The sequence below is a fragment of the Lissotriton vulgaris genome, chromosome 9 (assembly GCF_964263255.1).
Source record: "Lissotriton vulgaris chromosome 9, aLisVul1.2, whole genome shotgun sequence".
Lineage (NCBI taxonomy): Eukaryota > Metazoa > Chordata > Amphibia > Caudata > Salamandridae > Lissotriton > Lissotriton vulgaris.
In genome coordinates, this window is record NC_141697.1 from 561481624 (window position 1) to 561625802 (window position 144179).

General features: G+C 48.2%; 1 protein-coding gene across 4 annotated transcripts; it reads left to right on the forward strand.

Annotated features, from left to right (window-relative positions):
* The first annotated feature begins 2534 nt into the window (after positions 1-2534).
* On the forward strand, positions 2535-118895 carry SF1 (splicing factor 1). 4 transcript variants are annotated; one of them, XM_086938090.1, is made up of 13 exons: positions 2535-3188; positions 3946-4071; positions 17692-17767; positions 20735-20887; positions 21856-21945; positions 27601-27784; positions 28009-28124; positions 28272-28379; positions 29734-30214; positions 59789-60023; positions 60395-60553; positions 116771-116886; positions 117165-117297. In XM_086938090.1, the coding sequence occupies exons 1-12, from the start codon at positions 2774-2776 to the stop codon at positions 116884-116886; spliced, it is 2259 nt and encodes a 752-aa protein (XP_086794216.1). In that variant the 5' UTR covers positions 2535-2773; the 3' UTR covers positions 117165-117297. The 4 variants fall into 4 exon arrangements, with proteins under 4 accessions (XP_086794216.1, XP_086794214.1, XP_086794215.1 ...); XM_086938088.1 differs by lacking the exon at positions 116771-116886 and having other exon boundaries at positions 2536-3188; positions 117165-118895; XM_086938089.1 differs by lacking the exon at positions 116771-116886 and having other exon boundaries at positions 2536-3182; positions 117165-118895.
* The last annotated feature ends 25284 nt before the right edge of the window (positions 118896-144179 follow it).

The following is a 144179-nucleotide window of genomic DNA, read 5'->3' on the forward strand; positions in this document are numbered from 1 at the left end:
TGCTGCTTGGGGGACAGATTATTTTAGAACATACTTGTGGGGCACAAGATTCAAAATCTATACCGATCACAAACCGTTAGTAAACATTCTTGCACCAGGTGGGACAGGTAAGGGTTCACCTAGGCTATGTAGGCTAGCTTCAAGGCTTCAGGAATATCAATTTGATTTGTTTTATATTCCAGGTTGGAAAAATGTCCAGGCTGATTGCCTGTCACGACTTCCAGTTTCAGGTAATGCTAGCTGTTTGGAAGAAAAGGATGAAGAATTAGCTGTTTCATTTATTCACAACATGGTGTCTGTTGGTGGAGGTGCATTCACAAGGGAAGAGTGGTCTTCTTCAATGAAGGAGGATTCAGTTTTAGCTAAGGTGATAGATCTTGTGCAAAAAGGTGCCATCAGAGAAAGTTGTGTTTTACCACCGGTGCGACCTTATTTGAAAGTTATTGAAGAGTTGTCTGTAATCAATGGTGAAATTTTAATGAGGGGTGACAAATGTGTTCCTCCATGTGAATTAAGATTGGGGATTGTGAAATTGGCCCATGAGGGACATTTGGGACAAACATTGACACAAAGAAGAGTAAAAAATGATTTTTGGTGGCCTGCCATAGATTCGGAGATAACTTCATGGGTAGAGAGGTGTACAAGTTGCAAAGAAGGTGAAAAGAGGTTGAAGGTTGTTTCCACACATGAAATGGTCACATTGCTTCCGCGGATAAGCCCTGGCACAGCATATGTTTAGATTTCATAGGTCCCATAGATGATCTTCCCTTTAATAGTCCTTTTGCAATGGTTTTGATTGATGTTTATTCGAAATGGGTATCTGTAAAATTTACTATGGATATTACCACGGAATCCACTATTGCCTTTCTTAAAGACATGTTTAATGAGGAGGGAGTTCCGTCGGTTATCATAACTGATAATGGGACGCAACTGATTTCTAAAAAGAAGCAAGAATTTTTGCTTGGTTGTGGTATTAAACACCATCGTACATCATTATATAATCCACAGGGAAATGGTCTTTGTGAAAGGGTCAATAGAGTTTTTAAAGGAATTCTACAAATGTCAATTTCATCAGGTAATTTTTCCAATGAGACTGTACAAGAAATGGTCTGGGCATATAGAACTACAACACAGTTATGAGGAAAAGTCTCCCTTTGAGATGATGCGAGGCAGGAAACCTGGAACTAAATTAGTTCCTTCCTGGTTAAAAAAATATAATGAGAAATCTGAGCTTAATAAAGGTGAAGATAAACATATTAATCCTGTCTCAGTAGGAGATTTGGTTAAAGTGAAGCCAGGAAGGATTACTAGGGGTCTTACCAAATACAGAGGGCCATTCTTAGTAGTACAAGTTCATCCACATTATGTGGTGTTAAAAAATGGTGAGAAATGGAACTATAGAAGAATTTTTGAATAGCAGTGGATATATGTTGTCCTCTCAGGACGATGCCACAAATTGTGATGTTATTAATTGTAGAAGAGAGGAAGGTAGTGACAATGTGGGTTTGAGATGTGATCTATCTGGAAATGTTCCATCTATGTCCAGTGATTCCAGGAGCACAAGATCACGTCGACCCCCTGTGTACCTAATGATTATCTGTGTTAAAGTTGACCGGCGTTTACTACTTTAATCTTTCTTTTATTTTCATGTTATTTTTATCCACTCCAAGGGAAGGAGATGTGTTGTAAATATTATCTGTAGTTATATTAAGTTTATTAGCCTTTCTTTTATTTGTATGCCCAGCTGTCATGTATAGAATCTCTGAGTGTTCTTATCTGTGTCATCCATATTGTGGGATTCTGGAGTGTCAGTTAAGGCCTGGTCAGCTGGGAGTATGTAGTGTTTATTTCTACTCTGATCAATACATCTTCTATCAACAGTCAAGCAGCCTGCAAATAGTTTTATTTAGTTTACAACAGTGCCTTTGAGAGATTTCTACGATTTAAACTGTGTGCTAGGTCCTCCACAAAAAGGCGGCATCCATTCCAAAACGTCGGGCTCCTTTAAATAACAAGACCTTGAAATAGAAAGATGGGCCTTTCTCCCACATACGCCTTCGAAAAAGGTCTCCGAACGAATTCTGCGGGGTTAGAAAAAACACTTATTAATGCATTTTCATAACTGAGCCAACGGTTTACGCCTTAATATAGGAACAAAATACAAGCAGAGATTTTTCGTAATTATTCTGCAAAGGCGGCGAATAATTAAAGAGGAAAACTCCGATTCAAAACGACCACCTCTCCAAAACAGCATCCAAAGCAGAGTTCCTAAGTTGAAATTGATCGCCATGTTCACAACAGCCCACAAGCGACGCTCGCTATCTGCAACCGTGTAATCGTGAACGGCTTCTAGTCGCAAATTTGCCATTTATGGGTAAGCAGAGACCACGTGACTGTCATGCGCGCCTCCGCCATCCTAGAGGCACTAGGACGCCACCAACTCCTAACCCCGGTTGGTGACGCATTACGTTACGCAGCCCCACCTTACGATCACAGCGGGCGCGAGCCGAACTACTAGTCCTGCTATTGGCCAAGGTAGCGTTGTTGGAGATGATTGCGCGTCCGCGAGCGCCGGAGAGGAAAGTTCCCGAAGCGCGTTCTCGAGACCGTCGCTGGCCTTGTTCCGTCGCCGCGCGCCCCACCGAACTGGCGATTTGAAAGTTAACGTTTAATCAACTCTTCTTTCGTAAAACCCCGTCCCGGGATTCCTGATTGTGTGAAAGGCGGAGTCGGCGGCGAGCTAGGGGGAGGTCGCGGCGGTTACTCCAACCTCATGGCGACCGGAGCCAACGCAACACCGATGGGTAAGCTTCACCCTTCCATCGGCGCCAAGCGGGGCTATGAGCAAGGCCTGTCGGGCTTTCAGCCTCCTCAGCCCTCGGCTGCCCCTCTGGCCTATCATCTTATACCTCCCCAGGCCTTCCTACTACCGCCTCCGCCACCTCCCCCTCTGCCGCCGCCACAGGCCCAGCACTTGCACCAACCACCGCCTCCTCCCCTCTCCTCTTCGGTTCATCAGAAGCACCAGGCCCAGCCTCCGCCTTCAAAATCCCAGTCGAGTTCCCGATCTGCCTTTCAACAGCCCTTCAAGTCGTCTCATCCACCGTCCCCGCCGCCACGATCATCGTCGGGTCGGGCCTCATCAGCAGCAGGAGGGGGTGGAGGAGGAGGAGGAGGAGGAGGTGAAGGTGAGTGAGAGCGGACGGCGGGGAGAGGCTGGGAGTACAGAGCTGGAGTGGGAGGCATCGGGAGATGATATCTCTAAACTAAGCTTCTGTTTACAGTGTGCGATTGAAGCAAAAACACTTGTATATTTCTGACATTTTTAAAGAGTTTACAGTATAATTGTAGTAGTACACGAGCTTTGTAAGCAACTGCCGATCTAAGGGTTTAAACTAATGTCAGTAGGGTTCCGATGGCCTTGAGGATTGTTGGACATAATCAAAGTTATTCTGTGTCATGCTGTACATTGCACCCATTCAGAAGATGACATGTTTCCATTACATATTCGCATTTCTGTACGGACGATCTGTTTTTAAAAAGTTTTTGTCAACTTTTATACTCTTTCCCCCTCCCCTCCCCCCAATAGGAAAACCATTTGCTATTTTTCTTTGCTCCAATATTCAGTCATATTGGGGGTTGAGTGCTTAACAGGGTAATCAGTCAACAGTTAGTGTCCATAACCTGTGTATGTTTTTCGTGTTTCACTAGGCATCCGCTTATGTAATGTACCATTTAATCTTTGTGGTTGGGACAATGTTGCGGCATTGTAGAAGTGGCCACTGTTCTAGTCTTATTGGTGCTTTTTGTGCCTATTGTAGTGGGTGATGGGTTAGTGGAACGCCTCCTTATCCTATTTGGGACTGCATACATGTTTATTTAATGTGTAGTTCGTCTTTTACTCATTGTTTACGGTTAATACAACTTTTATTTATTCTGCTGCAGATTTCAACAGAAAGCGAAAGAGAAGCCGCTGGAACAATGATATTGTTGACCAGAAAACAATCATCCCCGGGATGCCGACGGTTATACCACCCGGTCTTACTAGGGATCAAGAGAGAGCTTATATAGGTAAAATATTTTGTTTTTAATTGCAGTTGCTCTCATGTCCGGTACTAGTCGACTGGTTGGATTTTCTATCAACTGTTTTCTGTACAGTATCATCTTTTGCCCCTACCATTGACCAATTTCCTTTCCGTGTTGCTTATTGTAGTCCAGTTTTTCCAAGTTGAGGTATTATAGGAAACCATTTAAGGAAGAGCTTGAACTAAGAGTTGTTTAGAGGAAAATGTAAAGTTAAACATTGTGCAGGTAAACTTTCTATGCAGTCAAAGCAGCTCTTAAAAGTCCTGTCCCCCCAGCAAATGTATATTAATAGGAACGTATTAACTGGCATGTGTTTCTTGTTTATCTGTCATGGATAATCAGTATTTGAGATTTCAATTTTTTGGGCTGTGTATGAAAATGTAATGGTGAATGTATTTATGTGAAACTTGTCATTTCATGTACATAAATTATACTTGTCGCATTCGGATCATTGGGGTTACGTGCACCACAGTTAGTTAGCGCCTGGTATTGGATCTGTTGTCCCACCTATTACGCGTCTGTTGAATGGGAAAAGGACAGACACTTTCGTTCTACTTTGTGCATAGTACTACTTACCTCACGCAGTTTTGCCGTATTATTCAACCCCGGAGCGCAAACTACCCTAATCTGTAATGGGTTCAGAAAATATTTGCGCTCGGCTGTCCTCTTGACACTTAAAAAAAATGTTATCGTGAAATCTATTGACTCTTTAGAGTTGGTTGTTGTGAACTGCTGGTCTGAACTTGCATATTTTTAAAATACAAAGTTGTTTCGGACAAAACCGTCATAATTGCTGCAAACTCTACATTATAAGGCTGACGACGCCTCACTATCTGCATTTTCAAAGATGATGCCGAGTAAAAGACTGACATTTACAAAATGTTGACTTTTAATGCTTTTAGACAATTACATTCCGAGCTATCCAACAACAATAACCGATTACGTTTTTAGGTCTCGCTATTCGATTCGCATGCGCATCGAGCTTGCGAGACTATGGGGGCTTAAACAGTCTTTAACTAACTTGCAAGGAATCGTGAAATTCAAGCTCAATGCGCATGCGCATTGAACTTGAAAGCGCGTGCACATGCCCCCAGCCGCCTGCCTTGCATGGATTTTCCCTCAGGCGCACTCCTCCCACACCCCCGCTCCGCCCCCTCCCCTGCCTGCCGTGTCGCATTTCGTCACTTCCCTCAGCCGCACTCCAGGCCCCTGCTCTCCTCCCCCCTCCTACTCTCCTCCCCACTCTCTCCCTCACATTCAGAGACACCAGAAGCTTAACACGCAAGATCACTGACAAAGAGGTAATTTTTAAATGATCTATTAGCTTTGCTTCCATTTGATTAAGGGCTTACCAAGATGTTGCAGGAATAAGCACGGTGCAAATGTGGTGATAGTCAAAACTCCAAAACCCACCCTGTGTACACCATCTCACACAACACACTGTGTACAGAGGGTTTAAGGAACTACAATTACCAAGGAACAAGTGTGATTGAAAATGCTGACACCTTCACAGTGCATAATGATTATACATAGGGCTTAGAGCGCTCGCTTCACCACAAAACAGGGTGATTAGAGGGAGGACTGACTAGCTGAAATGCATAAGACCAATGAACCTCCTGGAACACATACCGTTGTCCTTCAGCGCATACCTTCAGTGCAATTGTCCTCTGTTACCACTCATGCTCTGTAAAAGTTTGAACGGGGCATTGAATTATGTCATGTCTAGATAGCCAGCATTGGGGGAGAATAATGTTGTTGCAATTCGCATTTCGCATTTCGTCACTTCCCTCAGCCGCACTCCAGGCCCCTGCTCTCCTCCCCCCTTCTCCTCCCCACTCTCTCCCTCACATTCAGAGACACCAGAAGCTTAACACGCAAGAGGTCATGTATTACTTGGAAAAACAATACACCCCAGTCATACATGTTCCTTGGCTCTCCGGGTCTTTTATCGAGTCTACCAGAAGGAATATTGAACAATTTAAATTAGGCTCATTTCCATGGATTTTCCCTCAGGCGCACTCCTCCCACACCCCCGCTCCGCCCCCTCCCCTGCCTGCCGTGTCGCATTTCGTCACTTCCCTCAGCCGCACTCCAGGCCCCTGCTCTCCTCCCCCCTCCTCCTCCTACTCTCCTCCCCACTCTCTCCCTCACATTCATGTCATGTATTACTTGGAAAAACAATACACCCCAGTCATACATGTTCCGTGGCTCGCCGGGTCTTTTATCGAGTCTACCAGAAGGAATATTGAACAATTTAAATTAGGCTCATTTCTCCTGCTTGAATATGAAACTTCATTCCTTTGGTGGGTAACCTCCATTGTGATGTACCAGCGCCGGTTTTCAGGAAATCGGGAACTCTACTTTAGATCGGAGCCCACTACAACTGACAGTGTGAGGTGTAAACCTGTGCACTGCTGTTATTAGAAGCCTACACCTGCAGGATGAGCTTAAGAAAAAGGTTATTTGACTAGTGTGTTCTTACGCCATATAGTGCTCCTGATGGCAGTGTTTGACTGTGTTGTTGGATGCAGGTAATTGTAGTATTTATAATAATGTGTATGGAAAAGGGTTATTTTTAAGTCATGATTACAAGGCTATCTGTGTGCCACTTATGGGGGCGCCTTGTCACTGCCAGGTTGGAGCCTGTACCACGGCCTTGCAGCTGGCAGCCTTATCACAACTCCCGGAGGCAGTAGCATCTCTACCAAAGCGTTCACCCCCCACCCCCGCTACTGTCATATAACATCCACCACCGCATCCACCATCACCACATCCACCATCACATCCACGGCCACATCCACCATCACATCCACGGCCACATCCACCGCCACATCCACCGCCACCAGATCCACCACACCCACCACCACTACATCCATCACCACACCCACCACCACTACATCCATCACCCCATCCACCACCACCACATCCACCACCACCACATCCACCACCACCACATCCACCATCACCACCACATCCACCGCCACCAGATCCACCACACCCACCACCACTACATCCATCACCACACCCACCACCACTACATCCGCATCCACCACCACCGCATCCACCACCACCGCATCCACCACCACCACCACATCCACCGCCACATCCACCGCCACATCCACAAAAATAAAAGCCATTGTTATTTGTAATATCAATACATCTAAGTCACGTAAATACAACACACATTGCATTACAAATGCTATAGGTGTCACATTTGCGAAAGTTAAAACTATTGACATTGTAACTGACAAAGCTATTAATTTTGCTATTTTTAAAACCAACACATAAATAAAAATGTCATTTACAATAACAATCGCCAAACTTTCCTAATGCGAGACCTATTGCATTTCCAATGCTTGTTTGAATGTAGCAATTTTCTTGTATCGGTGACTAATGTAACTAGTGGTCTTTTCAATACCTGCATCTTTTGAAATTTAGATCATGGCCGTGTCTTCTATATAGGATGTTGTTTAACACAAAGGCTTACCATGCGGCACAGCTGACTGGCTGGCTATGCGAAAGAAATCTTGGTGACTTTCAGAAAGTTGACGGGGGGGAGAGGGGGCGAAATTCCGCCCATAGCTCGTTATTGCCTTTGTGGTTTGTAACTCACGTCAGTATTCGTACACAAACTCGTTTTCTGTGATGAAATGACTTTATATCTTGTCACATTTGCAGGGCATCCAGAGACCAAGGTCAAATGTTTGTGTTTTCCTGTGAGACTGGTGTTTATTTTGCATTTGAGTTGCTCGAAAGTGAGAACGTTTATAATTAAGAGGAATGCAGCGTACTTTCTTCATGGAGCTTGTTTGTGCCTTTTTTTTTTTACAATTTAATTTGTAAATATATTGTGACTTATATAGCGCACGTATCACCCGAAGGCATCAAGGCGCTTGCCTTGGGAACCCGTCCTGGCTTTTTCCCTGTGAGATAACCCCTACTGGGCATCCCCAAGGTGAAAGCCAGGCATCCCGCAGCGGGTGGGCCGCCGTAGTGGAGATTAAGCAAGCTATTGCCCAGAGTTGCAGCGTGGGACCCCATGATTAGAGTAGGCACCGAGGCGAGAATTATCGAGTCCGTGGACATTTTTGGGCTCAGGACCCTGCCGCGTCGGGAATTGAACCCTGGTCCCGGGCCAGACCTCTGCATCAGGGTCTGCCGCTATAATCAGTGAGCCACACTCCTCGACAGTTTAATCATATCCATCTTAAAAGGCATGTCGTTCTTTAGCTGCACAGTGAATTTGCACGTTTTTTTGCTAAATTCCTCCTCTTTGAGTCCATTTAATTTGTCAAACTGGCTTTTCAGTACAACGTCGCATTTGTCTGTTTACGCATCAGCCAATCACTTGGTGATCTTGGGCAATTTGCACTGTTAATGGCCCATTCACTGTCAAGCACAGGATAATACCTTTTTCACAGGAAAGCCACATTGTAACACAATTTAACGTTTTTGTTTTTTCATTTTGATGTGTAAAGCATATGCTGTATTGAAGGTGTTCTGGGAATCATTGTAACCCCGTGAGTGGCTGCCCCCCATACGTCACTGGCGGAGAAGGGCAGAGAGCGGCCGCGGGGTCCTTGTGCCAACATCGTTCAGAGCCTCGAGACGCCAGCAGCCCGAGGCGGTGTACGAGGCTGGAACACTTCAATCAATTTTATTTAATGCCAGTTAAATCTCCATCTATCTGATGGAGATTTGATTACAGAAGGAAAGGGAGAGGGGCGTGAGAAGAAGTCCGAGTGATGCCGATCAGATGGACATAGCAAGGAACGGCTAAAGAATTGAGGACACTTACTGGGGATACGCTGAGAGCTGTCAGAAATGTATTGTGTTAAACATGTACATTTTTAATACATATGTACCAGCTTTAATGCGGGGCAATACCGGCCTGCAGGTGGGGTGTACGGAGACGGGCTGTGTATAGAGGTCGGCACAAGGACCCCGCGGGCGCTTTCTGCCCGAGACGTGAGCCATGTTCAAATAGAGCATGCGCAATGGTGATGTCACGGAATGATGGTGGGCGTGGTACCACGTCATCAGCGGTAATATGCGCATGCGTGCGCATGCGCAAAACAGGGGGGGGGCACTGCCTCACGGGGGGGCAGCGGATTATGGAACAAAGGCATCTGTGGCAACTCATTTTAGGAGAGTTGGAAACGTTTATTGGCACTCTTTTTCTGAACGCTTTTGTTTGTTTATCTGCACACTTATGTATTCTGTCTGCTGCAGGGTAGGGGGTTGTCAGGCAGTGGCCAAAAGACGCATTATGCTCAGCAGTGCTTTGTTTTTAGCAGGTAAAAATAAGCGCCATTAAGCCTCTCTGTAACAGGCCATGTTTCATGCTTATATGGTCTCTAGTGGATCCAATGGCATTTCGTCTGGACAGTGTTTGATTTAAAGAGTTGAAAAATAATGGTACCAGGGTTTGAGAATGCAACACATAATACACCCTGACACTACCCTGATTCAGGTATGTGGTCTGGGCGGCTCTGCACCCAATCAGTATTGACCACTTTAGTATGTAAATCCAACCTAGAGAAATTATGAAATAAACCCATTTTGAGTGTATACTGGCGGCGCTACGAAAGTTGAGTCTATTTGCAGGTTATGCAGAGAGGCAACAGCCCGATTAAACACTTCATGCATGATAGTAGCGGACTTGGGGTAGTCTTAGTATAGGGCAGCATATACTCAGCGGCGCACAACTGTGACATGTTAGCAGGCCCCTTAAAGAGAGGGGGTGCGTGAGCGCAGAGTAGTTTAAAACATGAACCCTACCCAAAGTATTATCCAAGGAAGCTTCAGTGGCGATGGAAGCGGCTCAAAAGGTTAGAGTGGAGAGACGGGGGGTAGTGACAGAGCGCGGAGAGTAAGATGGTTTAAACGAGTGCTCTTAATTAACAGTTCCATCTTTGCCTGTTTTTAACTATACCGTATGGACCCAATAATAAATACCTCTGTGGGTACCAGTACGATATTTTAAACCCACCTGCACCAATTCGCACACATCCACACTCACCACTGTGTTCCTCTGAAAAGATCTCCACCAAAAAGCTATCTCGCGGGGCCCCTGAGGGACTGCAGCGCCACCCCCACAAGCAGCAAAACGCCCAATGATGAAGGATGACACCTTATGGGTGTGTGAGGGCAACTCTCCAATTAGGAGTAATTTCCCCCTTTTGTATCCAACCTATTACCACGCATAAAGATACCTCTTCACCTATACTTCAAGCTGCCGATTGGGCCAGCAATCTTTATTAGGAACTGTGACCCTCCAGTGATTGACACGTCTTGTCTGGGGAGCACGGGTACTGGGCCTTTTTTTTCTGTTAGCTCCCCGTCCCACTCTTTGTGCATTTGATGGCAATGGCATATGGGCCATAGGCTTCAGGAAACCCTCGGAAACACCAATTTATTGTTATATTGTAATTCTAAACCTGCAGTAAGGAGTTGTGTTTTTTGTTTCTTTTGTAACCATTGCACCCAAAGTAATAGCCTAAATCATCACTGAAATAAAAGCTGTAACTAGTTGGACATTTCTGTCTACCTACAACTTAAGTTGCATTCAGTGCATTAATGTGGCACATTTTCAGTTTTTGCATGGTCCTTAAGGCTTCTGAATCTGGGCTCACTATCACCATGGCTCGGTCATTCTCCATTCTATAACATAAGCACTGCAGCCTTTGTAAACGCTATATAAAAACTTTCCATATGACATTTCATACCAAGGATTAGCAAAGCCAATACAGCTCGGCTGTGTGAGATCTATTGACTGTCATTGTTTTTTTAGCCATATATACATCAGTGCTAGCTTTAGTGCAGCATAACAGAAAATAAAAAAGAAATGCGCTGTAATGCGGATTACGCTGGCATTGTCTAACTTTTTTTTTATTAGCAATGCCCTCAGCCATTTGCAACATGGCTAAACTGAACGTATTAGAAAAGCCAATAAATCTCACATAGACTAGACCTATTGGCTTTGCCAATACTTGTTGTAACTGGATGTTAGTGGGTTTGTTAAAGCCTCTGACTGGGCAATAAATAAGTAGACCTGAACTCTAGTCCTGGTTTGGAGAATATGGTATAAAGGAACCATGCCTGTGTTCTGTCCAATCTGAAATTCTCCAAACCAAATCCTTTCCTTCTATTTGTATTGTATGCCAGTGAATATTAGAGTATTCCAACGGTTTCCCCGGGTCTGTGGTGTGATTTATTATTGTAAATTCAGTTATGTTGCTTTAATGCCTTGAACTCTTTCTAGCTTACGTGCAATTACCTTGTGGAGAAGTGTGGCTCTTTGGTTAGAGCAGGCAGACCCTGAAGCAGAGGTCAGACCCGGGACCAGGGTTCGATTTCCGACGCGGCAGGGTGTTGAGCTCATATGTCCACGGACTCGATAATTCTCGCTTCGGTGCCTGACCTAATCATGGGTTCACACTCTGCAACTCTGGGCATTAAGCTTGCTTAATCTCCACAACGGCCCCCCGCGGCGGGATGCCTGGCTTTCACCTTGGGGATGCCCTGTAGGGGCTATCTCACAGGGAAAAGCCAGGATGGGTTCCCAAGGCAAGCGCGGAGATACCCCTTCGGGGGTTGATTCTGGCGCTATATAAGAAATGTAGTAATAATAATAATAATAATACCTATGTAGTGGTGCAAGTAAACAATGGTTTTGTGGCACCTGCTTTTATATTTGACCAACTTTCCTATTGCTCTTGGGAGGTTTTTTTAAAACGATAAACCTTTTCAGTTAGCGCTGGGTGTGCTATCAAAACATTTAAGGCTGAATTTTTTTTGTTGGTGTCATCTGTGAAACCAGTTTTTAGGTCGAGCCTGTAGCAGTGCGCATGCGCTGCTCTGGTGAGACTTTGTGAACAGTAAAAGGATATTGGAAAGCTCACCACACGCTCGTGCATTGTGGTTTGTTTTCGTTCAGAGGCTATTCGTCATTGCATGCGTCTTTATGAGAAAGACAGCACGCAATTTGGCAAAGGCGGGGCATATCCCGCCTTTGCTCCGTCCACGGCATATTGCTTGCGGGTACCCGCACAGGCCACATCTGTTTTGAATTATCGTGCACGACAATGCAAAACAGATGTCTCGCTGTGGTGCGCGCACCACTCAATTCTTTTGTCTGTAATTCACAGCATCTCTTTTTACTGGGCTAGTGTTTCTATTGCCTTTAAATCAGTGTCTCTTTTTACTAGGCCAGCATTTCTTATACCTGTAAATCACTGCGTCTTTTTTTCTCGGCTAGCATTCCTTCTGTGTACATATTCTCTTGTCACCTCGTGTTTTGTTATGGGAATGATGTTCTTGTGCCCTGACAAGACGGAATGAGTTTAAAAGGTACCAAAAAACCTAACTTAAGCAACTGTTAAACTAATTGTATGCCTCTGTCTCCTATGGGTCGTGTAAAGAGGATACTGAACTCTGCATACTTTTAGGCGTGACATCTGGAAGGCACTTGCAGGCTTTAATATTTCGTCATTGTGGGGGCAAACGGCAAAGAATGGTTTCATTGAATCTGACCTGAGGTAAACTGCTGCTTGTGACTGTCAGAGAGACATTGTCACACATGGTTGAAACTATGCAAGATGCACTTTCTTCTGTAGAAAAGGCCACGCACAACAAAGGAAGAGCATGCACTTAAAAAACGAAGAGACTGCCAGGATACCCCATTGAGACACATAGTTAAATATGAGTCTGAAGCGCACTTAGTGTTTCTACTCCTAGCTCCTCTGTATTTCTGTGACCAACGTACAGTTGCATCACCAAATTAAAACAGACCAGACACCATTCCTGGGAAAAATTGTCATGAGTTTATTCATATTCTGTTATGCAGTACACAGGTAGAGTTTACTTAGGGGTGATTAAACAAGTTCAGTGTCTTTTAAGGATAACCGCTGAATCCCATCCTGAAACATTCTACAGCCACCTGTAATCATAGTGTTGTTTTAACCACATGACTGCTAAGGCAATTCCCCATCTGTGCTGACAACTGATTTTCCCCATTATTCACGACGAGCTCAGCTCGTCATGAGCACACGACCAGTGTACTGCATGACGAGCTGAGCTCGTCATGAGCAGCAAAGGGGTTAAGATATCTTGTTCTTCTCATCCCAACATACCGCTACTCTGCCCAACACACACTGGAAAGTATACAATGCAACGCCATGCAGCCGGAGGCCAAAGAAGGTAAACCCAGCTGCTGTGGAGGTGTGCGTATCACAAAATTAATTTCGTTCAAACAACCACAGAAACCGTTAAGTCGCAAACCAAACACTGGGACCTTAGAGCACACAACATGAAAGAGGCAGAAATCCAAAAGCCATACAAACACGTGGGTAAAATCGAGCAACACCCTTCATTCTAAAATGCACTGACTAGATAAGTTGTCCAAAGGGAAGTGGACACAAAAACGTAATTTTTCCCAGTCAGCCAGTTCACACCCGACCAAGGGACTCCATGCTGCCTCCCAACAACGAACAAGCATTGGCATAGCCAATAGGTCTCGCCTTTGGGACCTTATAAGTGTTTACTTATCCAGCACAATATCCTTGGTGCAACATCAAGTGTTGCATGGCTAAACACTTAACCCCTTCAGCGCGGCGCGAATTTTCGCGCTGTGCTGAGGGTTCTAAGGTTCTAACGGGCTCATGACGGAACGGTTCCGTCATCAGCACAGCTCACCCGTAGCTGATGACGGAACCGTTCTGTCATCAGCATGGAAGGGGTTAAAAGGTCAAAAAGGCGAGACCTATTGGCTATGCCAATGCTTGTTTTTGTAGTCACCTCCGTTATGGAATACAGCCCTAAAAGCTGAACAAACTTGTTTGATTCACTCACCAAGTTCCCATGTACAGCGGTCTCATTTAACCCTTTGCCCGTGGCCGGAATTCCGCTCATGTGCGGCACATTCCAATCGCGGGCGTGATCGCGACGTCTCCCGGCCGTCATCAGCACACGAGCACTGTGTGCCATGACGGACGGGAGCAGTCACCAGCATGCAAGGGGTTAAGGAACTGTCTGCTATTTCGGCCTGTATGATGTTTACATTCGAAGAGATCGCACGTCCATTTTTGATAGAACGTAGTGCTCCAGGGTATGTTTTAGATGTGTTGGCAGTCACATGATAGTACCAAACTGCAGTTAATTCTGAAGAGAAGTTGATCCTGGTAAGCCAGTACTTTAAGATTTGAGTGCTTGAAAAGCGAGCGTTGATAGTGATAGATTATACTAGCACCCTGGGGTCAGTGCCGTTCTATTGAAAAGTCCTAGAGGCCAAGTGCTATAACGGTGTTTGAACCAGTTTTAAAAGTCACCATAGCCAACCAAGAGCCGCAATCTATAATTGATATAACCTTTTCGTTATGAATATTATCAACACCTTTAGTAGTCTTGACAATTCATAGCTAAGGCTCGCCGTTTAAAAAAATCTTTTTCTTAGATAAATACAGACAAAGGCATTTATTTTGTAGGCTGCTTTTGTTTTTAAATGTAGATAAAAACGGAAAGTAGGTTGTTTAAATGATTCTAAATGCTGTCAGTCATGACTGCCATGCCAATAGCTGAGAGGATTGGAAAAAGGCATTTTAGTGATGGGCTTATGTAGCAGATGTGCACAACATTGATACTAAAATGTGCATGTTTATGTAAGTGCATTCATTTATCATCTGTGTGTATTCCCATTGAAACCTTTCAGATTTAAGTATGAGCGCCACATTCAGCGGTTAAATGTGGAAATATACTAGATTATGTTTAATATTGTCTCAACTCAAAGAAAACATGCATAATGACGGATATAAAATGGCAAAAAATAAATATGGACGAATACAGACGGAAATGCAAAAAAAAAAATACAGAAACTGGGAGCCCTACTAATACTGCACCTGCTTGGTGTTTGAATTTCTGGGCTTCTGTTTCTGATTGTGTCGCCGATGTGTCTCTAGGTACTTGAAGCCTCTCAGGTTTGGTCTGTTTACTTTTACTCCTCAGAAGAACACATGCTCACTAATCGCAGTTGGCTTTCTCGGTTAGTCTCGCACTCGCAGATTGCGTCCGTGATATAAGAAACGGCTGCAGCTCTTCCTATGTACGTGTCAGGGTTATCATTTTGTTTATCCCGTTTTGAGCGAGTTTCCTCTAGAAAGGTAGCCACCCTCTTTAGGGTGTTAACAGATGGGTCTAATCCTGGTTTATTTTGCACCTCAGCGAATACTGAGGACTTGGTTTGACACTCTATACGCTTTTAGACTTGGATTTAGTTGCAAACTATTAAAGGTGACTTACGTTTTAAATCCTATGGGGCACTTGGTCAAAATGCAATACATCCCCATGGGTTCTGCCATCAGACTGGAGTTCCTGGCCCTTAATGGTTTATTGTTCAGGAAAGTCTCGAGTCCTCCTGCTACAAAGTCAGTTGCCAAAGATTCACTGGTTTTAATAGAATAAAATATGAAACCACATATATCTTTAAACACTCGAGTCTGTAAGCAGGATAGATGGTTAAATATAATTGTACTTATTTTTCAATGTATTCTGTTCATAGTCTAAAAGAAAATGTCTCTGCTACAACTCTGCCTTTATATTCCTTCAGCACCACTAAAACGTAATCCAATGATCAGGTAGTGTTTTGTGATATAGGCAAAATCAGTTGCAGAACTGAGGGTCACATACACTGTCACAATTAAGATGAATTTGTGCAACCACTCGCAATTAAGTATAACTAATTGGTTATGTTTTTTTTGGTCAAAATAAAAGACAACGTTTTTTTGTTTGTTTGAAGTATGTATAAGCGTTTTTTTTAACTGTCTTGTGTAAATGCTTACCCAGTCTCGATCAAAGCAACTCCATTGCCTGCCTTAGCTCTATGTTAGTGTTCTGTGATGATGCTTATTATTCCTTGCAATCCTTAAAAAAAAAAAGGCAAACATGCATAGCTTTACTGAATGTTTCAGTGCTGAGAAGTTAAACCAGATGTTGAGCATCTGGCTCTTGATGACGTGCTTGACTTAAATGCTCTTTAGATAATTAATGCTTAAAAGTTTTCCAACAAGGCTCCAATGTAAGAGCGATTTGCTATAGTAATTCCTGTACTGTCTTACCTCTCCTTATATTGCCGTAACGTATTTACACTAATGTGTGACCATGAAGGAATTAACGCTTCTGACTAGGAACAAAAGCAGGCTGAACTACTTACTCCCATATGCTCTTGTAGTTCTGTTTCCTAGCGCAATTCTCTGTACTTACCAGTGTATCGTCAGAAATCAGTGTGTGCTATAGAGAGCTGGTGCGCTAAGTAGTCATGAGTTACTACAGTGAGTAACTTTTTCACTTTAAATAGAATTGTTTTTTTCCAGCCACAGAGCTGAATTAAATGATTTTGAAACAATCTAAAAGAACTGGGTCATCCAACTGTAGCATACAGTACTTTAAATATGGCAATCATTCTGTCATTAATTTATGTTCTGGAAACACCCCTGTCTATCAAGGCATGTGGATAGACTGCAAAAGGCTGCCAAAGTCAGATCCAGTCTTGCTTTTACCCATGTTTGAAACGAAGACTGTCCTTGAATAACATTTGTACCTCGCCCCTATCGTTAACAAAATACTGCATTGACACTGAATCCAGGTTGTTTTGAAGCCCTCCTCTTCTGTGCTCTGCCCTTAAGTTGGTACTTACTTCCCTAAAACAGCTGATAAATATTTTTAGCCAGGTTCATAAACGGAAGGGGCAACTTTCATCCCATTTCAACGCCAAATTAAATCTCACCTCTCCCCTACATCCCAGGCCTTCAAAAAATCACTGACGTTCAGATAGTTATTGATCTCTCCTCGCACGTGTGCCCCACTAGAGTCAAGGGGAGGACTTGACACTAAGTATTTGCATTGCATGTCAGGCACTGTATGATATGACGTTTCATTTAAAACATTTGTTTTAGTCTGTGCAGTCTTAATCAAACTGACTGGTTGCAAAAAGCACCTTTCAAGCATATGTGCTTGTCCTCGCACATATTTGTTACTCGTTTTGAAAGAGGGTTCAGTTCTTATGACTGCACGTGATTTGAATACTAAGAGTACACCGTCCCCGTGAAGGTAATTTTCCAATTCATCTGGAGCATTACTTTTTATAATGTGAACTTCTGTAATGTGTACTTGGTTCTTAGAAACTCTCAAACTGCAGCATGCTCAGGTGATTTGTAACGTGTAAACATTTTTTGTTTACTCTGTAGCATCATCGCTGCAGGGAGTCTTAACATTTATAGACGCCTTTGTACATTGCTTAAGAGAGCTTGCTCTGGCGTTTGTTTTTCTAGTGTATTAAAATATGTAGCGCCGACCTCTGATTCCTTTTCAAATTAACGAGTTTGTTTCCTAGTTGGCTCTGTAACTTTAATTAGACCTGTTTTACTCATGCATTGTTTTGTTTCCTCTTGGCGTACGACTGGTGCTCCGTGGAGAGTTGTTCTCCAGGTGCTCACTTGCCGGCCGTTCCTTGCATATTCTCCAGTTCTTCATGATTTAATGTTAAGTTGAAATGATTGTGGTAACATTGTCTTTTTTCCATCCTTTTTTCTTTCCTAACCTGGTTTCTTCCAGTACAACTGCAGATTGAAGACCTGACTCGTAAACTGCGCACAGGAGACCTGGGGATCCCCCCTAACCCTGAGGACAGGTTGGGATACAAGTTTTAACCAGCTGACAGTAACACTTTAACTTTTTAATACCTTTTTTGATGGCATCATGTCAGATCAGTAAGGAATCTCAGGATTTTGGACAGCTTTAGTGTGGGATCTGGAGAATAAAGAGTATGTCAGTCTTATTTTTGAAACTTTGCTCCTCTGAACCACTCAAGGAATATCTTTGCTAGTTAAACTGAAGCTGGCACATGTCACTACTTTTACTGCACAGGCATTTTTAGGTGACTTCAAAGCCTATCATAGTTGATACAGTATTCCAGAGCATTTCCATAGTGTAGCGGTGCTGCTTCTGTAGGAGTAGACTGAATACGTTGATCTTAAACACCAACAAAACTGTGCGCTCTTGTGGACTTAAAAAAATCACCACACTAGAACAAAGTGCCTAATCATGCGTTCCTTCAAATTATAATTTGTCATTTGGGTGCTTTATTTCTAACCATCTTAAGAATTTAGAGAACATTTCTTTGCAATTTGGTTTCATTTGCATTTCTTAAACACCAGCAACTGGATTTTTATTGTGATTTTTCTCCCCCCTTAGTACTGCTTAACTCTGATAGTTGCATCCAAAGTAAGAGACATTTAATTTTAACCCTATTGATAGAAAAATGAATGTTTAAATTTGCTCCCAAAATTCTGAATTGACGGATGTTTGGTTAACTAATTTCATAGTGTGACTTGCGTTAGTTAATGAGACCTTCTGTGTGGTCACCCTCCTCTCAAAAGCAGTGTACACTAGATTTCTTTTGCACTTGTGCTTAAAAATAGACGTCTTAATAGATTTGTAAATGGGCTTTTTTTTCAAAGGTGCGACCTTTATTGAAGATGGTAGAGGACTTCATATTACCTTTTTTGTGTTTGTGTTTACTATACTTAGAAAATACATAACGTTTAGTGGTTTGGGTAAAAAAAACTGGACGTTCAGCAAGTTTTGTTGACTTTAAATATTCCTTGTGGAAGAAAGCCGTAAAATGCGCATGACAGACATTTGATATGTAACTCTGCTAGAGTATTGCTAAAAACAGCCTCCACAGAGGCCTGTCTGTCTTGTCACATTGGGAACAGCCAAATGAGACGTATACTGATAAGTGACCAAAGCGGTTGGGTGCCTATTGAGTTTTAGGATGGCTCTTCATTTAAGTCAATGACCTACATTTTTCAAAGTGTAGTTTCAAAATGTAGCAGTACTGATGCACTTCAGTGCAGTTGGCCAGATCTAGCTGGGGTGAAATTCTTTTTAACTTCAAATGTTTACTTGAGTGTATTTTCTTTTTTGTTAATTAGGACATGTAACTTTTTGTCTCTCTCTAGTGCGTGTGTATATATATATATATATATGTATATAATATATATTAAATTTTATATATTTTATCCTTATGTGGGCTAGCATCTTTCTGGGTTTTCTTAACATTTAAATTACAATAACTTGTTACTAGGTAAATTTAGAATCTTTTTAGTTATTTCCATTGAAGGGATGTCCTAATGTGAAAGTGGCTTGGATTTCTCAGCAAGTCTGGTGAACGTGACGCTTAGTTATTTTGAGGCATTGGTTAATTGGATGCATTCCTCCTGTTACCCTGCAACCGAAAGCATTCAGAATTTGCAGATTTAAATCTGAGAACCTCCTGTAGCTGCTAGGACTTTAGGTGGGTATGAAAACCTACCATCCTGAAATCAGACGTAAAAAAGTGACGTAAAGGGTCTTATATTTTTATTTAATTCATTTTCTTACAATAGCAACAATTTCTCCTGTTTGGTAGAACCATGTCAAAGGACATTATTTTAAAAACATAAGTGCCGCTGTGGTTGTGGAAATAACATTCAAGCACTTTCTTCAAAAGGTTTCATTTAAAACTTTAACCACTTCCTCCTTACCTTGTATTTTAATTGTTGAACACTACATAGATAGTAGAGGTTGCACCAACGATACTAGGTTTGATTCCCACTGTGTTGAGGCTCTGGTTTGAACGTGTGAAGTGTAATTCTCAGCCAAAATAATCAAACTTAACTTTTTTTCCTTATTGTTGAATTGATGTGAACCCAGATAACACTTCCTCTCCAACCAGCCAAAGGTTATTTACCCCAAAAGAGGATGTAGGTTCCATAATCTTTCAGGATGTTATTTGATAACCTGATGTGGGTAACCTCTTCCATTCTTGCAGCTTGGTCAAAATTATCCTGAATGTTAAAAACGTTTCTTTAACTTGTCAATTTTAGAAGTGTTCTAATCATTTTTTTTCTTACCGCAAAATCACTGTGGTAACTAAACTGACCATTGTTTTACTTTTAGCTGTTAACTTTTCCTAGTAACGAAACAATGAACATTTGATCCTGTTTAGGAAGCAGTTGCTCCCCTCTGCACGTGGTGTCTTGAATTTGGCGGGGGGGGGGCTGCAAGGGGCATTGGCTGAAGTCTGTACGTCACTTAACCTCTTCCTTTTAAACCAGTTCCTACCTCCTGGTTTGAGAACAAGTGAACACTCTGTACCGATGCTGCCGTCACAGTGGAGGAGAGGATAGCCGAGCTGAAGTTCTTGGCCATCATTTTTGGGGTGCTGCAACATAGCTGCAATTGCAGAGTGCCAGCTCCTCGAATATTATTTTTTTAGTAGATAAAATTATCCCTTGTTTTTTCTGAATCAGCTGTGATGGGGAAATGCATTCCTTATCTTGATCCATTGTTCATTTTTGTCAGTGTCCCTATACATTAGGCAGTTTAAACTGTTTCTACTGTGACAGTTTAGCAATTTCAAATACTTAAAATTTAACATCCCTAATCAGATACTTTTTCCAACTATACTGTTGGGCTTAAACATATCAGTTGTTGAGGCTGGGTATTTTAGTGTTTGAGTTAGAGCGCCTCTGTCGTTATTGGTATGTGGGGAAATGTGGCTCAATAAAACAGTTAAACAAGTGAGTAGTGAATACCATATTGTTTCCTACAGGTCTCCATCTCCAGAGCCAATCTACAATAGCGAGGGGAAACGCCTGAATACTCGCGAGTTTCGAACACGAAAGAAACTGGAGGAAGAGAGGCATAACCTGATTACAGAAATGGTTGCCCTTAACCCAGATTTTAAACCACCGGCAGATTACAAGTAAGAACACTGTCAACAGCTTATGATTGATCTTCTGGTTTCAATTGTGGAAAAAGTCAAAAAGGCAAGCCTTCAGTTAAGGCAGTTGAAGAAACAGCAAATATTAGTAAGTAAAATTACCATGTTTAATGTTTACCTATGAAGTGTTAAGAGTTGTGAGGTAAATGTTTTTTTTTTCCTGAGGCCGCAGTAACTTAGATGGAGATGTAGTGTAGAGTAATTTCTGCCACAAAGTTTTAGCCCTGCAAAACTATACCACTGACATTAATAATCTTTTGTGTAAAGATTATTAAAGGTAAAGTTGTTACCCATACTAGATGTACTGTACTGTGCCCTAGAAGGTTCAGCTGTCTTAGCTGTTGTATCCTAACATAATACCTTTTAAGAGGAGTTGTGGGGTCTCTAAGGGAGTAGTATTAAACATTAAGTATATCAGTGATTGTATTTATCACTGTTCTATTAGTCCTTAATTGGAGCCATAGAGATTTAGTTTTTTATCAAGCACACCAGGTTAAAACAAAAAAAAGCTTTTACGCTTGTTTGAAACTATCATTAGGGAAAGAAACTAGGAATCTCATAGCGTTCAAGAGGAGGCTTATTCCATTCCTAAGCTAAGCAGTTTATTCCATTCCCTAGCCGCAGACACAGAGGGAGCCCAATCTCCGAAATAGATGCTGTGAAGAGATTATAGTAATCAGTAGTGGTGCCAGATGTAATGTAAGGCTGTATTTATTTTCTCAAAAGCATATGATGTCAAAATCTGCTACTTGCTACTCCTTGAGGGAAAGATTTGAATCAGTGATAGCCAGTTTCCAGTTATTTTTGGATCGGGGATGGCTACTGACCAGTCAACCGGATTCACTCAGTAGGTCAACGAAAATCCCTGATAAATGCTTAGTTTTGGCAGGACCGTTTTAAAATGGGACCTGTTATATAAGCATGTTTTGTAAATATCATTTTGTTTCCAGACCTCCAGCAACACGAGTGAGTGACAAGGTGATGATTCCACAAGATGAATACCCAGAGATAAACTTTGTTGGACTTCTTATTGGGCCACGGTGAGTTACAATCTCTTCGTTCACAGCACAATTGATTGTGTGTTTTCATAGTATAACGTTTTATGTGGATATATGGATATGTGTTTTGGTTCAGGGATCTCCATTTACTTGAATAAATTCTAGCTCAGCCCATTTTCCAGATCCTGGAAACACATTTTACAAAGGAAATATTTCAAAAACGGTTTGTATTTAGTCTTTTATTTTTGTAATCGTACGGAGAATTTAAACAAATTACTTTATTGGGATGAAACCTATTAGGTAGTTGGCGTTGCCATTTAAAAGCAGCAGGTTGCAACAGCATCATTGTGTGCTGCTTAGTGACTGGAAATTCACCATCCTGAAGCAAGTAACGAAATATGTTTTGATTGTTGGATTTTTAGTGGAAAAAAAAGTGTCTTCCATATATTTTACTTGTTTTCCCTAGAGCACTATAACTTTTTGTATGTGTATATGTAAATGTTTTCTTTTGCTGTGAACCACCCCAAAAAGTATTCTCTTCCCCATCCCCCTTGAAGTTGTCTGCTCCTATGAGGTAAGTGTTGGTTTATTGTTTGTATGAATTGTTGCATTAAAAAAAATATATATTTTACTCGCCGCATAATGGATGCTACCTTAATTTTGAAAAGAAAAGAGGTGAAAGTGACATTGGCTTATCGACTAATTGTTTGTTTAGGTTTATTTCATTGCTGACCAGTTATGCAACATTGGATCTTTCATAGTCTTGACATCGGTAGAAAATTGAAGTATGTGAATTTGAAAACCCTTGATAGCCAGTGCTAGCACAAGCAGTATTTCAATACCACAATTAACATTGAAAACAGGTGGACAAACATCAATAGACCACATTCAGCCCATGCAATGTATTATGACCATGCCTCTTGTCAGTCATGTGTAAGTGCTCAGAGTTCAGATTCTCCTTTGAGACTCCTAACTGCAATATTTTCTTCCCGATGGTTATATGAAATAGGCAATCCTCTGATATTGCTCTCCTGAATTGACTAGGACACTAAAAGAAATCATGCTTTCCAGTCTGCAGTCCTTAAAAAAATCTTTTTTAAGGAGTTGATGTTCACTCTTAATATTTCTGACTAAAGCATGACCGAATCTCCACAAGCAAGGTCTTTTCAAGGCCTGTGAAGTATTTACTGTTGACCCACTCACTAAATGTACTTATTTCGCGCATAAATCTAAGCGACGTTACATGGTACGTTAACCTATAAATCTCGGTGTAGTCTGCTACACCTGAATGGTAAATTACATGGGGCATCCTCTAAGAATAGTTATCTAAACATAAAAAAACCTCCAGTTAGGATATGTATCAAAAGAAACGGCTACAGTGTTTCACCTCCAAGCTCTGTTTTAGGGAGATGTTTCTGAATATGGTGCTATCACACCTACATTCTCAAGTGGTTTACCAGCAAAGGAGTCAAAATATATGCCTCTGCCATTGTGTACGATGCATTTTGTTGCCTCTGAAGTAGACTAAGTCATTGTCAACTGTTTTTTTTATTTAACAAGTCTTCTGCATCTGGGAACAAGTAAGCCACAACACTGATTTAGGCTCTAGCATTGTTTAAAAGATCTGCTTCCTTTTTGATTTTAAAGACAAACCAGTCGGTCAGAAAAATGCTTGTACTTCATTACTTATAGGCAGGGCTTCTGGAATTATGCCATTGCATCGCAATGCACTGCAACTCTTTTTGCATAGGTTTGGTTTTGTTACATAATCCATCACCTGCTGTATAATCTGCACACTTTTTAACCACAAAAGATTAGTTTCTAGCTCAAACAGTTCAAAAGTTATTAAAACGGACTGGATACGTGTTGCAACGCAGTGAAAGGCCCTTTGCACCGGTTGACTGGTCACCTTTCTGTTGCTTACTTCTATGTTTGGTGTTGAACTGGTACTAATAAGGAGCAACATGTGTCCAGACTGTTAACAAGTGTAAACATAATGAAGTTATGCTATCAGAAAATGTGCCACATTACACGCATAATTTGGCCCTCAACTACCACTTAATTCCAGTGGCCGTGCATATGGAAAGTTGGTCTTACCTGTATGCTTAATTCTGCAACAGGAGCCATGTTGATCATAGAATACAGCAATTCCATGTGTGATGCCCATAGACTGAGGGGAGGGTAAAAGACTAAGAAAAACAGGAATATTTGCCACAACAGACTGCTATTGAATGAAGCATAATCAATACTCTGACAAGGCATAATTGCATTGTCTGCCCTCAGAGAAGCATCTCTAATGCTTCCAAAGCAGGTTTCAGACAAATGGTGGCAGATGCCATTTTAAGCTGTGGCTTTCTCTGCAGCACAACTTTTCGCCCAGTTGTACTGGGAAAGGGTTATAGACGTGCATGTTAATGGTGCACAGCTTTCTGGATCACATCTGGATAAAACATTGCAGGAGTTTAAAAATCTCTTGGGGTCTTAGTCTTACTAAAGAGACAATCTTGCTTCTACAGATGGCTGCCGAATGGAAGATTGTTTCTGCCAGGTTCTTCATCTGCCTTTCATCCATAGCAAACAAAATTATTTACAGAACCGTAACTCTGTATGGAAAAATACCTGCGGAAAATGGGACGACCGAGGAGGCCAAATGATGCAGCCACAAACTGGGACAAGAAAGAGGGTGGCCTACTACCTTTCCTTGCAGCCCATGCCTATGTGAAGTAAAGGTAAGGGCATATCTAATAACCTGGCAGAACTTAACATATCTTTTTATATTCAAAGTAATTCAGTATGAAGACAATTTAATTTCGAACATTGCTGCCAACATCTCCTTCTGCCAGGAGGAAAGACCACAACTTGAAGGTCCTACGAGAAGAAAAAATGACACCGAACTAGTAGCAAACTGAGGTGAACTTAGGGTTTACTCCAGATTCTCTTTTTCCCGGAAAGGGAATGGAAGTCCATTCTAGATCTTTAAGCGTTTAAACAAAATTGTGAAGAAGCAACCTTTCAAAATATTGTCCTTGATGGATGTAATGCTGACAAACAAAAAGAAGATTGCTGGTCATTGAAAGCATCTAACATCTCTTCATGGTGTATGGAGAACCGTACCATGCCAAGTTGCTCCCATTCGGTCTCAAACCTTCACCCAGGGTGTACATGTACATATGATATGCTTTGCTCCAGTGGACACAAGTCGTTTTCGAATAGCAAAATATGCATACTTCGGCTCGCTTATCAAAGCACATCAGTTGTAGTCTCAAGAACGAAAGATTTATGGAGTTGTTTAAGCCTTAAACTCCGTATTAAAAGTATCCTAGTATTGACTGAGCACATTGTTCTTTAGAGCAAACATCAACTGAATAGCTTCCCCATCGCAGGAAAAGAGGAAGAAAGCTACTTTGCCCAGTTCTCACTATTAAACCAATTTTTCTCATTTCCTGAATTGGTCTAAGGGTGAGAGTAGAAAGTGCTTCGAGGTATTGATCTCCTATATTTCATTCATAAAGCAATGTCAACTAAGGACCAGATCCCTTTAAGAATTTCTTGGCATGCAATGGAAACCAGTATCCCACTGGTTGGATGCTTGCCAACAAAATGACAGGCCAGGGTATTGTGAAAAGAAAATGAACATCTGTTGTGGTCATCTCCTTTACAAGCTCAAAGCAAACGTTCATATGAAAACAGATACTAAGGACTGGGCAACATCTGCAAGGCGTTGAGTGGAATAGTTCTCTTCTAAGGGAAAACATCCATATCGGTCAGTCAAGCTGGCATTAAAGACATTCCTAACTATAAAGCTGCAAAATGATGTCAAAATACAAATTAGCAATATGTTGACTCTTTATTACATACGGAAATGGGGAGTGACCAAGTCCAAACAACTATATCAATAAGCTCAACGGATGGGGTGGGTTTAGATTTTAAGGCACAATGACTTAACCACTTGTAACTTTAGGCAATGTTGCTGGATTGCAAAATGAAACTACAGATGCCCTCAAAGTATGTGGATTGACATGAATGAGAAGTAGACATCAGACAGCAATGATCTTCAGCAGGCAGTGCAAACCACAGTTGGGCATGTTAGACATTGGTGAATACTAAATGCCAAACTGGTGGTAGTATCTCAACTCTCAAGGGACAAGTATTTTCAGCACCCTTGTTGAGTACATTTGTTTATGCTTTTCCCCCAATATAAGTCTTAAATAGGTTTCAAAAGAAGACTAAAAGTACACCATCATGCTTGTCACCCCTACGTGGGCCAGATTATTCTGTTACATAGACCTTTTGGGACCTCCTGGCTATTGCAGACCTAGAATTGATACCTTCTCTTCTGAGTTTGTCAGAAAATAGGCTAACCATAAATTTACAAAAGTACACTTGGCTACTATTTATAGGTATCTAAAAATCCCAGTCTGTCTTTGTTCTTCTCCAACACTCAGGTAAAAGAACACATGCAATGCCTGTTTCTTAGTAATTCACCTTTACTAGAGAACATGACGGCATGGGAGTAAACCACTGTTTTGGGCAAACTGATCAGAGCAATGTTAGATTTAGTACTCAAAGCTTCCCTTCAAATATCATGGAAGACTGCTTTCCTACTAGCCATCACCTCAGTTAGCTGAGTGGGTAAGATTCTTGCTTTCGCAGTAAAACCACCGTACATGAAATTAGTACAGTGACATTGGCTTACCTTCCGAAGTTTATCCCAAAAGATCGCCCCACATTTAATTCTAATGAAAAGAATATATTTGCCACCCTTTTTTCGTCCTCAACCGTTTAAAGCTACTGAGGAAGCTCTGCGTTCATTAGACATCAAGAGATTCCTTATTTTTTTTTCTTGAGAAAAAGGGTGGTCTTGCTAAAGACCTGTTTGTTTCAAGTTGAAACACTAAGAACGGCCATCCTCTGAACCAGAACATTTCAAGAGGATAACTATGCATTTCATTGTTGCTTATAAAGGCTGGCAGATGTTTTGGCTGCAAGGTTATAGCTCACTCAACAAAGGGGCATGGCAGCAACAGCCACACTCTTTGCAGAAGTGCTCCTGGTAGGCATTTGTGGCAACTTGGTCTTCGAACCCACATGCTTGCCAGATGTGTTCTAGATAGATGTTCAGTCTTAGACTGAAACAGCAGTGGGTCAGACGGTGGTACTACACAACTTATTTCATTAATATATGCTTATTTTCTGACTAAACTACAAATAGGACACTGCTTCCGTAATCTTATTTCAAGCATGTGAATCTGTGAAAGATCCGTTGCTGCAGAAGAAAGTTGCATAACTACAATTGGCCTCAGCAGCTTTTGTAGATTCACATGCACCCACCATACTCTGTAAACAAGTACTCAGTAGCCTCATTAACAATCTATAAAAATATGGCTGGTGGGCACCCTAAGCCATTCGACCTATTGGCGAGCCTTCAGGTCATAGAATGTTGTTAATTGACATTTGTCAATTTGTTTTAAATGTTTATTGCAGTATTGAAATACTGCTATATTTATACTGGCTCCCGAGGGTGCCCAGCCTGACGACCGACAATTCAAGCGTGTAAATCCATGAAGGATACCAGTGCTGCAGAACTGTAGTGGCAAGGGAGTAACTTTTTATTCAGAGGAACTTGTGTAGCTCTGTCATCTTGCAGCCTATCCAGTAGCACACGGCCACTTCATGGTAACCTGTTTGTTTTTGCAGAGGCAATACATTGAAGAACATTGAGAAGGAGTGTAATGCCAAGATCATGATTCGAGGTAAAGGATCTGTGAAAGAAGGAAAGGTGGGAAGGAAAGATGGACAAATGCTGCCGGGCGAAGACGAACCTTTGCATGCTCTAGTTACTGCCAACACAATGGAGAATGTGAAGAAAGCTGTAGAACAGGTACCTAAAGTTGTGATGGAAAGGTAGTCCATCTTGTGCAACCGATCGGTGGTGGCTGTAGAGTACACATTGTTAACAACTATTACTAAGCATGGGTTTCTAGGTCAAATGTTTTTGTTTTGTCCAAGTTTGCAAATTGTATTGCATTATATTGGCTAGGGATGGGTTCAGCTTGTACAACATACTGTAAAGACCTTATTTTTATTTCAATTTGTATTTTGTAGATTCGTAACATCCTAAAGCAGGGCATTGAGACTCCAGAGGATCAAAATGACCTACGGAAGATGCAGCTGCGAGAGCTGGCTCGTCTGAATGGCACACTTCGTGAGGACGACAACAGGTCTGCATCTTCTTTGGGAGGGTTGTCCAGTTTCAGTGGGGACAGAATTTGAATGTTCGATTCCACCCTCTTAACACTTGGAGCCAGCCTTGATTTTTCTGTTTGCTTTTTACGTTGTGCTTACGGTACTTAATTTTGTTTTTAAAGGATCCTGAGGCCATGGCAGAGCACTGAACCTCGCAGTATCACCAACACAACACTTTGCACCAAGTGTGGAGGGGCGGGGCACATCGCATCAGATTGCAAGTTTGCAAGGTTAGCCCTGGATTTTTGTGTTTTTGTTGTTCTGGATCAGGGGGTCTCCAACCTTTTCTGTAGTGAGAGCTACTTATCAGTGAAAAGCATTGTGAGGTTCTGTAGACTAGGCAACAGGCGCATTGTTACCAGAGACCCCCATGATGTCCATAGAGCCAAATATTTTGGATTGAACAATCCACTGTTGGCTGCCATGAGTCAGTAGGTGTGGTCTTTAAGGATATATGAACATGTATGCTTATGATTGGGGTATTCTTATGGGTAACTGAGAGCCTGTGTCGTATGTACTTGTGACGCAGGACATTACGTTTGCCGTATGTGCCAGTGTTGCATGTTTAACGCGAACATACAACCACTTTTATTAAATATTCATAATATGTAACGCTTTTCTGCACTTTATATTTCTCGACTTGCTAGATAAGATTCATTCCAACCTGTGAATAGTAGAGCCCCTAAAGCTACCTCAGTGGGCTTCTAACATGCTATGTACATAAAACTCTGACTTAGCGGACGCAGCTATAACAGTATAAACATTGAGATACAGCATTGAGGGCAGGATACCCAACCTGTACACAAGCCCTGCGAAAACACCTGTAGTAGGTTAAAGAGAAGGTTTCCAGGTATGGGCTTGATATCCCATTCTCCTGGGGTTTACAGTTAATGCACTCTGAGTTGTATATGTTGGTTCTCAAAGACTGAACCAGTTAGTCCAAAGTGACAAATTATCATATTTAGTAAACTGAGGTTCAGACAAGGAGATTTGTATTCTGACACACAGGGCCTCATATTGTATTCTGACACACAAGACCTCATATTGCTTTTAACTATGTCCTCAAGCATGCAAAGGTTGCAATCTTGGAATAGTTTTGGTTGTACACTATGCCAAAACCAACTAGCATTGGCAAAGCTAACAATCGCTCTTCCCTTGCATTTAAAAGGCAAGACAGATTGGCGTAGCCAAAGCTGCTGTATTGAGTCACTGCTGGTTGTAATGGTATAATTGTGTTTTTTGGTTATTTTGTGTGTTGATCTGTTGTGTTTTGTTCATAAAGCAGTTATGTTTGACCAGGTTAGTATTAAGCTTTAGTTTGGCTCTAAGGTGGTACCTGTCTCTAGTCTTTCTGTAATGGTGAGAGGGGTGGTGTCTTATTTTTGGTTTTTTTTCCACATGTCTGTATAGCTTCCTGCTGCAGTTTAGTGGTTGCTTGAAGTAGTAGTTGAAGACAGAACCTCATCTGGTGAAAATATTTCTCTATGGAATTTCCCTATTGCTGTACTTGTGTCCTTTATGTTAATAAACTCCAATGATCACTTCAGGATACTACTTTGCTTTTCTTTCCTATTTTTTGTGTAGACCCGGAGATCCCCAGTCGGCCCAGGATAAGGCACGCATGGATAAGGAATACTTGTCTTTAATGGCAGAGCTGGGTGAAGCTCCTGTTCAATCCTCGTTGAGTTCTATGGGCTCTTCAATGGGCTCGTCAATGGGCTCGTCCATCGGTTCTTCAATGACCTTGTCCATAGGTTCTTCAATGGGTTCTTCCATGGGTTCTTCAATGGGTTCTTCAATGGGTTCTTCCATGGGTTCTTCCATGGGTTCTTCCATGGGTTCTTCCATGGGTTCATCCATGGGTTCTTCCATGGGTTCATCAATGGGGTCGTCCATTGTTTCTTCAATGGGGTCGTCCATTGTTTCTTCAATGGGGTCGTCCATTGGTTCCTCAATGAGTTCATCCATGGGGTCGTCAATGGGATCGTCCATTGGCTCGTCTTCAGGAGCCTCGCACTCTCCCATTTCAAGGAGCTCTGGAACAGTAAACAGCCAGCCTCCCCAGGTTAGTTATACATATTTTGATGACTCCTGTTCTATAAATTATTTGTGTGTGTAAATGTGAACACTAGCAATTTTGTGTCTACTTTTCTAGGTTAATTGTTTATTCCTTTTTCGCCTTTTCTTTTCCGTATGACAGTATTACATTTCCAAACTGATATTAACTCGCTGCTCCTACAAGGGAACACTATCAAAGTTGGTCCATTTTCACACAATTGGCTATCCTGATAAAACAAAATAGTGTTCACTGCTTATTCTAGGAGTTAGACATCTAATGCAGTATGACTTAAAGTAACTCTTGAAACATGGCACCAGCTAAACAAACAAAATAGGACTTTTTTCCCCAGATTTGTGAAAATAGTGGTATACAGGTAAAAGTAGAAGAAGCTTTATAAGAATGCACTAGATTTTCTTTAATAATGTCCATGTGGTAGGGCACGTAAAGGCTGTACTGCTGTGGGCTGGAAAACTTCAGTACTCATCCGGTTTTGTATTATGTTTTGTATAGATAGTCTTCGTCAAGGTTTTGTGGGACATGGATGCTAAATTTATCCACAGGAGACATCACTGTCATATTTATTCTGCATTTAGCTCTTCCTTGTGTACTTGATGTACCAAGGATAAAGGTCGTTCTGTGAATGCTCACCCCATCCACTTTTAAACCCCGCCCCTTCTTTCTTTTACCTTGTGCAGTATTAAGTTTGCATCACATCAGGAAATTAAGCTGGTGACAGTGCCAATCGGACCTAGACACTAAGTCTTACTACCCCACCAATGGAAGCCAACCTTCTTAATGGTAGTTACCTCTGTCATACATGTGATCTGGGAATTGCTTTCAATTTGTTTTTTACGGTAACAGTTGTTTTTGTAGTAGGAGATCTCTGTGTATAGTCCTAAACTAGTGAATAGTCCCGCCCATGTGCGTGGACCCCGGAGCAATCAAAAATAATCTCTTACGGTGTCGAAAAATGCAGACTCGGCTTCACATCTTACCAACTCTTCCTGACAAAACTCATGCTAGCTTGACCACCTCTCAAGTGGATGGCTTTTCACACTTTAAGAAATGCATTGCTAGTCCATTTTACTGGAACAATTTTCAGCCTGGTGGTATCTTGCTTTGCAGTGTTTTTTATACTTGCTTAAAAGAGGGTCACTATCTGGTAGACCTTGAGCTTGTTGAAGAACCTGCCTGAATGCTACAAGTGAATCTCATCCGAGGAATTAAAGCACTTTTGTTATCACAAATTAGTCACTAAATCGGTTTGCATGACCATACGGCTTTGATTGCAGAGCAAAAACATTGGGCTGGGCATTTAAGTACAACTTCTCCTTTTTATTGTTTATACTCGACAAATCTGTGTGAGCGTGGCATTCTTTCAGTGTTCATGGATATCTATATAAATCCTACCTTGCAAGTACAAATTCAACCAGAAAAAAACTTTGCCCATCTTTTCTATCGTGTTTCTTGTCAAACTACTTTTTCTATTGCTGTTGTCGTTTCTCTCTGCCCCTTCACACTGCTGCATTTCCCATTCTTCTCCAACAATTTGAGAGAATATGTAGTGTTGGCTAATCTTCCCTTTTATTCTTTCAAATGGAGATGCCCCTGTCACACTGCTTGCTTGGCGTGGGTCTGTTCTATGCGCCAACATTGTCTCCCTCATAATTTCCTTCAATGATCTTGTTTGTATTGCCTTTGATATACAGTCCTTGATCAGCCTGTTCGGCATCTTCACAAGCACATTAGCTTGAGGTGACTACAAAGCTGTCCTAAGTTAGTGAACGGATAAACTCAAGAAAATAATATTTCATGAGACACATTGTACCTTTTGGTAACACAAATAGAACTCTTTCGGAAGCTTACAACTCGTCAATAGGTCCCACTGTCTCACTTCAGCTTGGACCAGGGTTCCTCAATTACCTCCACTGGGGACATTGAAGCTTCCATAGCCATTATAAATTTGTCTACCCTTGCACACTGCAAACACTCCCTTTTCCTTCTACCACTGTGTCCATCTAGGGACATGAATATGTTTTTCTAACTCTAGCTTTTGTCAAATTCCTCCCCATATGTCTTTGTGGGCCAATTCTAAAATGTTGTCATGTACTTCACATGGAGGAATCGATCTCTCATTCCTCTGCAATTCACCTTGAATTGACTCATCCTCAACATTCGTAAATGTCTTGTCAACTTTTTCAGCTTAGTCCATGTTGGACCTAGGGAATCCCAAGTCACATAAGGTAGCTTGGCACTAAGGGGACAGGCCTAACTCCAAGGATCATGTGCTAAGTTTGCGTCATACCCATCAGTAACAGAACATCCATCCACTCGAAAATAAGGACACTACACCAAGTTTGGAAAAATATGAGCTGTTTTATAAAAGTTCTCTTAGATTCTTTGTTTCCAAATTTCCACAATCAAGTGTAATTAAGTTTTCACAACCTCATTACTTTTCTACATAGAGCAGGTAAACATTTACATCTTTCAATAGGTAATGTGCAACAGTAAAGCTTTCCAATAACACTTTTATACCTCCTCCTGAAATTATTCTCTGGTCACACAATTAAACCAGAACGCCATGAATTTCATTCCAAGAACTGCAGGTTGTCAGGAATTATACCCCAGGAGATTCAAGGTTAACAATTTTCCAGCTAATCCCACCAGGCAGAGAGCCCTTCCCCTGGTTATGAGAGAAGAAGGTTACACATAACTGACGCTGGAGTAGATTAGGCAAGTGAAATCACATTGGCTTATGTTAACTCAAGTCCCCTCCACAATAGCAAGAGTCTATGCCTTAATCAAGTACAGCCTTGCCCTGTGGATTCCCCACTTGGAGCTCTCCCTCTCTACTTCCAAGGGCTACAGGGCGTCAGCTGGGGTATTATAGCTCCCTTGCACAGTAGATCTTACTGCATGACAATTCCTGGTACCAAGCTGAGCTGTACGAGTGAGTGGCTACTTAGATTGTTAAGTGTAATGCTGCCCAATCCTTTAGTCTAGTCCGCTTTTCCGGGCTAGTCCCGCTGCTTCCCCCACCATCCCGGCTTACTTAGCCTTGTAGTTACCGGGGGCGGACTCCACCCGACCCTTCCGCATAAAAGCGCCTCTACTGCCGTGAACGGGAAATCCTCGCCCTCTCCTCAGTCAGAAGAGAAGGCGTTCCTCCGGGGCCCACTCGGCAGCCCCTGGCACTTCACCGGCTGAAGGACGGTGCTCCGCAGCAACGCGGCTCACTTCGGCGCCTGGATACTTTCGCGCCCTCCTCAGCGACTCCTCCCACAGGTCTCCGCCTTCCTCCGACCTCTCACGCCGTGCTCCGCCTCCAGCCGACCTCTTCCGGGGTGTTCACCTCTCCTCACCCGGCAACAGGTCTTCCTGCGGCAATCCTTCTCCGGCGCTGCAACGTCCCCTCACTCGCCACTGGAGCCTTCCTGAAGGGCGATTTGGGTCGCGGAGCCGGCAGCTGTGCAGTAAGCCTTATTCCTTTTAGCGCCAGCAGTCACAACTTAATGCAGCGCCTCAGCAGGGGTGGGGGGCCCGAACTTGCGACACAGTCAGGAAGTTCTTCCCCACTTGACAGGGGGATCCGATTATCTCACCGAGGCGGTGGCACGCCAGAGTCCCCCTCAGCTCACTTCTCACTCCGTGTTGGGAACTCCGAAGCAGGGTTATGACTTGGGGACAAGCGCGTTCACCATGGGCACAGGGCTTGGTAGACAGGCAAGGGGGCCCGGCCCGTCAGTCTGGAAGGGAAATCCACCTATAGGTCAATCTCTCCCCTCTCAGTGCGTGCTCCTCCTCACTAGCTGCCTTACTCCTGACCAGACCCACTTTACCCTTTCTCTGACCAGCTCTAAAATGGCCGCCCTGGTTCTGGCCTTATATAGGCTGACCCTAGGAGGTCCAGAAGAGACCAGAAGGTTCTAGAGGGTTCCTATTCTTCCCTATGGGTCAAGCCTCAGGAGTGGCAGTTATGACAGTTGATGTCCACCATTTTGTAGGTCTGGGTGAATTTTGGTCAGAACAGGATCCTGGGCCTTTGGTAAAAAACTGAGGGCAAAAAGAACATCTATCTCCCAGACCGACACCACAAAAGTAGCCAGTGGACATAAAAAATTAAGAGGTATGAGGGGCGGAAAGGGGACAAAAATAAATAATAAATTGGAGGGACTACCCAAAGGCAGACAGGTCTAACAGTCCACCATAGAAATGTGGTCCATAATTTTGGTCTAGCTCAACTCTGCTTCACAAAGTCTTTTCTCCTGTTCTTAGCACCTGTTCTTCCTCCTCTATCTGCTCTGTAGTTACCTGTGCTAACCTAGACAATCCATTTCCATGTCTATTTTTTTTGTTGAGGGAAATACTCCACAACATGGGCATCTCCTAAAACTTTCATCCACCTTTTAATTCTCGGAGAAGGTTTTACAGTGTCAATGCAAGAGAGTAGGTTCACCAACAATGTGTGATCGCTACCTACAGTAAAATGAATACCCCAAAATCCTCTAGGGCATGCCAATGCCCCATACTCTATTACTAAATAACTATTCAGATTCCTTTTGACAGCAGGACGCAAATACCTCCTCCTGGTCTACTTTTCGGATGAGAACAGCCCCTACTCCTAACAAACAGGCATACATTTTTGCCAGATTTGTTTGTGATCTCAATCTTCAAAAGTATGCCCAAGATTTTTTTCTAACTGTCTCGAAAGCAATCTGACAATTTTCAGACCACAAAACCTTATTCAACACAGTTAAGGGTGTACTGTGTATGCAAAATTCTTGGTAAGCCAACAATAATGCCGGTCTTATCCACAAAAAGGATGTAACTGGCCTACAACTTTAGGAATAGGAGCTTTTAGTATGGAATCTGCCAAATCTAATTTAGGGCGTATACCTTTACTAGAGATGTTGTGCTTTAAATTGGTCACCATTCCACTTTAATCTTTTAACTATCAAACTATTCTGTCAGTCTATTCAACAATGTGTACAGGATCTTGTAATAGTATTACTTATCTTGTCCAAAAAACAAAAATGTTGTCCTAAAAAAAAAAGTCAACAACTTTCTTATGGCCATTTGAAAACAAGTCGCTGCCAATCTGAAAAGCATTCGGTAGAAGCCATAAGCTCCCAAAGGAGTGACTGGGAAGGTTGGGCGTGACTACTCATGGAGTACTACTTGTTGGTAAGCTGCCATCAAATGCATAACACCCCTTTCATCATATATAGATCTTCCTCTATATTAGACCGGGTTTGTTTTTTAATCATTGAGATCTACGCAGATGCTTACACTTTTCCTACAAACATTAGGCGCCAGAACGGAGACCAACCACCCAAAAACAAAGACTTAATCACACCTGAGTCTAGCCGTCCTCTCCAATTTTTCTTCAATGGCTCTAGTACTAAATATGGATATTTACACGCTTTATACACCACTGTTCTATCCACTTGTTGTAGGATTATGTTTGAAATTCTAGAGGGGCTCTGGCCAAAAGAAGCATTATACTGATAACGGTGCTTTTATTCCCACAGAAAATGTAATGGGCCAGCACTGACCTCTTTAGTCATTTATATCCTAGCTGGGAGGAGGTGTCAAAAGGGAATGGGCTCCGAATGAAAACCTCCACACCCATTTCTAATAATCACATTGTGTATACTTTTACATGTTAGTAAGGCCTGTCTGACCAGAATAGTATGCTTGGCAATCATGCATTTGATAGCATTTAAGTTCTGATACCGTTTTAAAACTGCAATGTTTAAATAAGTCGAGACACTGCCAGGTTAATAGAATAATTGTAAAACATTTTGAGGGTGCTCCAGTGAATTTTTTTCTACTGAGGGGACACCGCATTAAAAAGCTTGAAGACCCCTGTCCTAAAGATACAGACCCAGATCTATACCCTGCTAAACATTCTACTCCTGATGACATCACCTCGTACCACAAGTTAATTGCCAGGGCAGCTACATACCATGGAGTTGCTTTACATAGGAAATCTTTGGAAGATTTCCTATTTGAAACATTAGTAACCACACACAGGGCAACACAGTCATTACTTATGCTAAAAGGTATGATTAGGCACGCTGAAGACCTTTTTTAAGACAATGGGTGTATAAATAAATATAACAATCCCCCCTCCCTCACTATCTGACCCAATTTTTATTCAGGGCCAGCTACCTTAAGATTCGTTGGTTGTATCCAATGCTTGTAAAGGAGCAAATTTGCTAACTACAGGGGATGCACCACCTCTGGACAAAGAGTCCAAGTTAATAAATAGATGCCTCAAGTAATGGCTGCACAATCGGCCAACTGCTGTTGTATAGCCAATGCACAAGGTCTTTTGGCTAGATACGACTGGGACACGTATGCCGAAATGGAAGACTTAATCCAATATCTCACAGAAGATGGCAGGAATTAGTACAAGATGGAAAACTAATTTCTAATTCCTCTTGTTAGATGTGCGTTGGATGCTGCTGATACTACAGCTAGAGTCAACACTAGTATTCTTCTTAGACGACACGCATGGTTACGAATCTCTGGGTTTAAACCAGGAGTACAACAAACCATACTAAATGTCCCATTCGACAAGGAACATCTATTTGATCCTCAAGTGAATCAATCACTTGACAAAATTAAAGATCCAGAAATAGCTAAATTTATGGAGGCACTACAGTCATCCTCTAACAGTGGTCCCTTTCGCCACTCATTTTATAGGGAGGCTCCAAAAATACATTCACCAATACCTTCACCAATGCCAACACATCTTCCTATAAACCACAGAATCAATCCTCCCCCTCTAGAAGATTTTACATAGGTGGTTGCAGGAGAAACCATTTTAAAGGGAGAGGTAAAGGTACCCCAACATGTACCTCTCCATCGCTCAACAAACAGTGACTCAATAGTAATTCCCCCCGATTTTACACCTGTCGGGAAGACCATCAATTTCTTCCAATTTGGCAAGTAAATCCCATCAGACAAATGAATGTTGGACATTATCCAACGTGGTTATTCCTTGGAGCTCACAAGTAATCCGTCCTATATTCCTCCTCTCATTCACAAATTCTCTCTAGAACACCAACTGCTCAAACAAGAGGAATAAGCTCTTCTAACAAAAGGAGCTAAAGAACCAGTTCTAATACAACTTTATGGGTCGGGGTTTACTCACTTTACTTCCTAATCCCAAAACAAGACTGTTCTCTTCAACCAATATTAGATCTCAGACCTCAAAATTGAAGCATACTATCAGAACACTTCCATTTAGTCACACTTCAACAAGTGCTTCCGTTTTACGACAATGTTTTTATGTCCCCACTAGACTTAAAGGATGCCTACTTTCACATCCCTATTCACCTAGCACTTCTCAAATACCTCAGATTTGTGGCAGCATGAAGCCTTATCAATTCTAAGTGCTCCCATCTGTAGTAATTGCAACACCCAGAGTATTCACCAAATGTCTAGCAGTAGTAGCAGCTCATCTAAGAAGACCACAAATTCACGTCTTCCCATATCTAGACGATTGGCACATCAAAGCCAGCACACCTCAAGTGTGTACAACACACTCCAATTACAATAAATATTCATCAATTGAGATTCACAATCCATGTGCAAAAATCCCATCTACAACCTACACACCTGCAACCCTATCTCGGAGCTATCCTAAACTTTCACAGGTTTAGTCTTTCCCGATGCAGCCAAAATTCTATTTTCAGACACAGGTACTGCAATTTAACCACTTCTGTGCAGATGACAAAGCCAGCTCGTCATGGGCGTTACCTGCGCTACGTGCATGACGAGCTGGCTTTGTCACGTAACCCACGATTTGTGAAAATCCAGCGCACAGGGGGAAAACGCGGTAGCACGGAAGCGGTTAATAGCTAACAGAACTTTCATGCAACTTTTATGAATGCTGGCAAGGTGCATTGCCATAGTACCTCATGGAAGATTAAACATGCGTCCTCTAAAGGAATGCTTAGCACGACAATTGAACTAATCACAGAGTCCACTAAAAGATCTAGTGTTGGTAACTGCATCAATCGCTTTCTGCAGTGGCGGAAACCCCAAAACTTGTCAAAAGGGAGGCCCTTTATCGACCCTGCTCCACAGGTCTTGCTCACTGCGGACGCATCTCTTGCTAGGTGGGGTGCCCATCTACAACATCTAACAGGCAGGGTCTCTGGGACACCAAGCACAAAAGTCTCCAAATTAACTATCTAGAGCTTCTGGCTTTTCACCTAGCGCTAAAGGCATTTCTAACTCACCTGATAGGGAAAGTTGCCTTGGTACATAGCTGTCATATTACCCATCCGGACTATGCACAAAAACCGGGGGGAACACACACTGAGCAGTTATCATGCCTAGCTCAGACTATTTGGCGTTGAGCAATAAGTAACAATCTAATTGCTAGCGGTACACCTTCCAGGGATGAACGACTAATTTGATGACCTCCTAAACAGGGTGTGCCAACAAGTCCATGAGTAGAAACTACAACTCCAAGTTCTCCTCAAATTTCCTCAAATGGAGGTTTCCACGGAAGGATCTCTTCGCAGCGGCAGAGAACTCAAAATGCCAAAACTTTGCATTCACGTTCCCACACCCTCTATACAAAGGAAATGAATGCCCTATGGATGAATTGGTCAGGGATATTTAATTACACTTTCCCGCCTCTCCCTCTTCCATTTCTGGTTCGGAAGCTCAGACTAACATCCCTCGCCCTTGTTCTAGTGTCGCCCACATGGGCTTGTCAACCATGGTTCACCACACTTATAAAACTCTCAGTAGTTCCACATCAGAAGCGTCACTGCACCTCAGGCCTTTGTTCTCCAACCATAGAAAATTTGGACATCCAAACCCAAGGGAGTTCAACCTAGCGATTTGGATACCTAAATTTACTTCAAGATTTTATGATAATTCTTAGTCAAAGCCTACCACTAGAGCATGCTATGCAGTCTAATTAAAAGGTTTGTTATATATTGTAATAACCAAACCCTTAATCCCGTAGATGCTTCTATACAACAAATAATTTATTTACAGCATCTACAACGTGCAGGCCTTGCACTATCACTGAAATGAGGAATCTCCTTCCCTTGTGACTGGAAAAGATTTCTTAGAATAAAAAAGCTTGCAGGCATCCAGACCCAATGCTAGATGTCAGGCGTATGGGTAAGGATGTGAATCTACAGCTCTACATGCCAAGAACAGATGCTTTCAGGGTAAGTAACCTAATCCTTCATGTGTATACCGCTTGTACAGATCCCGTTGTGAGGGCGTCACTCTCCAGAAGACTGCACAGACAGGCAATGGTTCGCGATTCCAGACCCATTTTGACAGGGTCACTGAAATCCCTTGTAGCAGAACGTTCGAGCTAGAGCAGCGCCACTTTGTGAGAGACACTTTCGCCAAAGAGCTTCCATCTAATGATAACTTTCGACCGAAACAGAAAAAGCTGGTTATAAACCTCAAAACAAGGCATATTCAGGGAACCATTCCCAAAAAAATGAAAGCTGACTTGCCAGAGGACTATCTAATCCCTCTTTAAGAAGAACGTGGACACTAACCCTTCTCACCCTTATATTCCACCTCCTTCTCCTAATCCTAACTTGCTTATTACACCAGTAAATTCACCACCAAGCCCTATTGCACCTAACCCACAGGATGATGGGGGATGAGGATCAGGACTCGGTGCTTTCGAAGATTACCACACAGATCCAAATACAGATAATGGCCCTGATTTGTATCCCTTCAGACCTTCCCCACCTGATGTTAACATTGGCTATCTCGAGCTCCTTAACAGGGCTGTTCATTATCATGGAGTAGAACTTCATGAAGAGCCTTTAGAAATGGATTTCCTCTAGAGACACTTTCTTCCTCACAAAGAACTACTCGTACCATGCCAATGCTGAAAGGCATGTTAAAACACACAGACAAGGTCTTTAAAGATCCTGTAAGGGCAAGAATAATCACAGCTAGAGTGGATAAAAAATACAAATCAGCTCCTACCGACCCGATTTATATTAAAGGTCAGCTGCCCTTCTACTCTCTTGTCTCCAACGCACACATGAGTGCTAACTCGCAAGCCACAGGAGACCCCTCCTTCTGACAAGGAGTCCAAGCTTATTGATGCCTCACGGGCAGCCACAGACATGCTTGGCTCGATTTCTGGATTTAAGCCAGAGGTGCAAACCTCCATACTTAAACAACCCTTTGACAAAGAGCATCTTTTCGACCCAGCTTTTGATACCTTGCTGGAAAAGATAAAAAAGAGACACTGAAGTCGCAAAGTCCATGGGGGCTTTACAGTTACCTGCCAATAGAGGTTCTTTTCTCCGCTCATTTTGCAGGGGTGCCTCAAAAACTGTGTCCACTAACAATGCCTCCTCCTCTTCAAGGGCAACAACCAACCCCCCTCGTCCAGAGGCTCTTCTAGAGGACGTTTTCGAAGAAACCATGGTAGGGGAATTGGTAAAGGTAATTCCACACGCACTTCTCCCGCAAACAAACTGATTTCCATCTGCCAGTCCACTTCTGTCGGAGGACGTCTCTCCCAATTCCTACCTGTCTGGAATTCAATCACCTCACACAGGCGGGTGCTACAAATGATCTAATATGCTTACTTCCTGGAGCTTACAAGTACTTCTCCCAAATATTCTTCCAAGAGCACATGCAATGTCACTGAAATCTCTCACCCTCTTAAAGCAAGAGGTTCTATCTCTGGTAGAAAAACAGGCTATGGAGCCAGTCCCATTAATATATCAAGGGACCGAGCAGTACTCCCTGTATTTCTTTATTCCCCCAAACGGCTGCTCTCTCAGGCCTTTACTAGACCTCCGATAGCTGAATCTATCAGTCGGACCACTTTCACATGGGCACACCAACAGGTGCTCCCAAGACTTCAGCAAGGCGACTTTCTGTTCACTCTAGACTTAAAAGACGCCTTTTATGATTTTAACAAATCGAATAAAGTGTATTTGACTGACTAACTTAAAGGACGCCTATTTCAATATTCCCATTCACCCTGCTCACAGGAAAATATCTCCGGTTTTTAGTAGTCTGACAACACTACCAGATCAAAGTTCTCCCATTCAGAGTAAGTACAGCACCCATGGTTTTCACCAAGTGTCTGGAAGTAGTCGCAGCTCAACTAAGACTGCACGTTCACGTCTTCCCTTACCTAGACGACTGGCTGATAAAAGCCAGATCACAACAAATCTGCCTACCCCACACTCGAAGGACCGTCCAACTGCTTCACGATTTGGTGTTCTTTAAACCTCACCAAGTCTCACCTCCAACACAAAAGTGTATCTGGGAGCCACAAGACACTCGCAAAGCTGTAGCGTACCCCAACCCCGTCCAGATTCGCAACATGCAAGCTCGAATATCACTGTTTCAGCCACAACATTCATTACCACCCGAGTGTTCATGCAATTAATCGGAATGATGCTTCTTGCATTTTAATTGTTCCCTATGCAAGACTTAAAATGCGTCTCCTACAGGAATGCTTAGCACAACAGTGGAACCAGACTCTTGTTTATCAGATCCGGTGTTGATAGATGGCTGTACTAGTCACTCTCTCCAGTGGTGGGACATACAAAACCTTTCCAAGGGGTGGCCATTTCTCGATCCGGCTCCACAGTTAGTGCTAACAGCAGACTCATCCCTCACTGGTTGGGGAGCACATCTAGGAAAACCTACCATTCAGGGCATGTGGACTCTGCAACAAAAACTCCACATAAACCATCTCTTACTGCAATTTTTCTGGCATTGAAAGCTTTTCAACTAAATCTAGGTTCTGGTTTGCACAGACATGACTGCGATGTACTACATACAAAAGCAAAAAAAATATCTCCTTGCAGAACATCTTCCAGGAGCAGACAACCAAGTTGCAGATCTGCTCCGTCGTCAATGGCAGTAGATACACCTATGGGAACTTCACCCTCAAGTTCTCCTCCCATTCTTCTAAATGTGGGGCTTCCCAGAGATTGATCTGTTTGCTACCCACCTAAACGCAAAATGCCCAAACTTCGCATACACACCCATTGTCCAAAGGCAATGCACTATGGATGAATTGGTCAGGGAGATTTGCTACTGCTTTTCCACCTCTCCCACTCATTCCATTAGTGGTTTGGAAACTCCAACAGCTCTCCCTGACGATTATCCTAGTTGCTCCCACATGGGCCCAACAACCTGGTTCACAATTCTGTTGGAGCGATCAGTAGTTCACCACCAAAAATTAGTTTGCCTACCGTAACCTTCCGCCAGACTGTATGAATGTTATGAAAGAGGCTAGATGCCCTACCACACAAGCCTGCTGTGCAGCAAAGTGGAAGAGGTTTGTCGTTTATTGCAACACCAATCAGATCGATCCACTAGATGCTTCAATACAAGACATCATTTGTTATCTATTACGCCTACAACTTTTCTAATTTAGCGTACACATGCATACGCATACATCTCGCTGCAATAGCTGCATATCTGCAAAATAGACAGCGCTTGTCTCTTTAGAGCGCCTGCTATTAAAACTTTTATGGAAGGACTTAAAAGACTCATTCCTCCCAGACGTCCACCTTCTCCAGTGTGGAATTTCAACATGGTCCTTAAAAGACTCATGGGTCCACCGTTTGAGCCATTGCACAAATGTGAGATACAATTTTTCACCTAGAAGGTAGCCTTCTTTATAGCCATCACTTCTCTAAGAAGAGTCGGTGAGCTTCAGGCATTAACCATAGAGGAACCATTTTTGCAAATACATCAAAGCAAAGTGGTTCTTAGGACTAACTCCAAATTCTTACCTAAAGTCATCTCAGCCAATCTGTTGAGTTGCCTGTGTTCTTCCCTCAACCAGAATCAGTGGCAGAACGCGCCCATCACACATTAGATGTTAAGAGAGCATAACTTTACTACATTGAAAGAACAAAACCTTTTAGGAAAACCAAACAACTCTTTGTTGCTTTTGCTCCACCACATAAAGGCAATCCCATATCAAAATCAGGCATTGTAAGGTGGTTCTGTAGTAGGGGATCTGTGTATAGTCTTAATCTAGTGAATAGTCCCGCCCATGTGCGTGTACCCCTGAGCAATCAAAAATAATCTTTTAAGTTGTCAAAAAATGCAGAACTGCAAAGACACTTAAGAGAGAATTTAAAGACAGATAATGCAGCCTATATCCACAGGCTACACTGTCGAGTACTTAAACTAGAAATTCCACCAAAACAACCACACAAACAGCACAGCTTGCCCAGTTTCCTCACAGAGAAAACTTGCCTCTACCAGCAAAAGCCTCTGGAATGATAGAGAGCAAGGTATGGACAGACGAGCCCCGTAGGCTGCCATTATGTGGATGGAGTCGATGCCCATGTGCACTATTACCGGAAGGAGGGGTCACCTACCTCATGACTACAAGACTTCATCGAACAAAAACAAGGTGCAAACATCCAGACCCAACACCAGATGATGATCTATGCTAAAGCATATGACTCTACAGCTCTAAATGTCAAGAACAGATGCCTACTGGGTAAGTAGCATTTTCCTTCAGAATTTCCTTTGGTTAATGTTTTAGACTTCTAGTCACAGATTCCGGTTCTGTAGTAGGGGATCTCTGTGTATAGTCATAATCTAGTGAATTGTCCCGCCCATGTGCGTGGACCCCGGAGCAATCAAAAATAATCTCTTAAAGTGTCGAAAAAATGCAGAACTGCACAGACACTTAAGAGAGAATTTAAATACCTATAATGCAGCCTATAACAGGCTACACTGTCCAGTACTTCAGCTAGAAATTCCACCAAAAATCCACAAAACAGCAAAGCCTGTCCAGATTTCCCTTACCTTCAGCAAAAACCCCTCTAGATGATAGAGAGGAAGACATGGACAGACAAGCCCCATAGGCTGCCATTATGTGGCTCAGAATAGGATACTGTGCCTTTAAGAGAACTTTCCAGAACTTCACAGTATCCCAGAATGCCCTGCAGGTCCCTCTTACTTTCAGTTCTTTTTTTCTGCTCCTGCTAGCAGGACCCTGGAGCATTGAGCTCTCCCTTATCTGAAAGAAACACGTTAGTGTTAGATTCCTTACCTTAGAATATCCCCAGGCGTCAGTCTGGATCCGGAAACTTTTGCGTAGCAGTACCCCTGCGCGTCGGTAGGCGTCGTCTGCAGGCGTCCCCTGCGGCTCCGCGTCCGTCGTTGGCGTCGTGCGCCGTGATGACGTCGCTGGAGTATATAGACGCCGCCTCCGCGCGCTGCCGTCAGTTCTTCTTTTTTCCGCGCCAGTGGACGCAGATCTGAAGAGCAGTACTCCGGTCTTTGACCAAGTTTTTTCGAATTGTTATCACTTTGTGCCTGTTAGGATGCCTGGGTTCAAGCACTGTGATGACTGTGAGCGCACGATGTCGGTCACAGACCATCACCGCCTCTGTCTCCGGTGTCTGGGCCCCGACCACGACGTGGACTCCTGCGTCGACTGCCGGGCCCTTACCAACAAGGCTAGACGGGAGCGGTCCCGCAAGCTACTGGAGCTCCGGGTGTCGGCCCCACGTCGGGACCGGGAGCGGTCCCGGTCCGGCCGGAGGTCGAGAGAGCGTTCGAGGGAGCGGTCGAGGAGCCGCGCCGAGCGTTCCGGAAGTCGACACCACTCGTCATCCTCGTCAGGTAAGAAGCACAAGAAGTCGGGGCGTCGTCATCGTACCCCCGACTCCCCCCGACGCTCGTGCGACGCGGCCGGGGGTTCGGGTGACCCCAACCCCGCGGCTCCGCGAGAGTCGCCGGCGCGGCCTGCCCCATACCCTCAGGTCCCTGGGCACGGTGCGACGCCTGAGGAGATAGAGGCGTTCCTCATGGCCATGAGGGCCCTATCTCCTCCGGCGGGTTCCACGGCGCCTACGGACCCAGTGAACCCGTCCGGGGGCCCTAGCGGTTCAGCTAACCCTACCTCGACGCCGTCGGATGCTCCGACTCCGGCGGCGCCGATCCCGGCGCCGCTAGGGCCTTCGGGGTCGACACCGGATGGACGTCCATCCAACCCGGCGCCGATCCCATCGGGGTTGCCCCCGGCGCCGCCGGTTCCTCGGTGCCGGCTTCGGGCGGCACTGGGGCTCCGGCACTGGGGCTCCGGCACTGGGGCTCCGGCTCCGGCGCCGCCGTCCCCTTACCCTTACCTTCACCGACGCCGGACGCGGGGCCGGACGGGCGTCGCTCGACGCCGGTCCCGGCGCCGATGGGGCCCATGAACCCCGAGGAGCCGGTCTACATCGTTGACTCCGAATACGGAGAAGATGAAGAGTTCGGTGAAGGTTGGGAGGGGTCCGAGGACCCTCTGTCACGCGAGTGCCAGTATGACCCGGACTGGACAGGTGACTTGGGGGATGCCAGTGGTTTGGACGACTCTCCTAACCCTGGTTTGATCTCTCCTCCAACCGTGGCATCGGTGGAGGGAGCTGCATATTCAGTGGTGCTGATGAGGGCTGCCAAGGCCTTACACCTTGAGCTCCCCGTCGCGGCCGTGAGGCCTAACATCCTCACTGAGGTCTTCAAACCGCAGTCATGCCCACAGGAGCCACTACTGCCGTTTAATGAAGCCTTGTCAGACGTTCTGTTGGGCACGTGGTCCAGGCCCGCTTCAGGTGCGCCTGTTGATCGGAACGTGGCCAGGCGCCACCGTCCTTGTCCGGACGACCCCAAGTTCCTGTCTACCCACCCCACTCCTGAGAGTCTGGTGATCCAGGCCTCGACCTCCCAGTCCGCATTCCCGTCGGCCCCGCCCGACCGGGAATCCAAGAGGTATGACCAGTTTGGCAAGAAGGTCTTCTCGTCCATTAGTTTGGGCCTGCGGTCTTGCAACACCGCTTGCCTCTTGGGCCGCTACACCCACTCTGTGTGGGATACGGTCGCGGAACTGCTGCCAGAATGCCCCATGGAGGTGCGGGCTAAACTCGGTCAGGCTGTGGCTGAGGGCCGAGATGCAGCGAAATATTCGATACGGTGTGGTCTTGATACGACCGACTCGCTGGGCAGAGCTATGTCAACGACAGTGGCGATTCGTCGCCACGCCTGGCTGAGATCCGCCAACTTTTCGGCTGATGTCCAGAATACACTGATGGACATGCCGTTTGATGGCTGTCACCTGTTCGGTGACAAGGCGGACCACGCGCTGGAACGCTTCAAGGACTCCAGGGTCACGGCCAAGTCCTTGGGTCTCTCGACCCAGCGTCAGCAAACGGGTTCGTTTCGTCCCTTTCGTGGCCAAGGAAGGGGCGCCCCCACACGTGCTGCCAGCCACGCGCCGCAACAATCCTTTCAACGCGGTGGCGGCTGTGGAAACCGCCGTGGCGGCGGTCGGGGACAACGGCGGGGTCAGACCACACCTCCCCCCGCAGCATCTGCCTCAAAATCCTCCTAGTCCGTGCTTTCGGCCCCACGTGACGCCAGTGGGTGGCAGGGTTCTCCATCACCACGCTCACTGGCGCACGATCACTTCGGACAGGTGGGTGCTGCAAATTGTCCGAAGGGGCTACTCCCTCCCCTTCGAGACCTCTCCTCCAGCCATGCCACCGCAGTACCACCGTGTGTCGGGGGACCACTTGACACTTCTGCAGGAGGAAGTTACGGCCCTCTTGGCCAAGGGGGCCATCGAGCGCGTTCCTGGGCCAGAAGTAGGGCGTGGTTGTTATTCCCACTACTTTCTGGTGCCCAAGAAGGACAAGGGGGGGCCTACGTCCTATCTTGGATCTAAGGAACGTCAACGGCTTCCTCCGGAAGGAGAAGTTCAAGATGTTGACGTTGGCTCAGGTCTTGGCTGCTCTAGACCCACAAGACTGGATGGTAGCGTTGGACTGGCAGGACGCCTATTTTCACATCCCCGTCCTGCCGGCCCACCGGCGTTACCTGCGGTTCACGGTAGGCCTGGAGCACTTTCAGTTTATCGTGCTCCCCTTCGGCCTTACCAGCGCCCCACGGGTGTTCACAAAGGTGATGGCGGTGGTCGCAGCCCATCTGCGCAGGTTAGGGGTTTCAGTCTTCCCCTACCTAGACGACTGGTTGTTGAAGGCGGGCTCGCCCCAGACAGTCGTCCACCACCTTCAGATGACGGCAGACCTCTTGCACGACCTGGGGTTCTCCATCAATGTGCCGAAATCACACCTGTGTCCCTCTCAAAAGCTCCTTTTCATCGGAGCGGTTCTGGACTCGGCGCAGTTTCGGGTTTATCCTCCGGAACGGCGGGTTCGGGATATTCAGGCTTTGATTCCCATCTTTCAGCCGTTATCCCGGGTTTCGGTCAGGTTGACGCTGCGGCTGCTGGGACTGATGGCTTCCTGCATCCTTCTGGTGCATCACGCCCGGTGGCGGATGCGGGCTCTGCAGTGGGACCTGAAGTTTCAGTGGGCCCAGCATCAGGGCAACTTGTCCGACCACGTCTTGATCTCGGAGGGCACTGCGAGACAACTGCAGTGGTGGCTTACGGACCGCGATTGGGTCAGGGGCAAGTCCCTCTCCCTTCCCCAACCGGAGCACGTTGTCGTGACGGACGCGTCCCTCCAGGGCTGGGGTGGCCACTTGGGAGAGGCAGAGATCAGAGGCATCTGGTCTCCGGCGGAGTCCCGGCTCCATATCAACCTGTTGGAGCTGCGGGCGATTCGTCTGGCACTGAAGGCATTCCTCCCCTTTGTCAACGGGAGTGTAGTGCAGGTGTTCACCGACAACACCACCGCCTTGTGGTACTGCAACAAACAGGGCGGAGTGGGGTCGTGGACCCTTTGTCAGGAGGCTCTGCGCCTCTGGCAATGGCTGGAACGTCAGGGCGTGACTCTGACGGTTCAACACCTGGCAGGTTCTCTGAACGCCAGGGCGGACGAACTCAGCCGTCGGTGCTCGATGGATCACGAATGGCGTCTGAACTCGGACGTGGCGCAAGGCATCTTTCTGCAATGGGGAGAGCCTTGGTTAGATCTATTCGCCACAGAAGAGAACGCGCAATGTCATCAGTTCTGCGCGTTGGAGTTTCCAAGACGGCACTCGCACGGCGACGCCTTTCGGCGCGAGTGGAGTTGCGGTCTGTTATACGCCTTTCCGCCTATACCACTTCTGCCCAGAGTGCTGAAGAAGATCAGGCGCGACCGGGCCCAAGTTATCCTTGTGGCTCCGGACTGGGCTCGAAGATACTGGTATCCCGAGCTACTCAGCATGTCAGTCGGTCCCCCGATCCGCCTGCCCCTTCAGGAGGACCTTCTGTCGCAGCAGCAGGGGACGGTCCTCCACCCGAACCTGTCCAGTCTCCACCTCCATGCTTGGAGATTGAGCGGCGGCAGTTGAGGCCATTTGACTTGCCTCCTGAAGTCTGTGATGTTATTCTGGCAGCCAGGCGTCCCTCCACTAAGTCGGTATACGCCTGTCGGTGGAACAGATTTGTGGCATGGTGCACAGCAAAGGCTGTGGATCCTCTCTCTGCCCCTCTTTCGGAGGTTCTTCTGTTTCTTCTTTCTCTTGCCCAGCAGGGCTCTGCTCTGGGCACTATCAAGGGTTACCTTTCTGCCCTTTCAGCCTTTTTGAGGCTTCCTGATCAGCCTTCTTTGTTCAAATCCCCGATTGTAACTCGGTTCTTAAAAGGCATCGCTCACATGTTCCACCTGTTCCGTTTGTGATGCCTCAGTGGGATTTGAACCTGGTTCTGACCTTCCTGATGTGTGCTCCCTTTGAGCCCCTTCATTCTTGTCCTCTCCGTCTCCTGACTTTAAAGACGGCTTTCCTGGTTGCCATCACCTCTGCCAGGAGAGTGAGTGAGCTCCAGACTCTTTCTGTCCAACCTCCTTTCCTGTCCATTCATCCTGATAAGGTGGTTCTGAGGACTAGACCTTCTTTCCTGCCCAAGGTTGTTTCGGCCTTTCACATCGGGCAGTCCATCACCCTCCCTTCCTTCTTCCCGCCTCCGCATCCTTCAAAGGATGAAGAGCGGCTCCACCGTCTGGACCCAAAACGTGCGCTTTCATTCTACATGGATCGCACACGCCAGTTCCGGGTGGATGACCAACTGTTTGTTGGCTACGAGGGTGCGAAGAAGGGACGGGCGGTTTGTAAACGAACCATCTCTCGATGGGTCGTCCTCTGCATCAAAGCGTGCTACTCTTTGGCTTGGAAGGAGCCTCCTGTTGGGCTGAGGGCCCATTCCACTCGGGCCACGGCGGCTACTACTGCCCTGGGCCGGGGAGTCCCCTTGCAGGACATTTGCCAAGCGGCTACGTGGGCCTCGCTGCACACATTTGCGAGGCACTACTGCCTGGACAGTCAAGTCCGGAGGGATGGCTTCTTTGGCCGTTCTGTCCTCCAGGACTTTCTGGTGTAGTATTGTATTGGTTCGCAGACCCACCACCGGGGTTGGTATTGCTGGGGTATGTATTCTAAGGTAAGGAATCTAACACTAACGTGTTTCTTTCAGATGAACAAGTTACTTACCTTCGGTAACGATATATCTGTAAGAAACATTAGTTAGTGTTAGATTCCTTACCGAACCCACCCATCCTCCCCGTTCTGCGAACTGATACCTAGGGTTAAGGTCATCCCTTTCAGGGCCCTAGTTTTACATGGCACCAGTGTTGGTTCTCTCATGGCTCTGCGTCTCCTGGCGCGGAAATGCTGTGTGCAAAGAACTGACGTCAGCGCGCGGAGGCGGCGTCTATATACTCCAGCGACGTCATCACGGCGCACGACGCCAACGACGGACGCGGAGCCGCAGGGGACGCCTGCAGACGACGCCTACCGACGCGCAGGGGTACTGCTACGCAAAAGTTTCCGGATCCAGACTGACGCCTGGGGATATTCTAAGGTAAGGAATCTAACACTAACTAATGTTTCTTACAGATATATCGTTACCGAAGGTAAGTAACTTGTTCTTTGGGACTTATTTGGTGTTTTTTCACTAATTTTCACAGATTTAGTACTTTATTGTACTGTGGGGCTTTTCTTCTTGGTTTTCTCACTCTGGATTTTGTCGAATATGCCTGCATTATTTGACAAATGCCCGGAGTGCTCCAGGAAAAAGGCCAGGTCGGACCACCATGAGGTGTGTATCCTCTGCCTTCCAGCTTCTCATGTTCCAGAGGAGTGTTATCTGCCAAGGCTTCTCTGGAAGGACCCTGAGAGAAAGGAAGAAGATCAGACTTCAGGGTCTCGAGGAAAGAAGACTGAAGGCTCAAGGTGGGTTTGGAGGGGCTTCTTCTGCCCATGCTGAGGCCTCTAGGGGGGCTCCCCAGGGGCAGGAAGACCAGCAAACGTCACCATTCTCCGCCGGGGTCCATTGCGCCCATTACGGCATCGAGAGGAATGACTGCGGTCTGTTCCCCATCGTCGGAGACAAAACGACGTCGAGGCTCGGCGTCGAGGGATGTTACCAGACCTTCGAAGTCTCCGGTGTCTGTCATCATCGGCGTCGACGAGCCAGGCGTCGGCGCTTGCCGTCAAGGCGATACCGCCGTTCGCCGTCGGCGAAGAGGAGGCGGGCGTCGTCGGTGAGTTCCTCGCCGTCAAGGTCGCCGTCCAAGCCCAGGTCGCCGTTGAGGCGCATGAGGTCGCCGTTGAGGCGCATGAGGTCGACGTCGAGGCACCGAGGTTCGACGTCGAGGCACCGAGGTTTGAAGTCTAGGCGCCAAAGGTCTCCGTCGAGGCACGGAAGGTCGCCGTAGAGGCGCAGAAGGCGTTCGACGCCGAGGAAGAGACGCTCGACGTTCAGGGGCCGACGCTCGCCGTATGGTCGCCGTTCCTCGACGCCGAAAAGAGGTAGAGGTAGACCTGACGCCGTGGGAGGTTCACCTACGTCCCAGGCTGGAAAAGAAGGGGGTTCGCCGCACTCTGTGTATTCAGAGGTGTATACCCCTTGGGGGAAGATGACTCCCCCCTCCTCCGTTACCCAGGGGTCCCCGTCCGAGGACACCTACGCCGCCTCCAATGCCTCCACCGCAACCTGGATCTGGGTTGCCTGAGGTGCCACCTCCGGTTCCTCCGAGGTCGACCTCGTTGCCTAAGCTTCCGACTCCTCCGAAGGGTACGCCTAGGCCAAAGGCTCAGTCTAAACCAAAATCACCCGCTCCGGTGGACCCGGTTGATCGCCCTCGGCCGAGGAGGTCCCGTTCACGCTCCGGACGGAGAGGAAGATCAAGGAGTCGCCATAGATCCTCCACCAGATCAAAGCGTCGCCGTAGGAGGAGGGGGTCCAGGTCACGCACGGACTCTTACAGGACCCATACTTCCTACTCGCCGACCTTATCGGACTCTCCAGAGACCAGGATCTCTCCAGGTGATCAGTGCCGCGGCGGACACCTCCCTGTTGGCCGCTCATGGTTACTGCCATGGAATCAACCAGCGGCGGCATGCCTGGCTACGGCTCACTTCACTCAAGCCGGAGGCCCAGCAGCGGGTGGCCAATCTGCCCTTTTCCAGTGAGACCCTTTTCGGTAAACACGCAGATGATGAGATGGCCCGCATGAAGGCGGAGGCAGAGACCCTGACTGCTGTGGGCTTGGAGAAGCTCAAAGAGAAGAAATCCTTCAGGCCTTTCCAGAGGCGCTACGGTGCACAGGGAAGAGGACGGGGGCAGTCTTCGAGACAGCAGCAGCAACAACAGGAGCAGTTCCGGAGACCCTTCCAGAAACGTCAGAAGGGTAGAGGGGGACAACAGTCCTCTACCGCGAACAAGGGCCCGGCCGGGTCTCGACCCTGAGCGGTTACTTCCCCGTCATCCGTTACCCGCTCCGGTGGGGGGAAGCGTTACATTTTTTCTGGCAGAGTGGAGAAAAATTACTCCGGACAAGTGGGTGCTGAATATTGTTTGCAATGGATACAGTCTTCGGTTCATCAGCCCTCCCCCAGTGATTTTCTCTCTCTCTCTCTCTCTCTCTTCCCCCCCCCCCCCCCCCCCCCCCCCCTTCCTCAGCTCGCAGCATCAGCGATAGAAGACGTACCTCTGTCTCTAAGAGGAAGAGGCCTGTACTCCCGGTTCTTTCTGGTTCGCAAGAAGGACAAGAAAAGTTTTGCATGCTGTCGTTGCATCAGATTTATCCTCAGTTGCAACAGGGGGACTGGCTTTGTGCCATAGACCTACAGGATGCGTACTTCCACGTGCCCATCGCGTACAAACACAGGAAGTTTCTGCAATTTCAAGTCGGCACCAACCATTACCAATAAACAGTGCTGCCTTTCGGGCTGAAATCTACGCCCAGGACATTCTCGAAGTGCATGGCAGTGGTAGCGGCACACCTCAGGAAGAACAAGGTGTTTGTCTACCCGTACCTGGACAATTGGTTGATCAAGGCCTCCTCCTTCTCGGAAGCTCAAGCAGACTTCCAGAAGACGTGCATTCTCTTGAACAAGTTGGGGTTGCACATCAACATGTCCATGTCTGTCCCGATCCTTGTCCAGTGCATTCAATACTTGGGAGCCACCATCATTACGCTGTCAGCAAGCGTGTCTCCTTCGGAGGAGCGACGGCGATCGATCCTTCGGAAGGCTCAGGCTCTTATGACCGCTCCATCTACAACAGTGAGGACGGTGTCTTCTCTACTGGGGTCGATGGCCTCTTGTATCTTCCTCACTCCTCATGCACGACTACACATGAGACCTCTGCAGGAGTGCTTGGAGGACCAATGGGACCAGAGGAAAGGATCTTGGGACGACATGATACGACTGTCTCTGCATGCTCTTCAGTCTCTGAAGTGGTGGTGTTCAGCGGAGAATCTCCTCCGAGGGGTTCCCTTCCACAAGGACATTCCTACTCAGACTATCGTGACGGATGCTTCTCTCCAAGTCTGTGGAGCGCATTCGGGAGACTTACAGATTCAAGGAACGTGGTTTCAGATGGAGTCCACGGATCACATCAATTTCCTGGAACTCAGAGCTGTTCACTTGGCACTGAAGGCTTTTCATCCGTCCTTCCAGACCAACTCTCTGCTTGTACAGACGGACAATACGACCACGATGTATTACCTCAACAAGCAGGGGGGGGGGGGGAGGGGGGTCAAGATCGCGCACCCTGTCTCGGGAGGCGCAGACGATCTGGCGCTGGCTTCTGGCCAGAGGATTGACCATAACGGCTACCCATCTACCAGGTGTGCAGAATGTTCAGGCAGACGCGCTGAGCAGACTGATTCAGGAAAACCACGAATGGGTCATAAACGACGACGTACTAGGAGAAGTCTTCGAAAGGTGGGGGACTCCAGATGTAGATCTGTTCGCCACCGCCGAAAACAGCAAATGCCGAGTCTTCGCCTCCAGGTACTACCAGCAAGGGACGCTGGGGAATGCACTCTGGATCAACTGGTAGAACGGCTTTGTTTACGCTTTTCCGCCCATTCCCTTGATTCCAGCGGTGCTCATCAAACTGTCCCGGTCCAGGGCACGGATGATCCTGATTGCCCCGGAATGGCCCAGACAGTGGTGGTTCACGGACCTTCTACACCAGTCTCTCCTTCCACACATACGGGTGCCGTGCTAGCCGGACCTTCTCACGAAGTTCGGGGGGCAGATGTTGCACCCCAACCTCTCGTCCTTGAGTTTGGCGGCATGGCTCCGGAGATAGTGCAATATGGCCATTTAAATCTGCCCGAAGATTGCATGGACATACTGAAGGAGTCTAAGAGACCTTCCACTCGGACTTCCTATGCTTACAAGTGGAAGAGGTTTTGTATCTGGTGTGTGTCCAGGAACTTTGACCCAACGACGTGCAAGGAAGATGTCATCCTTCCTTAACTTCTGCATTTGGCGCGGTCTGGCCTTAATGTTCATTCCATTAAGGTTTGTCTCGCTGCATTGACTGCCTACAGGAAAAGCCCTTCACAGACTTCCTTCTTCCAGATCCCTGTGATCAAAGACTTTTTGGAAGGCTTGAAAAAAGTGTTCCCTTCTGTCAGGCTTCCTTCGCCTTCATGGGAATTGAATGTGGTGCTGTCCAGTTTGATGAAGGAGCCTTTTGAACCCATTCATAAGGCTTCGTTGCAGCACCTGTCCTGGAAGGCGGCGTTCCTCGTGGCCATTACATCGGCCCGCAGGGTGAGTGGAATTCAGGCGTTGTGTTGTAATGAACCTTATACTGTATTTCATGCTGCTACGGTTAAGTTCATAAGTCGCACGCTACTCCACCATTCCAGCGTGTGTACCCCAGGAGCATCACGGTAGATGTAGTTCTCTCAAAGCGGGTGCGCTTATCAAAAGTTCCGAAGTGTGATGCACAGTTGCAGGCCAACTCTGGACACCGGTGTTTCTGGATTATTGTCCTTCATCAGCACAGTGTAGGATGAGTTTCAGGGGTTGCTGTGCAGGCTGCCAAAGTGTTATCAGGTATGGTACCTCTCCGGGCGCGTAGGGCGTTACCTGAGCTCGTCAGCTCGAAGGCTCAAGGGAGCCGTAATTAAGTACAAAGTTCATAGGTCGCACGCTACTCCACCATTCCAGCGTGTGTACCCCAGGAGCATCACGGTAGATGTAGTTCTCTCAAAGCGGGTGTGCTTATCATGCTGCTACGGTTGTTATGCGTACTAACCCTAAATTTCTTCCCAAGGTTATTTCTGACTTTCATGTCAGCCAGACTATAACTTTGCCTACGTTTTTTCAGAACCCTTCATCTCCAGCGGAAAGGTCTCTACATTCCCTGGATGTTAGGAGGGTGTTGAAATTTTATCTGGATAAGACCAAAGGTATTCGTAGGTCAGACCAATTGTTTATCAATTATGGATCGGTCAGGACGGGTCTTGCGACCTCTAAGCAGTCCATCTCTAGGTGGATTGTGTCCTGCATACAACTGTGTTACCAGAAAGCTAATAAGACCTTAGGAGGTAAGCCTAAGGCTCATTCCACCAGGGGCAAAGCTGCCACGACAGCCTTGCTCCGTAATGTGCCGATTGCAGAAATTTGCAAGGCCGCCACTTGGAAGTCGGTTCATACCTTTGCTAAGCATTACTGTCTGGACACTGATGCCAGGGCGGATGCTCAGGTTGGACAGGCTTCGCTGCGGAATTTGTTTGGACAATAGTGGTGTTGGTTTCTTTTCTCCACCGCCGCTTTGGTGTGGGGATGGGCTTGCCATTCTATTCACTAGATTATGACTATACACAGAGATCCCCTACTACAGAAGGAGTAGTTTCTTTTCTGTAACTCCAGTTCTGTAGTAGGGGTATCTCTGTTATAGTCATAAGCGCCCGCCCTCCTCCCCGGTGGAGACAGATATTCATGTAAGGAATGCTACAGGTCTGGCGTGTTACGCCTTCAAAAAGAACTGAAAGTAAGAGGGACCTGCAGGGCATTCTGGGATACTGTGAAGTTCTGGAAAGTTCTCTTAACCCTTTCGCTGCTGATGACGAGCTGAGCTCGTCATCACCCACGGGTGTCGTGTGCTGATGACGAGCTGAGCTCGTCATGAATAATGGTATTAAAGGATCTGCAGCACAGGGCAAAAATCCCCGCAGCAGCCATGTGGTTAAAGGCACAGTATCCTGTTCTGAGCCAGATAATGGCAGCCTATGGGGCTTGTCTGTCCATGTCTTCCTCTGTATCATTCCAGAGGGGTTTTTGCTGAAGGCAAGGGAAATCTGGACAGGCTTTGCTGTTTTGTGGATTTTTGGTGGAATTTCTAGTTGAAGTACTGGACAGTGTAGCCTGTTTATAGGCTGCATTATTTGTCTTTGAATTCTCTCTTAAGTGTCTGTGCAGTTCTGCATTTTTTTCGACACTGAGATTATTTTTGATTTGTCTGGGGTCCACGCACATGGGCGGGACTATTCACTAGATTATGACTATAACAGATACCCCTACTACAGAAGTGGAGTTACAGAAAAGAAACTACTCCTTTTTCCTTATTTTGTGTTAATTCAGAATTAGTCTTGACTGTTTCTAAAACGGACTCAACATCAACTAAAGAGTGGGACCACTTACACATCCACCCCGGTCTAAAGCTGGTATTCGCTTTCCATCCCCTTAGTACTTCAAAAGGCGAAACTTTTGTGGATGAATGCGGTGTTGTCCTATAAAACCAAAGCATACTTTCAATGGATGCAAAAACATCATGCCTGCCCTTAACTGCCCACTTAACACAATCACCCACAACACGGTTCATTCTTTCCACAAGACCGTTGGTTTGTGGATAAAAAGTGAGCTTCTAAGGTGTTTGACTCCACAGGATTTAAGAAAAGCTTGGAATTCCACACTCACAAATTGAGTCCCATTGTCTGAGATGATAAACTCAGGAAAACCTTCTCTCAAAAATACTTCCTTGAGAAACTTGATAACACTAGACGAACTAGCCTCCTTTACCACTTTTACCTCAGGCCACTTGGATGTATAATCCATCACAACAATAATGAACCTCATCCCCAAAGGTAAATCTTAATAGGGACCCATAATGTCAATACCAACTTTAACCCATGAGCTGGTTGGACATTCAATAGGAGACAAAGGTGGAACAAAAACCTTAAGTGATTTTTCAGAAAAAGAGCACACTGGACAATTTTCAACAAACATTCGGATCTCACTATCCATACTTTGCCACCAAACATCTTGTCGTACACGACGTTTTGTAAGAGAAATACCTAAATGCCCCTCATGAGCTTCTTTCAGAATGGTAGGTCTAAGACAATGAGGTGGAATAAGTTTCTCACATCTCAGTATTAAACCATCCTCAATTGAAATTTCTGACTCTACCTTTAAATATGGTTGTAATTCAGAAGACAAAGACTTCTCTTTAGGCCACCCATTCTTGATAAAATTGAACACTTCTTGCAACACCTTGTCCTTTAACAAAAATGCTCTCCAATCTTCCTCAGACCCAACTGCTAAAATGGGTACATCTATTGATGCCACAAAACAATCCCCCTCGTCTTCATCATTTAGGTCTTGAAAACTTGTACCTTCACTCACATCATTACTCTGAGGCTAACGTGACAAAAAGTCTGCTCGTGTGTTTTTTACCACCAGAAATATGTGCGATATCAAATTGATATTGAAGTAACTTGGTAACCATCCTAGTGATCCTGGGTGTACAACATTTGCTAGGACCAGCAGACAAAATAGACACCAGTGGCTTGTGATCCGTGATTAAGCTGAAATGCCTACCCCAAACATAAGGTCGATACCTATCAATAGCCCATACACAAGCCAGCAGTTCTTTCTCTGACAGAGTACTGAATTGCTGCACTCCTAAGAACCCTGGAGGCAAAGGCAACTGTATATTCTTTTCCGCTAGAACGTTGAGTAAGAATGGCTCCTAAACCCACCTTGCTCGCATCAACAGTATAATAAAACAAGGCAAATCAGGGTCAAAAGGTGTAAGAGCATCACTTTTCTTCAAAATATCCTTCACTTCCATGAAGGCACGATCACAATCTGCTGTCCATGAAAATGTAGTGGTAAACTTGAGCAGATTACTGATGGGTCTAACTAGTGACGCATAGCTAGGAACAAATCTTGAATAGTATTCCAACAACCCAAGCAACAACTTAACTCCAGACCTGTCTTTAGGTACGGGTGCCTTCATGATAGCGTCAATTAATCCTCGTCTTGGTTTGATTCCTTCATGAGAAAGTAAATGACCTAAGTATTCTATCTCACTGCAACTAAACTTGCACTTCTCAGTTTTCAATACAACTCCATTCTTTTTGAAAATTTCCAAGACCTTCCTAACAATACTATCATGTGTTTCATCATCCTTGGCATATATCAAAACATCATCTTGAAAAACAAGAACACCCTCAACATCTCAACAAATTTTGCATCACCCTCTGCACCTAAATATGTCTCAAAGGCGTCAAACCAAATATCCCATCCTCGTCGCCAAAAATATGTAGTAAATCCAATAGTCAGATGAATGAATACAATAAGATTTAGTCAATTGAAACCTACACAGCTCTTCATCTGCCAGTGTCACCTGAGCTTGATCAGTTTGCATCATGTATTGAAACATAACATTCCACCATGGACAGGGTGCGATGACCTCACAAACGGTGACAGCAGAACATAACCATTTCATTAAAGCTACAGTACAACTTAACATGGCTTAGAATATAACCCCCCCCCCCCCACAGGTGTATGCCTTTTAGTCCACAAGCAGCATGCATAGTATTTAAAAGTAGAACATGCAGAAACTTAATGTTAGCATGTACTTTCAGAGCCTAGCACCCAAATGTTATTTTTACTGTCAAAGGCCTAACATATATCTTTTTTATGAAGAAAAACAGATTACTAATTAAGATGCAAATACAATATCTCAGGAAGGAGACATGATGGAAAAAGAAACTACTGTTTTTAATAGTTACTAATAATACAGTTCGATAGTCAATTTGGTTTTTCTAAATATTTAGGTAAAGTCCATGACAAATTTAGCATGTTACACTCTGCCAGTAAGTAGGTGTGACATGCCTCTCTGCAACAAGCAATACGGTGACTTGTCTGGGCAAAGAGGACTGCTCCGAACTTCAAAGAATATGCTGGGTGGAGGCTGTTGCCATCTCTCTTGACACAGCTATGTCAAATCCTGTTTTACGGGTCTGCTGAGTTTACATATACCCTTGGGGCACACTTAAACAAGTGAGAACAGGCTGCTAAAACAGTTCAGGTGGATCCACTGTCTGGCTGCTGATTTCTTTAATAAAAAAAAATCATTCTAGGTTTTTCATTCCAGGCTTCGAACTGTGTTTATTTTGAGTTTAATGGCACACTGAGTTTTAGTGATACAGGTCGGATGACACAATGATTACCGTAGTTGTATTATTTTACACATTGTCCTAAATTCACCCTGACGTGGGTTGTGATTATCCCTTGAGGTGGGTAATCAGTCATCCCAATTAATAATCCTATTTTTAATAATCCAGTTTCTTAAAAGGGCCAACATCTTTCTACTGTCTCTAATAACTGCATGGGTTGTATTGGAAGAAAAATTGCAGCTGTGAATGTGTGCTTTGGGGCAAAGAAATGTTCTTTCAGTTTAAATACTTGGTGTTGAAATATTCCTCTCCACACTGTGTACATTGCTGTGATCTATTCAGAAAGCACTCGTCACATTCTTGTATTGTTTGATCAGGTGATTATCATTTGTGGACATTAACCCCTTCCATGCTCATGACGAACCCCAGCCGTCATGCACTACGGTGCTCGTGTGCTGATGACGGCTGGGGTTCGTCACGGCACGCCCCTGTTCGCGCTGTTTACAGCACAGCAGGGGAATCGCTGCCGCATCGAAGGGGTTAAGAAATGTACCTTACTGTTCTCAAATATGGGAGTCCTCCCCAGATTCAGGGTACTAGCCCAGACTCCACAACATGCAAGGTATGCACTGTCAAAGAAAACCAATTCAAAAAGGAGAGAAACAGTTGGTGTGGTGCATTGTTGGAACCTTTTGCCGAAGGAGTACTAAAGAGTTCTTGTGCTAGTTTTTCATTGTATTGTTTATTACATAGTGCTATAAAATATCCATTAAAAGTGAAGTGTTGTTGGATTCTGCCCCTCCCAAACTTCTTAACTGTCAACAGGGCAGGGTTAACAGTGTTATGAATGCCAATACTGGAAAGCTATACACACGTGAAATTAATTATCTAGTAATTTGCACTTATTCATTCATTCCCGTATTAGAATCGCCCACCATGGATGAGTTCTGCGCCCTCTGAAAGCAGGCTGTATGGAATGCAGAGCAGCAGTACTAATAATCCCGGAGGCCCCAGTGGGCAGCATAGTTTCAATCATCTCATGACCAATATAGGAGGACCCCAGTCTTCTCAAAACCCCAATGGACCACTTCCACCTTGGATGCAGCCCCCTCCCCCACCAATGAATCAAACTCCACACCAGTCTGGACATCATCAAATGGGTAGGTCAATCACTATACATGTTGAGGACTTGTGGTTTCTGGACGCGCTTAATAGTTGTTGCTATGATTTGAAAGTATTTGTCATATGTAACATTCAATTTATCCTCATGCAAGTAAAGTTGTTTGCAATTCTTATAGTTAACCAATTCAAAATATCTTGCGTGAAATAACATCTTGTGCTCCATATGTCAGTCTGACTCGCAATAAAATGTAGTGTTATCTGTTGGTGCGGATGGTTTTATATGATCGTACTATGTAGGATTGTGCTGAAGGATTTGTTTTTAAACATGTTTTGCTGTTAGTTCTGGTTCTAACCTGATTTACATTTTTTATTGTATGCTTGCCACCTGAACTTTGATTTCTACATGCAGGGATGATGCATCCTACTCATATGGGAATGCTGCCGCCACCGCCTCCCCCACCTCCGCCTGGCGGACAAGCATCTTCAGGGTCCTTGCCTCCCTGGCAACAGCAACAGCAAGCTCCACCCCCCAACAGTATGTCCTCCAATGCACCGTTACCATGGCAAAGTGAGTTTATGTTTTTTTGTTCTGTCAAAGAAATAAGTGGGTAGTGCTGCAGATCACCACCTCAGTTTCACTGCAGAAAATAGCTGCCTTAATCCTATTTTTTGCACAGCTGGTCTAAAATCCTACTATTTTACCACTTTCTCTTTAGCAACTAGAGATTGCCTGAGAGCTGTTCTATTAGCAAAACAGTGACCGCTAAAGAAAGGGCTGCCTGCTACTATTTATGATCTCGAGGGTGTGGTGGTATGTACTAGGAATGTTAGGCACATCTTCGTTTATATAGTTTGCATAAGGAAACTTGGGGTGGAAGAAGCAGCAATATGGTATTTAAATGTACATGATGACTGCTGTGTTCCACCAATGTATTGAGGGGTCCATTTGAACCTACAAATGATGCCTAGTTGAGCCCACCTCAAATTACTGCACAGTGAGAATGGAATCTGAAAAATTACAATAGTTTTCCTGCTTGACCCACTTGTACAAGCTATTACCTACTCGCTGTTTGGAATTCTGCCCAGTTTATTAACTTGGTAATTGAAATGTGGAACATAACTATTTTCCTTTTTTAGGGTTGCACTTTTATGCATTTCATAAATGTATGTCCGAGGCATATGAGCTGCAGATTGTACACTATGCATTAGGTCTCCACCTGCTCGGATGATTGCAGGTTGTTGTCTTCTTGGAAGAAGTCTTTGTAGTCACGAGATAGGTGACTCCTCCCTTGGACAATACTGCGCATGGGCATCGGCTCCATCCTTAGATTGTTTTTTTCTGCCACTGGGTTTGGATGAGTTTCTCCGCTCCGGCTACAAAAAGACTTTTCAGCAACTTCGAAGCGCAGAACTTCCTCAAACTTCTACAAACTACCTTCGACATAGACTACAATACTTTTGATGTCACCAGTTCCATTCCGGTCATCGATGCGGGCTGTTGGGCCTACCGTCGCAGTGTGGCCTACACCACATGGAAAGAACTCCGTTCAAAGAATGCCCGGTATGTCAAGCAAAGATCCCACATAGCGATCACCACGAGGTCTGCAACCTCTGTCTATCGCCGGAACACGACGAGTCGACCTGCACAGCTTGTGCATCCTTCCGATCGAAGAAAACCATTCGGATCGGAGAGCCCGTTGACACGAAATGAGATCAGCTCCAGCACCGGAAGACATCTTCGACGAAGAGGTTCCCCTTGTTCCCGAAGAAGACTCACCTGATCTCCAGTTCGTATCCGAGGCAGATGACTCCATTCCATCGGGTCAGTGCATGAGTACTTCTGCCCCTGCACCACATATTCTGTCCAAACTGAAGGCAAAGGTCCGCATTCCGCCCAAAGGGCCCAGTCGAAACCGAATACCTACTTCGAAAGCCCCGCCTTCCAGCCCGGCTCCGAAGAAAACAACTAAGCCTTCCAGTGCCTCGACACCGAGCAAGCCTCTTCCATCGGCACCGAAAAATTAAGAGTTCGAGGCATGTGGGCTGCTGAATTCATATCTGTGCATAGATCGCCACCTAGTGTTGGGTCCGGATGATTGCACATTGTTGTCCTGGAAGAGTCTTCGAAGTATCACGAGATAGGTGGCTCCTCCCCTGGACTACAGTGCGCATGGGCATCGCCTCCATCCCCAGATTGTTTTTTTCCGCCATTGGGTTCGGATGTGTTTCGGTTCCCTCTGTCGGAACCGATAGTTGTTCAACTTCTACTCGAGACCAAAAGGTCTTTAGGCTGGGCGTCGGTATAGTTGCGTACGGGTTTCTTTCTGACTCTCAGCTCCGATCTCTTGCTGCCCTTCCACGTGCTTTCGGCGCGGTCGGGCCTGTACTACACTCTTGCTATGGAGCGAACTCCGTTTAAGAAGTGCCCGTTGTGTCACTCTAAATACTCGCACCTCGACGTGCACCCGGTGTGCAATACCTGCTTGTCGCCGGATCACCGCGAGGACACCTGCATGGCGTGTTCGAAATTCAGGAGCAAGAAGACTTTAAAGATTCGTCGGGCCAATAGGCTCCAGGCTAGGTTATCGGCCACGGCGCCCCCGCCTGACGACATTTTCCAAGAATATGTCGAGGGAGAAGACGACGTGCAAGGTTCGGACTCTAATCCCGCATCCGAGGGAGAGGCCTACGACGCGGGTGAGGAGAACTTTGACGAAGTCACCGACGAGGTAGGGGACGACGATCAGGCTTTTACCACGATGGGAGATAGCTCGGAGGAAGAGCATCCCCAACCTGACTCAGGGGTTGTTCCCCTTCATACGACCCAGGTCGAGGGATCGCCTTCGGGCCTTACCCAAGATCTAACTATGAGTCCTACGTCCCCGCCTCCGGGCCCGGTCACGGACACTTATGAACCATCACTTACGTCGAAGAAAACGAAAGTGAAGCCAACTGGTCACGCATCCTCGGATGCGAAACCGAAAGTGAAAGTGGCGCAGGTGAAGAAGGTTCTGGAGGTGTCAACTTCCAAGAAACCCAAAATGGCCGACTTGAAGAGCCACGCCAAAATGGCCGACCCCAAGCCCTCGGGGTCGGCGGCGAAGGCGAAGTCCTCCGACGCGGCTGCGTCGGCGCCGAAAGGGGTCGCGGACCCGAAGACTGCTTCGAAGAAGCGTCAGGGCGACGACGCGCATAGGCAGGGGGCGTCGGCCCCGAAGACGGTGCCTGCCGGCGAACAGGCTCTCGATGATGAGGGGTCGCTCGAACCGGCCCAGCCCTCTCCGGCCTGGACAAAGAAGGTAGCGGAATCCTTGCAGCGGATTCGAAAGGCCAGCGTGGTTCCCGCACAGGACACCAGTGTGCCTAAGCTGACGCCTAAGCCTGCGAGGGAGCAAACGCCTATCCGTTTCACCCTGCCGCCCAAGTCGCGCCGAAGGCCTTCGCACCGAAACAGGGCGGACCCTCGAGGGAGGTGTTGACGCCGAAGGCTGCCTTGGCGGTGTCGAAGCTGCGTCTCCAGCCGCTTGCGGAAGAGGAACGTCGTGCGGTAATAATCGACGCCAACACCGGAAAACTGTCGCTCCTCAAGCGGAAGATCACAACGGAGCCGACGTTGGAACCCTTTAAGATTTCTCTCAAAAACAAAAGGGACTCCGAGGACTCTCCGGCTTTGGTGGAACCTGTGTCCCCGCAAACCCTAGGACACTCGCCGACGCATTCCGCTGCAGCCGATGCGGACGAGGAAGGTGACGAGTACAACTATCCGGCGTACTCTGATCCGGAGGAGGAGCACATACCGTGGTCCGCCGGAGGCGACACGGAGGACCCGCAGTCGGCTCAGGACACTCAACTTTTCGCGGCCAAGACGTCCCCGTCTGAGGACTCGGCGGCCTTCAATGCTCTGATAGAGAGAGCTGCTGCTAACCACGACGTCGAGCTGCACTCGGACCCCGTGGATGTGGACTTCTTGTTCGACACCTTCTCGGTAGCCGAAAAGTCTGTCAAAACACTACCGATGCTTAAGGGGGTGCTGAAACATGCAACGGAGGTTTTCAAGGAGCCCACCCGAGCGCGTGTGGTCAACCCTCGCATCGACAGGAAATATAAGGCAGCGCCCACGGATCCTACATATATCAAGGGACACTTGCCATTGGACTCCTTGGTTGTTTCCAACGCTCGGAAGAGGGTGAACTCTCAAACTACTGGTGACGCTCCTCCCCCAGACAAAGAGTCCAAGATCTTTGAGGCCTCAGGCAAACGAATTGCTGCACAGGCAGCTAATATCTGGAGAATATCTAACACCCAAGCATTACTTACACGTTATGATAGGGCCCATTATGACACATTAGAGGCCATACTGCAACACTTGCCTGACCAATACAAGGAGGCGGGAGAGATGCTCATTCAGGAGGGTAAACTCATTACGAATGCATCCATCAAATGTGCACTGGATGTGGCAGACACAGCCTCCAGGGCTATCAATACCAGTGTGCTGCTTCGACGCCATGCCTGGCTTAGAATTTCGGGGTTCAAACCCGACATCCAGACTACGATCCTCAATCAAACAGTGAATCCTGACCACCTGTTTGGCCCTGAGGTGGATGCCACACTGGAGAAAATGAAAAAAGATACGGAAACTGCCAAGTCTATGGGGGCTCTACAAAGTCAGCAGTTTCGGAGTGGTTCCTTTCGCCGCTCAAACTCCAGAGGCACCTCAAGGGGACAGGCGTCCCAGTCAACCCAATATTACAAAAGTAACACCCAAGCCTCGTAGAACAACAAGGGTCGAGGTGGTTACAGAGGCAATAATGTCAAGGGCAGGGGACGTGGAAACAATAGCTCCAGGTCCACCACCACCAACAAACAGTGACGTCTTGTCACTGCCCCCCGACCATGCAACACCGGTCGGGGGGAGACTCCAGCAGTTCCTGCCGGCGTGGAAGTCCATCACCACGGACAGGTGGGTGAGGTCTATTATCCAGTACGGGTACTGTCTAGAGCTTACGTCCATTCCACCGGACATACCCCCAAGGAGCCGTCCTATGTCAGGCGAGCACTTGACCTTGTTGCAGCAAGAAGTTCTAGTCATGCTGCAAAAAGGGGCGATAGAGCTCGTTCCATTGCAAGAGCGGGGAACAGGGGTTTACTCCCTGTATTTTCTGATTCCCAAGAAGGACGGATCTCTCAGGCCGATCCTGGACCTCAGGCCCCTGAACTGGTACATCCTCTCGGAGCACTTCCATATGCTCACGTTGCAGCAGGTGCTTCCCCTGCTTCAACAGGGGGACTTCCTGGCTACGCTGGATCTGAAAGATGCCTATTTTCATATCCCCCTGCATCCTTCCCACAGGAAGTATCTCAGATTCACGATCTTAGACCAGCATTACCAGTTCAAGGTTCTGCCGTTCGGGGTCACCACGGCACAGAGAGTGTTTACCAAGTGCCTAGCGACTGTGGCAGCGCATCTCCGTCGCCAGCACGTCCACGTCTTTCCCTACCTGGACGACTGGCTCATTCAAGCAAGGACAGAACAGCAGTGCGTCGACCACGTGTCACGCACCATTCATCTCCTGCACGATCTGGGATTCTCTCTGAACTACCCAAAGTCCCATCTCCAGCCCGCCCACGTGCGACAGTACCTGGGCGCGACAATCGACACTCTGGCAGCCACCGCGCAGCCAAATTCAGTGAGAATCGCCAGTATCCAGGCGCTGATCCAACGATTCAGACCCCAACACTCGCTTCCAGCGAGGGTGTTCATGCAGTTGATAGGCATGATGGCCTCCTGCATCTCCATTGTCCCGCACGCGAGACTACATATGCGTCCGCTTCAGGAGTGCCTTGCACGTCAGTGGACTCAGGCTCATGGGCAACTGACAGACCTAGTGTTGGTGAGCGGTCGGGCATACAACTCTCTGCATTGGTGGAATCCACACAACCTTTGCAAGGGCCGACCATTCCAAGAGCCTGTCCCACAGATTGTCCTGACGACGGACGCCTCTCTCCAGGGATGGGGAGCGCATGTACTCCATTACACTGTGCAGGGACTATGGACACTACAGCAAAGGAAGATGCACATCAATGTGTTGGAACTGATGGCAATCTTCATGGCCTTGAAGGCGTTCAAAGTACATCTGTGCAACAAAGTCGTGTTGATCCGGACGGACAACATGACGGCCATGTACTACATCCAGAAGCAGGGAGGCACACACTCTCCACAGCTGTCTCATCTGGCTCAGAGCATGTGGAAGTGGGCCATTCAGAGGAACATCTTCCTCATGGCGGAGCATCTCCCGGGCAAGGACAATCAAATGGCGGATCTGCTCAGCAGGCACAGCCATCAGATGCACGAGTGGGAGATGTAAATGTAAATGTAGGTATACTTATATAGCGCGACCTGTCACCTCAAAGGGCATCCTGGCGCTTGCCTAGGGAACCCGTCCTGGTATTCCCCTGTGAGAGGCCCCGGCAGGGTATCCACAAGGTGAAAGCCAGGCATCCCGCCGCGAGGGGCCATTGTGGAGATTAAGCAAGCTATTGCCCAGAGTCGCAGAGCGTGAACCCGTGAGTCGAGAAGGCACCGGAGCGAGAATTATCGAGACCGTGGAATTTTTAGCCCAAGACCCGCCGAGGCGGGGAATTGAACCCTGGTCCAGGGCCGATCTCAGCTTCCGGGTCTGCCGCCTCTAACCACTGAGCCACACTTCTCCACAAAGATACATCCATCAGTACTCCAACCGTACTTCCAAAGGTGGGGTCATCCAGAGATAGACCTGTTCGCCACAAAGGAGAACGCAAAATGCCAAAGCTTCGCCGCCAGGTTCCCACACCCGCAATCACAGGGCAATGCGATGTGGATGAACTGGTCAGGCAAATTTGCGTACGCTTTTCCCCCAGCACCTCTGATACCGCTGGTGGCACGCAAGCTCAGGCAGCACTCGATGACTCTCATCCTGGTTGCTCCAACGTGGGCTCGCCAACCGTGGTACACCACTTTCTGGAACTCTCCGTGGTACCGCATCAAAGGCTTCATCTCACTCCCAGCCTTCTGACGCAGAGCCATGGCGACATTCAGCACCCAGATCCGCAACAGCTCAACCTGGCGATCTGGCTCCTGAAGTCCTAGAGTTTGGCTACCTCAATCTACCTCCCGATTGCATGAACATCATTCGGGAGGCAAGGAAGCCCACTACTAGAGCTTGTTATGCGGCTAAATGGAAGAGGTTTGTCATCTACTGTGTTAACCACGATATTGACCCGCTAGATGCTTCCATTCAAAACATCATTTGTTACCTGTTCCACCTGTACCAATGCAATCTGGCATACTCTTCCATCCGCATTCACCTGTCTGCTATGGCAGCATACCTCCAGAATAGGCAGCACCTGTCACTCTTTAAGGTCCCTGCTATCAAGGCCTTTCTGGAAGGACTCAAAAGGGTCATTCCACCAAGGACCCCTCCAGCTCCAGAATGGAACCTCAACGTGGTTCTTACGAGGCTGATGGGTCCTCCCTTTGAGCCACTGCACTCTTGTGAGCTTCAGTTTCTGACTTGGAAGGTTGCGTTCTTAGTAGCAATTACATCGCTACGGAGGGTTAGCGAGCTGCAGGCGCTCACCATCCAAGAACCTTACTTCCAGGTACATGCTAATAGGGTGGTGCTCCGCACTAACCCTAAATTCCTACCCAAAGTGGTATCCCAATTCCACTTAAACCAGACAATCGAATTGCCGGTGTTTTTCCAAAACCCGGAGACACTGACGGAGCGCATGCTCCACACCCTTGATGTTAAGAGGGCCTTGATGTATTATGTAGACAGGACAAAAGATTTTCGCAAAACCAAGCAGCTTTTTGTTGCTTTTGCCACACACCACAAGGGAAACGCTATCTCAAAAGCAGGGATTGCTAGGTGGATAGTAAAGTGCATTCAGATCTGTTACGCTAAAGCTAAACGCACCCTCACTATCCCACCGAGGGCCCACTCCACCAGGAAGTTGGGGGCCTCTATGGCTTTCCTAGGTAACATTCCCTTAGAAGATATCTGTAGAGCAGCCACATGGTCTACCACACATACTTTCACTAAGCACTACTGTGTAGACGTGCATTCCAAACAGCAGGCAGCTGTTGGTCAAGCTGTTCTAAAAACACTTTTTCAGACTGCTGCAGCTGGCACGGGCGGCCGCCGATAATGGAGGGACTGCTATGTATTCTATGCACAGATATGAATTCAGCAGCCCACATGCCTCGAACTGCAAATGCTACTTACCAGTATGCATCTGTTCTTGGCATGTAGGGCTGCTGACATTCATATCGCCCACCCTCCTCCCCGGCGCCTGTAGCAGCTGCAGTATTCATTCATATATATACATATGCTCATAGCATGGTCATCACTCACATTCTTCACTCCATCTCTGCCAATGGCTAAAAACAATCTGGGGATGGAGGCGATGCCCATGCGCACTGTAGTCCAGGGGAGGAGCCACCTATCTCGTGATACTTCGAAGACTCTTCCAGGACAACAATGTGCAGTCATCCGGACCCAACACTAGGTGGCGATCTATGCACAGATATGAATGTCAGCAGCCCTACATGCCAAGAACAGATGCATACTGGTAAGTAGCATTTGCATTCCTCAGCGCCGAAGCCAAAAGACCCTTCGGCACCAAACCCTAAAATAGTACCGGCACCAAAGCCTAAAATAGTACCGGCACCAAAACATAAAGACGTACCGGTACCGAAAAAAGCACCGGCTCCGAAGCCGTCCACTTCTACATCTTCGGCGCCGAAGAACACAAAAGCCTGATTCAGAGGTGCCCAAATCCTCAACATGCCTACGAAGCCGAAAACTACACCTTCGGCACTGAAAACTATGCAACATGATGTTATAACACCACCCACTGCTAAAGACACGCGACAACCTCCCCTGGTACCGAAAAAATCGACTCCCAAGAAGGTTTTAGAGCAGGAGGAACTTTTTCGACCAGATTGGTGGTACACCTCACAAGAGACCAGCAGATACACCACCCACACCTGTGGTTCCTGCCAAGAAAAAGGACTGTGCAACAGCTCCTATGCACCCTTCCTCTCCTATAACTTCTCTTCCTTCTCCTGTTCCTCCTCACATATCACCTCCAATCTCTCCTGTACATTCCCCATTATCACATTACCCACAGCAGAATGATGGTGATTACAATTTGGGTGGAGGGGAGGACATGCAAGAACCTGATTCATACCATGTAGATGAGGGTATATGGGAATTTTCAAACCCAAAAAATGTGCCTATATGGGACTTCACAAACGCACAAAATGTGCCTGACATTCCTGAACCGCAGTCCTACCCATCACAACCTTACCCTCCAGAAGATACCATTGGTTTTGGTCATCTGTTAAACAGAGCTGCTGTTTACCATGGGGTCCCTATGCATTCCGATGACATTGAGGAAGATTTTCTCCTAGATACCTTTGAGCAGTCTCAGCGGTCTGCTCAAATTCTTCCCATGATCAAGGGGGTCATCAAACACGCTCCAGAGGTATTTAAAGACCCTGTACGCACTAGAATATTAAACCCTAGAATCGAGAAAAAATATAGACCAGCACTCAGATCAAGTCTACATTAAAGGCCACCTACAACTAGACTCATTAGTTGTGGCCAATGCCAGAAAGAGGGCAAACTCGACCTTCTGGAGAAGCACCCCCACCTGACAAGGAATCAAAAGTGATTGATGCGTCCGGTAAAAGAATAGCTGCACAAGCTACAAACATTTGGCGTATAGCAAATACACAAGCCCTCCTTTCTCGTTACGATAGAGCTCATTATGGTCAATTAGAAAAACTACTTGAGCACCTACCAGATCAGTACAAACATCAAGCAAATGACCTTATACAGGAAGGCAAGCTGATATCCAATGCCTCTATAAAATGCGCGCTAGATGTCGCAGACTCAGCATCCAGTGCGGTAAATACCTGTGTCATACTTAGGACACATGCGTGGTTACGCATTTCAGGGTTTAAACAAGAAGTGCAAACCACCATTTTAAACCAACCATTTAACCAGAACCAGTTATTTGGTCCAGAAGTAGACACTACACTTGAAAAAATGAAGAAAGATACAGACACCGCAAAGTCTATGGGGGCTTTACAGTCCACACCAGCTAGAAGCTCCTTTCGTCGCTCCTGCTACAGAGGAGGCCCCAAACAAAGTGGAGCAGACACCACAACATCTTTCAAATCACAAACTTCCTCTAACAAGGGATACTTTAGAGGAGGATACAGAGGTAATACCAACAAAGGAAGTGGTCGTGGTAACAATAACCACCGATCCTCTTCCGCCACAAAACAGTGACTTCCCTCTGCTCCCCCCACAGCATTCCACTCCTGTAGGGGGCAGATTAACAAAGTTCCTGCCTGTCTAGAACTCAATTACAACAGACAAGTGGGTAAGACAGATTATCCAGCATGGCTGCTGCCTAGAATTTACAGCAACCCCTCCAACCATACCTCCCAGCCTGCGTCCAATGTCTACAGACCATCTGACTCTGCTTCAACAGGACGTTCTATCACTTCTATAAAAAGATGCTATTCAAATAGTTCCTTTAGAACAGTGTTCTTCACTGGGGGGCGCGACACCTCAATTTGACCTTTGTGCCCTGCAGTCGTCTGTCTGTCCGTGTAAGTCTTCTTGAAGCACTCCGGACTCCGGTATTTGGAAGGGGGAGGGAGGGGAGATCGATAGCGCAGGAGGTGCCTGTTCTTCTGTTATCAATCAATCAATCAATCATAGACATTTATAGAGCGCTCTACTTACCCGGAGGGTCTCAAGGCGCTGGGGGGGGGGGTGCTGCTACTACCCGAACAGCCAGGTCTTGAGCTTTTTCCTGAAGGCGAGGTGGTCTTGGGTCAGGCACAGGTCGGTCGGTCGGGAGGGAGTTCCAGGTCTTGGCGGCCAGGTAGGAGAAGGACCTTCCTCCTGTTGTCGCTCTTCGGATGCGGGGGACGGCGGCGAGGGCGTGACTGGCTGATCGGAGGTGTCGTTTGGGAGCGTAGAAGTTGATGCGGTTGTTGAGGTAGCTCGGGCCTTGATCGTGAAGGGCTTTGTGTGCGTGGGTGAGGAGACGGAAGGTGATTCTCTTGTTGACCGGGAGCCAGTGCAGGTCTCTTAGGTGTCCGGAGATGTGGCTGTGTCGTGGGACGTCGAGGATGAGACTGGCTGAGGCGTTCTGGATCCGTTGGAATCTCTTCTGGAGCTTGGCGGTGGTTCCGGCGTAGAGGGCGTTGCCGTAGTCCAGTCGGCTGGTGACGAGTGCCTGGGTGACAGTCTTCCTGGTCTCGGTGGGGATCCACCGGAAGATCTTCCGTAGCATGCGCAGGATGTTGAAGCACGACGAGGAGACGGCGTTGACTTGCCTGGTCATGGAGAGGGAGGAGTCCAGGATGAAGCCCAGGTTGCGTGCGTGGTCTGTCGGTTTGGGTGCGGTTCCCAGGGCGGGGGGCCACCAGGAGTCGTCCCAAGCGGAGGGCGAGGATCCCAGGATGAGGACTTCCGTCTTGTCCGAGTTCAGCTTCAGGCGGCTGCTCGACATCCACTCGGCTACCTCTTTCATTCCTTCGTAAAGGTTGGCTCTGGCGGTGGCGGGGTCGTTGGTCAGGGAGAGGATCAGCTGGGTATCGTCGGCGTAGGAGATGATGTTCAGGTTGTGTTGGCGTGCGATGGCCGCGAGGGGGCTCATGTAGACGTTGAAGAGGGTTGGGCTCAGCGAGGATCCTTGGGGTACGCCGCAGATGACTTTGGTGGCCTTTGATTTGTACGGTGGTAGGCGGACTCTCTGGGTCCTTCCGTCGAGGAAGGAGATGATCCATTCCAGTGCCTTCTCCTGGATTCCGACGTTGTAGAGGCGCTGCACTAGGGTGCGGTGGCAGACGGTGTCGAAGGCCGCAGAGAGGTCTAGGAGGATGAGGGCCGCTGTTTCTCCGTTGTCCATCAGGGTTCGGATGTCATCGGTGGCAGCGATGAGGGCGGTCTCGGTGCTGTGGTTGGCTCGGAAGCCAGACTGTGAGGGGTCGAGGGATCCGTTCGTCTCGAGGAAGGCGGCCAGTTGCTTGTTGACGGTCTTCTCAATGACTTTGGCCGGAAACGGGAGCAGCGAGATGGGGCGGTAATTCTTGAGTTCAGTGGGGTCCGCTGTTGGTTTCTTGAGTAGAGCGCTGAGTTCGGCGTGCTTCCAGCTCTCAGGGAAGGTGGCGGTGGTGAAGGAGGTGTTGATGATGTCCCGCAGGTGGGGTGCGATGACAGCGTCAGCCTTGTTGAAGACGTGGTGAGGGCAGGGGTCGGTCGGGGATCCGGAGTGGATGGAGTTCATCATGCGGACGGTGTCTTCGGTGCTGATCGGGGTCCAGGCGCGGAGGGTGGTGGTGGGGGGCGTTGGTTTGGTCGTGTCGGACGTGGCGTTCGTCGGTTGGGTGTTGAAGCTGTTGTGTATGTCCGCGATCTTGTTGTGGAAGTAGGAGGCGAGGGAGTTGCAGAGGTTTTGCGATGGGGTGATGTCGTTGTTTCCGGCATTGGGGTTGGAGAGCTCTTTCACGATGTTAAAGAGTTCCTTGCTGTTGTGTGCGTTGTTGTCCAGCCGGTCCTTGAATGCAGTTTTCTTGGTGGCGCGGATCAGTTGGTGGTGCTTCCGGGTGGCAAGCTTGAGGGTGGTTATGTTGTCCGTTGTTGGTTTCCTTCTCCAGGCTTTCTCGAGGGCTCGGCAGTTCTTCTTGGAGCTCTTGAGTTCGTCGGTGAACCATGGGGCCTTCTTGCTGCTGGGTCTGCTGGGCGGGGTCCTCAGTGGGGCGAGTTCGTCCGCGCAGTTGCTGATCCACTTCGTGAGGTTGTCGGCGGCCTGGCTGGGGTTCGCTGAGCTGGCGGGAGGGTGCTGGCTCAGGGAAGCGGCGAGCTGGTCGGCTGTGATCTTGCTCCAGCTTCTGCGGGCAACCTGTTGCTGGTGGTGGTGGATCGTCGTTCTTCTGAAGGTGAAGTGGACGCAGCTGTGGTCCGTCCAGTGGAGTCCAGTGGCGTGGCTGAAGGTGATGTCTTTGCTGGATGAGAAGACGGCGTAGAGTGTGTGTCCGGCGAGGTGGGTGGGGGTGGTCACCAGCTGCTTGAGTCCGAGGTTGGCGAGGTTGTCGAGCAGGGTTGTGGTGTTGCGGTCGTTGTTGTTCTCCAGGTGGAAGTTGATGTCCCCCAGGAGGATGTAGTCAGCGGAGGGGAGGGCATGCGGGCTGACTAAGTCGGCTATGTCCTCGCTGAATCGTGTGCGTGGTCCCGGGGGTCGGTAGATCAGGGTGCCTCTGAGGGTGGTCTTCGGGTCGGTGTGGATCTGGAAGTGTAGGTGTTCGGCGGTGGTCAGGATGTCGTCTGTGCTGGTTGTGATGTGGATGGTGTCCCTGTGGATGATGGCGATGCCTCCTATCTGGTTGGCGGTGCGGTCCCTCCGGGTGATCTTGTAGCCCTCTGGGATGGCAATGGCGATGTCGGGCGCTGTATGTTAACTCTCCCAGGAGGGGGTTAATCACAGAGCTGACAGCTTCAGCTGCAGTGGGACACGCTTTTGGTTTTTAGCAGAGGAGACTCGCCCTCGCCTCCCACTGCACCTGAAGCATGTCAGCTCTGTGAATTAACCCCCTCCTGGGAGAGTTAGCTCATCCCAGAACGGAGACAAAGTTTCCAGGGACATAATGCTCCGTTTACTTTCTCTTGTATTTGTTTGCTCACGATTGTCACTTTTGCCTCATGTAATTTAGCGTTTGCTTTTGTAATTTGTTCACTTGTAATGTTCTCTCATGTATCAGTTCTGTTCCTATTGTGAAGCGCTTTGACCCCTTCGGGTAAAGTCTGCGCTATATAAAAACGCATAAATAAATAAAGGGGTTGGGTGGGGGGGGACTGAAAGTGCCAGCTCTATTCTACAGTCTTGCCTCATGACCTTGAATCATTTTAAAACACAATGTTGTAAATATCGTTTTTCAACCATTCATTTTTAATGTGTAAAAGTCTATTACATACATTTTACAGACAATGTGTTTATGCGTCATGCGACTTCCATATAAAAAGTTTATTTTAGATCAATACATTACATCACATATGAGAAATAGAAGGTGGTGACAGATTATTTACAGTAATATTAGTGAACTGCTGTTGTGTCACATACTGAAAACACACATCACTATCCCTGAATATCCGATGTACACACATTTAGTATTTGACCAAAGAAGGCATGAAAGAGCAGAGACTTGATCATAAAATCAAAGCTGGTCCGAACAGGGGCCCCAAAAATACCTTTGGCCCACAGGCCCCAAAATCCTTAAATTGTCCCTGAAAGTTTATTTTAAAATTACACAGGCAGGCTTATAAATAAGAATTATGTATTCATTTGAGCTGTGTAATAAGCCTCTGTCATTTCACCACACCCACCTACTCACAAACCTGCAGTTTACTCTAAGCACTCTTATTGTATTGAATGTTATTCGCTGAATATGCCCGGAATGTGCGCGTGGCGGTCGAGTCTAGACATTTGCCAGGTGGTGGGGGACCCAACATCTGAAAAAAAATCAGCTGGGGGGCTCAACCTACAAAAGTTTGAAGACCTCTGCTTTAGAAGAACAAGGGACAACTGGTTTACTCGCTGTACTTTCTAATTCCCAGCAAGGACGGAAGACTAAGGCCTCAGGCCCCTCAACTATTATATACAATCAGATAGTTTTCATATGATCACTCTACAGCAAGTGCTTCCACTGCTGCAACAAGGCGACTTCCTTACAAAACTATATTTAAAGGACGCCTACTTCCAGATCCCCATACATCCTGCTATGTAACACATGTAACATGACAACGCTATCAGTTCAAAGTCCTTCCATTCGGAGTGACAACAGCACCGCGTGTATTCACAAGTGCCTGGCAGTGGTAGCAGCACATCTCAGACGACAACAAATACATGTCTTCCCTTAACTAGACGACAGGCTCATAAAAGCCAAGTCATTCAATTAGTGTGTCCAACACCCACATCAAACAGTTCAAACGTTGCACGATTTTATAGTTTACCATAAACTACACCAAGTCGCACCTGCAGCCTTCGCATGTACATCAGTATCTAGGGCAGGGGTACTCATAGTACGGCCCGTGGGCCAGTGGCGGCCCGGCAAGCCTTCCCCGGCGGCCCGCGGACCTTTCAGACATCGTGCCCGATTTTTTTTTTTTTTCTTTTTGAAAGGCTGCCTGCAACCAGAGCTGATTCCGAGACTCTGCTGCCTGTGGGGGCCGGGCGATTTCCACCATAGTCAGAGTGGGGCTGCAGGGGCGCTGAGAGGTGAAAATAGCCTCATTAACATGCGAATGGTCTTTTAAAGACCTGTGAAATGTTTGGGTGCGGCTGTGTGCGCGCGCCTGGAAGCTGTCACAGCCCGGGGCTATCGATGGCTTCGCTTGCCCCGGGCTCCCGCTTTGATATGCTAATCCGCCAGAGTCCAAAACTCTGCAGAGATCATGTTAATGTTGCTCATTCCGAGCCCGGCCTCCCCGCAGCTGGTATGCACAGATCCAATTTCAAAAGAAATTAACGAGGGCGCATTCTCTGCTTTTTATGAGTCAAAAGTATGCTTGTTAGTATGTTTCCCTGTAAAGGGCTTCATCCGCAAAATCCCAAAGCGCTGTATTGGTAGTTGGTGTTATGTAATCTATTGATTGACGACTTCTTATTGGCCCCAGAGAAACGAAAGGTCGAGGGGGTGCGCCAGAACTGGAACCGGTGGTTTGCAGGCTGCCCACAAGCCCTTGCAGCAGGTGCATTATTCAGAGCAGATTTACATGGTTCCTTTACATTCGAAGAACGTGTAAACTGCCTTTAGCTAATAGTCTGGCCGTTTAATAATACTCCCTTGTTATTCTGCATGAAAACTCTGCCCCCTTTGGAGCTTATTTTGAAAAAAAGATAACACGCTGATACTTGGCCCCTGTTTGTGATGTGATGTCTGGATAGCAAACTCCAGCGAAAAAAAAATCAGAGAAGCTACGGTTTGGCTGCTTTTGTGATCACGCAGCCAGGCATCTTTCGATGCTGAAACAGCTCCGTCGCCCCTGGGCCAGGAAGGGTATTGTAGCTCAGTGGACGAAGGCGTCTGCTGCAGGGACCTGTGTTCAACCTCATGGTCGTAGTTTTTTTTTGTTGCTCTAGGCCCGCCCCCTCCCCCACTGACCCCGCCCCCACCGGTGCGGCCCTCGGACACAAACCACACTGTAAATTTGGCCCCCGAGAGAAAGTTTGTGAGTACCCATGATCTAGGGGCTACACTAAACACGTCTACAGCCCTAGCTTATCCCAGTCCAGCCAGGATACAAAGCATTCAAGTCTTAGTCGACACTTTTCAATACCAACAGTCTCTGCAAGCCAAGATGTTCATGAGACTAATAGGCATGATGGCATCTTGCATTATCATAGTGCCACACGCAAGATTGTAAATGCGTCCACTACAAGAGTGCCTAGCGCAAACGTGGAACCAAGCTCAAGGTCAGCTAAAAGACCTGGTGTTGGTCGACAGCCGCACGCATCGCTCTCTGCAGTGATGGAACACCAAAAACTTGACAAAGGGGCGCCTGTTCCTCAAGCCTGTTCCACAAGTAGTGCTCACAACAGACACATCCCTCGCAGGGTGGGGAGCCCATCTTTAACATCACACACCTCTGGGTCAATGGAGCAATCAACAGAAACTGTTCCATATCAATCATCTAGAATTGCTGGCAATATTCTTAGCACTCAAGACTTTTCAACTTCAAGTACAAAACAAAGCTGTCCTAATCCGGACGGACAATGACTGCCATGTACTATATACAAAAACAGGGGGGGTCACACTCTCTGCAACTGTCCCAGCTTGCACAGAACATCTGGAGATGGGCCATTCCTCAAAACGTACATCTGTTAGCGGAACACCTTCCAGGAGTTCACAATCAGAAAGCAGATCTGTTAAGTCGGCAGTCACAACAGATTCACGAATGGTAACTGTGAGAAGTTGGCCTGATATTCAGTGTTCACTATTCTAGTGATCACTATGTATCAGTCCAAACAACCCTTATGGTGATTGGTTGTAAGTCAACCGATAGACCAGCTATCCTAGTAGCATGGACAAGAGCAGTCTTCGGGCTAAACTCTAGAGGGCGTGTTAAGCCAGCTGTTATACCATCACATATACCCCTTGAACACCAAGTGAAAGGACACCACACAAGTGTTATGAAAATAAACAGTGTATTTATTTAGATCACAACAGCCCTGTACTCTTTGAGGACAGGGTACTAAGCACACAACAAAACTCTTACGAAAATACTTTAAGTTGCACAATTTACACAAATGCCCGAGGGGCACGGAAAACCATATACTATGAAAGTGGAATGCGAAATTACTAGCAGGTAAGTACTGGACTAATAGGCTTTGGAATCGCTAGGACTACGTTACTGAACCTTCAGATTACTAGTAGGAGGCCTAGGGGACTCGGGTGCAGAGTGTGCACTCTCACGCGGGATGCGGGACAAAGTCTATGGGAGCTAGTAAAAGCAAAGTTAGTGTTCTCGGGCGAACCCGATAAGGTAGGTCGAAAACGACAGTGGATCTGGACCCTTGGATAGTGAGGCTATGCTGGGGCACCGAAATGCCGAAGTTACCTAGCCCAGGGGCTGCGGCTGCATAGGTCTGAAAAGAAGTCGGGAATCCTCGTTGACGAACCAGGAGCCTGAAGAAAGAGTTGCTGGCAGGCGACCAGTGAAGATTGTTCGAAGTGATCCAAGCCTGGATCGAAGATGGATGACACCTGAAAGCAGAGGGGACCAAGTTCTTAATCACTGGCCAGTGATCAGATGGGCACCAGGATGGCACCGGATGGTAGTCACCTCGACCAGGTGAGTGGGCGACGCCGGGCTCTGCAGTCTCACGGACCAGGAGGCGTTGTCGGCGACCAGGATGGAGGTGCGAACTGTCCCACGATAGTTGATGCTGTCGACGTCGCTGGATCCAGGATTGGGGCAACAAGTCTTGGCAAATTCAAGCCCAGGCGGTGGACCTAAAATGGCGTCTGGAGTGGACCAGGAGGGTCCGGAGTGCTCCTCTTTTGGAAGGGAGCAAGGGCCAGTCTGGAGCAATCAGACCAGCAGTGTTGTCGTCGGTCGTCGTCGGGAAGGCCACAAGCCAGCGGGCTAGTAGCCAGACAACGCGGTGAGCAGCAAAAAGCAGAAGGGCCCCACGCAGATCTCGTGGATGCTGGGGGGCTGGACTTCGGTGCTGGAGCTGCTCAGGGCCGGGGCTTCTCGGACCCCAAAGCACTCACCAGAGGATCCCTCGGCGGTCGTGCCGGATAGAAGTCGTGCAGTTCTGATGATGGCCGGCCCCTCGAGGTCTCGTCGCACCTACGGTTCTCAGCTTAGCTGTAGAGGTAGATAGAGGTCAGAGGTGCCAGGGAAGCCGGGTCTCGTCGAGCTGGTCAGTCGGATTCCGGAGGAAGGACGTGCAGCAAACCGCAGAGTTCTTAGATGGTGCCTGCGGATGCAGGGTGACTACTCCTTAGCCACAAGGGAGAAATCTTGAGAAGAAGTCGAGAGTTCCTTTCGTAGAAAGTAGTTTCTTGATTCAAAGATGATCTAATTTGGAAGGGTCCCCGCTCCTGCCTTTATCCTAAAGAAAGGGGTGGGTACGCGACTCGGTCCTGCCCTAGGGGTGAGACCAGGAAGGGAGGTGGTTACACCCCTCTCCCATGCCGGACTTTCCCCAGGCCAGGGGCTGGTGTGCCCCTGGAACTGGTTCTAGCCGGCAGATGCGTAGTGAGCACCGGGGTGCCACTTGCAGTCACCTTCCTGTAAAGCCCTGCCTACCCAGGATACACAAAACCCTGTCTGGGATGGTGCTAGCACCGCCCCTGACAGGTAACCCTTTGTCCAAGCTCCCCTCGCTGGAAGGACTCCCAGCTGCAGGGGGTCAGACTCGTGTCTGTGGTGGCAGCATCCATTTTGTGATGCTGAGGCTTGAGTTAACTTTAACCGGGGTTCACAGTTACATACATGTCGTGTCCCTCTAGAAGGGTGGAATGCTAACCCCGTCACCAGAATTGCCGAGGGGTTAGTATTCCAATTCATATGACACCTTACTCGACATGTTTTGATAAAGCGATACCAAAGATAGCATTTAACCGCGAGGATTATAATGCACTTAAGAGTATATGGTATGCGTTATCATGGAACCGCTATTAGGACTTGGTTTCGCAAGCTGCAAACGGGCTCAGCTCATGCCAGAGCGCCATCTCACACGATTCCAAGCACTCTGCCTTCAGGATTGTCAAGGCCTGCCATAGGAGTGACTGATAGGAATCTGTGTGTCCATTTAAGCAAAGGGTGATTACACCACCTTGCCCCAGCTGTCGTGCAGCCAGTTGTCAGATTTAGATGGCCATCCAGGGGTGGCATAATACATGGGTCTGATAAGGTGGCCCAGTACCAATTGGAAATGTACCTAAGGTACATGGAATCCATTTTAGAGAGAGAGCAGCAATGTTCCCTCTAATTTTTTTCTTCTGTGTGTGGCAGTGGAGGGTCTCTGTGCGCTGCAACCATGGCTATGTGCGCCAGGAACCAAACCGCGCGTGTCTGCGGCGCCAAATGGCACTCCAAAATTTTCCTTTAAAAAGTGAAAAGATAGTGCATTTTCACACATACAGCGCCACAATAAGGGTCTTAAGGGCAGTTTGCAAATTGGATATGCACACCATGACATAAATTGGTTACACTGGCAAGTACACTTCAAGTTTAGAAAAGCACAAGACTTCAATGGTGGTACCATCATAAGATTTTAATAAATATTCTTAACTAGAGCACAGTTCATTGTGTGGGGAAATGTTGCAAGCCTATACAATATCTTATATACACAGTAAAGGAGAGGGCTGTTCAGACAAGTCAAGTGGCACCACTAGATGGGTGACAGGGTTGCTTCTCACGGCGATCCTTGCCATTTTTCCAGTGCTGATCAACTCGGTCTAGGTCAACTTTCCCATTCAGGAGGTAGGCCTTTGTCCTCATCAGCATGTCCAAATGCTTCTGCTCTAGTCTATTCCTCAATTTGCTCTTGATAGTATTCATGAGGCTGAATCCTCGTTCACAGTCTGCACTAGATGCTTGAAATGTTGCACAGACATCAACAAGCTGAGACACCACACTATACTGAGCAGCATTGCGTACAGTGAAAGTCACCATGTCTTGAAAGGTGGTAAATAACCCCCCCTTAACATGTTCTGCCACCACATATTTATAGTCTCTGTACTGTCGAACAACATCTTCTGGTGTTTCACAATCACCCAGGGCCAAGACATTTTTATACTTTTCAACAAGTCTTTCAATATTCTCAGTCCCAAAATCAAAATGCGATTGTGTGGCTATTGCCTGGATCTCAAAACTTGCCCATTCTTTTAGCTCACCTTCAGGGAACCTTTTTTGCATGTGCTCACAAAGAAGGGAAACAAAAGACAAAATAGGCCCTCTGTCAAACTCTTGCCTTTCCTTGTACAACACCATCAGCTCTCTTACATTGCTGCTCCAAAATACAGTGTCCCCCAAATACTGTTGCTTAATTTGGCCAATCTTTGCTCTTGCATACTGTATGGCTTCAACAGTAGTTAAAGAACTTTTTTGGAATAGTTTGCACAAAGATGCAAATTCACCCAGAATGTCATTAAGTACTGCAAGGGAAATATGGTAGTTGGAGTCCGATAGTTTTTTATAACAATATTTAGCAATTGGATCATTCTCCTCAACTTTCTCATGCTCAAAGTACTTAAGAACAGTCTCGTAATTACGAATTAGTGCACCAACAGCAAAATGCCTTGAAAGCCACCGGACTTCATTCAGTGGTCGAAAAGAGACAACTTCACATTCAGTGACCGATGCAATTTCATCCAGCTTGGACTTCCTTGCAGGAGATCTGGAGAACACAGTGTAGACAGTCCTCAATGTCTCCATCTCTTTAATCATTGGAACCCTCTTCCAGGCATCATCAATTCCCAAATCTTCTCGATGTGCGACACAATGCTGCTCAACTAGATGAGGAATGGATTGTTTAAGGCGAGTAGCAACACCATTATTCTTCCCCAGCATCACAGATGCACCATCAGATGTGAACATGACCATTTTCATTAGGTCCAGTTCATTGGCAGTGTAGAATTCTTTCACGGCAGTAGTGATAGCCTCAGCATTACAGCTAGTCAGCTTCACTATGCCCCCAAACTGCGTTTTGTGCTCAGTTGATGTTACAGTTCGGAACTTGAAGTACAGGATGAGCATTTTTGTAACAGAAATATCTGTGCTCATCAATTATCAAGGTGTGATACAAAGCTTGCCGAAGTTCTGTCATAGCTTCACAGCGTATCACGCTATTGATGGCCTCAAGGAACTCAAAAGCATAGTTCTTGCTCCTCCAGCTGTCTGGTATCTTCACATACAAAGCTAAGTGGTCATGGATGTCTTGTACAGATAACATTGAAGTGTTCATCTTGATTGCCAGCAACACGTTGTTGATGAGAATCTTTATCTCCTCAGGCATAGATCTTTGGCGTTCAACTACTTCCATTCTATTTGCTTTGTCAGTGGCAGTTTCTGTCAGCATTGCCCGTACTCCAAAACCAAACCTGGCAGTAGCACTTCTGCTTCTCAATATCACCAAGGCAGACTCATGTACTTTGCTAAGTAGATGGCGTTTCATGTAGTCCAGTTTCCAGCCATCACTCCATTTCTTCCCTGTGGTAAAGTCTCCAACAATCTTGGCTTCGGCACATGCTCTGCAAATCAAGCCCACATCTGGACTGTATTGAAATAGTTCCCCGAGTTGCATGCGGACCTTGCTTCGTGACTTCTGTGTCTCAGCCTCCACAATTTCCTTCATCCACTCTTCCTTGAATACAAGGCAACATTTCTTCCTTTGTGGTGAAGCACTGCACTCTCCCGAAGTTACAGCTTTGCGCTTGAACATTTCCGTACCCACCGGTTTGAGCCTGCTGTCCCACAAAGCCTGCAAAATAAGGAAACATGGCTTACGTTGACGCCTAGCTCATGAATGCAAACTGTTATACTACAATGTTGAAGATGCACCACAGTTTACCTCAACCCAACAATTACCTCTTCTGCTTGCACTCACGTGCGCCTCTTTAAATGTTTGGGGTTCTGGCTGTGAAACCTGCAACAGAAGAAAACATGGGTAAGTATATATGGTACTACAATGTTCAAGATGCACCACAGTTTAACTCAACCCAACAATTACCTCTTCTGTCTGCACTCGCGTCTGCCTGTGCAATTGTCTTTGTAGTACGGTCTCACGAACTTGCAAAAGAAAAAAGGGTGCAGATTGTGAATCTATTTACCCAGCAACCCCCAACCCAACGAGGAACGTAAACAGAATTACCTTGTCTTTGTGGTACTCGCACCTGACCCCTGTAATCCAAATACCGTACAGACTGGAAACCTACAAGTGAAGACAAGTAAGTCAGCAAACGCCCGAAGAATTACAAACTGTGCATGGGACCAGTCAAGAGGCCCAAGACGAAAAATGACCAAATAATTACCTGGGATTCCAGCCTAGGACAAACAGGGGTATGCCCATGTGTTCCATTATTAGCATCCATTATCTTAAACTGGTCTATATATCTGAATTCCCAGGGGAAAGCGGCATCACAGAAAGTGTAACACAAAATACAAACTGCAAATGGTTGAGGTGGGTGAACAAGGTAACCCACAGGATGGCTGAGAAGCACACAATCCATCGAAAGGTCCCACCTGAAGCTGCTGCAGTGCCGCGCAAAAAATATGATTGCCTACGTTCAAGCAATTTTCAGGCAACCATAAATATGTCAAGCTAACTGAAGAATGATGGACCTGCTGCAGAGAGATCTAAGTTTTGCCTACTGGAAGTTGACTCATTAAGTAGCTGAGGAGGTTAAAATGCCTGATGAAAAGCTGGTGAACCATGCAGATCAAAAATCACATTCAATGTAACTAGGTCAGTGAATTACTGCTTCTGTCAGAAAGCTAATTTTGTTACTTGCAGTTTATAACTTTAAACCCTAACCCTTTTTGAACAGTAAATAAAACATTTATAAAAACGCAGCTTTAAATTTAAAAACCTGCATCAAGAGGAATAACCTTAAATCTTTTACTTGCAGAGATTTTTACATATTCCCCACATCTTTATTGCTTTTGTTCACAAGAAAATTTCACCCTTAGCCATCGAATGCTAATCATAAGTACATTCTGTTCTTAGCTGCCCCTATATTTCAGTATTCTGGCTCCTTGCCACTAGTTTTTTGTGCCCGCCTGACCTCTGTGCCACTCGTTTTTGGTGCTCGCCTGACCTCTGCGCCACTCGTTTTTGGTGCCCTTATGCACTCTGCCCCACTCGTTTTTGGTGCCCTTCTGGCCTCTGCCCCACTCGTTTTTGGTGCCCTTCTGACCTCTTCTGCCCTCTGCCCCACTCGTTTTTGGTGCCCTTCTGCCCTCTGCCCCACTCGTTTTTGGTGCCCTTCTGTCCTGTGTCCAACACGTTTTTTGTGTCTGCTGTGGGCTTTTGTTTAAATATTGCTGACAATCAGAGCCCCCTCACGGGCTCCGATTAACAGCAATACTTAAACAGAATGCCAGTCTGCCCCGCGCTTTCCTAACAAAAGCATAGCCAGTTTCCAAACACATATATTTACAACAAGGGGTGGTGAGGGACAGAGTCTCTGAATTAAGCAGAAAGCTCTCACCCAGTCAAGAGATCAGGGCTAGATCAAACACCGTTTTTTAGCTCACTGCACCATCCCAGTTTCAGAACCTGGCTGTATGCAAATTAGTCTGTTCCTGTCCCAGTGCATGATGGGAACAGGGCAAACCAAACTACAAAAGCCAATTCTTACACTGGGAAGGAAACAAGCTCCCGGGGACCGGTTTCTGGCATTACAGCTGTCTTCGGCCCGGTTTGCTTGAATCCTGATGGTGCAATGAGCAAGGGTCTCACATCTGAGAATACCCTTCCACGCTTAGGGTGGACAAAAATATTTACAACAAGGGGTGGTGAGGGACAGAGTCTCTGAATTAAGCAGAAAGCTCTCACCCAGTCAAGAGATCAGGGCTAGATCCAACACCGTTTTTTAGCTCACTGCACCATCCCAGTTTCAGAACCTGGCTGTATGCAAATTAGTCTGTTCCTGTCCCAGTGCATGATGGGAACAGGGCAAACCAAACTACAAAAGCCAATTCTTTCACTGCTCCATCAGGATTCAAGCAAGCCGGGCCGAAGAGGCTGAAATGCCAGAAACCGGTCCCCGGTAGCTTGTCTCCTTTCTGGTAAAGAATTGGCTGATTTGCATATAGCCATGTTCTGAGCTGGGATGGGGCAGTGAGATAAATAACGGTGATGGATCAAGCCCTGATCTTTGGACTGGGTAAGAGTGGTCTGCTCAATTCAGACACTCTGTTCATCACCACCCCCTTTTGTAAATCGAGTTTCCAAACACAGCGTGTACTTTAGCCGAGGGAGAGAGGGACACGCGGAAAGAGCCCGGTGAGTTTGTGGGGGGGTTGTGTGTGCGTGTGTGTGCGTGTGTGTGTGTGTGTGTGTGTGTGCGCGCAAGTCTTTCTGTATGTGCGTGTGACTGTGTCTGTCTGTGCGTGTGCGCGTGGTCACATGGGAGAATCCCCTGTGCGTGCCCATCCCCAGTCTCACATTCCCAGGAAGTGGATGACCAAAGATGTTTCGCTGGATGCAGTGCTTCGCACTGCTTACACCAGCTCGACCTAAAAATGGGGATAAATGAGAAATACCTCTGAAGTGGAATGAAGTTGAAGGAACGGAACCTTAGAAAAGGCCTGACCAAGTTGGGGAAAGGCTCTTTAGATCTTGCCATCAGTTTTGGACTTCCTTGCAAGGTCAAGTAGGGGAAAGGCTCTTTAGATCCTGCCATCATTTTTAGACTTCCTTGCAAGGTTGCCATTAAGGAAGAGCCCAAGACCTTTGCTTTATAAAGTGGCTAAAGAGGGCACACTTAAATCCGTTTTCTAGAATTTATTTTACGAGATGTACAGACTACCCGCAGGTCAAAGGGTGGGCAAAAAATGCTATTTAAATTCATTTTGCTAAAAGACCCTTAACGTACCCACAAAACATTTAGCTTGGAGTATTTCAAAGCCTGAGCAGATTGCAGATTATGCTTTTTAGACTCTCACTGAACATTGACTACTTAGTTCTTACTGAGGTTTTCTGTGTCCAGGGTCACTTCTTTTTGTAATACATCTCAGATGCATCCTCCAAGCCCATACTTCCAAACTCACTTTATGGAGGGTAGCAATCTAGCAGTGAGGCGAGGGAGGAGCTTGGAAAAATGCTCTAGGAAATACCCAAACACTATCCCAATAGGAAGTACTCCGGGTGAAAGGCGGTGATTAGTTTGCGAATGAAACAATAAATGCGAAAGTTAAATGCTTTTCTTCAGGCTACCTCCAGCACTGCTAAAGTATGGGGATTGGCTACAGGGCCGACTTAAGCACTGGTGGCTCCTGGTACAAATCTTTTGGCACCCCCTTCCGATGGCCACTTTCTCCATAAATTTGTTCACTACCACTCACTAATTGTGCCCCTCATATCTCTATAGCCACTCTCTGACATATATATATATATATATATATTTGCTCAAAGCACTACTCTTAGTTCACGCACATGGTTTTGTAATCTGTATGGTACACATTCTTTGCAGGAAGCACATTATCCCTCTGTGCTACTTTATGAGTATAAACTGCCACTTCACAAATGTTTGATCTCTCACCAGCAGTAACATTAATCACCAGGGTTATCTTGACATTTTTGATGTTGGCTGAAAACTGTTGGACGCGGAGATAAGTTCACGTTTAACTCCCAGTATCAAAGTCAGCGCCAGTTGTGGCTGCACCAATCGCACCGCCCAAAAGCTGGCATGGATTGGCTAATATCAAGGCTGCTTAGCCCTAGTTCCATTGCATGCCTCTTTATTCCACCACCCTGCATCTTCTGGAAGATGTTTTTTTCCATCCCGGCTTTCTCCTTTATTCAGTTTTCCTGTCTTTCGCATCCTTGTTTTTCCACAAATTCCCCAAACCTTAAAATAAGTACAGGTGAGCCCCACGCCTGACAAAGCTCATTGGTTTAAATACAAAAAAAATGAAGAAAACAAAACTAATGTTTTGAGTGGCCAAACAGGAAAAAAAACGGCATGTCAAGCCAGTAAATGTTTTAAAATGTGCAAATCTGAAGAAATTCTTTATTTGCATATAACTGAAATAGCTTTAGTTATGTGCAGCTGTAGAAACGTATATAACTGCGGCGTTTCAGCTATAACCAGTTTTGAACACACTGCTTAACCATGCATTTTTAATTCTGTAGTCCACGGCAGCGTTTTAAACCTGCTGTTTCAAAAGTAAGGCAATTGTTGCGCTTTCAATATTGGGCGTAGGCACAGTTTAGAAAAATGATTTCAGCCTTAAATCTTACAAGGAACACGATTGGTTCCCATTTTTGGTGATCAGTGCTCATACGCGGACTCCATGAAAATTACACTTAGTGCAGCAAGGCGGGCATTTCAGGCTGTTGAAAGAAGGATGGAGAATAGTGGTAGATCACCGCAGCCAAATGATGACCGTCCGCCACTGATGCGAGGATGCGGGGGAGACTGTGTGGAAACGCAGTTAAGTGTCCATGTTAATCGCAGCCCTTTCACGAGCTGCGATTAACATGGATATTTAAACAAAGCACTCAATGTCCCCCGCAGCCTCGCGTTACTAACAAAACAATCCAGCAAGTTTACAAACACGGCATGTGTTTGTAAACTTGCTGGATTGTTTTGTTAGTAACGCGAGGCTGCGGGGGACATTAAGTGCTTTGTTTAAATATCCATGTTAATCGCAGCTCGTGAAAGGGCTGCGATTAACATGGACACTTAACTGCGTTTCCACACAGTCTCCCCCGCAGCCTCGCATTGTGAAATAACTGCGAGGAAATAGTGTGTGCCGTCTGAGGGGGTACAAAAGTGCCAGGAACAAAAGAAGTCAAGGGGGCACATAGCACTTACCTCCGCTCCCGACACCCGAGTGATACCTTTCACCGCCGCCGCCGCAATCACGAAATGCCCGATTTTCCCGCCGCGTGCTTTTTAAAAGCGGCGTCGCGAATACTCTCGCGGGATGTGCGCGCTCCACAAATGGGAATGCGCGCTCAGGGGTTTGCAAGTGCGTGCGGGCGCGCGCCTTGCTGGGAACAGTGGAGAGCAGTAGACCTGGGGTCCTGATTGGCAGGGTCCCAGGTCAACTAAGTCGGAAAACCAGCAAAACACCAGGCAAAAAGTTGGGGGCAACCATAGTCAGGTATCCACCTTCCTACAGGAACTACATCCACAATTTCTTCAACCATTCTTCCAAAGGTGGGGGCACCCACACATAGATCTGTTTGCCACCCACGAAAATGCAAAATGCCCAGCCTTCACCGCCAGGTTTCCACACCCACTGTCTGAAGGCAATGCGATATGGATGAACTGGTCAGGCAGATTTGCGTACGCTTTTCCTCCTCTCCCACTCATTCCATTAGTAGTGCGCAAGCTCAGACAACAGTCTCTCACATTGATCCTAGTAGCCAACCGTGGTTCACCACACTACTAGATCTCTCTCTAGTTCCACATCAAAAGCTACAGCTCACACCCTCCCGGTTAACACAGAACCATGGGGAAATCGGACACCCAGACCCAAACCAACTGAATTTGGCGATCTGGCTCCTGAAGTCTGAATTTGGTTATCTCAACCTACCACCAGACTGTATGAACATCATTAAAGAGGCTAGGAGACCTACTACCAGAGCGTGCTATGCCGCTAAATGGAAAAGATTTGCCATTTATTGCAACAATGACCAAATTGATCCCCTGGATGCTTCCATCCAGAATATCATTTGCTACCTTTTACATTTACAAAGGTCTAACTTGGCATATTCTTCCATACGCCTGCACCTGGCAGCAATTGCAGCCTATTTACAAAACAGGCAACCTCTGTCTCTCTTCAGAGTACCTGCAATCAAAGCGTTCATGGGAGGATTAAATAGAATAATCCCACCCAGATTGCCACCTTCTCCTGTGTGGAACCTGAATCTTGTCCTTTCAAGACTCATTGGGGCCCCCTTTCGAGCCTCTACATAAATATGAACTCATATTCCTAACATGGAAAAGAGCTTTCCTTGTTGCCATTACTTCTATCAGAAGAGTAAGCGAGATACAAGCTTTCACTATACAGGAACCATTTTTTCAAATACATCCTAACAAAGTTGTTCTTCGATCTAATCCACAATTTCTTCCAAAGGTCATCACTCCTTTTCACCTAAATCAATCCGTAGAGTTACCTGTGTTTTTCCAGAACCCAGACTCTGTAGCGGAAAGGGCTTTACACACATTAGATGTTAAAAGGGCTCTTTTATACTATATAGATAGACCTAAATCCTTTCGAAAGACAAAACAGCTGTTTGTATCTTTCTCTCCTCCACACAAAGGCAACCCCATCTCCAAAGGTGGGATTGCAAGGTGGATTGTAAAGTGTATACAAATATGCTATATTAAAGCTAAACGTACAATAACAGTTCCTCCTAGAGCGCACTCCACTCGCCAACTAGGAGCCTCTATGGCTTTCTTAGGAAACATATCCTTAGAGGACATATACAAGGCAGCAACATGCTCTACACCATACACCTTCACGAAACACTATTGTGTTGACATGCAAGCCAAGCAGCAAGCTGCAGTAGTCCAAGCTGTCCTTAGAACTCTTTCAAACTACTGCGGCGGATACACAGGTGACCACCGCTAGGGGAGACACTGCTGCACAATCAATGCATAGTGTACAATCTGCAGCTCATATGCCTCGAACGGAAAATGCTACTTACCAGTATGCATCTGTTCTTGGCATGTAGAGCTGCAGAGTTGTACACGCCCTCCCGCCTCCCCAGGACTTGTATCCGTTCCAGTTTTTTCATCTTACTTAGATGCACACGCACAGACTTTTTTTTTATTTATTTTTTTACTTTTACCAACTCCATTTCCCATCATGGCGAAAAACAATCTAAGGATGGAGTCGATGCCCATGCGCAGTATTGTCCAAGGGAGGAGTCACCTATCTTGTGACTACAAAGACTTCTTCCAAGAAAACAACCTGCAATCATCCAAGCCCAACACCAGGTGGCGATCTAATGCATAGTGTTCAACTCCGCAGCTCTACATGCCAAGAACAGATGCATACTGGTAAGTAGCATATTCCTTAATGCAGTGTTCCTCTACTGCTCAACCTCTTTGTATTAGTACCAATCTACTCCTCCCCCTGAAAATGTGTAGTGAGTAGATCTGTTGTGAACGAAGTGCCGTTGACTTATTCGTAGGTTTCGCAGAAACGGAAATGCAATTGTGTAGCAAATCATTTTATATTTTTTTGTTTTTTTTTTAATTCGTACAAATGGTACACCATTGTCCGATCTGCAGTAGTATTTGTTGGCTGGAGAGTAAGGCAAAATGGTAAATGAATAGTTTCTCAGTCAGTAAATGATTAGGTTACATTGTGGTGATAATTTCTTGTGTTATAATAATATAATGAATACACCACATGTATGCATGTACGAATTTGTTTTATAAAATAATGCAGATGTTGCAGAATATTCTCAGAGTTGCAAATAAAAACATTTTGGAGGTAAATAGGAATTGACCTGCCGTTCGTTTTCCTTTGTAAACGAATTAAGATTTGCCTTGCCTGTTTCAGAACTAGTAGAGCTGCTCCTTCTTTGTTTTACAAATCCTGCTTTACTAGTTCCACGCCTGAAAGAAAAGGTAAGCCTTTCTCGACTTAAGTAGGATGACTCATTGTGGTGAGGCCGATAGCAAATTGTACACGTTTGTTATTTTTTCCAGTTATGTAATATCATCCCGGAACTAATATTTCTCTTTCAGGGGATACTCATCAATAGTCATTAGCACTGAATAATCCCCGCCCATGTGCGGGATCCCGGAGCATATATAAAAATACATATATATGTGTATGTTTAGACAAACCAGTACAGAGTACTTATGTATACAGACATGAATATACATCCTAATGTACTTCCAAAAGGCTAATCTGCCAAATTTACATGTAATTTTTAGAAAAAGAATCTCTCATATAAACACTGCAACAGAGTACATGTACTGTAATAGTGTTCCAACACAGACCTTTAATTTCAGAAAAAAGTCCAGGAATAGCAGGCAATTAGCTCATAGGCTGCATAACAGAAAAAACATCACAGTAATAAAAACACTGGCACCCTGCCTTTAAGGATTCCAAGAACCTTTGACACCGTGCCTTTAAGACCTCCAGGAACCCCCTGCTCCTATCGCACCACAGGTGATTGTTAGGTCAGTTCTTTTTCCGGCTCCTTCTGTTAGGGTCCTGGAGCTTGAGCTAATTTTTTTGGGCTGTGTCTTATCAGAAATTGATTTTCTTCTAACATTCGACGTTTTTGGCGGTAGCTGTTTAGTGTTTTTCTACTAATCGGCAACTTTTTTCTGTTAAATGCCTGCTTTATTCAATAAATGTCCTTCCTGTGGGAATAAGATGGCAAAATCGGACCCACACTCCGTGTGCATCATGTGTTTACCAGCTTCACACAACCCTGAGAAATGTTATTATTGCCAACATTTCTCCAACAGGACTCTCTGTGACAGGGAGAAAATTAAACTTCATGCCTTGTGAGAGAGAGGAAAGAGTCATTCCAAAAGTGGCCTTGGGAGCATTCCTGCTCACAAAAGCCCTCCTCTCATGAACGCAGAAAAAGGCGCTGATCTGCCTCTGCAGCGTCAAAAAAGAAGCCGATCCCTGAATGTTCGCCGTCGGCGCCGAGATAAACGCTGAGAAAGCAGGCATGGCACGGCATTCGTCACTGTCGAGGGACAGATTGCCGGCGAGGCAGCAAGAGCCTCCGCCACCAAGAATTAAGTCGACGTAGAGGCAAGCATACTTCGTGCTCTAAGTATGCTGATCACAAACGACCTCCGTCAACGGCGAAGCACCAGTTGTCGTCAAGGCACTTGTCATCGTCTAGATCTCTGCTCCCTCACAAAGGTTGGCATTGAGAGTTTTGGCGGAGAAGACTGCCTTGAGCCTATAGACTGACCACATCAAAATAACCATCGCCGCCAAGACGCTAGCCGGCGAAGAAGTATACGTCTGAGAAAGACCATAGACTGTCGACGTCTAAGACTCATTCCCTGTCCCGAGGACGGTTGACGTCAAAGACCGACGTCTAGGACTCCATTGAGGAGGTGAGTCCTCAAGCATCTCACTGCAGGGGCAGTCGTCGTCTAAGGCGGCACATTCGGTGTCGAGACATCTCTCGACCTCGAGCGACCAAGAGCCTGCAGTGGTTTCAGAAGAAGTGCCAGAAGGACCACAAGCGACGTTAAGGATGCATTCGACGTCTAAGGAAGCTTCCTCATCCCCTGGCATTCATATCATCCAGGTAACACCGGGGGGGGATCACCGGTTCAAGGTGAAAAGACCCCTCCTGCCAATCTTTCTCCAAGATGATTGGAAAGCGTACAACACTGGAAGGCTCCAGGTGTTTAAACCGGTCGCAGATGTCCAGGTTCTGGATTTCTCCAGAACATATTCTCACTCCAAAATCTTGGTGGACCTCCTCCTACTGCATCCACAAGAAGCAGGACCCCAAGAAGGGATAAGTTTCGATCAGTCAGTCACTCATGTTCTCGGGAGCGATCACGTTCTCGTCACTGTCCTACCCCGAAGACGAAGATTCCCATCTTGGTTCTCTTCTACAAGGTCATCTATAAGAGACTATTCTCACTCGGTCTGCAACGCCACCATCCAGAGTTTCCCTGATCAACAACATAAGGACTTTTAATGAGGTCCTATGCAGGAGGCCACCAAGCTGAACATTAGTATGTCTGCTCTGACAGTCTCTACATCTGTCATTTTTGAAACATTGCATCCTAGATCATCTGCTAGAACTTTGTTACCCTTAGTCACTGGTCTTTTAGAACCAGCAATGCAGACCTTTGCAACAGTGGGTTCAGTGCCTTCTTGTATTTCCAACAAATACAAAGCAGCTGATCAAGAGCCACTTTTCCTACAATCTGACCCTCCTCTTCAGTTCCCCCAGAAAAGGATAGTAAAAACATGGATTCTCTGGGCAAGAGGATGTGTAACACTTCTGCGGCAGTGATGAAGGGTGCCAGCGCTTCCGCTCTCTTGGGAAGGTATGACGGATCGCTCTTGGATTCTCTATTCAGATTCCGTGAGAAACTACCAAAGGAAGATCAACAAGACTTCCAGGAAATCCTGCAGGAAGTGGCTTGGTAGCAAATCGGGTGATAAGTGCAGCGGCAGATTCATCCGATGTAGCTGCACACTGATATTCCCACACCATCTGTTCGAGGCGCTCAGCCTGGTTGCATCTCACTGGCCTTGAACTGGACGCGCAACGGTGGATTGTGTTTCTTCAGTTTAATGGCTACTCGCTGTTCGGATCTCATGCGGACGATGAAATGTAAAAAATGAGGACTGAGCTAGACAAGATTAAGGCCTTTGGGTTGGAGAAGCGGAAGGAATTCAGAAGGTTCCGTCCCTACAACCTGCGTACTTTCATCAGAAGGTTCAAACCCCTCAGTGGTCTACCCAGCAGCACCATCAGCCCCAGTAACACTACCATCAGAGGAGACCTGGTATAGGAAGGGTGCCTGCAAGACAGCCCTTGTCCACTTCAAAGCCATCAGCAAGACCATGAGCAATGGCTTCCTCCATGCCTGTTAGCCACTCTGGTGGGAGGAAGTATCTCGTTTCACCTGGCAGAGTGGAAGACCATCACAAATGACAAGTGGGTGCAGAAGGCATTTGCCCAGATTCAAATCCCCATCTCCACCAGTTCCTCCACGAGGCAAATGCTTTCAAAATCACCTCTTGTTGCAGCAGGAGGTGAACAGCCTTCTACTAAAAAATGCCATAGAAACCGTTTCTGTTCAACATCATGGGTAAGTTATATATTCCTGTTATTTTCTGCTGCAGAAAACTGGTCCCGCCAGAGAATACAGACCAATACTCGACTTGAGATTATTGAACAGATTTATCCGCAAAGAGAAATTTCGAACGCTAGCCCTGCACCAAATCATCCTTCACCTACACGAGGGAGATTGGATGTGTGCTGTAGACTGGCAGGATGCCTACTTCCATGTTCCGGTGTCCAAGAAACATCTAACGTTTCTGTGCTTTCAAGTGGCTCACCAGCGTTTCCAAATCAGGGTTCTCCCATTTATGCTCAAATCAGCCGCCCGAACTTTTTCGAAATTCATGGAAGTGGTGGCAGCTTTTCTTGGTAAATGAAAGATTTTCATTTACCCTTATCTGGACGACTGACTCCTGAAGAGCTATCACCCTTCTCTGCTTCAGAATCATGTATCATACTGTCTCCATGTACTGGACTAATTGGGGCGACGGGTCAACTTCAAAAAGTCTTATCTTCAATCTGACCCAGAAAATCCACTACCCGGGTGCATCATTCAATACTGTAAAGGCAAGCATGTGTCTTTCGGAGGAGAGGTTATCCTCAATCAAAGAGAAATGTCGCAATCTCCTAATCTCTCAATACCCCACAGCAAGACCAGTTTCATCCCTTCTGGGGGCAATTAATCTTAATCGTACCAAACGGCAGATTGAACATGCGTCCTCTGCAGCAATCTCTGGAGGACCAGTGGATGCAGACATCGGGTCTCCAGAAAGACTGTCTCTCCCAATCGGCCAAGGATTCCTTCAAATGGTGGATGAAGCGTTCTCACTTCCTGAAAGGAGTTCCCTTTCACCAGGACCCTCCTACTCAGACAATCGTCACGTATGTGTCCCTTCAGGGTTGGAGGGCCCTTTTCAAGTGCAAGGCCTTTGGTCAGAGGCAGTGCGAGGATATCACATCAACCTGTTGGAGCTGAGAGCTGTTCATTTAGCTCTTAAGTCACTATTTCCTTCTCTCCAGTCCAGCTCCCTGTTGGTTCAAAGAGACAACACCACCACAATGTATTATTTGAACAAACTGGGGGGCACCAGGTCGAGACCTCTCTCTGGAAGCGCAGACCATCTGGAAATGGCTTCTAAAAAGAAATGTAAGCATAGTGAAATCTAAGCATAGTGACCATTCACCTTCCAGGAACTCAAAACTTTCAGGCAGCTGCCCTAAGCCGGGATTTCGTCGATACTCACGAATGGGTGCTCAACGACGAGGTCCCGTAGGACATCTTCCAAAAAAATGGGGAGTGCCAGACAACAATCTGTTGGCAGACGCCTCAAACGCTCAATGCCCCGTCTTTGCATCCAGGTTTCACCAACCAGATTCACAGGGCAATGCCCTTTTGATAATGGTCTCAGGCATTACTGTTGTCATTTCCACCAATGCCGTTGATTCCTGCAGTGATCAGCAAATTCTACATGACCAACACCAGAATTATCCTGATCGCTCCGGAGTGGCCCAGTCAGTGGTGGTACCCGGACCTTCTTCAGCTGTCAGAGGTCCCACACAGGAGGTTACCATGCCGTCCAAGAACAAGGGGAAGGTGTTTCATCCCAATCTCTCATCCCTGATATTAACAACATGGCTACTGAAGTCCTTCAATACAGACATTTAGACTTGCCTTCGGAATTTATGAATATTCTTAAGGAAGCCAAGAGACCTTCCACCAGGAAATCCTACACTTTCAAGTGGAAGCATTTTTACTTGTGGTGCATGAACAATGGTCATGATCCAGTCCGGGAGCAAGAGCAGGTGATCTTGCCGTATTAGCTCCATTTGGCTGAATCTGGTCTGCAGTTTTCCTCCTCCTTAAAGGTTCATTTCGCAGCTATTACCGCTTACAGAAAGTCACCGACACAGGTTTCCTTTTTCCAAATCCCTGTAGTTAAAGATTTTCTTGAGAGGATAAAAATTGTTTACCCACCGATTAAGTCTCCAGCTCCACCTTGGGAACTTAACATAGTTCTGGCTAAATTGATGGGTGCTCCTTTTGAGCCTATTCACAAGCCGCCTTTAGAGCACTTGTCATGGAAAGCTGCTTTCCTAGTCGTCATCACCTCTGCACGCAGGGTCAACGAGATCCAGGCCTTGTTGTAAAGAACCGTATACTGATTTTCATGCTAACTGAGTGGTGTTGAGAACCCATCCATAAAAGCAGTGTGCCAGTGTTTTTTATTACTGTGACTTTTTTTCTGTTAAGCAGCCTGAGCTAATTGCCTGCTATTACTGTTATTTTTTCTGAAAATAAAGGGCTGTGTTGGAACACTTGCGGTATATGTACTCTGCAGTGTTTATATGAGAATATTCTTTTTCTAAAAAAATCCATGTAATTTTGGCTTATTAGCCTATTTGAAGTACATTGGGCTGCATATTTATGTATGTATATATGCATATATGTATGTTTTGGAAGTGCTCTGTAATTGTTTGGCTAAATACACACATATATATGTATTTTTATATATGCTCCGGGATCCCCCGCACGTGGGTAGGGATTTTTCAGTGCTTATGACTTTGAGTATACCCCTGGAAGAGAGCTAGGATTACAAGTAAGTAACTTATCCATCCTTGCTAGGGACTTCTTTAACCACGTGGTCACCTGTTCCCTCGCATCCCTGTGTGCATGCCTACAACACACGCCCTGGCATAGATCAGCCACCCCTCTAGCTGTGTGCTCTAAAACAGTGGTGATGGTACAGGTGCATGAACCCTGTACCCCTACAGTGTCTAATCAATTCTTAGACATTGTAAGTGCAGAACTGCCATTAAGAGTATATGATGCTGGGAGTTTGTCATTACGAACATTCACAGTACCATAATGACTTTACTGAAAACAGAGCACTTTGGTATCGAACTTCTCAGCATATTGAACCCACACTGATGTCAGCGTGGGATTGAATGAAAAATGCACTCAGAGGTCATCTTAGAGATGCCCCCTGAAAAACGACCAGCCTCTGGTGGGTTCCCTGATTGGTACACACCAGCCAGCCCACCACAAGACCTGTTTCTGGACCCCTGGTGTGGGAGCCTTCGCTCCCTGAGCCCAGAAACAAAGACTGTCCTGGGTGGAGGTGTTCATACAAAGCCCATCTCCAATTCCTCTATTAGATGTGCTTCAGATGCTGCTGACACCGCAGCTCGAGAGAGTAACACTGGTGTGTTACTCAGGAGGCACGCATGGTTAAGGATTTCCAGCTTTAAACCTGAAGTCCAACAATCAATCTTAAATACTCCATCCGATAAAAAGCATCTTTTCAGACCCGAAGTAGATCAGGCTTTAAAGAAAATGAAAAAAGACACTGAAGTAGCTAAATCAATAGGAGCCCTACAGACTTCTTCAAATTGTGGCTCTTTTGTCGCTCCTTCTACCGTGTGGGGTCCAAGATCGCATCCTCAGACAAAAATGCTGCCTCGTACAAAGGCAACAGTCTTCCTCCACCAAAGGCTTCTTTAGAGGAGGATATAGAGGGAATCATGGCAAGGGGCAGTGGCTTGCCTATCCTGCATACCCCCCCAAACCCCCCCCCCCCCCCCCCCCCCCATCCCCCTTCACCACCGCATATTCCCTGACCATTTGGCACCTGTCTGGGGACATCTTCTACAATTCCCCATTTGACAATCCATAACTACAGATAAATGGGTGTTGGGAATTATCCAACATGGTTATTGCATTGAGCTTACCACCAATTCTCCAAACATTCCACCTCCTTCCCGCAAAATGTCCCCAGAACATTTACACCTGCTCAAACAGGAAGTACATTCCCTTTTGGGTCCAATTCACCCTGCCCATCACAAATATCTGATTTGTGATAGTGGGTCAACATTACCAATTCAAAGTCCTACCGTTGGGAGTCGCCACTGCTCCCAGAGTATTTACCAAAGGCTTGGCAGTAGTTGCAGCTCATCTGAGAAGACCACACATTCATGTCTTCCCATACCTGGACAACTGGCTCATCAAAACCAGTACTTACCAGGAATGTCTCCAACGCACTCCAGCCATAATCCACTTGCTACACCAACTAGGGTTTACGGTAAATGCGTTGAAGTCCCATTTGTGTCCTTCCAACACACACTTATGTGGGAGCCACCATAGACACTCTGAGATCTAGCCTCTCCCAATGCAGCTAAAATGCTGGATTCTCAGTCTCTTCTCAGTCTAAGCCCAACTAATTATTAGCAGCACGAGTCTTCATGCAGCTGCTAGGAAGAATGGTTCTCGCATCTTGGTTGTTCCCCCATGCAAGTCTTCCCATGCGTCCACTTCAAGAATGCTTAGCAAGTCAGTGGAACCAGTCGCAGGGTCAATTGACCGATCTAGTGTTGGTAAATGGCTGCACCCATCGCTCTCTGCAGTGGTGGAACCCACCAAATGGTTCCAAAGGGTGGCCCGTTATCGACCCGGTTCCACAGACAGTGCTAACAGCAGACTCCTCGCTTACCTTGTTGGGGTGCTCACTTACTCGATCACACAATCCAAGGATTGTGAAGTCTGAAGCACAAAAGTTTTCATATAAATCACCTAGAATTACTAGCAGTGTTTCTAGCACTCCGAGCCGATCCAATTCACCTCATAGGCATTTGCTTACGCTTTTCCGCATCTTCCACTCATTCCGCTGGTAGTTTGGAAGCTCAGGCGAACATCCCTCACTATGATTCTCAAAAACTCCCACATGGGCAAGTGAACCCTGGTTCACCATCCTGCTGGAGCTGTCAGTAGTTCCACACTAAAAGCTGCTTCTGATGAATACATCTGGCAGTGTATTCCTCACCTTGTGAATATCCCCCTGCGTCAGCAACATTTGTATATTCATTTGTAGCTCTTCACGCCGACGACGTCACAGAATGCACAGCTTCGCGCGCGGCTCCACTGATGTCAGTGTGATGACATCAGTTCCCTTTTTTCCACGTCATTGACGCTAACCGTTTTCGAGGGATCCTCTGTAGCTATTGAGTAACTCTGTTACTGTTTGTAACTTTGGGTGTTTGCTTGTTTCTTTGTCTCCTGTCGAGATGTCCTCGAAGAAGACCGGATTTGAGCCGTGCGGAGAATGTGGGAGAATGATGTCTATCACGGACCCGCATGAAGATTGCGTATGGTGCCTGTCCTCAGACCATGATGTCGAAGGGTGTCCATGCTGCAAGAAGATGAACCCCAAGGCCCTTCGTGAAAGAGAGGCGAAGCTTCTGGTTGCCAAGATGAAAGGTAAAAAGGACAGGAAGAGCTTGAAATCTCGTTCGAGGAGGTCGCGGTCACCTTCGAGGTAGTCATCAGGGCATGCTTCCAGGTCGACAAAAAAGAAACATAAGAAGAGAAAGCACGGATCTCGACACCATTCTGGGAAGGATTCGGATTCGAGGCCGAAGTCGCCAGTTAGAAGATATCGTAAGGATGATGATGTATCTCCTTCTCCGGTTCTGGATCCGGAAGGTGAGGCTTCGCCCATGGAATCGCCAGAGCAATCACCGGCTCTGGAGTCGAATCCCTCTCCGGCGCCGTCTCGAACACCAACCCGAGAGGAGGAAGAGGCTCCTTTGCCTGAGGTTTCGATGACTCTGGCTCACCAACCCAAGGAACAAGTCAACACTAATCCGGCCCCTCCTTATGAGCAGCCTGTGGGTTCATACCCTCCATTTCCGGGCCCAGACAAGACCCTACACAGTATTTAAATGCTATGTATGGTGTCTTCACGAGAGCCATGTACCCCTCTGGAGCACCGGTTGGTCCCATGGGTCCGATGACCTTTAATCTGGGAGTCCCCCAGACATGCTCTGGCGCCGTTCTTGCCATTTATGCCGGCTCCGACACCGCCTTGGCATCTCTCGGCGCCGCCGAGGTCTTCGCCGATTCCTTCGTCACCAGCGCCGGTTCCTGTTTGGCCTCGAGCACAGCGGCCTGGTCTTTCGGCTCCAAGCTCGAAGCCGGCTCCATTGGAGTCGATTGTGGATCCGCTGACGCCGTTCCCGAAGGAGAGGTCGAGACGTGAGGCTCAGTGACTTCTAGAGGAACAGAGGTACAGAGAAGTGGAGATGGAAGAAGGTGAGCTGCAGGAATCTGAAGATTTCTTTGATGACCTAAGGGAGGCTAATGGATTGGAACTTTCTCCGGATTGGGAGTTATCCTCTGTCAAAGATGCCCCTTCAAAAGATGTGGCACCATATCATGTGGTCATCAAAAAGGCAGCAGAACTCAAATATATTAACAGAAGTCCTTCACTCTCCATCTTCAGTGGTGGAGCCTATGCTTCCTTTTAATGAAGCATTGATAGAGCCAATCTTGGAAGTGTGGCGTAGGCCTCTTACAGCTCCAGCATTTCTGAAAGCTGTTACAAGAAGATAGGGTGGCTCCTGGAGACCCAGATTTTTGATCTTCTCATCCTTTACCAGAGAGCTTGGTGGTAAGGCAGCCTGCTCCAAAAAATCTGCAGGTGCTTTCCCGCAGGTGCCTGGAGACAAAGAATCTAAAAAACTAGACCAATCCGCAAAGAGTTTTTACTTCAGCGAGCATGGCTCTCAATGCAACGAACGCCATATGCCTCTTAGTGTGTTACATCCATGCTCTGATGGATTCTGTTTAACAGTTGGCCCCTAAAATTCCAGAGGAGGACAGGCAGAACTTTAATGAGGTGCTTGTTGATACACAAGCTGCTGCTCGACAAGTCATCCAGAGTGGTTTGGACACAGCTGACTCTGTGGCGAGAGTCATGGGGTTTTCTATTGCCATCAAAAGAGCAGCTTGGCTGAAGCCTTCCGAATTCTCTGCTGATGTCCAGGCTGCCTTAGTGGATCTGCCTTTTGATGGCTCGGGCTTTTTGGGGGAAAAGGCTGATGCTGCATTGGAAAGATTCAAAGATAGAGCAACAGCCAAGTCTTTGGGTCTACAATCCGCTGTACAGATCGTACAGGGGCAGACCAAGAGCTCGTCCTCGTGGACGTCAAGCTTCCTCCTCCTCTTCCTCTTCCCACCCCTCTCCAACCTCAGCAAAGCCGCCCTAGATCCGCCATTCTGGATCATGCGGGTCCTGTGGGGGGTCGGCTTACCTATTTTCTACGAGATTGGGAATAGGTCACATCGGACCTTTGTGGGAATAGGTCACATCGGACCTTTGTGGGAATAGGTCACATCGGACCTTTGTGGGAATAGGTCACATCGGACCTTTGTGGGAATAGGTCACATCGGACCTTTGTGGGAATAGGTCACATCGGACCTTTGTGGGAAAAGGTCACATCGGACCTTTTGGGTTCTCAATCTCGTAGAGAATGGGTATGCTCTTCCCTTTCGGGAATTCCCTCCGAATTACCCTCCTTGCCAAGGGTTTTGCTCAGAGGACCACCTACTACTTCTGCAGGAGGAAGTCCTGACGTTACTAAGAAAAGGTGCGATAGAGGTAGTTCCGGAGCAGGAAAGAAGTCAGGGATGCACCTCCCGGTATTTCCTGATCCCCAAGAAGGATGGCAGACTTCGTCCAATCCTGGACCTCTGGATCTTGAACCTCTTTCTGAAGCAGGAAAAGTTCACGATGCTCACCCTTGCGCAGGCTCTTCAAGCGCTGCTGGAAGAAGACTAGATGGTGTTGATCGACTTGCAGGATGCATATTTTCACATCCCCATCCTGAAGTCACACAGGAAGTATCTCCATTTCACGGTGGGTTCTCAGCATTACCAGTTTGGGGTCCTTCGGTTTGGTATTACTACTGCACCTAGAGTCTTCACCAATGTGATGGCTGTGGTGGCAGCACATCTCAGAAGGTCAGGGATACCAGTATTCCCTTATCTGGACGATTGGCTGATCAAAGCAGAATCTCCAGAGAAAGTGCTCCCTCATCTGCAAATCACAACACAGTTGTACAGATTGGGATTTTCGATAAATGTACCCAAATCTCAACTGGTGCCGTCCCAGCGCAACCTGTTCATAGGTGATGTACTGGATACAACTGTGTGTCGGGCATTCCTTCCTCCTCAAAGGATTTGCGACATACAGCAAATGATTCCTTTATTTTACAATGGAGCGGTCGTTCCAATCCTGAAGGTTCTTAGTCTGCTCGGTCTGATGACTTCCTGCATTCTGTTGGTCAACCATGGACGCTGGCACATGAGGGCACTCCAGTGGTGCCTCCGCAGGCTGTGGTATCAACACAACGGAAATCTCAGGGAGTCTGTGAGGATCTCGAGAGAAGCTGAAGCGGATCTGAGTTGGTGCTGCGTGAAAGGCAATCTGTTTCAAGGAAAGCCTTCCACCGTGATAACTGATGCATCTACCCTAGGGTGGGGGTGCTAATTTGAGGGATCTGAGGTCAAGGGTCTTTGGTCTCCACATCAACCTTCTGGAATTGCGGGCGATCCATTTGGCGCTCAAGGCCTTCCTCCCTTTCATTCGCGGTCAGTCGGTTCAGGTCCTGACGGACAACACGACTGCGATGTGGTATAACTCGGCTGGAGGCCATGGGCCTTCGAGGCTGGCGACTTAGGCTCTGGTGCCGTAGGGCCCCTGGGGATCCAGGCCTGGATCCGGATCTTTGCCAGTCAACCTCACTGTACCTTCCCATGCCTCGATTCCAGAGACGATGCCCCGGATGCTGGTTGTGCCTCCAACCAGGGTCGACCCCAGCCTCTCACCAGACTTGGGCACTGAGCCAGGCCGGCGCCGACCAGTACTTTTGTACCACTGTTCTTTCCTGGTGTTCCTCTCTGCCCTGACTGGCAGCCACTGGAAGGTGAGGACGACTGGGAGGGGTCTGTGGCCCTCGACGCCTAGCTTCTTTGATGGCTTCTCGACGTTTATCTTCTCGTCGACTTCGACGCCAACCGTCTCCTTGACGTTAACAGTCTGCTCAACGATGAGCTTCTCCTCGACGCCGAGCTTCTCCTCGATGCATAACGCCTCGTCGATGGTAATCGGCGTTGTCGCCTCGCCGGCGCCTTGAAATTGATAGACGGTGATGGTGCTTTGACGGTGACCCTGGCCGAGTTGTCGCTGTCCTTCCCCTCGACGTGGAGCGTGGACGACGCTTCGATCCAGAGCCATGGGTCGACGGGGAGCAGATCGGCGTTGTACATATGCTCAACGTCATACATGCTCTCGACGTCGTCATAGCAGTTTGACGTTGAAGGGCACCGGCGCCGTTTTTCAGCCTGTTTTCGACTGGGGAGCCCACCAGAGGTTGGCGTATGGGTCTTAGTAGAGGACTTACCCTCTCCTTGCCCAGAGGTCCCTGTAGAAGTTGCCTGTCGTCTCTGCTCCATCCTTTGAAGTCTAATCTTCTCCCGGTCATGCAGGGTAGGCCTAGAAAAGGTCTTGCAGATGATGGCTCAAGTATCAGGGATATGAGAAGCAGGCAGGGACAGAATACATACTCTGTGTATCAGACTTTGCCTTTTTCCTCCCACAGTCAGGACATTTGTCGAATAAGAATGGCATTATGACAAGTAAACTGTGAAATTTCTGCCCAAAAAGTACAGCAGAAGCAAGAGAAAGGTCAAAAACGCAGAGGTAAGTTTAAATAATTCACTTGGTCCCCAACGGAGTCCACGTACCACATCAATTTCCTGGAACTCAGAGCTGTTAACTTGGCGCTGAAGGGTTTTCATCAGTCCTTCCAGACCAACTCTCTGCTTGTACAGACTGAGAATACGACCATGATGTATCACTTCAACAAGCAGGGGGGCACTGTCACAGGAGGCGCTGGTGGTCTGGCACTGGCTGCTAGCCAGAGGACTGACGATAACTGCTACCCATCTGCTAGGTGTGCAGAATGCTCAGGCGGACGCACTCAGCAGACTGATCCAGGAAAACGTCGAGTGGGTCATAAACAACGAAGTGCTCGATGACGTGTTCGCCAGGTGGGCACTCCAGCCGTGGATCTGTTCGCCACCAGCGAAAACAGCAAATGCCTAGACTTTACGTCCAGGTATTACCAGCAGGGGACTCTGGGGAATGCGTTCTGCATCAACTAGTCGAACAGCTTTGTGTGTACGCTTTTCCGCCCATTCCCCTGATTCCGGCGGTGCTCATCAAGCTGTCCCAGTCCAGGGCGTGAATGATCCTCATCGCAACGGAATGGCCCAGACAGTGGTGGTTCACGGATCTGTTTCACCGGTCTCTCCTTCCGCACATACGGCTACGTGCCGGCCGGACCTTCTCACGAAGTTCGGGGGGCAGATGGTGCACCCCAACCTCTCGTCTTTGAGTTTAGCGGCATGGCTCCTGAGAGAGTGCAATATGGCCATTTGAATCTTCCTGAGGATTGTATGGACTTACTGAAGGAGGCTAAGCGCCCCTCCACTAGGACTTCATATGCTTACAAGTGGAAGAGGTTCTGCATATGGTGCACGTCCAAGAACTATGATCCGACGACATGCAAGGAAGAGGTCATCCTTCCATACCTTTTTGTATTTGGCGCTGTCTGGCCTTAATTTCCATTCTATTAAGGTTCATCTCGCTGCACTGACTGCCTACAGGAAATGCCCGTTTACAAAAAAACAAGGGAACCCAAAAGGTATGCCGCAGGGACCTTGGGCTGTATCATATTATACAAGACAGTATGTCTGTGTACTTGTAGTCAGTGTTACAGATGCAAATTGTTATAACCACACCATTGCATTTTTAAAGAACTTTAGCTAAATGTTTTATTCCTTCTTTCCTTTTGTGAACATTTTTTTTTTAATGCAATGAATCCTCCCTCTTGCTTACAAGCTCCGGCAAATATTTGCATCTTATTAGAGCATTATACATGGCCTCATATTGCTAAACTTTGAAAATGTGTTAACGTTTTTGTATTGCAACCGGTCTGTAGGGCAGTCTGAGCTAACCGCCTTTACTTAAAGCCCTCATCCTAATAATAAAGGCTTTGCATTAATAAACCATAAATACAAGTCTGAACAGCATTAGCACATGGATATAAATATTACCTTAACGGTAGACCATGCCCTTTCCTGATCCGTAATGTGTTACTGTAAACTGGCAGTGAAAGGGTTTGTGCTGTAGGGGTTGGGCCTACTTGTCCCAAGGACAAAATGCAAATGGAAACTTGTTGATCTTGACCCCAAATAATGTCCTGGGTGTTGGGCTATAGGAATTCAACATCCCTGCACCTTTCAATTGCCTATTGTGTATTTGAGTGTTGCAATGTTACTAATGACATGAAAGCTTTGCACCAACTGCAGTAATGAGCGCAAAAGACAACATACTGTAATACTATCACAGTGTGCCTCATTACACTGCATAATTTACCTTTACTTCTTGCACAATCTATTTCGCATTGCTGCATCATTTGTCTCTCTCCTATGTCTGTTTATTTGACTGTGCTTATCAATACTTTGGTGTTGGAAGCGTTGTCACTGTTTTGCTTTTTAACGATGTAGAGGGAATTGGAAATTGACAAAACAGTTTTTATATTATTGCAGTCAACACTACCTGATGCACTACTGGTAATCCTGCACGGGCATGGCCTCAAATGAATAGGTTACTTTTACTACACTGAATATTAGTATCTTGGGATGATTTTCATTGAACTTGAATAGCTGTTAATGCAGAACATGTTTGAAACCCATTATCCAGACAGTCTAAAGTTTATCTTATAGTCCCAATCATACTGGAACAATGCAAGCCGTCCTATCCAAACAAATTTGAGGTTTGTTTGGTATCTGATCAATTTGAGCAACACTATTGTTTAGATTGACTCCACAGCAGTTACTGGAGAGGGCCAAGATTCTCTGCTGAACCCATGTAGTTGGCTGACATATTGATACTTTCTGTATTTTCTATTCTTTTAGTTTTGCAGTGAGAATCTTTTCTGGGATCACATGTAGTTTTCCGCCATCTAGTGGTTGAGTCTGTAACTCTCCTTGCATAGTGTTTTTCCTTTACATTGATCACCATTTAGTGGCTGGTACAGCCTCTCCTAACATCAGCTGCCCTTCACGAAAGTCTCCACGCGTGGTCTCCATAGTCTTATATTTTTTTTATCCCGCCGTTGAGTTTGGATACTTCAGTGTATCTCTCCAATCCCCGAAAGGAAGAGGGAAGAAAGATTAATCAAATAAAACCGAAAATCTTACTAGAGACAATGAATGTGCGGAAAGGTGCCCCCTGCTCCGTGTAATGGAGAATACACTTTTCCAGAGGGACAATAATAGTATACAATCTCTGCCTACCGAGAGACCGCAAGACCAATATCTGCAAGGCCTGCACAGAATTCAAACCATAAAAAGTGAGGGCGCAAGAAAAGCAAAGGCAGCCAGACAAGGGCAGATGCAAACAGTCACTGAGAGACCTCAGACTATCTAGCAAAGAATAGGACCTCCCTCCGAAAAAGTGGCAGGAGAGAGCTCTGACACTGAGCAAGATAATCCAGCAGGAGCCCAAGAAGTCAAGAGAAGCCCACCCGGGTACCGTTGTAAAAGATTGGAACCACCAATGACGCTGCAAGAGCTCTAGTGTGAAGGAGGTCCCAGTCACAGGACCTGTTCAGTGGGTCCAGGATTCTGAAGGCTTCGATGGACAATAGCAAGTCTTTGATGCTGATTCACCTGCGCCAGGTGTGGATCCTTCAAATCATTCGCCCCTTAGGACATCACAAACGTTCTTCAAAACACCCAGCATACGTTCGGGGCAATGCATTGGCGGACTCTCTTATAGTAGCCATTGCCAGGAAAAGCACCTAATACCTACCACCACCAGACCAACCATGGATAAGGAAAGTAAAAGGATGGAAATGGTGGAGGAAGTGCTCGCCCTGCTTTCAGATATGTCCATTAACACTGTGCGCATCTGGCAGACAAACACCAGAAGAGGGCAAGATCCCTCGCAGACGAATGGAAAAGCATAGCTAACACAAGCCTAAAATCAGCAGTCAATACAGCAAAAAGACAACTTGTGGCAGGGATAACCCTATAACAGCATGCTTGGCTGCAAATCTCGCCGTTCAAAAAGGAGGTTCACGCCAACATTATCAGCACTCCTTTAAACGGGAACACGTTTCGTAGTACAGTAGATACACACTTCAACCACTCCAAAAAGGAAAATGAACTAGCCAAGTCAATGTGGGGTCCTACAGTTCTGAGGGCAGCCGAGGAGTCAACCCACTTAGTAGACTGACTGAGAGGAGGTTTTCAAACTACTGCACCACACCAAGCCTCCCAACACGCATGTCGGGCACCTGCTGGGTTCCACTGGATTCAAGCAAGCTGGGCTGAAGACGGCTGGAATGCCAAAAACCGGTCCTGGGAAGCTTGTTTCCGGTCCAGGGAAGGCATGGCTTGGCAGTTCGGGCTGGACTGTTCCCATGAGGCACAGGGTCAGACTGATTTGCATATGGCCATGTCTGAACTGGGGTGGCAGAGTGGGCTAAAGAACGGTGATGGATTAAACCCAGATCTATTGACTGGGTGTGAGTATTTGATTGGTTCAGATGCTCCGTCCATCACCACCCCCTTTTGTACCACGAAGTTTTCTTGCAGCATAAAAATAACCCTTCTAATTCAGGCAGCTTCTTTTGCACCTTGGTTCTAGTGGATGTCTATGTCCATCAAAATCCCTGCAATTGGCTGAGCAGTCTGACTCCAATTGTCTTCTAAAAATCCATGTTCTCAGTGGCAGCCTACCCAAGAAGACAGTTTTGTTAATCTCAAAACCTAGACAACTCAGTGCTGCAAGGCCCATACGGTTATACATCAGTTTTCTAGGATTCCATATAACACATGTAGGGCAAAACTGAAACATTCCTGAAATAGCATAATTGTCATTTTGACATGCAACATTCTAGTTCTGAACATTATTGTCGTTTGACAAAACGTTCTTTGGCTAATGAGACCATGTATTCAATACCTCTTTGGCATTGACTGGCACAAAAGACTATAAAATGGAGGTTAACATTATCTTTCCACCTTGTGGCAAATACAATTCACCATCCATTTTTAGGAACTTAACACTTGATAGATGTGGGATGTCAAGAGAATGCTTGATAGAATAAGAAAATATGACATCAGGACAACACTTAGCTTATTTTGGTCTTAAGCCAAAACGGACTTTATCAAGATAAGGTGGCAACATTGATAAATGATCAAGTCAAAATGCTGATTGTAGAGAGCTAAACATCATTAAAGAATAGCGTGCGCACCCCTTCCCTTTCTTTCTTTTTAGTCTTCAACTTTTTTTGGAATAGATACTTGCGTGCAAAACAGGGCTGTGTTTGTCCCAACACAGTAATCTAAAGATTATGAGAGGAGGGGTTCGCGATTTGCGTCCCCGTCTGCTGCACTGCATTAATGAGGAAACATTCCTCGCAAATAGTCATTTTATCATGTTTCATCCTATTGATCCATATTCATCCATAAACTTTTCGTCATTTTTCACGCTTTGTATATTTCAAAAGTAAATCACTCCAGAGGCAGCCAGGTGGAACTTGAATGTTTTAATTTGCATTTTCAAATGTCTAATGTTGCCGAAGCTTTACGACAGACATGTGCTTTCAACATCCTGTCGAACAACCAGTGTCAAAACCCAATGCATTTCGAACGTAATGTTAGGTTCGAGGCATGTGGGCTGCTGAATTCATATCTGTGCATAGACCGCCACCTAGTGTTGGGTCCGGATGATTGCACATTGTTGTCCTGGAAGAGTCTTCGAAGTATCACGAGATAGGTGGCTCCTCCCCTGGACTACAGTGCGCATGGGCATCGCCTCCATCCCCAGATTGTTTTTTTCCGCCATTGGGTTCGGATGTGTTTCGGTTCCCTCTGTCGGAACCGATAGTTGTTCAACTTCTACTCGAGACCAAAAGGTCTTTAGGCTGGGCGTCGGTATAGTCGCGTACGGGCTTCTTTCTGACTCTCAGCTCCGATCTCTTGCTGCCCTTCCACGTGCTTTCGGCGCGGACGGGCCTACTCTACAACTTTGCTATGGAGCGGACTCCATTCAAAAAGTGTCCGCTGTGTCACTCCAAATATTCACACCTCGACGTGCACCCTGTGTGCAATACCTGTTTGTCGCCGGATCACCGCGAAGACACCTGCATGGCGTGTTCGAAGTTCCGAAGCAAGAAAACTTTAAAGATTCGCCGGGCCAATCGGCTCCAGGCTCAGTTGTCGGCTTCGGCGCCCCCACCAGATGACATTTTCCAGGAATCTGTCGAGGGAGAAGACGACGTGCGAGGGTCGGACTCTGGCCCCGCGTCCGAGGAGGAGACCTACGACGCGGGTGAGGAGGACTTTGGCGAAGTCTCCGACGAGGTAGGGGACGACGATCTGGCTTGTGCCACGATGGGAGATAGCTCAGAGGAGGAGCATCCCCAATCAGACTCGGGGGTTATTCCCCTCCGAACGGCCCAGGTCGAGGGATCGCCTTCGGGCCTTACCCAAGATCTAACTAGTAGTCCTACGTCCCCGCCTCCGGGCCCGGTCACGGACATTTCTAAGACATCACTTATGTTGACGAAAACGAAAGTGAAGCCAACTGGTCACGCACCCTCGGATGCGAAACCGAAACTGAAAGTTGCGCTGGTAAAGAAAGTTCTGGAGGCGTCAACTTCCAAGAAAACCAAAATGGCCGACTTGAAGAGCCACGCCAAAATGGCCGACCCGAAGCCCTCGGGGTCGGCGCCGAAGGCGAAGTCCTCCGACGCGGCCGCGTCGGCGTCGAAAGGGGTCGGGGACCCGAAGACGGTTCCGAAGAATCGTCAGGGCGACGACGCGCATAGGCATGGGGCGTCGGCCCCGAAGAAGAAGCCTACCGCCGATCAGGCTCTCGAAGATGAGGGGTCGCTCGAGCCGGTTCAGCCCTCGGCAGCCTTTACGAAGAAAGTAGGGGACTCCTTACAGCGGATCCGAAAGTCCACTGTGGTTCCCGCTCAGGACACTGTAGTGCCTACGCTCACGCCTAAGCCTACTAAAGAGCAAACGCCCATTCGTTTCACCCTTCCACCCAAGTCGGCGCCGAAGGCCTTCGCGCCGAAACAGGGCGGACACTCAAAGGAGGTATTGACGCCGAAAGCTGCCTTGGTGGTCTCGAAGCTTCGGCTCCAGCCGCTTGCGGTGGAGGAACGTCGTGAGGTAATCATCGACGCCAACACCGGAAAACTGTCGCTCCTCAAACGAAAAATTACGTCGGAGCCGGCGTTGGAACCTTTTAAGATCCCGCTCAAGAACAAGAAGTACTCTGCGGACTCTTCGGCTCTGGTGGAACCTGTGTCCCCACAGGCCTTGGAACACTCACCGACGCATTACCCCGAGGCTGCTGCGGACGAGGAGGATGCCGAGTACAACTATCCTGCGTACTCGGATCCGGAGGAGGAGCATGTGCCTTGGGCCGCAGGAGGCGACACAGAAGACCCGCAGTCGGGTCAGGACACTCAACTTTTCGCCGCCAAGACGTCCCCGACAGAGGACTCGGCGGCCTTCAATGCTTTAATAGAGAGAGCTGCGGCGAACCATGACGTCGAGCTACACTCGGACCCCGTGGATGCGGACTTCTTATTCGACACCTTCTCGGTAGCCGAAAAGCAAGTCAAGACGCTACCGATGCTTAAAGGGGTGCTGAAACATGCACCGGAGGTTTTCAAAGAGCCCACCCGGGCGCGGGTGGTCAACCCTCGCATCGACGGGAAATATAAGGCGGCGCCCACGGATCCCACTTATATCAAGGGACACTTGCCATTGGACTCCTTGGTTGTTTCCAACGCTCGGAAGAGGGCGAATTCTCAGACTACTGGTGACGCTCCTCCCCCAGACAAAGAGTCCAAGATCTTTGAGGCCTCAGGCAAACGCATTGCTGCGCAGGCAGCTAACATCTGGAGAATATCTAACACCCAAGCCCTGCTTGCACGTTATGATAGGGCCCATTATGACACATTAGAGGCCATTCTGCAACACTTGCCTGACCAATACAAGGAGGCAGGAGAGATGCTCATTCAGGAGGGTAAACTCATTACAAATGCATCCATCAAATGTGCCCTAGACGTGGCAGACACAGCCTCCAGAGCTATCAATACAAGTGTGTTACTTAGACGCCATGCCTGGCTTAGAATTTCGGGGTTCAAACCCGACATCCAAACCACGATATTGAGTCAAACAGTGAATCCTGACCATCTGTTTGGGCCTGAGGTGGATGCCTCCCTAGAAAAAATGAAAAAGGATACCGAAACTGCCAAGTCAATGGGGGCTTTACAAAGTCAGCAGTTTCGGGGTGGTTCCTTTCACCGCTCAAATTCAAGGGGCACCTCACGGGGGCAGGCATCCCAGTCCACACAATATTACAAGGGTAACACCCAGCCCTCGTATAACAACAAGGGTAGAGGTGGTTACAGAGGCAATAATATCAAAGGCAGGGGACGTGGAAACAATGGCTCCAGGTCCACCACCACCAACAAGCAGTGACGTCTTGTCACTGCCCCCCGATCACACAACACCGGTCGGGGGGAGACTCCAGCAGTTCCTGCCAGCGTGGAAGTCCATCACCACAGACAGGTGGGTGAGGTCTCTTATCCAGTACGGGTACTGTCTAGAGCTTACGTCCATTCCACCGGACATACCGCCAAGAAGCCGTCCTATGTCCGGCGAGCACTTGACCTTGTTGCAGCAAGAAGTTCTAGTTATGCTGCAAAAAGGGGCGATAGAGCTCGTTCCATTGCAAGAGCGGGGAACAGGGGTTTACTCCCTGTATTTTTTGATCCCCAAAAAGGACGGATCGCTCAGGCCGATCCTGGACCTCAGGCCTCTGAACTGGTACATCCTCTCGGAGCACTTCCATATGCTCACGTTGCAGCAAGTGCTTCCCCTGCTTCAACAGGGGGACTTTCTGGCTACGCTGGATCTGAAGGATGCTTATTTTCATATTCCCCTGCATCCTTCCCACAGGAAGTATCTCAGATTCACAATCTTAGACCAGCATTACCAGTTCAGTCCTGCCGTTCGGGGTCACCACAGCGCCAAGAGTCTTTACAAAGTGCCTGGCGACTGTGGCGGGGCATCTACGACGCCAAAACGTCCACGTCTATCCTTATCTGGACGACTGGCTCATTCAGGCAAAAACAGAACAGCAGTGCGCCGACCACGTGTCCCGCACCATTCATCTCCTGCACGATCTGGGATTCTCTCGGAACTACCCAAAATCCCATCTCCAGCCCGCCCATGTACGGCAGTATCTGGGCGCGACGATAAACACTCTGGCAGCCACTGCGCAGCCAAATTCAGTGAGAATCGCCAGTATCCAAACGCTGATCCAACGATTCAGGCCTCAACATTCGCTTCCAGCGAAAGTGTTCATGCAGTTGATAGGCATGATGGCCTCCTGCATCTCCATTGTCCCGCACGCGAGACTACATATGCGTCCGCTTCAGGAGTGCCTGGCACGTCAGTGGACTCAGGCTCATGGGCAACTGACAGACCTAGTGTTGGTGAGCGGTCGGGCATACAACTCTCTGCATTGGTGGAATCCACAAAACCTTTGCAAGGGCCGACCATTCCAAGAGCCTGTGCCACAGATTATCCTGACAACGGACGCCTCTCTCCAAGGATGGGGAGCGCATGTACTCCAATACACAGTGCAGGGACTATGGACACTACAGCAAAGGAAGATGCACATCAATGTGTTGGAACTGATGGCAATCTTCATGGCCTTAAAGGCGTTCAAAGTACATCTGTGCAACAAAGTAGTGTTGATCCGGACGGACAACATGACGGCCATGTACTACATTCAGAAGCAGGGAGGCACACATTCTCCACAGCTGTCTCACCTGGCTCAGAGCATGTGGAAGTGGGCCATTCAGAGGAACATCTTCCTCATGGCAGAGCATCTCCCGGGCAAGGACAATCAGATGGCGGATCTGCTCAGCAGACACAGCCATCAAATGCACGAGTGGGAGATACATCCATCAGTACTCCAACCGTACTTCCAAAAGTGGGGTCATCCAGAGATAGACCTGTTCGCCACAAAGGAGAACGCAAAATGCCAAAGCTTCGCCGCCAGGTTCCCACACCCCCAATCACAGGGCAATGCGATGTGGATGAACTGGTCAGGCAGATTTGCGTACGCTTTTCCCCCAGCTCCTCTGATACCGCTGGTGGCACGCAAGCTCAGGCAACACTCGATGACTCTCATCCTGGTTGCTCCAACGTGGGCTCGCCAACCATGGTACACCACGTTTCTAGAACTGTCTGTGGTACCGCATCAAAGGCTTCATCTCACTCCCAGCCTTCTGACGCAGAGCCATGGCGACATTCAGCACCCAGATCCGCAACAGCTCAACCTGGCGATCTGGCTCCTGAAGTCCTAGAGTTCGGCTACCTTAATCTTCCTCCCGATTGCATGGACATCATTCGGGAGGCAAGGAAGCCCACTACTAGAGCTTGTTATGCGGCTAAATGGAAGAGGTTTGTCATCTACTGTGTGAACCACGACATTGACCCGCTAGATGCTTCCATTCAAAACATCATATGTTACCTTTTTCACCTGTATCGATGTAATCTAGCGTACTCTTCCATCCGCATTCACCTGTCTGCTATGGCAGCATACCTCCAGAATAGGCAGCACCTGTCACTCTTTAAGGTCCCTGCTATCAAGGCCTTTCTGGAAGGACTCAAAAGGGTCATTCCACCAAGGACTCCACCAGCTCCGGAATGGAACCTCAATGTGGTTCTTACAAGGCTGATGGGTCCTCCCTTTGAGCCACTGCACTCTTGTGAGCTCCAGTTTTTAACTTGGAAGGTTGCGTTCTTAGTAGCAATTACATCGCTACGGAGGGTTAGCGAACTGCAGGCGCTCACCATCCAAGAACCTTTCTTCCAGGTACATGCTAACAGGGTGGTGCTCCGCACTAACCCTAAATTCTTACCCAAAGTGGTCTCACAATTCCACATAAACCAAACAATTGAGTTGCCGGTGTTTTTCCAGAACCCAGAAACGCTGGCGGAGCGCATGCTCCACACCCTTGATGTGAAAAGGGCCTTGATGTACTATGTGGACAGGACGAAAGATTTCCGCAAAACCAAACAGCTTTTTGTTGCTTTTGCCACACAACACAAGGGAAACGCTATCTCCAAAGCGGGGATTGCTAGATGGATAGTAAAGTGCATTCAGATCTGCTACGCTAAAGCTAAGCGCACTCTCACTATCCCACCGAGGGCCCACTCCACTAGGAAGTTAGGGGCCTCTATGGCTTTCCTAGGTAACATTCCCTTAGAAGATATCTGTAGGGCAGCCACATGGTCTACCACACATACTTTCACTAAGCACTACTGTGTAGACGTGCATTCCAAACAGCAGGCAGCTGTTGGTCAGGCTGTTCTAAAAACGCTTTTTCAGACTGCTGCAGCTGGCACGGGCGGCCGCCGTTAATGGAGGGACTGCTATGTATTCTATGCACAGATATGAATTCAGCAGCCCACATGCCTCGAACTGCAAATGCTACTTACCAGTATGCATCTGTTCTTGGCATGTAGGGCTGCTGACATTCATATCGCCCGCCCTCCTCCCCGGCGCCTGTAGCAGCTGCAGTATTCATTCATACAAAACACATATGCTCATAGCATGGTCATCACTCACATTCTTCACTCCATCTCTGCCAATGGCTAAAAACAATCTGGGGATGGAGGCGATGCCCATGCGCACTGTAGTCCAGGGGAGGAGCCACCTATCTCGTGATACTTCGAAGACTCTTCCAGGACAACAATGTGCAATCATCCGGACCCAACACTAGGTGGCGGTCTATGCACAGATATGAATGTCAGCAGCCCTACATGCCAAGAACAGATGCATACTGGTAAGTAGCATTTGCATTCTTCCTCAGGGGCACTGGAAAAAATAGATAAAGGGCCACAAACAGATATTTAAAAAATGAAAATTTATTTCATAATATTAAAACATACGATGAATTTCCCAAAACTCCATCCTATCCTGCTATCCGTACACTTAAGTTTATCAACGTCCTTTAATGCCCCACAATAACCGTTTCCCGATGTTTTTATGAATCACACGCTATCTACTACTTCTGCATGTTTGAAATTGCACTGTTTCTTGATAATTTATTGTACTTGCTAGTCATTGTTTGAATGCAGGTATTCACTTAGTTTAAAGCCGATTATGTTCATTTGTAATCGGTTTGTTATAATGATTTTATTTACAATAGGATTATGCTGGCAGTGATTGAACACTTCCGTTTAAGCATAATTTTTATAGTGTATGATGGGAAGGGTAGTTTTCCTGCTAGGTTGCTTGCCAAAGAGAACACACGGAGACCGTTAAGAATCACGTGATGCTAATCAAGGAACTAATTTGCAAAATATGGGTTTGGAGGTTATTAAGGACAAGTTTGAAGGGAAAACTTAGGCTGATGGTAGCTCTGGCTAGGCTCATGGTACATCGGAGAGCAGACTCGCTATAATCCACCGGCTTTTACTGAGATCAGGTAGATTTTATAACTTCACAAAGTGGCATTTAATATAGGACCAGTCAGGGGTGTGGGGAGAGTAAACCATTCGGATCGAGTCTTTAGCATGTCATGAGGGTTAGTTTAGGTTTTTAAAGGGGGAAGTTGTAGATAGCGTGTGATTCATAAAAACATCGGGAAACTGTTATTGTGGGGCATTAAAGGACGTTGATAAACTTAGGTGTACGGATAGCAGGATAGGATGGAGTGTCGGGAAATTCATCGTATGTTTTAATATTATGAAATTTTCATTTTTTAAATATCTGTTTGTGGCCCTTTATCTATTTTTTCCAGTGCCCTGAGGAAGAACTAACATTACGTTCGAAATGCATTGGGTTTTGACACTGGTTGTTCGACAGGATGTTGAAAGCACATGTCTGTGGTAAAGCTTCGGCAACATTAGACATTTGAAAATGCAAATTAAAACATTCAAGTTCCACATGGCTGCCTCTGGAGTGATTTACTTTTGAAATATACGAAGCATGAAAATGACAAAGTTTATGGATGATATTGTAGAGAGCTGTCAGAGTTCACTACACTAAATTTATGGTAGGGCTGCTGCCTTCTGTGCTTACACATTCTTCTTTGTAAATGTGAAACTATCCACATATTTTCAGCAGGCATTGCTGCTTGTAAATGGCTGTTAGAGCGGACAGGTATAGGGTATATTGAACACTGTTCTTTTGAAGCCTCCCCATCCTGAGGTCCCATCAAGTTAAGTTTTCAAAGTGCGAATCAATGAAAGGTTCTGGGCTAGAGCACAATTATACAACTAGAACTTTAGTTGAGCGGCATTAAACTGTTTATTGGTGTTGCATGCAACCAGGCTTCCTCCCTGATGGGTCAAAGGAATTATGGCATGTTCTAAATCGTCTGTCATAGAACTGAAAGCCCATCCACACTTAAGTTGAAAAAGCAGATAATTTTAATGGGAGTAATATTGAGTGCATCCCAAATGGTTTTGTGCTCTAAAGATTCTTAGTCTGAAGGGGGATTATTTGAAGCAAATAAACCTGTCCTATACCAACGCTAATGAAAAGCTGTTACAGGTAACTATCATTTAAAAAAAAATACAAAAAATGTTAAGGCTGGGTGCCATCCTAGTTTTAAATAACAGGAGTTCCATTTGCGTTGTAGGTGATCACAGCAAAGCTCTGTCCCTGTCAATAAACATTTGAATATAAAGTGAAAGTTTGCTAATTGTTTTTTGTTAATATTTTTATTTACTAGCGATTGACGTGATCTTCAGCGACAGATGTGAAAAGTCATATACACACAGATACATTTTTATTTTTTATTCAGGGTGCCCATAATGAATTAGGATTGTATTTCATTAACTTGCTTTTCAGGTCTGCATAATTTATTAACATTGGTGTGTACAATCTTATGTTTAAAGTGCTTAAGCTTTCAAATTTCGAACTTGGTAGCGGGCTAACTCTTGAAAGCATGACTGGGCTCCTGAAAACTGTGTACGAAAAATGTAATGATCTGTCAGCTCTGTAGTGTTGATGACATCCTACGCTTTTGTGTTCTTAAAATAAGGTAGTGTTTGCAATAAGAGCTTTAGGCTCATTGAGCGACTTTAAAATGTTATGGTTTTGCTCCAAGGTAACTATTTGTTTTCTGCTATTTCTGTCATTGTCTTAAGGGTAGGTTAGTTAACGTTTTTTGACTAGTAGCTTTTTCAGTCCGCAAAGGTCAATGATGTGATATAAGCAAATCTAAGCACTAGAATTTGGCATTCCTATTGGCCATAAAGTCTTTTCAAGAGTCAAAGCATTCTTTGCTGTAATTAGAACTTCATTTCAAATGGCTGTTACCAGGTCATCTGTTTGGTTCATGTTTTACAACCTACTAGTGTATTGGGGCATGTTTGAGTTGGTGTAGAATCGTTTTTACACTTTCAGAGCAAAAGGAAGAAATTCTTGTAATTCTGTATTTTGTTTCGAACTGAGGTATGTTTCTATCTTGATACTTAAGAGACACTTTCTGTAGATGTCCGTAACCAGGCATCACTTCCAGTCTTGCTCACCTGGTCTCTGTTTTACATAGTAGCTCTTTTTACTATAGCGGTCAGAGGTAGATTGCTGTTAAAATCCCAGAATATAAAGCCCCGATTATAAGTAACCTACTTTATTGGTTTCCAGTTATTTTGAAGAAATTAAATGTTGTGCTGCTTTGCTTGTCTTGGGGAAATGGTTGGGTGTATAAAGAACACAGTTTCACTGCATTTTTAGGTTGTGTAATTTATTGCTTACAGTCCGAGACTCTGGTCCTATTCTTGAGCATCGGGTGCGGCCGGAACAGCATGGCGGGGCCCCAGAAGGCAGGCAGCACCTCTTCTTCCTACCTCAGCTGCCTCACGATTATTTGTAGGTAAATTTGCGCATGCGCAACTTGGATTCTCAGGAGGCTGGGATAACGCGCATGTTTGTCCACCAGGAATCTGTTTCTCTGGGGGTTTTGGATTCTGCTCCTGATTAGCAATTTTGATAACGATGCAGAATTCCAATAGGAGTATCTCTTCCATTGTCACTGTGCAGTTAATCTGGGTACTGTTTTGCTAGCATAACAGCCTGATGAGACTTTAAACTCCCGTAGGTTTATTTGTTTTAGGCTATAATTTTAATCATTTTGTTTTCTCTGCTCTGTAGACACTACTAGCACATCCACAGTCACCACATCCATTCCACCATGGCAGCAGCAACCGGGATCCACTGCAGGCTCCACGTCTGCATCTCAGATGCCAGGAAATCTGCCCTTAGTACCTCCTGGGATTCAACCTCCCCTGCCATCAGTTGTGCCACCTTCTCTGCCTCCGCCGCCACCTGGCACCACAGGCATGATGTATGCAACGCCTCCACCTCCACCTCCACCACCACCAGCAGATCATCCCAACTTTGTCACCATGATGGGAATAGGTATTCCTCAGTTTGGAATGCCTGCTCCACCACCTCCCCCACCGCAGAACTAGACAATGGTTTTCTGAAGAGAAAACAGCTTTTTTTGAAGGATGAAGGCCAGTCTTATGACCGAAGTAGGACATTGAAGTGATGAGTTCAACCATGCTGAAAATTTTGAAGATTTCCACACAAGTGTCCTCTGCTTTCTTCACCTTGATTACAATGGATCTTGCTTTGTCCTTTGTTTGCCTCAGTATATTTGTAACAAACTGCCTCCTCCCATGGCGCTACTTTATCAGAGACTTACTCGAAGTTCTGATACTCATTTGGCAATCCATGCAACATCCTGCAGGTAATGTTCAGTAGTAGGACTTGTGACTGTAATTACCTCACAGAATATTATAGCAGCTCAAGATGCGGCATTCCCATTACTGGACTTGATATTTGGTATGAGCATACTTCCATGATATGGACTCTCGGTGAACTGAAATGCTCATGGAAAATACGGATTTGGTTAATTAATGTGGGACAACCATACCAGGGTACTGAGACTCTTATTGACATTCTAATGTCGTCCAAATTTAGTGAGCATGTGTGTATGTGTGTATATATATGTATATATATGTGTATATATATATATATATATATATATATATATATACACACACATACATATATTTTCTAAAGTTCTATTTCTTTGTAGTTGGTGTAGGTTATAGTACATTGATCTGGTCATAGGAAACCTGCTCAAAATATAGGTAAAATCCTTTGATGGCACATAATAGTCCAATGGCCATTGGTGAATATATGGCTTATGTACAAAGCACCTAGGTAACTGATCAGTCTGGTGCATTGACTCGTACTAGATACTTAATATATGTAATATATGTACAGGCCCAACATTTGGCACCCTTGTTTAAATTCTAGCTCTGCTTTCATGCTTTTGGATCTGCAATGGAAGCATATGCTAGTTTCATTTGCACAGTTTTCATCCTTATTCTATTTTTGTAAATTAGGAAATTCCCTCTCCCTCCTGAAACTAAATAAAAATGTTACGCTGCTTATTCCTCAGTAGATGATTTGATGAGGTGTAGTCAACATTTTTCTATTTATGATGGCACGGTGCCACAACTTGACAGTTATGGTATAATTCAAGGTGCACCTTTTAAATTTCTGGCATTGCTCCATTCCTGAGAGTAATGCTATCCTTGGAGAGTTCTCATGTATATGGAGGAGGTGGTCGAGAGAATGGACTGAGCTCCATTTTCTAGTTCCTTCCCTGAAGTCAGTGTTTTTCTTAGTGGGTTTGCCAGTGGGTCACCCAGGTGCACTGATTGCTCTGCTGTTAAAGCCCAGTGATTAATGTTAACAATAATGTGTGAATGCTCTTCATTTCAGTTTATCTAGACGGAGGCTATTTTGCTTTTTGTGTATTAAACCACATTAAATGGGATGTTGCAAAAAATAAATTTTGTTTTTAAATATGTGTGCTTTATTAAACCAAAATGAATGAGGAATTGTCTGTAGGTGAGGGGCTTTTTTAATTGCTTGCTGGTGTTGCATGGGGATCTCATTTCAGACACCTATGGCTGGAGCACAGTGTTCGCGTTTTTACCATATGCTTTCACAATACATTTGCTCAGTGACTTTTGCTGTCATTTACCATGAGATTCTCTCCTATTTAAAGTTGGAATGTCTGAAATTTCTTCCTCAATCTAACATGCTGAATATTCTCATCTCATTGTGAAGAGGACTCTAGAGGTATCAATGAAAGACTATTTTTGTGACCACCCCAAGTTTTCTTACATAATTTAATCAGTTGTTGCATCTCCAGTTTCTTTGGCCTAATGTTTTAGTATAGTGATCCTGCACCACAGTAGTGGCCTCTTGGCACTGGGAAACAGGGCTGCCATAGAGAATACAACATTCTTTAAGTCCTGAGTACTGTATGCAACCTTAAAGTTTATTTTTTAATTTAATCCTAAAAAAGTGGGTCCACTGTTAAATCAGTGGCAAGACATTCAAAATTCTAGCCACACAAACAGTATATGCCAATCTGATAGAGACTACTAGCCGCAGATTCCTTCACAGAGAATTATCCCCAGGCGTGAGACTGGATCCGGAAAACTTTCGCCACAGCATCCCTGCGAGCAGGGGGCGGGGCGGCACCACGCAAATCTGTCCAGGCGTCGTACGCGCCATCAGCGAGGTCACATAAGACCCACACTGGCGCGCCTACGTCAATTTTTTCCTTCTCCGCGTGCAACGCGGATCCGGTCCTTGCTACGGGCCTGTTTTGCCCTCTTTTTCTTCCCATTGTCCCTTCTTTTTGTGGAACAGTGTACAAATGCCTTCGGGCTTCAAGACTTGAATGTCGCGTGGGCGTCTTATGTTGGTGACGGACCCTCACCTCATTTTTATGTGGTGTTTGGGGGAGGATCACAGCACCACTGATTGTGCGGTGTACCAACAGTTGAAGTCGCGACTGGAGCTCTGGATGAAACTTCTCTCGGCGCGTCTCTCCAGGTCTACGTCCTCCCCTCGGTCTGCTTCGGCAGACTGCTTCAGGTACAGCCGTGGTCGTCGTCCTAGCCCTTCTCCGATGTCACGTGAGCATCGCTCCCCAGTGGGTAAGTCTCACAGTTTGTCCCCCGGGGCTGGTTTCCGGCCTGCCGGGGGCATGGGCTCTCCGCTGGTGATGCGGCCCAGTGTGTCATCCTATCGACCGTTTCCTGGTGCAGGGGCGTTGAGTATCCAGATGGAGACACGCAGTGGCTTTGCAGGCCTCGCTGGTGTCTCCTCCTCCCGGGTGTCGGCGGATCGCTTGCCTTGTGCGGGACCCTCCGGTGGCTTCGGCCGTGGCGCTGACTGGTTCGGATCCAGGCTTGGATGATGTGGTGCTTTTGGGGTGTGGCTCTTCCGGGGCACATCCTTCAGGCCACGGTGTCTCTACCTCGCCACAAACTCCAGCGGGAGTCCCTGTGGTGTTGCGGGAGGTCGTCGGGGCTCCGTTCTTATCCCGAGCCCTTCGGTCCTGTCTAAAGCCGAGGTGCCGGCAGCGGCTGGACCATGCGGATCCACAGGGGTCGGTGGACCCTCTTCGTCCCACTTCAGGGCTGGGTGGGGACCCCTAGTCCCTCTTCGGGACCCTCTCGTCCCTCTTCTGGACCCTCTCGTCCCCCCACGGGCGGATGCCTCGTCGGAGATTGAATAGTCTATGGCGCCGCCACATGGGTTGCCGGACGATCTCTGCCACATTCTGGGCCGCAGTTGGCAGAAGGCTTCGTGTCACTCCCCAGGCCCTTCTCGTTCCTCCGCATAGGTGGGTATCAAGTTGGCGTCGCTCCTGTGCCGCCCCGCGGCCAGTTTGGCTCCGCTCTGCTCCCCAATGCGGTGTGGCTTGGAGAAACTCTGTCCGGCGGTGACGGATGGTGCTGACGTTCTGCCTCAGGCCGTGGACTCTACGGCTCCGCAAGGGTTGTGCTGCATATTAGTCTTCAGACACTACGTCTTCTCCGGAGGCAGGCTGTATATTGGTATTGTCCCCCCTCATCCCCCCCCGGAGACTGGTCGCAGTGTGGTATTTTTTCACCTGCGTCGTTTAAGGGCGGCTCCCCGCCTTTCCTGAGGCAGGTGTTCGTCGGAAGAGCAGCCAGGTACCTCATTCTTCGGCTCCTTCTGACTTCCAGGTCTGGCCCTTGCCCGTTCCACTTTGCTTTGGGGACAGCCGCCTTAGTTTGCATCCGTCGCCCACGGAGGAACTGTTTTCTCCACCGTGGGGCCCTACGGAGGCGGGTGCGGCCTTAGGCATTCTGTGCATGGGTGACCCGGTTGCTCACTTTCTGGCGGACCAGCTCTTGGAGGTTCTCCACCAGGGCTCTGGTGGGATGGAGATCTTACTTCCCTTTGAGGGTTCGCTTCTTTCTTCCCTGACGGGGGCTTGGAGATGTCACACCTCAGGGGATCCGGTGCCTCAGCACCGGCATCTTCCGGCGCTGCGTTACCCGGCGTGCCTTTCCCTCCACCCCTCTCCTGCCAGTCAGCTTTTGCGGACCGAATTTCCCTCCCTGCTGCCACTGTTGACTCCGCCTTCCCGGGAGGCCCGCTGCCTGGACTCTTGGGGGCACAACATGTTCGGCGTGACCAGCGCTGCCCTGCGGGCCCTTAACACCTTGTGTGTTTTGGCTAGGGCCTCCTCTTGTTTGTGACACTCTGCTGAGTCTCTGGGATCCGCTGCCTCCCAAGAGACGGTCCAGGTGGACTTACGGCATCATGCTGTGGATGGCCAGGAGCTAGCGGCGTTTATTCTCCCCTCTGCTCTAGACATTTCGGAGTTTCTGGGCCGGGCCATGGCTTCCTCAGTCACCCTCTTCGCCATGCTTGGCTTTACTTAAAATATTCAGGAGCGGCTCATTGATCTTCCATTTGACTGCAGTATGTTGTTCCATGCCCCGGCTGACTCTGCCATCAAAAGGTTCCTGGCAGGGCTTCGTCATCCTCCTCCTCCTTCTTCTCCCTCCTCAGTGACTGCTGAGTTGGGCTGGTTCTGGGCCTTCTTAGGCCGCTTGTTCTGACCATGGAGTGTGCTTTCTGGCCATTGAGTCCTCCTTTGGACTTTGGCATTGTTGGCTGCTGGACGGTACTTTGATTACTGTTTGTGTTTTGCTGGAGTTGTTGCTCAGACTTGGCCCTGAGATTAAGCCTCCCGCTTTGCTTGGGCTGCTTGTCAAGCCTTCTGTGGGGGTGTTTTTCCCCGTGCCCCTTTTGTTTTTTCCTCTGCTGCGGAAGTTATTCCAAAGAGGGTTCCCATATCTTGGGACTTAACATACTCTATGTGGGGTAGTGGTAGCTGTTGTATAGCTTGCGCTCTGCTAGGGAGTTCTGGTCGCCTTCGGGTGGCGGTTCTCCATTACGTTTCTGTATGTTGCTTTTGCTTCTTGAGGTCGTGTGCGCGGCCCCTCATAGTATTGTGGCCAGGCATTTTCTTACCTTCATGCCCCTGTCCTGAGGGCTGGGGTGATTCTGAGTGCTCCCTTGTCAGGCGTGGACTGAGCGGTCTTTCTGGGGCCCCAGGCTGTTCTTGTTGCTTTTGGCAGCTTACGACTGTTGGCGCTGTTTGGCTGGCCTGTTGCCTTTCATCTGGAGGGGGCTCTCCTTTTCCCTCTTTTCCTTGGGCTCTCTGGGCTGCTTCTTCTGCCTCCTCCTCTGCCTGTCTTGCATTGGATGGAAGCTCTATTGCCTTGTAAGGGAGTGAGGTGCTTCGGCCTCTTTAGCCTTGCTTTTGGTTCCTCTCCTGTGAGGGTATGGGCCTCTTCAGTCTTTTTCCTCATACAGCCTCTGGGGTCAGTGTTGTTCTCCTTGTGGGGTTCCTCTTGCCTGGTGGGGATGAAGTTTCTCTTCTGGCCCGCAGATCAGTTCCACTGTGGGACCTTCTGATAGATAAATCTGTCAGTGGATTCCTCACCTTGTGAATATCCCCTGCGCAGCAGCCAATCGGAAACTTTTGTAGCTCTCCACGCCGGCAAGGTCATGGACGATGTCACAGAGATAACGACTCTGCTCGCGACCCCGCTAACGTCACTGGATCCATAATAGGGCCTCGTTGGCGTGATGTCGTAAGTTCCCTTTTTTCCGCGCCATCGACGCCAACTGTTTTGCAGCGTGAATCTTTCTGGATTCACTATGCTGTGCATTATTCCGCGGTCTGGGTGTTGGGGCCGGAATCATAGTCTTTTCTTCTTCTTCTTTTTTTTTTTTTTTTTTCCTTTTTCGTAGCCCAGGTGGGCGTCGACGTCCCACCTTTTGGTGTCCTTCCTGTGACGTTGGCATGCTTCCTGCGGAAGCTCCCACCCTTGGGCGCCATCTTCAGATTCTTTTTTCCGCCGTTGGGTCTGGATCGTTCCCGAGAGGGCTCCAGAGATTTGGAGAAAAGAAGCTAGACTCGAGTTTTTGGGAGGAAAAACATTGGAGAAGACTAAGGAAGACTACACCATCGAAAGGACGACGAAGAAGGGAAAAATGTTCAAGATTTCTCGACGTCCAGAGGAGAATGCGCAATCAGGGGGCCCTCTGAACGCAAGACATGGCCAACACACCATTCAAATTCTGCCGCAACTGCCATCATGAGTACGCGCAGAAGGACCAACACCCAGTCTGTAACCTCTGCCTGCCGGTCGACCACGAAAGCAGGGATTGCAACGCCTGCTCCGCATTCACCCCGAAGACCCTTCGAAGGAGAGAGAGGCAAAGAATTGCAAACTACACCATGCAGGGCAAGGGCTAACCTCCGTCCCTTCGAGACCTGGGACTCTCGACCGACTAGGAGGATTACCTCGCCGAAGAAGACATCGGCTACACGGCCGCAGAGACAGATAATAAGAATACTACTGAAAAGGTAGGAGACTCGACGCCCCAAAAAGGCCCGAAAAACTCTCGACAGTCTACCCAAAACTCTCGAAAAAACGGGGGCAAGACCCAGAAAGCGCCGACGCCGAAAACTTTGGCGTCCGCAGCGACATCCAGGCCCAGCGGATCCTCTCAGAAGGACTCCCTGGCGCCGAGGGACGGTGACCAACCAAAGTCGTCAAAGCCTCCAAGAAAAGGAGCGCTCGACTACGAAAACATCTTCGAAGACGCAAGACCAGTCTCTATGCTGAAAACAGCCTCACCGCCGAAAGCAGTCTCGCCGCCGAAACCCATCTCGACGCCATCTAGCGGGCCAAAGAGACAGGCACAACCACTCGACACCGAAGATGGAAAGGAAGAAGAGGAGACTCGAAGCAGAGATGGAGAACATCCTGCAGCGAAATAAAGATTTCCAAGAAAAAATCTTACACAATTCCTTCGAGGCCCAAGTCCCCAGTACTAAATTTGGTCGAGGAAGAAGAGTAAGTATTCGAGGTAGAACAAGTGTCAGAGCTTGGAAGATCTGGCATATCAAGAAGATAACGCCTATTACGAGGAGGAGAGAGATGACTAACAGAGGGGGTACCAAGAATCGACATACTCGGATACACAGGAGGTAGAGTGGCAGGACGTCGAAGCCGAAAGTCCAGAAAAGGAAGTGGATACATATCCAGCGAGACCCTCGCCACCGGACGACATTGGGCTCTACAATGAATGCATCAAGAACGCAGCAACATCGTTCAAGGTCTAGCTCGAAGAGGAGGTGCCGAAAGGGGATTTCCTAGTAGAAACACTACTTCCAATGCACACTAGGAGCCAGTACCTGACAATGCTTGAAAGCATCAAAGGGCAAGGAAGAGAGGCATTCAAGGAGCCTGCTACTTGTAAACCCGTCACGCCAAGGACTGAGAAAAAAATACAAGCACTCCTCAAAGGACCGAGCCTACATACAGGGGACGGTCGCTGCTGACTCTACCATCACTGCAACAGCAAGAAGGGCCAATGTGCCAACGACTTCGGGTCCACCCCCTGATAAAGAGAGCAGAAGGATGGACCGAACAGGAAGAAAAATCGAAAGGAATGCCGCTATGCACTGGCGCATGGCTAATTCCAATGCACTACTCAACAGACACCATTGCCAGATCATGGAGGAACTGGGGCAGTTGTTGAAACACCTCCCTCAGGAGCACCAACAAAGGGCTGCCGACCTAGTAGAGGAAGGCAAGAACTTGGCAAACTCTTGCCTAAAAACAGCACTGGACGGGGCAGACACGGCCAGCAGGCTTATGATGCTGGGCATCACAGAAAGAAGACAAGCCTGGCTCAGAATATCAGGCTTTAAACCGGAGGTGCAACACAACATTCTGAACACTCAGTTCAACGGTGAAACACTGTTCGGAGCAACAGTGGACGACAAGCTCTCACAGCTCAACAAGCATTTACAATGCAATGGTCTTGGCAATATTATAGGTAGAGCTATTAGAATTGCTCATTTTTTTTTATCTTTTTTGTATCCCTAAATAAATGGCATTGTCATTTGTATTGGCATTAGCTTTGTTTTTTGCATATGTGATACCTATTGCATTAGCAGAGAGCGAGTGAGGTAGTGAGATAGAGAGAGCGAGTGAGGTATTGAAATAGAGAGAGAGTGAGGTATTGAGAGAGAGTGAGGTAGTAAAGAGTGAGGTAGTGAGAGGGATGTTGTGAGGTAGTGAGATATAAGCATAGAGTGATGTTGTGCTGTAGTGAGAAAGAGGTAGTGAAAGAGAGAGTGAAAATGAGTTAGTGAGATAGAAAGAGTGAGGTAGTGAGAGAGAGTGATTGAGGTAGTGAGTGAGTTTGTGAGGTAGTGAGATAAAGAGGTCGTGAAAGAATGAGGTAGTGAGGGTGAGAGTTGTGCTGTATTGAGATAGAAACAGAGCGATGTTGTGAAGTAGTGAGCTAGAGTGAGGTAGTGTATGAGAGAGTAAAAGTGAGTTAGTGTATTAGAGAGAGAGAGTGCGGTAGTGAGATAGAGAGAGTGAAGTTGTGGGGTAGTGAGAGTGATGTAGTGAACTTTACAGAGTGTGTCGTGAGATAGAAATAGTGAGGTAGTATATAGAGAGAGTGTGAGGTAGTGAGATAGAGAGAGTGAAGCAGTGAGTTAGAGAGAGAGTGAAGTTGTGAGGTAGTGAGAGAGTTGTGAATTTTTGAGAGAGTGTCGTGATATAGTGAGGCAGTGAGAATGAGATAGTAATAGATAGAGTTAGGTAGTGATGTAGAGAGAGTGAGGTAGTGAGATAGAGAGAACTACGTTGTGAAGTAGTGTGTTAGAGAGATATAGTTCCTGTGGTAGTGATATTGTGATGCTGTGAGAAAGAGTTGAGTAGTGAGGTAGAGATTGAGGTAGAGAGAGAGTGAATGAGAGATAGTGTAGTAGTGTGAGAGATAGTGAGTTATTGAAAGAGAGAGTGAGGTAGTGATAGAGAGAGTGAGGTAGTGATAGAGAGAGTGAGGTAGTAGGGACGGTATAGTGGAGCTGAGGAGAGAGTGAAGGGATGGTGCAGTGAGAGGCTGAGGAGAGTGCATCAGTGAAGGGACGGTACCATAAGAGGCTGAGGAGAAAGTGCAGCAGTGAGTGATGGTGCAGTGGAGGAGTGAGGGCTGCAGCCTGGATGGGGGGCGGGGCTGAGCAGAAAGTGCAGCAATGAAGGGACGATGCAATGGGGGGCTGAGCAGAGTGCATCAGTGAAGGGACGGTGCAAGGAGAGGCTGAGGAGAGTGCAGCAGTGAAGGGACAGTGCAGGGAGAGGCTGAGGAGAGTGCATCAGTGAAGGGACAGTGCAGGGAGAGGCTGAGCAGAGAGTGCAGCAGTGAAGGGACGGTGCAGGGAGAAGCTGAGGAGAGTGCAGCAGTAAAAGGACGGTGCAGTGGGGGCTGAGCATAGAGTGCAGCAGTAAAAGGACGGTGCAGTGGGGGGCTGAGCATAGAGTGCAGCAGTGAAGGGACGGTGCAGTGGGACTGAGGAGAGAGTGTAGCAGTGAAGGGATAATGCAGTGAGAGGCTGAGGAGAGTACAGCAGTGAAGGGACGGTGCAGTGGGGAGGAGGAGTGAGTGCAGCAGTGAAGTGACCGTGCAGTGAGAGGCTGAGGAGAGTGCAGCAGTGAAGGGACTGTGCAAGGAGAGGCTAAGGAGAGAGTGCATTAGTAAAGGGATGGTGCAGGGAGAGGCTGAAGAGAGTGCAGCAGTGAAGGGATGGTGCAGTGAGAGACTGAGGAGTGCACAAGTGAAGGGACGGTGCAGGGAGAGGCTGAAGAGAGTGCAGCAGTGAAGGGACGATGCAATGGGAGGCTGAGCAGAGAGTGCATCAGTGAATGGACGGTGCAGGGAGAGGCTGAGCAGAGAGTGCAGCAGTGAAGGGACGGTGCAGGGAGGGGCTGTGGAGAGAGTGCAGTAGTGAAGGTATGGGGTAGAGAGAGAGTCTGAGGAGAGTGCAGCAGTGAATGGACAGTACCGTGAGAGGCTGAGAGAGAGTGCAGCAGTGAGTGATGGTGCAGTGGAGGAGTGAGGGCTGCAGCCTGGATGGGGGGGCTGAGCAGAGAGTGAAGCGATGGCGCAGGGAGAGGCTGAGGAGAGAGTGCTGCAGTGAAGCGATGTTGCAGTGAGAGGCTGAGGAAAGTGCAGCAGTGAAGGGACGATGCAATGGGGGGCTGAACAGAGAGTGCATCAGTGAAGGGACGGTGGAGGAAGAGGCTGAGGAGAGAGTGCTGCAGTGAGAGGTTGAGGAGAGTGCAGCAGGGAAGGGATGGTGCAGTGAGAGGCTGAGGAAAGTGCAGCAGTGAAGGGACGATGCAATGGGGGACTGAACAGAGTGCATCAGTGAAGGGACGGTGCAGGGAGAGGCTGAGGAGAGTGCATCAGTGAAGGGACAGTGGAGGGAGAGGCTGAGGAGAGAGTGCGTCAGTGAAAGGATGGTGCAGGGAGAGGCTGAGGAGAGAGTGCAGCAGTGAAAGGATGGTGCAGTGAGAGACTGAGGAGAGTACAAAAAAAGACAGAGCCATATAACCTCCACTACGAGAGTAGGAAGAGACACTCTGAGACAGACACAGAAAGAGACAGACTAAAACACCTAAAAAGACAGAGGCCCGCAACACACAGAAAGGGAGCGACAAGAGAAACTCTGAGACAGACACAGATCTCTCTCTCACCCCCACCCACCTCCCCACAGAGAGGCATTGAAAGCAGATCACAGCCTCCAAGAGACACTCTGGGACAGACACAGATCTCTCTCTCTCTCCCCCCAAACCCCTCCCCACAGAGAGGCCATTGAAAATAGATCACAGCCTGCAAGAGACACTCTGAGACAGTCAGAATTATCTCTCTTTATGTCTCTTCCCTCCCTCCAATCAGCGCAGGAGATTGTGGTTAGACAAATATTTCTGTGAATTACCTAAAACTTCTAACGCAAAGTTCTTCTATTCGTCTTCCACTCTCTCTGCACCCCAAAACTGCTGCACCCCGCTTTACTCATTTTAAGTGAGTTGGGGAGACTCCTTGATAACCCCGCACATATCCAAAGCCCCCGAGCTCAGGCCCGGCCCGAAGGACGCCGGGGCATGCGCACTGCGCTCCTGTCTATCTGGGAGTTAACTCGAAACACATGTGCGCTCACATTTCTGAGCAGGGGAATAACAAAAATGTCAGAGCTCAGGCTCGCCCCTCACAGGGACCAGGACACCGAGCTCCGCCTGACTGAAAGCAGACTCCAGGCTGACGGGAAAGACCTGATCACAGCCCCACGTGGAGGCGAGGCCTGGCCACATCAGCCGTCACTTCATTCTGACAACGGCACATGTGGTACAAACATAACATTCATTTGAATGTTAATCTTGACAGAAGGGAAGGATTGCATTGCCCTGGACACGCACGCGGCCATGCACACAGGCACGTCCACACACAAATGCTTTCACATACATAGGCAAACACACACACACCGATGCGCGCACACACACCTACACATACACACAGGCAAACACACTCACGCCCTGTCGCACACACACACACACTCACATGCACACACAAATGCGCACACACAACCGGACACGCGCACTCACACAGATGCACAGACACACAGATGCGCACACAAGGCCAGGCACGCACACACACAGACAGATGCACACACATAAACAGGTGTACACGTACACAGGCACACACACACACATATGCGCGCACACATACACAAATGCGCAAACATCCAGGCACGCACACACACAGATGCGCATATACACGCACACACACATGCGCACACACGCCCAGAAACGCGCACACACACACAGATGTGCACACATACACAGATGTGCACACACCCAGGCACACACACACAGATGCGCACATACACAGGCACACACACCCAGGCACGCACCCCCACACAGATGCGCGCACACACACACAGATGCGCATATACATAGGCACACACTCACAGATGCACACACACACGCAGATGTGCACATACGCCCAGGTACGCACACACATGCAGATGCGCACATACGCCCACTCATGCTCACACAGATGCACACACATACACAGGCACACACACATAGGCACGCACACATACACAGATGCGCACACACGCCCAGGCACGCACACACACACATACATGTTTCCGTCTGCGAGGCTGGGAGAAAGAGTTAATTCCAAACTCCCCGAGTAGTCACATCTAAGATAAGAGCAGAATGTTCTACAACAAAACTGCCCAATTAGAGGCTCCGGCAGGAAGTAGTGTCAGAGCTCCAAGGGGCTGAAAACAGCATTTCACAGCAGCAGAAAAGACTTAACCAGAACTACACCTTGAAAGAGAGGCCCATCAGGGTTTGTTGTATTCGGACTAGCGCAAAAGGGACACAAAAATAGCATTCCTTTTCAGTTAATAATGACAGCAGCCCCTACTATTTTCGATCCCCCCCCCTAACCCCCTTCATGCTCTTGCACGTGACGCTACAAAGCAGCCCGAGTGAGAAGAGCATTGTACTTCAGCGGAAATATCTGAATTAGACGCGCATCTGGAGGCGCCAGCAGGGCTTTACATGGAATGAAACTGGGCAGATGCAAAAAGGGGCGTGGCTTAAAAATATACGCGCATAGTGCCCCCCCCCCCTCCCCCCCTCCCCCCCTCCCCCCACTGGTATTTTGCTGCTTCCGTCATTGCCCCCAGATATATAATATAATACGTAACATTACACCTACAACAAGCCAGGACTATGGGCTGGTCATTGGTTCCAAGTTGTGTAAGATAAATAAGAAACAACCTTGGCTCCGTTGTATAGTACATTGAAAATGCTTCGGTTTTGAAATGATGAGAAGTGAACCAGTCTCTCTGAGATTACATCATATACAGTGATGGTCGGCACTGCGGCAGAGTTAACATTTCTTTTTTTCACCCTCAGGGTGAGGGCAAAAACGGAGAGCCCGATAGGAACTCGTCTCAGCAGCTGCTCTTTAGATCTGCCGGTGCTGCGTACCAGTAGGACCCCGCCCACTTAAAACACTGGGTTCATGGTAAAAAAACAAAAGCTGTAACATGTTTACCCAAGTCTTACCGTCCATATTTGTCAACAGACCTCATTCAGGCGGAAAACTCCAGATTTCTAGAGCAGAAAAGTGGCTAATGGTGGCTGTCTCCTGACTGAAATTGCCACTGCTGTAACAGAAGTCAGTAGGACGGATGCATTTTCCCGATTCTGTTACTTTATTCAAATCTCCCCCTTATCTCTTCTGAAATGTTGGCATGTGTGCCCATCGGTTCCCGATTTTCGGCCATGCTCTTAAATGAAAGCTGATCCCTGGACCCTCTGACGCAGACTGGTGAATGGACTGCGGGACTCCGCATCTCACCAGGGCGGAGGACTGGTGCAAGGACTGCCGGTCTCCGCATCTCACCAGGGCGGGGGACGGATGCAAGGACTGCCGGTCTCCGCATCTCACCAGGGCGGGGGACGGGTGCAAGGACTGCTGGTCTCCGCATCTCACCAGGGCGGGGGACGGGTGAAAGGACTGCCGGTCTCCGCATCTCACCAGGGCGGACGGGGTTTCAGCAGATGTCCCGTTGCCTTCCCCCTCCGGAGGCCGAGCTGTGCTGGAGTGATCTGAAAGAAACACGTTAGTGTTAGATTCCTTACCTTAGAATATCCCCAGGCGTCAGTCTGGATCCGGAAACTTTTGCGTAGCAGTACCCCTGCGCGTCGGTAGGCGTCGTCTGCAGGCGTCCCCTGCGGCTCCGCGTCCGTCGTTGGCGTCGTGCGCCGTGATGACGTCGCTGGAGTATATAGACGCCGCCTCCGCGCGCTGACGTCAGTTCTTCTTTTTTCCGCGCCAGTGGACGCAGATCTGAAGAGCAGTACTCCGGTCTTTGACCAAGTTTTTTCGAATTGTTATCACTTTGTGCCTGTTAGGATGCCTGGGTTCAAGCACTGTGATGACTGTGAGCGCACGATGTCGGTCACAGACCATCACCGCCTCTGTCTCCGGTGTCTGGGCCCCGACCACGACGTGGACTCCTGCGTCGACTGCCGGGCCCTTACCAACAAGGCTAGACAGGAGCGGTCCCGCAAGCTACTGGAGCTCCGGGTGTCGGCCCCACGTCGGGACCGGGAGCGGTCCCGGTCCGGCCGGAGGTCGAGAGAGCGTTCGAGGGAGCGGTCGAGGAGCCGCGCCGAGCGTTCCGGAAGTCGACACCACTCGTCATCCTCGTCAGGTAAGAAGCACAAGAAGTCCGGGCGTCGTCATCGCACCCCCGACTCCCCCGACGCTCGCGCGATGCGGCCGGGGGTTCGGGTGACCCCAACCCCGCGGCTCCGCGAGAGTCGCCGGCGCGGCCTGCCCCATACCCTCCGGTCCCTGGGCACGGTGCGACGCCTGAGGAGATAGAGGCGTTCCTCATGGCCATGAGGGCCCTATCTCCTCCGGCGGGTTCCACGGCGCCTACGGGCCCAGTGAACCCGTCCGGGGGCCCTAGCGGTTCAGCTGACCCTACCTCGACGCCGTCTGATGCTCCGGCGCCGATCCCGGCGCCGCTAGGGCCTTCGGGGTCGACGCCGGATGGACGTCCATCCAACCCGGCGCCGATCCCATCAGGGTTGCCCCCGGCGCCGCCGGTTCCTCGGTGCCGGCTTCGGGCGGCACTGGGGCGCCGGCTCCGGGCGGCGCCGTCCCCTTACCTTCACCGACGCGGGGCCGGACGGGCGTCGCTCGACGCCGGTCCCGGCGCCGATGGGGCCCATGAACCCCGAGGATCCGGTCTACATCGTTGACTCCGAATACGGAGAAGATGAAGAGTTCGGTGAAGGTTGGGAGGGGTCCGAGGACCCTCTGTCACGCGAGTGCCAGTATGACCCGGACTGGACAGGGGACTTGGGGGATGCCAGTGGTTTGGACGACTCTCCTAACCCTGGTTTGATCTCTCCTCCAACCGTGGCATCGGTGGAGGGAGCTGCATATTCAGTGGTGCTGATGAGGGCTGCCAAGGCCTTACACCTTGAGCTCCCCGTCGCGGCCGTGAGGCCTAACATCCTCACTGAGGTCTTCAAACCGCAGTCATGCCCACAGGAGCCACTGCTGCCGTTTAATGAAGCCTTGTCAGACGTTCTGTTGGGCACGTGGTCCAGGCCCGCTTCAGGTGCGCCTGTTGATCGGAACGTGGCCAGGCGCCACCGTCCTTGTCCGGACGACCCCAAGTTCCTGTCTACCCACCCCACTCCTGAGAGTCTGGTGATCCAGGCCTCGACCTCCCAGTCCGCATTCCCGTCGGCCCCGCCCGACCGGGAATCCAAGAGGTATGACCAGTTTGGCAAGAAGGTCTTCTCGTCCATTAGTTTGGGCCTGCGGTCTTGCAACACCGCTTGCCTCTTGGGCCGCTACACCCACTCTGTGTGGGATATGGTCGCGGAACTGCTGCCAGAATGCCCCATGGAGGTGCGGGCTAAACTCGGTCAGGCTGTGGCTGAGGGCCGAGATGCAGCGAAATATTCGATACGGTGTGGTCTTGATACGACCGACTCGCTGGGCAGAGCTATGTCAACGACAGTGGCGATTCGTCGCCACGCCTGGCTGAGATCCGCCAACTTTTCGGCTGATGTCCAGAATACACTGATGGACATGCCGTTTGATGGCTGTCACCTGTTCGGTGACAAGGCGGACCACGCGCTGGAACGCTTCAAGGACTCCAGGGTCACGGCCAAGTCCTTGGGTCTCTCGACCCAGCGTCAGCAAACGGGTTCGTTTCGTCCCTTTCGTGGCCAAGGAAGGGGCGCCCCCACACGTGCTGCCAGCCACGCGCCGCAACAATCCTTTCAACGCGGTGGCGGCCGTGGAAACCGCCGTGGCGGCGGTCGGGGACAACGGCGGGGTCAGACCACACCTCCCCCCGCAGCATCTGCCTCAAAATCCTCCTAGTCCGTGCTTTCGGCCCCATGTGACGCCAGTGGGTGGCAGGGTTCGCCATCACCACGCTCACTGGCGCACGATCACTTCGGACAGGTGGGTGCTGCAAATTGTCCGAAGGGGCTACTCCCTCCCCTTCGAGACCTCTCCTCCAGCCATGCCACCGCAGAACCACCGTGTGTCGGGGGACCACTTGACACTTCTGCAGGAGGAAGTTACGGCCCTCTTGGCCAAGGGGGCCATCGAGCGCGTTCCTGGGCCAGAAGTAGGGCGTGGTTGTTATTCCCACTACTTTCTGGTGCCCAAGAAGGACAAGGGGGGCCTACGTCCTATCTTGGATCTAAGGAACGTCAACGGCTTCCTCCGGAAGGAGAAGTTCAAGATGTTGACGTTAGCTCAGGTCTTGGCTGCTCTAGACCCACAAGACTGGATGGTAGCGTTGGACTTGCAGGACGCCTATTTTCACATCCCCGTCCTGCCGGCCCACCGGCGTTACCTGCGGTTCACGGTAGGCCTGGAGCACTTTCAGTTTATCGTGCTTCCCTTCGGCCTTACCAGCGCCCCACGGGTGTTCACAAAGGTGATGGCGGTGGTCGCAGCCCATCTGCGCAGGTTAGGGGTTTCAGTCTTCCCCTACCTAGACGACTGGTTGTTGAAGGCGGGCTCGCCCCAGACAGTCGTCCACCACCTTCAGATGACGGCAGACCTCTTGCACGGCCTGGGGTTCTCCATCAATGTGCCGAAATCACACCTGTGTCCCTCTCAAAAGCTCCTTTTCATCGGAGCGGTTCTGGACTCGGCGCAGTTTCGGGTTTATCCTCCGGAACGGCGGGTTCGGGATATTCAGGCTTTGATTCCCATCTTTCAGCCGTTATCCCGGGTTTCGGTCAGGTTGACGCTGCGGCTGCTGGGACTGATGGCTTCCTGCATCCTTCTGGTGCATCACGCCCAGTGGCGGATGCGGGCTCTGCAGTGGGACCTGAAGTTTCAGTGGGCCCAGCATCAGGGCAACTTGTCCGACCACGTCTTGATCTCGGAGGGCACTGCGAGACAACTGCAGTGGTGGTTTACGGACCGCGATTGGGTCAGGGGCAAGTCCCTCTCCCTTCCCCAACCGGAGCACGTTGTCGTGACGGACGCGTCCCTCCAGGGCTGGGGTGGCCACTTGGGAGAGGCAGAGATCAGAGGCATCTGGTCTCCGGCGTAGTCCCGGCTCCATATCAACCTGTTGGAGCTGCGGGCGATTCATCTGGCACTGAAGGCATTCCTCCCCTTTGTCAGCGGGAGTGTAGTGCAGGTGTTCACCGACAACACCACCGCCATGTGGTACTGCAACAAACAGGGCGGAGTGGGGTCGTGGACCCTTTGCCAGGAGGCTCTGCGCCTCTGGCAATGGCTGGAACGTCAGGGCGTGACTCTGACGGTTCAACACCTGGCAGGTTCTCTGAACGCCAGGGCGGACGAACTCAGCCGTCGGTGCTCGATGGATCACGAATGGCGTCTGAACTCGGACGTGGCGCAAGGCATCTTTCTGCAATGGGGAGAGCCTTGGTTAGATCTATTCGCCACAGAAGAGAACGCGCAATGTCATCAGTTCTGCGCGTTGGAGTTTCCAAGACGGCACTCGCACGGTGACGCCTTTCGGCGCGAGTGGAGTTGCGGTCTGTTATACGCCTTTCCGCCTATACCTCTTCTGCCCAGAGTGCTGAAGAAGATCAGGCGCGACCGGGCCCAAGTTATCCTTGTGGCTCCGGACTGGGCTCGAAGATACTGGTATCCCGAGCTACTCAGCATGTCAGTCGGTCCCCCGATCCGCCTGCCCCTTCAGGAGGACCTTCTGTCGCAGCAGCAGGGGGACGGTCCTCCACCCGAACCTGTCCAGTCTCCACCTTCATGCTTGGAGATTGAGCGGCGGCAGTTGAGGCCATTTGACTTGCCTCCTGAAGTCTGTGAAGTTATTCTGGCAGCCAGGCGTCCCTCCACTAAGTCGGTATACGCCTGTCGGTGGAACAGATTTGTGGCATGGTGCACAGCAAAGGCTGTGGATCCTCTCTCGGCCCCTCTTTCGGAGGTTCTTCTGTTTCTTCTTTCTCTTGCCCAGCAGGGCTCTGCTCTGGGCACTATCAAGGGCTACCTTTCTGCCCTTTCAGCCTTTTTGAGGCTTCCTGATCAGCCTTCTTTGTTCAAATCCCCGATTGTAACTCGGTTCTTAAAAGGCATCACTCACATGTTTCCACCTGTTCCGTTTGTGATGCCTCAGTGGGATTTGAACCTGGTTCTGACCTTCCTGATGTGTGCTCCCTTTGAGCCCCTTCATTCTTGTCCTCTCCGTCTCCTGACTTTAAAGACGGCTTTCCTGGTTGCCATCACCTCTGCCAGGAGAGTGAATGAGCTCCAGGCTCTTTCTGTCCAACCTCCTTTCCTGTCCATTCATCCTGATAAGGTGGTTCTGAGGACTAGACCTTCTTTCCTGCCCAAGGTTGTTTCGGCCTTTCACATCGGGCAGTCCATCACCCTCCCTTCCTTCTTCCCGCCTCCGCATCCTTCAAAGGATGAAGAGCGGCTCCACCGTCTGGACCCAAAACGTGCGCTTTCATTCTACATGGATCGCACACGCCAGTTCCGGGTGGATGACCAACTGTTTGTTGGCTACGTGGGTGCGAAGAAGGGACGGGCGGTTTGTAAACGAACCATCTCTCGATGGGTCGTCCTCTGCATCAAAGCGTGCTACTCTTTGGCTCGGAAGGAGCCTCCTGTTGGGCTGAGGGCCCATTCCACTCGGGCCACGGCGGCTACTACTGCCCTGGGCCGGGGAGTCCCCTTGCAGGACATTTGCCAAGCGGCTACGTGGGCCTCGCTGCACACGTTTGCGAGGCACTACTGCCTGGACAGTCAAGTCCGGAGGGATGGCTTCTTTGGCCGTTCTGTACTCCAGGACTTTCTGGTGTAGTATTGTATTGGTTCGCAGACCCACCACCGGGGTTGGTATTGCTGGGGTATGTATTCTAAGGTAAGGAATCTAACACTAACGTGTTTCTTTCAGATGAACAAGTTACTTACCTTCGGTAACGATATATCTGTAAGAAACATTAGTGTTAGATTCCTTACCGAACCCGCCCATCCTCCCCGTTCTGCGAACTGATACCTAGGGTTAAGGTCATCCCTTTCAGGGCCCTAGTTTTACATGGCACCAGTGTTGGTTCTCTCATGGCTCTGCGTCTCCTGGCGCGGAAATGCTGTGTGCAAAGAACTGACGTCAGCGCGCGGAGGCGGCGTCTATATACTCCAGCGACGTCATCACGGCGCACGACGCCAACGACGGACGCGGAGCCGCAGGGGACGCCTGCAGACGACGCCTACCGACGCGCAGGGGTACTGCTACGCAAAAGTTTCCGGATCCAGACTGACGCCTGGGGATATTCTAAGGTAAGGAATCTAACACTAACTAATGTTTCTTACAGATATATCGTTACCGAAGGTAAGTAACTTGTTCTTCACGGAGACCTGCCCTTTTATCTGGAAATAGAAGTCAGTTCCCGCCAAATTCCGAGCGCAGCTTTTGCTTCCCCCCTCGGGGGCTGAGATGTGCTGGAGCGTCCACTTTTATCTGGAAATGGAAAGAGAATCAGTTCCCGGCAAATTCCGAGCGCTGCTTCGGTCCAGCTGTTGTAAACAATCACCTGTTACCCCCCTTTTCGTCTCATGCCTGTGGTTGCGGCACTTTCTGGAAATTTCACGGGTGATTGATTTAGACATGGTCGAGAAAGTATCGCATTATTATTAATGAAGTTTTATATGGCCTATAGGGCATGCATAGCAGTCCTATAGGCCTCCCACTAATGTTACCAGCCACAGCTCCCCCATAAACTCCCACAGCAGCAGCCCTGCGGCCTGGAGTGTCTCTGCTCACACTGTGCCGGCACAGCTCCAGCAGCGCGTAGACGAAGTGCTGGTCCTCGAAGGAGCCGCAGAAGCGCAGCACGTGCGGGTGGTCTAGGCTGGGGTGGATGCCGATCTCCGTGCTCAGCTTCTGCTCCGGGTCCCGCAGCCGGCTCTTGGGCACGATCTTGCAGGCCAGCAGCTCCTCCGTCTCCATGTCCGAGACCTCGAAGCACTTGCAGAAGCTGCCCCTGCCCAGGAAGCGGCCGCGCTTGTAGCGCCGTCCGGTGCGGGGGTCCGCCAGGATCTCGGGGATCTCCTTGGGCACGGCGGCGGGGGGCTCCTCGGGCACTGCGGCGGGGGCTGCTCCGCCTCGGCCTGCCTCACCTCGGCGGGGGGGCTGCTCCTCCTCGGGCACTGCGGCGGGGGGGCTGCTCCTCCTCGGGCACCGCGGTGGAAGGGGCAGCTGCCCTCCCAGGGATGACGGGCATGGCAGGCAGGGTCGGATTGGGATCACACTTCGGCCTGGGCACCGAAGGTGCGCTGCAGCTGTGGGAGGGAGCCAGCACGCAGCTCGCGGAGACACTTTTAAAGAGGAGCCCCGGGCGCACTGGATAGTGCACGGCTCGGGGCACCTCTAGGACGCAAACCCACTCGGAACACCTGCCCAAGCGGGCAGGAAACAGGTGAGCCCAACCCCACGGGGAGGGTAGTGGGAGGGAGCAGGATCGAATCACGAGCTGAAAAGCGGGGAAATCCTGAGCGCACTGCGGTGCTCGGCTCGGGAATACCCCGCAAAAATCGGGAAAGACGCATTCAGGCTCATTAGAGAGAAACTACATTGGAGAGACCCCGGGCGCACCCCCTTTGGAGCTCGGCCCGGGGAGACTCCAAGTAAGGAAATACCAGCATTCCGGAGATTCCTTTTCAAAGAATCTCCAAGCCGGAAAGAATCGCGAGCCCCCAGGCGCACCAGCTGGTGCTCGGCCAGGGGGCACGCAAGCAGACATCCACTGGCGGCGCAAGGACGACCCTCGGGTCCCCAACCCCCCCCAGGAGCAGGAAGCATTTAAACAAAAGCGAGCCCCCAGGCGCCCTTAGAGGCTCGGCCAGGGGGCACGCAGGCGGACAAAGTGCAAACCGAGCCCCCAGGCACCCTCAGAGGCAGAGGCTCGGCCAGAGAGCACGACGTGAGGGAAAAACAAAGGAGATAAATAACGCGAGCCCCCAGGCGCACTGTAAAGTGCTCGGCCAAGGGGCACGCAGGAAAACAGAAGCACACGACCCAAACCGACCTCAGGAGGGCTCGAAGCGAGCTTCAAAATGGCCGAAAAAAGCCCCGAGATTTTTTCGGATTTGGGGGCGTGGTTTTGTGGTTCTGAGTGACGGACAACATCACTGTCTAAAGAACGCAAAAAATCACGCCCCCAAATCCGAAATGGACGGGGCTACCATGGAGTGACTGATCTCTCCTCCAATGGCTGGCCTCCTTTTAGGAAGCCAGCCAATGGGGAGAGACAGAGCAGGGAGGCGGGTTCTGAAGCCCCACTAGAGGACATTAATTCTCTGACCGGAAGCTGCTTCGCAGCTTCGTCCCGAGACCTAAAAAGGATAATGACACCGCAAGATCCATGGGGGCCTTGCAATTCAGGGGAGTGAAGAGAGGGACCCCGTCACTGAGACTACACGGGAGAGGGGGGAACCAGCCGTTAACGTCGCATCAGTCCTTCCAACATTCCCACCAAAGCGACACCCATACACAACATGGCCAGCAAAAACAGCAGTGGCAATACCAACATAGGGGTCAGTCCTTTCGCGGGAGGGCGAGTGGACGTGGTAACACCAGGAGGGGTGGACAGCAAACCACCTCCAAGTGACTCGGCCACATTGACAGTGCACACCCTACAAAAAACTCCAAGGGTGGAGCACTAGAAACAGGAGTCTCACGCACCGTAACACCAGTGGGAGGAAGATTAAAACTCTTCCCCCAGGAGTGGGGAAAGATTACAGCAGACAAATGGATCATCAACACAATACAGTACGGGTACTGCATAGAGTTAGAAAAAACACCACCAAGCAGAAGACCAAAGAAAAGAGCACTAGCAAAGAAGGAACTAGAGCTTCTTCAGAGGGAAGCAGAGGAACTGCTACTAAAGGAGGCTATCTAGCTGTACCTCCGATGGAAAGGAACAAGGGGGTGTACTCTACGTTCTTCCTAGTACCCAAGGTAGACAAAATAATGAGACCCATCCTGGACCTAAGGTTCCTCAACAAATTCATAAAGACACAAACATTCAAAATGACATCCCTGCAAGAAGTACTCCCACAGATTCAAACAGGGGACTTCATGGTCACCATAGACCTAAAGGATGCCTACCTACACATCCCAATGAACAGACGGCACAAGCATCTGCTACGATTTGCAATCCACTCAGACCACTATCGATTCACGGCATTAACCTTCGGACTAAAATCAGCTCCGAGGGTGTTCACAAAGTGTCTGGCAGCAGTCGCAGCACACTTAAGGAGGGAGGGGATACACGTATACCCTCCCTTAGACGATTGGCTCATAAAGGCAAAGTCATACAACATGTGCAAACAGCACGCTCAAAGAGTGACAGACACACTAATTGCCCTAGGTTTTTCCATTCACTGGAAGAAATCCTCGATAAACCCACAACAGGTCAAGATATTTTTGGGGGCACAAATCGACACCGTGCAGGGGAAGGTGTTCCCCAGCGTGAAGAGAACGACTGCACTGTTGAAGGAGGCGCGCCTCTACCAGAAGGGGCAAGCTCTGACAGTTAGGACGGTGAGCAAGATGATGGGCATGATGGCCTCATGCATCCACATACCAAATGTCCGACTACACATGAGACCACTCCAGGAGTGGCTGCAGGACCAATGGTCACAACCGACGGGGTGTTGGGAGGACCTGGTAGTTGTAACGCATGCAGTGCAAGAGGAGATATCCTGGTGGAACAAAGAAAACCTAACAAAAGGGAAACTTATAACACCACCAACACCAACAGTGACCATCACCACGGACTCATCCCAAAAGGGATGGGGAGCACACATGGATAAACTCCGCTTGAGGGGCTTGTGGACACAAGCAGATGTTAATGTTATGGGTGTCTTATATAGCGCTCGGCTACTCAAAGGAGTGTCCCGGCGCTTTCTAACCCACAGCAGACTACAGAGGGGAGGCAGAAAAAAGAAGAAAACAAGCAGATCACTGTCCATAGAGCCACGTCTTAAGATCCTTTCCGAAGGCCAGTAAGTTCGAAGTACAGCGGAGCGACAGATTGAGGGTATTCCATAGCTGGGGAGCCAAGTGTTTGAAAGAGCGTCCCCCTACCCTTGCTTTCCTAACAGCAGGGACAATGGCAAGACCAAGAGATTCCGATCTAAGAGATCTAGTTGGTTTGTAGAAAGCAAGACGTTTCTGAATATATTCAGCTCCCACAGCATGGAGTGCCTTATGTGTCAGCGTGAGTGTTTTAAAAACAATCCGCTTCCGAATAGGGAGCCAGTGTAGGGAAAGTAGGAGATCCGAGGATCTTGCTCGGCGAGGTAGGCCAAAAATCGTCCGTGCCGCCGAGTTTTGGACCACCTGAGTTTTTGTAGTAAATAGTCAGGAAGACCCAAATATAGAACATTGGAGTAGTCCAACCTAGAACAGATGAGGGCCAGGATCGTGGTCTTCCTATGCGCCAGCAGGGGAAGGAACTTGCGTAACAAATCTGAAAGAGACACGTTAGTGATAGATTCCTTACCTTAGAATATCCCCAGGCGTCAGACTGGATCCGGAAAGTTTTGCGTAGCAGTACCCTTGCGCGTCGGTAGGCGTCTGCGGCTCCGCGTCCGTCGGCGTCGTGGGCGCCGTGATGACGTCGTTGGAGTACTTAGACGCCGCCTCCGCGTGCTGACGTCAGTTCTTCTTTTTTCCGTGCCAGCCAGCGCAGATCTGGAAAGAGCAGTTCCCTAGTCACTTTTTGACTAAACTTTTGTGATCTTTTGATCCGTTTCGAAGTCTTTACGACTCCGAAGGTGCCGTTAGGGATGCCCAGATTCAAGCATTGCGACGAGTGCGACCGTACCATGTCGGCCACGGATCCCCACCGCTTGTGCCTGATGTGTTTGGGCGTCGACCATGACGACGAGGCCTGCTCCGACTGTCTGGCCCTTTCGAGGAAGGCCAGGCGGGAGCGGTCCCGCAGGCGACTCGAAACCCGCCAGTCGTCCCCGCGCCGTGTGAGGTCCCGGTCCCACGGGAGGTCGAGGGACTGGTCGCGGGGACGGAGCAGTCACAACTCCGGGAGTTGGCGCCACTCCTCCGGGTGCAAGTCGTCCGGTAAGAAGCATAAGAAGTCGAAGAGACATCGCTCTTCCGGCTCCCCCCCGACGCTCGCGCGATGCGGCCGGGGGTTCGGGTGACACCTCCCACGCGGCTCCTCGGGAGTCGCGGGCGCCGTGTTCGGCCCCATACCCCCCGGTCCCTGGGCTTAACGCGACGCCGGAGGAGATCGAGCGTTTCCTCATGGCCATGAGGTCCCTTTCTCCTCCGATGGGTTCCGCAGCGCCTTCGGGCCCAGTGAACTCGTCTGGGGGCCCTAGTGGGTCGGGGGCTACGACCCAGACGCCGTCGGGTGCTTCGGCCTCGACGCTGCCGGCGCCGCAGGGCCCGGCGCCGCAGGGCTCACGATCCCGACACCGCCGGTGCCCTCGGGCCCGGCGCCGCAGGGTACAGCGGCCCGGCAATGTCGGCGCCTTCGGGCCCGGCTCCGCTGGACCCTCCTCGGGCGATGGATCGTCACCGGTGGACCTTACGACCCCCCCGGCGTCGGTCCGTGTGGTGTCCCCTCCGGCGTCGTCCTCGGGTGGCGCCGTCCACGATGCCTCCTCTCAATCGGTTCCGACGTCGGGACGACGCCTATCTGCGCCGCTCTCGACGCCGTTCGGAGATTTTCATTTCTATGAACCGTCCTCATTCACTTATGACCCTGAATCTCAGGAGATGGGGGATGAGGAGAATTGGGAGGGGTCTGAGGACCCTCTGACAAGGGAGTGTCAGTCTAACATGGACTGGACAGGAGACCTTGGGGAGGCCAGTGGCCTGGACACCTCTCCAGACACTGGATTCGTCTCTCCTCCTACCGTGGCTTCGGGTGAGGGTGCTACTTATAGCGTGGTGTTGAGGAGGGCTGCTAAGGCCTTGGGCCTTGAGCTCCCCGTCGCGGCCGTGAGGACTAACCTCCTCACTGAGGTCCTTAAGCCGCAGTCATGCTCCATGGAGCCTCTGCTGCCGTTTAATGAGGCCTTGACGGACGTTCTTTTGGGCACTTGGTCCAGGCCCGCTACAGGTTCGCCTGTAGATAGGAACGTGGCCAGACGCCACCGCCCGACCCCGGGCGACCCATGTTTCCTGTCCACCCACCCCACCCCCGAGAGTCTGGTTATCCAGGCCTCTAACTCCCAGACCGCCTTCCCGACGGCTCCGCCGGACAGGGAGTCCAAGAGGTACGAGGCCTATGGCAAGAAGGTATTCTCGTCCCTCAGCTTGGGACTGCGGTCTTCAACACCGCATGCCTCTTGGGCCGTTACACCCACTCTTTGGGAAACGGTGGCGGAAGTGCTGCCAGAGTGTCCGTTGGAGGTACGGGCTGAACTCGGCCAAGCCCTAGTGGAGGGCCGGGACGCAGCAAAGTATTCAATCAGGTGCGGACTGGATACTACTGACTCGCTGGGCAGAGCGATGGCTACGACGATGGCGATACGACGCCACGCCTTGCTGAGATCCGCCAACTTCTCGGCAGACGTCCAAAATACACTCATGGACATGCCGTTCGATGGCCGTTGCCTCTTTGGCGACAAGGCAGACCACGCGCTTGAGCGCTTTAAGGACTCCAGGGCTACGGCCAAGTCCTTGGGCCTCTCGGTCCCGCGCCAGCAAATGGGTGCCTTTCGCTCCTTTCGTGGCCAAGGAAGGGGCGCCCCCACACGTGCCGCCAGCCACTCGCCGCAAACTGTCGTCCAGCGCGGCGGCGGCCGTGGAAACCGCCCTGGTGGCGGTCGGTGAACCAAGCGGAGCCAGTCCACACCTGCCCCCGCAGCATCCGCCTCTAAACCCTCCTAGTCCGTGCTTTTCGGCCCATGTGACGCCAGTGGGAGGCAGGGTTCGCCGTCACCACTCTCACTGGCGCACAGTCACTTCGGACAGGTGGGTGCTGCAGATCGTCCGAAGGGGCTACTCCCTCCCCTTCGAGACGACCCCTCAAGCCATGCCACCGCAACACCACCGCGTATCGGGGGATCACTTGCGGCTCCTGCAGGAGGAAGTTTCGGCCCTCTTGGCCAAGGGGGCCATTGAGCGCGTTACTGGGCCAGAAGTAGGACGTGGTTGCTACTCCCACTACTTCCTGGTACCCAAGAAGGGCAAAGGGGGCCTACGCCCTATCTTGGATCTGAGGAACGTCAACGGCTTCCTCCGGAAGGAGAAGTTCAAAATGCTGACACTGGCTCAGGTCTTGGCTGCCCTAGACCCAGGAGACTGGATGGTAGCGTTGGACTTGCAGGACGCGTATTTCCACATCCCCGTCCTGCCGGCCCACCGGTTTTACCTGCGGTTCACGGTAGCCCTTGAGCACTTTCAGTTTACCGTGCTCCCCTTCGGCCTTACCAGCGCCCCACGGGTGTTCACGAAGGTGATGGCGGTGGTCGCAGCTCACCTGCGCAGGTTGGGGGTCTCAGTCTTCCCCCTACCTAGACGACTGGTTGTTGAAGGCGGGCTCGCCCCAGGCAGTCGTCAGCCACCTCCAGACTACGGCGGATCTCCTGCACCGGCTGGGATTTTCCATCAATGTGCCGAAGTCACACCTGTGCCCCTCTCAGAAGCTCCTTTTCATCGGAGCGGTTCTCGACTCGGCGCAGTTTCGGGTTTACCCGCCCGAACAGCGGGTTCGGGATATACAGGCTCTGATTCCGATCTTCGGGCCATTATCCCGGGTTTCGGTCAGGTTGACGCTGCGGCTTCTGGGGCTGATGGCCTCCTGCATCCTTCTGGTGCAT

Excerpts from the sequence above, each read along its gene's own strand:
- SF1 (XM_086938088.1), top strand. The coding sequence starts at position 2,774 with ATGGCGACCGGAGCCAACGCAACACCGATGGGTAAGCTTCACCCTTCC. Across the intron at positions 3,189-3,945 it reads AGGAGGAGGAGGAGGTGAAG|ATTTCAACAGAAAGCGAAAG; the intron begins GTGAGTGAGAGC and ends ATTCTGCTGCAG. Across the intron at positions 27,785-28,008 it reads TGAAGAAAGCTGTAGAACAG|ATTCGTAACATCCTAAAGCA; the intron begins GTACCTAAAGTT and ends TGTATTTTGTAG.